This window comes from Chlamydotis macqueenii, chromosome 8, assembly GCF_036417535.1.
Source record: "Chlamydotis macqueenii isolate bChlMac1 chromosome 8, bChlMac1.mat, whole genome shotgun sequence".
NCBI classification, from domain to species: Eukaryota; Metazoa; Chordata; class Aves; order Otidiformes; family Otididae; genus Chlamydotis; species Chlamydotis macqueenii.
Genome location: NC_141563.1, coordinates 35,993,364 through 36,101,313, shown reverse-complemented (window position 1 = coordinate 36,101,313; position 107,950 = coordinate 35,993,364). Strand labels below are relative to the sequence as shown.

At 43.7% G+C, this 107,950-nt stretch overlaps 1 protein-coding gene and 1 long non-coding RNA gene across 7 annotated transcripts; both read right to left on the bottom strand.

Annotated features, from left to right (window-relative positions):
• Positions 1-2,884: 2,884 nt before the first annotated feature.
• On the bottom strand, positions 2,885-6,061 carry LOC147600008 (uncharacterized). Its single transcript, XR_015259233.1, has 3 exons — positions 3,829-6,061; positions 3,204-3,499; positions 2,885-3,035 (listed from the first exon to the last, which is right to left on the bottom strand). It is a non-coding gene; the product is annotated as an uncharacterized LOC147600008 (long non-coding RNA).
• A 392-nt stretch (positions 6,062-6,453) lies between these two features.
• On the bottom strand, positions 6,454-104,655 carry CACHD1 (cache domain containing 1). 6 transcript variants are annotated; one of them, XM_086753215.1, is made up of 27 exons: positions 104,269-104,652; positions 73,012-73,074; positions 62,321-62,469; positions 51,731-51,837; positions 42,477-42,603; positions 40,167-40,311; positions 38,539-38,755; positions 34,707-34,856; positions 33,368-33,601; positions 30,934-31,083; positions 30,261-30,384; positions 29,625-29,742; positions 27,766-27,934; positions 25,560-25,702; positions 24,789-24,961; positions 22,979-23,089; positions 19,039-19,161; positions 16,775-16,874; positions 16,536-16,652; positions 15,164-15,324; positions 14,384-14,470; positions 14,061-14,177; positions 13,073-13,224; positions 12,522-12,683; positions 11,556-11,633; positions 10,653-10,754; positions 6,454-8,175 (listed from the first exon to the last, which is right to left on the bottom strand). In XM_086753215.1, the coding sequence occupies exons 1-27, from the start codon at positions 104,494-104,496 to the stop codon at positions 7,937-7,939; spliced, it is 3,846 nt and encodes a 1,281-aa protein (XP_086609341.1). In that variant the 5' UTR covers positions 104,497-104,652; the 3' UTR covers positions 6,454-7,936. The 6 variants fall into 6 exon arrangements, 5 of the variants coding, with proteins under 5 accessions (XP_086609341.1, XP_086609344.1, XP_086609343.1 ...); XM_086753218.1 differs by lacking the exon at positions 104,269-104,652 and adding an exon at positions 98,735-99,010; XM_086753217.1 differs by lacking the exon at positions 104,269-104,652 and adding an exon at positions 82,032-82,216.
• Positions 104,656-107,950: the final 3,295 nt, after the last annotated feature.

Sequence of the window (107,950 nt, the reverse complement as noted above, 5' to 3'; positions counted from 1 at the left end):
TCTGTGTGAGCAGAGCGTAAACAACAGCATTCTCTTCAGTGTGTAGTACGCCCACTGCTTCAAGCTCTAGCTGCTCCTTTTGTTTCATCAGGAAACTGAAATTCTGAAACAAGAAGAGGTAGAGTCACCTAGAGGTACCTCACCTAGAGGTAGGTCAACACCAGTAACTGGTTCAGTGATGGTCATCTAGATGCTCAATCGTTTACCTCACCAATGCATACTGCCTCTGTATGAAGAAGTTCCTTTCACTGTTTTTCTAACAAAATGAAATACGTTCGGCATTCTCACTGTAACATTCTGTAGTGCAGTAACAGCGGGGTTCACTAAGAAACAAAAGGAATTTCCTATCAAATTACCAACCTAGAGAGCACAGTGAGCAACTGATACCTTCAGCATTCTGATGAAGCAAAAACTTCATCACCCCTCTCCGCAGCTGCCGCGTAGTCTCAGGCTTCGCTGCTTCTGCAGGTTACAATTCGCTAATTAACCATTAGAATAGCTCAGCATTGTCCAGACTGCAATTCTGTTGAGACAGGTATTGTGACACGCTAAGTCCTCCCAACTAATTGCTAAGCTCGTTTTAATACCAGAGAGATTTTGATTAACGTTGCACTCCCCAAGCCCTTAGGAACTGCAGTAATACAGGATCAGACTCCAGGGCCATCAAATCACATCCGCCCATCTTGTCGGAGAGGTGCCAGATGGGCAACAGATTGCTTCAGAGACCACGCACTCCACTCAGAGTTGCATTGCCCAGACACAGTTATTTTCTCTTTGCTCACACTCCTCTGCGGGAGCCTTGTATGTCCCGTACATAGCTCGCATCCACTGGAGTATGTCAGGTGCTGCCGTGTATGACCAAAAATGGGGTGTTTCTTTGCTCCTGAAACGTTCTTCCGTACAGACACAAACCCACTTTGAGCGAATTCGCCCACAGCTGAACATTTTCTTGTTAAGTGGAACCTGATAGCTATTAAACTTGGTGTAGCACTGCTCCTAAGCGCGTTAGGGATGATGGATTATCTCCGGAACAGGCTGGTTAGCAACTTCTCCTAGGTTTCCATTCTGTGACGCAGCGGGCTGCAAATAAACAGTAAAAAGATGAAAGAGCTAAGAGCTATAACTTATAAAGCTATAACTTTTCTGAAGAAATAATTACACTGCAACCTAACGTAATGGTCTATTTTGGGAATCGTGGTCTTTGCAGCAGAATTTATTACCTTTGTTGCCTAATGCATGTCATTCGCAAATCTATGTGAAGGTTCTATCTAAAGACAGCAAAAAGAGAGTAAATCTCCAAACAAACCACCACAAACAAATCCAGCTTCTTGAATAATAACTGAGAACAAAAGAAAATAAGATCAAACAACTATTTTAAGTATAATCCTTGTCCATAAATGGCCCTAAAGGGGAACCTCAGCAATACCTGCTCCTAAAATAACGCCCTCCCTGCTGTCAATCCCCATTCTTCCCTGCATAGGCTTTATTTTTCCTCATTCAGAGTCAGCTTCAAATTCAGTAATAACTTCTTGGCAGAAAGTACATTTTGGCAATTTTAGTATTTAAAAAAGAAGTTCCTTGGGTTTCTAGCAAAAGCAGGTACAACCCACATTCCTACACAGGGTATTTTTATTGGCTAACCCGCTAATGCGCTGCAAATTGTAGTTTCAAATCATTCTGTCTCAGATTCTCTATAAGAGACCATTTTCTAGGAACTGGTAGTTCACAGGAAACTGTGAAATTATTTCACATAAAAAATAGTGAATTAAAGCATTCACCAGGGTAAACTGGTACATCTCCATTGTTCTCTCATTTACAGCCCCTACAGATCTGGCTAATTATAAATGTGAAAAAAACTCTTTGACGTGATTGACTGAATAGCTAGTACGTACTGGAAGTGAACAGGCATCTTACCAGCAATTTGTTTTGATCCGATAAGCCAGTCAGTGATTTATCCCTGCCAGCAAACGGTGGAATTTGAAACACCCCCACAATATTTTGTCCTTAAAAAACGCTGTGACTTGTTAAATATGGAAAACTGGCACAAAGGATGTAATGCAAACTAAACTTTCCCAATGTGTTCTTCAAAAAATTATGAGCCTTTAAAAATGTTCTGCCATTCAGTTATAAAAAGGTTTCCATAGGAACTGTCATGCAGCGTGACTTCTTGCTATAAACACACTGAAGTGTCTAACTCCTACAAGTTCATTCTGTTTTCATGGGGAAGAAAACCACAACATCCCCTTCCTGTTATCCAGGTTCTCCGGCTGAGGTTCCAGCAGTAACACATTCTGACTTGTTTATAGATTTCCTTGGTGAGGCTGCAGTGGAAATTTACCCGCTTAAAGAGGTTGTTGTTATTATTTTGCAGGAATTGGATCATGTAGTTTAATTACTCAACCTTTATCTCTCCCAATTGCATACAATATGCAAGAAAATTGATACTGGGAGTAAATTTATAATTGAAGTGTCAGAAAGTTGGAAATCTGAAAATAAGTACACTAAAACTATTTGATCAAATTCCCAGTTTCCTGCAGTTCTCAGTGCCAGACTACCTCAGAGCATCTGTCTGGCTTCATTACCTGTAGGCGCAGGGGAAGAGTTTTAAAATTAGATAAATCACCAGTGTTGACCAAACTGGAAATACTTGGCAATCTAATCCAAGGCTGGCCCAGTGTTCAACTGGTGTGACAGCGCCTGGGTTTGAAGAGGAGAGATCGCCAGTTTTACAAGAACTGTGGTACGGCACAGCACCACCTCTCTCTGCGCATTTTTTCACGCAGACGTAGCGCCTGTAAAAAGCGCTGACTTGACAAGTCTCGGCGGCGGAGGTTTTTCCCCTTTATCCGCGGAGCAGCTGTGGTACTGGCGCCCTCACCTTTCCTTGCCAGGCGGGTGGGGTAGAAAGGTTCCTGCTCTGTGCTGCTTGGCCAGGTTTTCCTCCCTTGCTATCAGGATTTTTGTTAGTGGCAATAACAGCAGAGAGCGCTTGTTCAGGCAGCGCTCCAAGAAGCTGGTGTTTTTGCCAGTGTCAGCTGTAAAAATGTAGAATAAAATAGAACAAAACATTATTATTATTACAGCAAAAGCCTTGGTTAAACTGAGTAGATCTGATTATTCGAAGGAAACTCTCTTAAAACTTTTTTTTTTTAAATTTTCCCTTAATATATATTGTTAGATCAACTGTTTACTGAAAATCTCACTGGGAGTTTGCAGAAGAGAGGGTTCCCAGGCAGAGGATCCACATACCCCAGCCTCCAAAAGCACAATCCAAAGCAGGCGTTACAAACGGTGCAGAGGCAGGGAAGCATCAGGCGCTTCTACGGAGGTAAAACCGGCAGCGTTTCTGCGCATGCGCTGGCGAACGTGCCAGTTATGTCTGGCACTTCACTAACAAGGCTGGGGTTGGAGGACTTCACTCTTGGACTTGAGTGCCTGAATTCCACTGTAGCCTTGGCTGCAGAAACGCAAGCCCGCCTGGGCCAAGGTCCTTCCGTGACTCAGGTCACAGCACATAAAGCAGAGAAAATAATTACCTCTCATCACGCAGAAGTGCTGCAAATAAGTAATATGTAATGCTCCACGGCGCTTACGTTACTTTTTCGTAGTTAGGGTCCACGGCAAAGGGGGGATTGTACAGGACAACGACCCAACAGTTACCAAATTAACTGCTCTAGGAATTAATATTCCAAACATCACTGAAAGCCTAGTGCAGGCTCCTCTGAAAATCCCAGCCGTAGCTGGGATTCTCTTGTAAAAGCAAATGAACTGGGTAGCTAAGAGCTATGAACACTGCAAATTAATCTTGCATACAGCCTTTTGGATTACCTGTGCTCTCTTTACTTGATCCAGGACTTCTGCATTCTATTTTCCACTCCCTTTTCCACATCTGCTGCCAACTTTGCTGTAGTTTGTACTCTGACAAATCTACTTTCTATCCTCATCACCGTTTCTGGGTCACTTTACGGAAGAAAACCTTTGAAAGCCAGAGATCTCATTTTGACCAGTTATAGTCACGACTACTGCTGCACACGTGAACGTCTCATGAATTCTCATCTGTCTTCTCTCTTATTGCCAAGGGCAAGGCTGAAGATAGTATTTCATGGCTTAAGTGGCCTTATAAAATGTTCAGGGGCAAATTGTAACGTACTCTTTCCAAATCACGTTTTATCAAGGCGATAATGTAAACAAATAAAAAAATCATCTCAATTCATTTTCAAACAATATATTCTGAACGTGTAAACAGCTTCTATCTCTGGGCAGGTCTGATGGGTTACCTGGATGGAGGACCTGCTTGTTACTTACAGGAAAAAAATCAATACACCTCACAATTCCCAAATACTGAAAGCACCAAGTCTATTTAACAGTAGTGAAGAGAAACCAAAGGCAACACTCATTTTCATTTCAAAAGAACTTATTCTGGAAGAATGAAAGAAAACCTGCAGGAAATTAATACAACTAAGTTTCAAAACTGAAACAAGTGGAAGACGAATGGCTATAAAGTCTACCGGTTACAGGTGAGGAGGACACAGGGTCTGAGTGCCAGGCAGACAGCTAACCGCTCATTTTATAATCCTGCTCCTCAGGCACCACAGTACAATAATAACGGGGAGGGAAGGCCACGGCAGCAACACCTGCAATAAAAATGGAAGAGCTATCGTGCAGCTTCTTAGAAAACTCGACTACGTCTGTGTTCCCTCCTGTATTTATCAGGTTTTATTTTAAATGAACAATAGTATCTTTACCAGCATTACATTTATTCCTGCTGACAAGGTTAGCTGTCAGCATTTGAAGCTGTGATTTGGCACACCTCTAGATCTGTGTTTTTTCCCTTCATTATTCCTTAATAGGAACAGCTTTGGCTCTTCTCATTCCTTCAAGTACAAGCAAGGTTGTCCAGACCCCAGGGATCAAGAACAGTCTGCGTGTCCTAGAACAAAAGCAATGAGGAAGCAGTGAGATGCGGCTCCACAAAAGCTGATAAAGGTAAAAGCAAGGGGGTTTGATTACTGTGACTTTCTGATAGCTGTTAAAAGAGAAGTGTTAACACTTACCTGTATTTCTGGCAGGGCTGCAACAGAGAACACTGCAAGCAGTTTCTGCCTGGCATGTCATTTTAAGAGCAACAAAAAAAAAAAAATCTCTCCGCTGAAACAGTATTGTAGTCAAGAAAGTAATATAATTGCATTTCACAAGGTACCTGCTTATTCCTGTTACCTTCTGATACATTCTGAAAAAAAAAAAAAATTCTCCCACTATAAAAAAGTACTTGGGGGTTAATAAATGTAGACATACAGCCTGTGTTTAACACCGCAGTTTAATTAGAGCTGGACTTGCCGACGTGCTTCTCACTACAGATGTGCTCCAGAGCCTTATCTGGTTTAAGTTAACATCGGCACCAGCTCAGGCGGGCAAGTGCATATCAAGCCCAAGGTGTGCTTTTCTTCATTTCTGTTTGTATTATTTTATACGCAAGGAAACTATTCTAATGTTGCCTGCCATCAAAAAAACTACTGGGGAGCAAGTACTCAAGTTCAAGAACTGCTGCTGCATAGCGAGATTCCTTCATACGTATGTAGATGGGCAAAATACAATCTGAATTGTGCTTTACAAGGCAGTAACTTCCAGGGACAGTTCTGTCGCGTGGGGACAGCTTTGGGCTGAATTCCAGCTTCTGCTACATGCACAGATTTGAACAAAGCCCTAAGCTAGAACTTCAAATCTCCTTTACTTCTGAATTTTAGTGAGAAGACCTTTATGAGTTTACAGGACTAGGAAATCAGCAAAGCACCTTGTTTGATGTTTCGCACAAACTATTACTAAACTTATATATAGCTGAACAGTTTCCACACTGGAAGCTACCCTCCCTTCATGCTTAAAAATTCTGCTTCTTGGCTGGGTATCTTGTTCTTTGGTCTGGCAGTAGTGTCAAGATAACACAGTTTCTTCTAAAGGCAAACCGGACAAAACAGACATTTTGTCCATTACCCAACAACCAGCATTATTTTGGATTCCAAATGAGAAAAATCTAGCAAGTTCGGTCTACGGACTGACACACAAACTGTTACAGGGCATCAGATTCAGCCCTCTGAGAACACAGAGCAGTGCTTAACAGATTTCTACAGCTGTCTGGCCAGCAAGAATCCACCACCCAGTCCCACAGAAACACAGCAGAACGGCAAATACAGCGAAACCAAGCTTTCAGTAGCGCACAGCACACCCAAATTACTGGCTTTGGTGAGTCGACGCAGTGGCTGACCACTTCCAGAAATGTTCATTTCCCAAATAATGACCAACAAGCTAAAAAAAAAAAAAAAAAAAAAGCTTTAAAACATGTCAATAATGCCATTTACATCTAAAATTTAGATCTTTCAAGTTTGTTTATAAAAACAAGAGGAACCTGACCAAATGTTTCACTCCTGTTACAGCACTCGTTCAGACAGAAAATTAAAGGAAATTGAGACAGAATAATTTTAATCTATCCAGTTATCCACAGAACTATACTTTATGTACAGTTTATTTCACTAGAGATTTTAATTTTATACATAGTATAAAGGGGTATCCTGATATCACACATATAGTTATTTTACCGTACTGTTTAAGAACCAATTTTTTACATAATACAGTATTAAGTACCATATTAATTAAAACAAGTGATTTTTTTTTAAAAACTACATATAAATGGATGTTTATCATATGCACAGTGCAAGAATGTTTTTATATCATTGTTATCACAAAATGTGAATCTAAAATACAACACTGTGATTTAAAACTAATTTATAATTACGATGCTCCGTGTTGCAGACAGGTTGATTAATCTTTGTTTGAATTACCAAGCAATGTTATATTCCAGACAAACAGCAGCAGCTTAAAATTACAGTTTCAGAAAGATAACCTTCCACAGTAACCCAAGTTTTACAAAACACTGGTTTATCCCTACTTCTGATCTTGACAGCGTCCTAAGGAAACAGAACGGCACAGATTTCATTTGGAATTATCTGGTAACTAATGCTAAATAAATTCTTTATTACTTCCACACAGGAAACCTTTAAGGATGACCAAAGAGGTAAAGATGGAGAGGTTTATGGGCAGAATTCTCAGAATTTTAGTAAGGGTTTCTCCTCTGCAAATAGGAAGAAAATACTGTAATATAAATCAGGTTGTTATATTTACAGAAAACAATTGTGGAAAAGAAAGCATTCATTCATAATGTAAACACGTCAGAAATGACTTCTTCATTTTCCCTTCTGCAGAGCGGGGCAGTGGATGAATTTCAGCTAATAAGAAACAGATGTCTTCCTCAGAAGAACCACTTCACCATCACAGAATATATGTGGTAGTCGTTGAGAATTGCTAACATGTTTTCTCCCCTCCCTCCCCCCAAAGTTTCAAGTTCAATAAATAGTAGAAAAATAATCCTTTACTTAAAAATCTTGAGATGCATTGTCCCAGGTTCCATACAGCAATTGTCGGAGCGGTGAACTTTCTACGCACAAAACAAACTGCAGAGAAACCAACAGCCCTCCCCCCCGCCGCCTCGATCTGGCACTTTTTTAGTCTTCAGCTGCACAGATTTCTGCTCTTCCAGTTAAGGAAACCAAATCATCTCTGGCTCTTTTAAGCTCGCTTTCTCCTCTTGGCTCAGCGTAACAGGGCTTCCAAAGCTTCAGCTGCTGTATAAACTTGCGTCCCTGTTTTTGGAGGTCTAACGTGCCTCCTGCTCCGTTTTATTAAATGTTATGGCAGGTCCATTCATCAAGCACATTCCCCTTCCATTTCGGAGCCAACCTTACATTTATAAAAATGTAAAGCTTTCATGCCTAGCAGTTTACTCAGGAAGTCGGTTAAATCATTCCTGGTGAAAAGCAGAGGAACAAAGCTGCCCGTTGCTGCACGGATCATTGTTCACAAGTTACGTTTCTTTTGTCGTTGTTCATTAGCATTCTGCATCCACAGTGTGTACCGTGACCGCCGCCTGTAAATGGTGGCTGTGGTGAAGAGTCGGGTGGTGCAACCGGTAGTGGTGAAACTTGTGACTCAAGAGGGCAGCTGTTTGAGGTGGTGTGTCCAGGTCCAAGTCTTCATCGTGGTTTCCAACATCAACACCAGCCGACAGCGGGTCGTTATTGCATGGAGGGTTTTCACTGTCCTCCTGAGGACTCATGGTGCTGTAGCCTAGAAGAGAAGTCAGCAGGACAAGAATTAAATGCACGAATAAAAGGTCCGTGTTCCACAGTGCTGACTGCTGCACTCTTCATGAAATCAGACACAGGCAGTGCTTTAGAGAGAATAAAACAATTAATTTAATTAATAGAGAAAGAAAAATCTAAACAAAACCACCCTCTCCTGTAAGTTCACTATGGATCCCTTTCCCTGTCATCGTCTTTGTTTATGAACTTTGAGGATCTATGGTCTGTACCACCCCAAACAGTTAAAAACAATCAAGTGTTCAACAGTTTGCTATGGTAGAATTGCTAAGCGCTGATTTTAAAAACAAAACATAACAGAATTTTTTTTGGGGGTGGCATCTTGGATTTTTACAGACAGAGAAGAAATTGGTGGGATCAACTACCGTTACCCTACTCCTAGCAAACTACGTCCTCTTCTTCTAGATCACCAGAGATTGTACCTGGGAGCAGCAAAGCTTCTTCACATCACAGTATTGTATTTTTAAAAGGAAGAGAGCACTTTTCACCTGCGAGGGTCTATTTGCATAACCCGAGAGTTTGTTTTTAGTGCTGGTGAGCTTTCCACACAGTTAAAGCAATCTACTGCACCCCCATGGAAGTGTTTCACACAGCAGGCCCGTTAAACCAAACGGCACTGACGCTTCCAGCACAGCACACGCACGCAGTGCAATTAACTCGAGGCTCTCCTTTGGCTAAAATATCTGCTACTGGAGCCTGGGAAGTTAAAAAAACCAGATCAGCCGTCTATAGGAGTAATGAGACATTGCATTCCCTGGGATATCCTAAGGAAATTCTGTCACTAGAAAGCTAGTAACAGCTAACCACTGCAAGACAAGATTGTGCTTTCTCAGTGAGGAAGCTGTCTCCTAACAGGTCCCTCGGAGATCTTCTGTCCCTTTCTTTTCAAGCAGGTGCTGCTAGTCACTATGAGATTTTGATTTACCACTGACACCAGCTGTCACCACTCAGACCCAGTCTGCAGTATAGACAAAACCACCTCAGTATTTCTAAATGCAAACACACAAACAAAATTTAAAAGGAAAAAGATCTTGCTTTAATTACAAAAATAATCCTTCTCAGAAAACTTCGGCTAAGAGCTGAAAAACCACTAGTGCTTCTGAGCATCTCGGTCAGGTTTTCAGCTGGAGACACCTGAAAGAAGTGTGTTAAAAATATCAGGCTGAGTGCCCGAAGCTGGTTCTCATTTCCCATCGTCTGAGTCATGGTTTCTAGCTGGCAGAGAGGAACTGGGGAAGACGACTGGGCAGCCCTTTGAAGAAGATGGAATTACAGAAACTAAAAATAGAAGCGCACATTTCAGAAATAGGTAGAGTTACCCTGCTAACCCTGAGATGTCGACTAGAAAGATGGGAAGGATTTGCTAGGACTACAAGAAATGGAGCAAAAGGAGCATTAGTCTAGCAAATCTGCCTCAGCACAGGTCGTTATCGCCCCAAATCCAGGGTAATTCCTCCTAAAGCCAGATTGCCTCCCAGACATCCGTTCCTCCACGTTCCAAGGCTTTGGCCCTCAGATTTCCTGGCCCTCAGCAATTCCATTAGTGCAGCCACCGCCTCAATAATTAAGCAGGTCTGCTGTAACATAGCCAGCCACTACAACACGCAGCTAGAGCTGACATCTGTGGCAGACTGTCTTGTCTAACTCTCCTCTTAATTTATAAGCCTCCTCATGAGTCAACAGCATGACACCCTCTAACAGCTTTCAAGATTTAAGGAGACTAAGTCGCAGGGCACGAGAGACGTATCGAAATTCCCTGAACCTAAACAGGGCTGAGTTGTGTGTGTGGCCAACACAGATGGCTGAATACCCTTCATAGCTATATATGTGCACAGTTAATGTTGATTTAGCTTAAAGGTGATGTAAGATGCCCTCTACGATGATCGCACGGATTGAAAGTGCAATAGCAAGGCCAAGGAGGCACCTGACTCATTGGTCTCTAATAGTCTGCACCAGCAAATGCAGGCGTCCAGCACATGTCGCTATAATTTTATGTACGATGCGTGTGTCACGTCGACAAGTAAAGCACTCAAGATGCTGACCTCGTTGCAAGGGACTTGCTTTCTCTCGTTAAGTGGGAAAAGGCCATTATCTCAACTGAACATCTAGATTGTTAGGGCTGGTGGTGGAAAAAGAGCGTGGTAAAGGTAGCACCGTTTCTGTCGGTCTGAATTCTGGTCACCCAGCGAAGCTGGCAGAACTCAAAAGCAGTGAGGAGAAGCAGGGCATTTAGCTGCTGCTATGCTACCGCTCTGCCAAAACCAGCTCCCTCGCCGGCCAGTAGCGTCTGCTGAAGGGTGTCAGAACTGTTAAACTGCGAAGCAATAAGGAGCAAAGGTTTTTGGTTTGTTTTGGCAGCCTTATCTGCAACATGCAAGATATGTGAAGGAAATGGAGTCACTGCAGTCATTAACCTGGGGCGAGGGCAGCAATTCAAGGTCTTACCATGGTCGCTCTCTGTTCCTGATCGCCCCCAGTACCGGCGTCTGCGTTCGGGGCTGTGGGCGTGCCGCTCCATTACCGCTGCAATAAATCGAGTGTTGCTAACTGGGAGAGAAAAAGAAACAAAACTGGTTTTAAAGACAGTGCTTTTACTGAATTAAATCAGTAGTACAAATCAGGCCGAGGGGAACAGGCTTTCTGCAAACTAATTCTCCTCAAATACTACTTATTTTAAGACTGTCAAGTGACAGAGAAGTAGGAGTAAAGAGATGGAGTTTAAATGTGGAACAGATCAAGATCCAGTCAAACTCATTCACCTCATCTGCTTGGATGAAGAGGAGTTAGAGAATTACTGTGCCAAGGCTAAAAAAATCAGTGGCAGCACTGAAAGCCAACTCAAAATGAAACTAAAAAGGACTTGGAGGAGCAGCAGATGCAAGCCATGAAACTCAGATACGCTTATTTTTCCATCTTTGAGTGTTCACACAGTTTCAAATCCTGGGTATTGTTTTAGTTCTGTTTTAGTGAGCGCACAGATACAGGGGTCTGGTCTGACTCTGGAGCTCCCCCAGAGCTCAGGTGCACCGGCGCACCTTACAGCACACCAGCATCACGTGCAAAGTGCCATTTTCACTGAATGGTAAAGAAGGACTGTCGTGGTTTAATCCTAGCCGGCAACTAAAAGATTAGTCTTTTAAAAGTAAAAAAAATTGAGTTTTTAATCATGAGAGTAGAGGCGCGCTGGAAGTCACAGTTTAAGTTGAACATTGTTCTGTAATTTTCTACTGCTAATCAACACAGGGCTCCCTCAGGTATTTTTAATTCTAGCATATCAAGAAAACAAATGGCCCATTTAATCTAACCTTTTTTTTTTTTTTTTTTACAGCGCAGTGATTCAGTACTTACTGATTCCTCTGTCTTCATGGCTGTCATCGTCTCTCTCGTCCCTATCATTTTCCAGGTTCGACATACGCACTGACATTTCTACACACCATTACAAACAGAAAAATGCAACTGTTAAGAGAAAAATTTTGGATCATCTTACTAAGGGCTGTCACCCTGGTAATATAGTGGAAGCACTTTGCGTTACTGCGTGTGAAGAGATGCAGTCTGAGCTTGGGGCTCAGCTGGGGCCGGGATACTGGGAAAATAATATGCCCCACCTCCCCCCGAAAGGAACAGGCTTTAAAGTTTTGAAGAAAGTGAACGGAGTCAAAATAGGGCCAGGGTATAATCGAAACAGAGGTAGTTAGCCCTGATCACACTTCTCACCTCTGCATCTTTCTACCTGTATCCTTTCTCCCAAACACAGTTTTGTGTCTCAGATTTCAGAGGTTTCATCTATCTGTGTATAGATATTCCACGAACATCACATGGACCAGAAGCAGGGAATACAAGTGAAAAAAGATGTGTCCCAAACAGCAAGGCTGTGAAAACTATAACACTCCCAAAAAGCACCGCTCTTGTGCGAATCGGTGTGCACATACGCAATCGGTGTGCTACAACAAGGTCCAGAAAAGTGTGAAGCTGGGCTTATTGTTTTAGCTCTAGGAACAGCCTAACTTCAGCTTCCGGACAACAACTGCATGTTACAGATTTTGGGCAGACTCTCCTCGGGTGGCAGCAGGTCTGGCTGCACCCAGGAGAGGGCAGCAATACACAAGCACCCTGGGTGAAACCCGACTTTCATAGGCTTGGCAAAAGGGAACTAAAATGGGGTGAAGCACTGAAACAAAATCTAGGAAAGAGGCTTGGGATTTTTTTGTTTGTTTTAGCTGGTTTTGTGGGGTTTATTTCGTTGTGGTTGGTATGTTTTGGTTTTTTTTTTTAATTCCCACCCTACTATTTCTCTCTCAAGAGTAATCAGCTCACCCTGGGCAGCCAAAGGTGACATGTGCTGGTGACTCCTCCGATGTATCTGGTGGCGATACGCGTATACTGCTAGGACAAGCACCATAATGCAGCCCATAATGCCTCCAGCCACTGGGCCAACTGGTGCACTTTTGATCATGTTCAGAGTGATTACTTCATCTCCTAAATCAAAAGGGACAAAAAAGAGGAAAAAAAAATCCCATAGATGCTCTGCAGAAAGGTTTAGATCAACATCCCTGAAGATTAGAGAAGATTTTGAAGGCTTCCTAGGTGCTTAAGCTGCACACACACATGGGACAGCACACTAAATAGGAGAAGAAATTTAGAGAGAGTACCTTAAAGACAGGAATGTATAGCTACACATCACTGTTTTAAAAAATGCAACACCCACAACAGGCCTGATGCTACTTCTTTACGGCTTGATGCACTATTTATGCTGATTTACCAGTAGCACAAGAGATAGACATGTTATGCGAAGCGTGCTGTGACACTGAAAGTGCACGTCACTGAATACAGCTAAATGCAGCGTCTGCTCAGAAAGGCAGAGTTACCTATTGCTCCCAAGTCATCCACGTACGGGCTCTTGGCTCCCACAATGCCACCGAAGCATTCCTTCTGAGGGGCACAGTAGGACTTATCCAGATGGGTCTTCCCATCACTGTCTACCATACACCACTCACAGTCCAACACACCAAAGCAATCCCTGAAAATGAAAAATGAAAGAAGACCATATTTACTTTCAAGTTCAGCACTTCTCGTGTAGCATAGCCCAGTCTATTTTAGAATCACGAGACGGGGAAGGCCAAAATCATCCGTAAACCATCACTCAGCCTGAGCAAAGGGAGAACTTCCTACTTGTACCTCCTCCAATAAGGCATTTCTCAGCATGGTGAAGTCTGACTACGGTCCCACCCTTTTCCTACAGTTCTCTGGAAGATGGAAGAAAGGATATGGAAAGTCTGGTCAGAGCACAAGATGTTCTAGCAGGCTCAGTTCTCTGGCGACCGCTCGTAACTAGCAAAAAATAAACGAGCCCTCAGGCTTCTCTACGTAATGCCAGGAGTAGAACAGAGAAGCAGGAAACTGGAAGCTGACAGGCAGCTGCCACCTCTAACGTGCTCCAAAGTCACCACTGTGAAAGTACTGTCTGCTTTCTGTGAGCACTTGAGTCCTCGGATTTCTCCAGAAAGTAGACAAACATAGCAGCATTATCCATTTTGCTAAAAGGAAGAATTTGTTGTCCTTTCAACATGACATCTTCCACTTGCACAACCCTCGGTTCTCAGAGTCACAACGTGTGGCAGGAAAGCCATTTATTTGCTGTTAACGGTGTGACTCAAACGGAAATACTGAGGTCTTCTGTCCCTGCACTGCAGCGTAACGTCATCACTGGTGTGTGCTGTAATATCTCATTCTGACATCATACTTTTTTTTTTCCTTCTTTTTTTTTTTTTCTTTAAATGGTGCAAGGAAGACCTATTTTCACTGAATTCTTTCAAGAAGACAGTATATTTTGAGGGACAGGGAACGCCGCTTTACCCGCTCTCTGTTCTCTGATTGCACTGAGTGTTAATGCACTGCGGGAGAGCGTCCTGCAGGTTCGGATCGATCGCTGTGAACGTCATCGGCTCCTGGTGAACTTCACAACTCGGATTCCTGCGTCGGGGCAAAAAGGAAAGCCTTGTATTATAACAGTAGTCAAAGCACAATCAAAGAAATCATCGTTTTCACCTATTATATACAATCTGCTTAATTACATGAAGAAGTACTGCCTGTTCTATCCTGTACCACCCGTGATTTAGCATGAACAGTTTTGTTAACTTCTGGCACAGGCAGTTCCATCAGAGGAGGTCTGTTCTCACCTGCTCTCCGCGTTGGTGAGGTTGCCGGTACATTCGTTTACCTCCAGAGGGCACTCGCAAGGGCACTCACATTCGTTTTGTTCCATCCTTCAGGGGCAGAAAACGCACAGAAAACGCATCAGACACTGCCCCACAGATTTTAGCCCCGCAGCAGAGCTCTGTCACAGCAGCTCAGCGTGGAGAAGGCTGTTCAGTAACCTCTCTCCTTCCCCCAGAACGCAGGGATCGCTCTATTCTGCACTAGGACTGAGGGCAATGTATTCACGGAGCATCTCCGATCTCTTACCCACCCCTTGAAATCTAAAAAGCAGACAACCCCTGGACAAGTCCCAGACCTCGATGCCAGGATCCTTCTTGCCAGCGCAACAAACACGTAATGATGCTGCTGTAGGCAAAAAAACCTCCCGCAAGCACCGGGAACCCCTTGATGAAAACCTGTGGGTATTAATATGTCAGAACAAAGGGCGTGATCCACAGATAATTGCCCTGAGAAACTGAATTAGGTCGTAGTTTTTTAACGTTACCCACCCAAGCATGTCAGGAACAAACTACCCTGTGTTTTAATACCCTGACAATGTGGCAAAGGATTAGAGGTACGCTAAGTCACCATGCCCCTCACAAACAGCATAGATAAAGCAGCTGTTCTGTTTTCAGTTCAGTTTTGCACCACATGTTTTCATTTAGCTTACAAAATAAGCGTGTTTTTACAAAATTCAAATCGAGAAAGAGGGAAGAAGCAAGTGCCTGGAGCAGCCCACTCATTTCCGCTCTCCTGCTCACCTGTGGCAGTTGAGGCAGAGCCTGTCCACCATGCTGCAGGCGCAGAAAGCCAGTGAATCGCAGGTCTCATTGACGATTCCCACAAAGGCGTTGGTGCCCGGGATTCTCGTCAGCCTGTACTTGGAGCAGTGACTGCCGTGCACGAGGTTTGTCAAATCACCCTAGGAAAAAACAAGTAGTCTTAACGGTGTAACAAAAACCCTGTTTTTTAGGGAGCTGAAGACTTCCTTCCCTCCAAGGAAACCTACTGAGCTGAGGGAACACAAATACACTGGAGTGCTGCCTTCACAAATAAGAGGTTTCTAAAATTGTTCATCAACTTGTTGAGTTTTGCTTCCAAGCTACTGCTGGGTGGAAAGGCTTTGCTCGCTGACCTGTCCCCACTGCGCCAGCCATCGGTGACCTCCGCACCGATGTATTTTATAAAAAAAATACAGCGCAGCACTGTACAGCTGTGATCTATTTGGTAAGGCAGACTCATTCCTGTCGGCACAATCCGAAGTTTTTGCTCTGTCCTATACAATTTCCTTTACAGCAATACACTTTCTATTTTGCATTTCAAGTGTGGGGAAAATGTTTGAGCCTACCTTGACATAAATCAACGTATTCTGACATAACTTTCAAATATTTCTGACACTCATTTCCCACCTTCTCCTCCCAGTAATAATTGAAAAGTATTATTTAAAGAGCAGCTTCTCCCACAGAGCTTAACATCTTTTGAATAATTCTGCACTGCTCTTGCAATTGCCATTCACAGCGCAGCGAGAGATGACAGCCCCTGGCTTAGACCTCTCAGCGCGGCTGAGCACAAGAGAAAGCTCACACCCGACCCGCAGGGACTGCAGAGCAATCACATCTCCAAAGACTGCAGTCTGACAGATGTTACTCTGTGAATGCTCACGTACATTGCATCACTAAAAGCATTTATTTGGACAGCTAACTAAAAGATGATGTTAGAGACCTCTACTACTTGTGTCACAGGAGGACATGACACTGGTTAGAGCTGGAAGCGAGAGGTCATGACAGGATCCAAAGCAAAAAAATCCCAGCTACTACTGGAAACTCCTCACCCAACAACCGAGAGAACTTATTTTCATGACGCTGGATGAGAATTTGCAGACATCAACCGCAGCTGGCCAGCCATCACATCCATAATCCCTTGTATGTCAACTGACTCCTCGTGCGAGCACAGTTTGTGCAGCCCAGATCGCTGATTTTGTGTTTGGAGAGGGCGAACGGAGGCCAATCCACACAGAAGGCTGGCTTCCAGCCTCGTCTGCTGATCCTGGCAAGGATTTGCGTTTCCACCAAAAGAAACCCAACCCAACCAAAGTACATTCAAAAGCAAAATAAAATAGAAAAACACACTTACCACTAAGCTGGTATTAAATTTATAAAACCGCTGAACTGTTCTGTCACTGAAGCTGTTGCAGAGGTTTTTCTTGACGAAGTTTGGGTGGTTCAGAATGTCATTTGCCACCAAGGGCTCCTGAGTGAAAAATGGAGGATTTTATGCCTTTGAAATCAGATGCAAACAGCAGCTTCTCTACAGTCCCTACCACCTCAGCAATTAGAAGAGGTAGGAATAAACCGAGAAAAAAGGAGCCAGACCTTGTGCGTGATGTGCTGTTGCTCCACCGGTGCGTGTCCTTTGGGATCGATGAGGGTCGGGTGTGCCACGAGGTACCCTCTGTCCTCCATGATAAAGCACCTGCCCCACAACAGAGAAAGCAGAGAGCCTCCCATCAGACTTCCTCAGGCTTGAGAGAAATACAGTGAAATACAGCACAATCTGAATTTTAAAGGCTTCCATTTGCTACATTCAACAAGCTCACTGCTAAATGTCTTTAAAGAACGTATCAGGTGTTTCCCTGAAGCTTTTAAACCCATTACTGTTACAGCAAGCCGGGACCATCAAGGACTTGAAAATGGAACTGGTTAGAAACAGGAAACTGAGCAGTGTGTTGTATTGTCTGGTCGGGGCAGATCCAGAAATAAATCAAGCATAATGAACTTGGAACACTTTAACAGTTTAATAATCTACTACGTTACTAATTAAACAGAGATTTCACACTCCCCTTTAATGACCTCCTGCCTTAGAATTCAATTTTAACGGGGAGATCAATCACTCCTGTTTCATTCTTGGCCTTAGCAACCTTTCCTCTCCCTTTCCAGCTCTTCCCATTGGTTTCCCATGCGATCTCAGGGAAACGATGTCGGATCTGTGCCCCTATCTAGAAACCAGCACGCTGCGAGGTTTGAATCCACGACGTTTTCGGCACCTCGCATTTCCATAGCCGCAGACAGCCGCGCAGCCTGCGCCAAGATGAAGAGAACGGGTGGCCACAGAAGGGAGATGGGAGGAGGTTAACGCGGCCACTCAATGCTCCCAAAGTGCTCAGCGGGGTGGCAGCCGCGTCCCCTGGCGCAGCAGGGCTTTGGCTGGGCCCCGCAGCTGCGCCGCTGCCCTGGCCTCCTCCCTGGGGCCAGCGGATGCCTCGGGCGGCTTTAAAGTCTGCGATTCCCATGGCAGCCTGCAACGTAAAGCTCCGCCTATGCCGGCTCACGGAGGGAGAGAGCAGATACAGCTCAAAAGCTGTCAGCGCAGAGCAGATGGGACTGTACACTGTAGGTGTACAAAGGGGTCATGAAAACTTTTAGTTGGAATTTTTTTTACTGCCCCACAGTGTTTGGGTTTTGCATTAGAAATTCATGTTGTTCTCTTTACTCTGAAAGATGCTATAGGAAACAGGAGAATGAGCAGGCTTGTGATTACCCCAGAATGACTGCAGAGAGAAAAAGCTGAGTAGAGGTACACTGAAAACCCAAATGCCTACCAGGCAGGTGGAACAGCCGTCTGTTAGTACCTGCGTGCACTTACACGGAGGCTGTAAGCACTCCATCCCGCTTCCACGTCGGAATGTTCTAACAAAGCATTTAACAATACGCTTCAAATTCCTCATTTAGGGAACGTAGAAACAGAATAAAGCATCTGACCTCGTTGATTATTAATAGTTTTTAACGGGGGGAAGGAATGCCAAACTGAAAATCCTGATTTTTTTTTTTTAATACACCATAAAATAGATAACAAAATATCCAAACCAAACCAGAAAAGAACTGGGAGGATGACAGAAAACCACTGTTCTTTCCAAATTTAAGGTTTAAAAACACACAAAGAAACAAAAATGCCTAAAACATGTTATCAAGTTACTCCAGATCCAAACCAGAGTCTACCCCTGCCGCCTCTCCATGTGATTTTTTTTTTTTTAAAAAAGGGTGAAGAGGAGCAATTAGGATACACATAGGTCTAAAGAAAAACTCCAGATGAAATCATACTACTTCTGACTAGTGCTGTGGTATGTATTTCTGAGAAAAAATATATCTATATATTTTTTAAAGTATATTTTAATAATAATACTTAAAATAACTAGGCATAATACATCATTATTACATGCTCACAGTAACTAAATAGGTAAAATGAAAACAAACAGAAGAGAACAGGAAGTGTATCCATTTAATAAAGAATGAGTTTTTGCTCAGGATTTCAATGAAGCCTAAATATAACAAAAAAAAAACAAACAAAAAAAAAACCAAAACCATGAGCTATCTTCCATTTTGTATTCCTGCAAACTGTTTACTTAGCTGATGCCAGTTTGATCTTGAATAACAAAAACGTCCACATAACCTTTATGAGAAGAACAAGCACAAATTTTAGCGGAAATCAGAGAACACACATCGAAAGTAACAGAATCCTAGAATAAGTTAAGTTGGAAAGCACCTCTGGGTCATCTGGTTAGAGGGAAAAAAAACCCCACAAAACAAACCAAAACCAACCCACAGCTTTAGCTGTTCACTGCCTGGAAGGAAGGGCTTACCTTATTTTGTTTCCTCCGTCTTGGTTACAAACTGGCAGCAGGTCCATGAGAACTTTGTAGAAGTATCTCAGGGTGAAGTCGATGCCCATTACTGCCACGGAATGTCCTGAAGACATCTGTGAACTGCAAAGAGGGGAGGGAAAAAAGGAAAAATGCCTTCATGGCTGTACTTGTAATTAATATTTTAATTACTCAGTTCCCTACTTGAAAAGGAAACTGGCTTCCCTGGCACATAAATGACCATCTCAAATCCACATCTCCGCGCTGAAGCTCAGTTCCTGCTTGTGTTTACATGAACAACTACAGCAGCTGTAAATGAGAGAACAGTGTCTTAACAGAGTGAGTTACTCGCTGCAGATCCTGAAGTCTCTTCATTTAAATTGCACCTCACACAACCAGTACATGGAGGAAACAGGAGACAGCCCAGGACTGGATCACACCCAGGAACCGACCCTTCTCCCACAGACTGCTCTCCCTCAACTTTTACACACAGCCCTACCACCTATAGACATTGAATATTTAGCATCAAAAATTAGGATTAAAAATTCCCCACCCAGCAGCATTAGGACCTGAACATGAAGCTGCCACAGACATTTTGCTAAATCCCTAAAATTCCAAAGTGTAGGAGTGATTAGGAATTTCAGACAGAAAAAAAAAAAGCTGCCCAAGGTACAGCCATGAAGGAGGTTACCCTGCACCAGGGAACCGGGTGGTATTGAGGTGCTGGGTAATGAGCACCGTGTTAAATGTTTCCAGTCACATCCCACTAACAGGCCGGTTATCCGTGCTAGCTGGAGTTAAAGAGGAGTAATTCATGTTAACCTGACACTGCCTCCCGCTGCCTAGGGAGTGCCAAGTGACACTTAAAACCTTATCACTTCACAGATGTTCCATTTTAGTATCTTTCCTCAATGTAGGGCAATCATAAAACAAATGTTTAGGGCCAGGGCAGAACCTGGAGTCTCTGTGGATGCCCAGCAGCGCTGGCAGCAAGAGCTGCTGTGAACTGCAGTATCTCACCCATACCGAAAACAGGCTTGTGTTCCTATTTCTACCCACCAGTTTGGGAATATACACAGTTGCCTTAGCAACCAGTACATCGAAGACAGACAAAACAGTCTCGGGCTGACGTACGGAAGTGTATTTCTTACAGCTCTATAAAGGTAAAAATGCTAGTTTTGCTCAGACGTATCATTTGAACTTTCCTCACCATCAGTGCAGCAAATCTAAGAGCTCTCCTGGCAGCAGCACAGCCTCCACGTTTGGCTAGGGCTGTCTGCATGCTGAAAGCTCCAACTAGAAATTACATTCTATTTACATTGTTATTTACCCAAAACTTCCTGTCCTGCCAAATTCCCACCTTCTCCTCAGAAAAAACATCCAAATATGCAAGACCTCCTGAATCAACGCACTTGAGCTGAGGTGTGAATCCCCACTGGGCAGCAGAGCAGCGAGGGTCTGGAACAAAAGCCTTCTAATATTTATCATAATAGAGGAAACAAACTAATATTTATTATGGCAGGTTAGGAAAATTATTCTATTATGCGGCTGTCTGCAGTAGCCTGAGGGTACCGAGCAATCCCTGTCACTCCTACCTTTTTAATGTCAAAATTCTCAAACTTTGCTTCCTGCAGCACCGAGATAGCAGGGCCAGACCAAGTTACGTCTCACCCCTGAAGCACGCAGAATGATCAGCTCATCCTCAAATCGCAGGGTGTGCTACTTTGCACCTACGTGGGCCTTATGTTGATGACAAAGGAGACACCTTTGACTTGTTACTGTTTAAAATTTACTCTTCTAATTATCTCTAAAGATGGGAATAAAAACGTTTAGAAAAAGAAGATAACGGAGTGGCACAGCTGGACTATACAAAGCAGAAGCTGCTGGCAACCTCCAGTCCATACAAACCCAACTGTTTATTGGACTGAAAAGTTAGTCTGCTTCTAGAGAGGTACAGTCAAGATGCAGTCAATCCTAATCAGTAGATTCATAAATATAGATTTTTTTAAACCTGCATTTAATTTAAACACGCATTTCATGGAGAAAGAATGGAAAAAAAGATGACAGTGAAGCAGCACAGACACATTTAACTGTACGGGACGAGGCATCAAGCTATGAAGTTGCTGCTCTGTCCTAACAGACAAAAAGCCATTAGGAACACTTGTAAACACTTCAGCTTCAGTTTAAAAGCACTAAATCCTTCCAGTTCACTGATGCAAGCTGTACTGAATAACTTCTTGCATGAATCTTCTCTTCCCAGCCTCCACAAAAGCAATGAGATAACGTAAAATGGGAGCGAGAGCTGTCAGTTCCAGATAAACTAATGTTGTTACTGAAACCCACGCAGCAGTTTCTAAAGCGAGTATGCCTGTTAACTCCACTCATTCCTCCCCCACCCCTCTGTTTTTTTTTAACTAAGACCTCTTTGGGGATTATAACCGCATGTGACTCTGAGCTTTAGAGGTCATATTTACCCAGGAATCACACTCACATCTGCCAAACTTTGTTTAACTGTTCTTTAATCATGTTCTAATAACCCACATAAGCTTCAAGTTCTTAAAGCTAACTAAACCATTTCTTACCAGATAAAAATCAGAATTTTGATTAATTGCACTTCTCTTCTAACAAAAGTGCTTATTTCCCTTAAAAGTAAATTCCTCTGTGAGCACCACGCAGGTGTTAGGCCTGATAATACTCCTGCCAAAAAAGGCAGGCAGATGTCCCGTGGTGGGCAATCCCGAACAAAGCCAAGCTGTCTCTCAGAAGAGTAGAAAAGCTCTGCTGGCTTTGTGATCTGTATTTACCAGCGCAACGCCAGAAGTTACCTTTGTGGGCTACTGGATGGAGCGTGCGCAGAAGCCACATGCTCAGTGAGTTTTGGAAGAGCCTCTGTGTAAAAACCACAATGAGTTACTGCTACCTCTGAAACTTGGGAGAGCTTATGACGGAAAGGCTTAGTACATATTCAATAAACCGACCTCCTTTAAACATCCTGCATCTCAAACCAACCTCAGCCTTAGGCTGGGGGCCTGACCAGGAGGGAGCTGAAAGGAAAAACAAGTCTGGTCCTCGAGAAAAAGGTCATTCCAGCGCTGACAAGAGGTTCACAGACAGACTCCCCTTCTCCTGGCAGTAATATTAACTGTATGAACTTATGGCTATGATGGTCATTTAGCTGTATGTGGGGTTTTGATCCCAAAGGCACGGGCTGTTGTTGCCACTCTGATTTGTCTTCTGCAATCCTGTAAAGGCAGTTGAAGGTTTACAGGCTTCTCCTCAAGTTCTTCCTCCTCCTGAAAGTCCCTGTCCAGAAACGCTAAATTTAAACAGTCCAGGAGAGGAGCAACCCCAGTTTCTGGAGTACGGACAGCTCTTTAATTAAAACCGCCTTGTGGACTGACCTCTATTTGCAGTTAGGCAGCTCTGCTTTCACTTCTTATTCCCTTCCAAACATCACCCTGGTGCATACAGCTTCACAAGAGCAAGTGTGAGTAACTTCAGGAAACTTGGAGATTAGCAGTCTTGATCAAAAAGCACTTGACTACCAGCAGAGAGGGAATATATCCCAAAATGCTTAATGAAAGCAATCCTCCTCCTAGATCCTTGTCTTGCATACATGACATCTCATCTCATGTTCATCCAGCAGCACATTCTCACCAATTCATCCTTTTTTCTATACATTGTTATTATTCATGTATCAAGAAAGCTAAAGAACATAAATCTATTCACATAACATGGATTTTCCCCAGTGTTTCAATATACTATTTCCACTGAATCTACACCAGGTTATACTACGTTTCATCCAAAGCACTTTAAAAGCAGGTTTGGTTTTCAGTTCCTGAACACGTAGGAGCCACCCAGCACGTTTCTCTCCTACCCAAAGCACATCTTGATAACTGAGTTTATTCTTGCTTGGCACAAACCTCAAAACACCATTTACCTGGAAGAATGGACTGTGTGACTGATGGTAACGACGTAGCCTGCCCCTCCAACATCCAAGTAGGGACCAGTGAAGGTAATTAGTCCTGGATTAGCCACTGCATGCAAGTACCTAAGGGCAGCCAAAAGAAACACGCATAATTAGTGAAAAATGGTTACTGTAAACTTTAAGATAGTATCATTGATTTTGTGGAAACAGGCAAACACTGAATTCTGCACACTGTTAACAATGTGCTATCAAATTAATGTTTCTTCATATCAAACAAGCACCCAAGTATGATTAGGACCCAGACCTAAAAGACATTTGCTCAGTCAGTAGTTCCTCAGTACCTACAACTGCATTAAAACAACTCAATTTACTTCTGCACAGAATACGTAGACATTTTTCCCCAGAACAACGTATGACTTAGTGCCAGCAGAGTCTCAAACTCAAAGCAAACACTGGCAAAATCATTGTCTTGCAAATGCAGGAGAAGGGAAGTCCTACAGGCAGAACTCACAGAGAAAAATCTGGAAAAACGTCAGAAAGTGATTACAAATACCAATCTCTTAAAACTTACTGTCAACAGAAAATGAGCCACGATCATGTCAAACATCTTCTTACTGTCACAAGAAAGTTTATAAAACATTCCAGCTATTGGAAACTCCTCTGTGTATGAAACAGCTATGACTTTGCTTTCCAGGATACGAAACCATCAGGCTGGATTGCACCATGGAAGTGACTGAATTCTACTTTATTACCAGTGCTTTGCATGCATTTTCTTTCCAAAACACTGGCATTTATAGAAAAAACAAGACTATGCTGCATTTGGAGGCTTTTTCAAAACCGTGGTTTGAAAAAAATCAGTGAAATTAAAAAAAAAAAAAACAACAAACCCAAACAAAACAACAAACAAACAAAAACTAACTAACACCACCTCTTCCCCAAAACAGTAATAAAAATAATTTGAGAGCTTTTTAAATGGAGACAAGGGATTGTAAAAGTGCATTCAGTTCAGTTACAACATGAATGCACCTTTTTTTTTTTGTAGTGAGATAAACAAGAGAGCAAAATTCCATCACCTTATCTGTCAGCAAAAACATAGACAACCACAAAAAGGAAGAAAACCTGAAGAAAAGCTAATCAGTAGCTATGGTGATGATTTTTTCAGGAAAAACATGGATCAGGAGGGCGGCAACATGGTCAATGCCAGGAGCAACTGGGAGCCTTCCCCGTACAGCTGGCGGGTTTGGACCCGGCGCGGGCTCGTGCCTTTCCCAGCATCTCTGTGCGGCAGCACCTGGCTGGCTCCTTTCACCAAAGCACACGCGTCAAAACACACTCCAGAGCGCTCTCGTTTGTACTGTACACAAATATTTTCCCAAATCAGATGCTAGTGCATAATTAATAGCGCGCAGACGAGCCAGCAAATTCCTCCTCTAAATTAGCAAGGAAATCTGCTGTAAACAAACAAACAAAAAGACTGAAATATTAACAACCAAAAATGGCACGGGGAGTTGAAAACACTCCCGAATTAGCTAATCCCTAAAGGGGATGCTAGTTTTCTGAATATTTATACTCCCATCTGCCATAGCAGGGATATGAAAGAGAAACTATCACTTAAAATAAAAAGGGCTGAAATTAGAACCAATAAAGGTTTTAACTAGCTGTATTTAAGCACCAAGCCTTTTACCCATGATGAAAACATTTCTAGTTAAATAGTTTATAGCTGGCCATAAAAAACCCCAGGCTACGAAATCGATACCAAATATTTTCCCTATTGCTCTCCAAGATTATCCAAAGCTTTGATAACGGGACCCTAGAAACTCACCATTGTCTCCTGGTGGGATCAAATGCTTTGTCCATGAGGGAACCGGGGTAAATTCGGAGCACCCCATTGGGGGTTGCTATGTAACGGCGCACAATATAACTGTTCATTTCCATTTGTGTCATCCATTCATCTGTGACGTGACTGGTAGCCATTACTTCATTTCTGACAGAGAACTGCAAAACAAAGGCGGACCTAGCAGGGTTCCTCTAAGACTTGCATGAAAAGATAATAAGCTGCTCGCGGGGCTTCCTAAAGAGCGATCGGAGATCATCTAAACTCAATTACTTGTTTAAAGTCTTCTCACACCAGATGGATCTGGCACATTCCAAGCAAAGGAAAAGCTTATTATAATGAAATATTGTTGTCGTTATCTCTGTGGCTTTTAGAGTTTGCTTTTTTACTTCATGTAAATATAAACACTGCTCCACTTGCACACAAAACAGAAAATTCTCATTTATATGCCTAAGAATACAAAAGATATTTCCGCTAAGAATTTACTGCAGCTTTAATTTTTCCAGCTTTTATTTCAATAGCTGCCTACCAACTTTTCCCACCCCTCCTGTGGAGGAAGCCCTCTCTCTCTTCTCTCTATGCTTTTGGGCCTTGAAGCGCATGGCCAGGCACAGGAACACCACCCCAAACAACCACTCCCTGACCCTTGGAGCATCAGGAGAGCAGTGTTTTGGTTACTCCCCCCCCGGATGAAGGCGTGGCACGGGAGGAAACCACGGTCTCCAGGGCTGACCAGAGCGGCCAGCACTGAGGACATACCTTAAGGCCAGGATTGGCGATCAGGCGCGTGTTGTCGCTGAGGTACGCTGTGTAATGCTCCACCATCCGCTTCGTCTCGGGCTGGCTGAGATGTTCATATGGAGAAGAGAAGCTGCCCGCAGAGAGCATGACCGTAGGGCTTTCTAAAAACAGCAAAATATGAGAATGTTCAGGACAACGAATTGCACATGTTGCAGAGCAAAGACATTTGTGCCACGAACGGGTATCCTCCGTCTGTTCCTCCACACTCCCACACGTCAGTATGCAAAGCGCACAGCTCCCCCAGGTCACGGGTGGGCTGTGAGCGAGGGCAGGAAACGCGAAGTTCTCCACCCAAACCAGAGTGCTTGCCTTCCTGGGCACCGACAAAACCTATGTCACACGTGAACTACCTTTCTTGCTTCAAATTACAGATGTCACAAAGTTAGTTCGCTCACTCCGATCTCCACGTGTTACGTGGTAGACTTCAGCGCCTTTGTTCTCAAAGTCTAAACAATTTCTGAATTACTACTTTTCCAAAGGTTACAGAAGCCATTTCCCTTAATAAAAGATTTAGTGGTAAAGAAGAAGAAATTAATTACCCATGTTTAGGTTAGATATGGCAGAGGAAAATGAAAATGAGCACTTTCAGTTACAGATAATGAACAAATGGAGAATTAGAAGCGCAGAAGAGGGAGCTTAAACAATCTAAGTGTTGCTATCTGGGTTGATTTTCAGAACAGACTAGAAAGTAAACTTCCACTGTACAGAAACTGCAATACTAAACAGTTTTTTCTTTTTAAAATAAAAACCATTACGATAATGCAGGGCTGAAGTTTGAGAAGAATGCCTTTTCTGAATATTTGACCCATGGAACCCAATTTTCCTATGTGTAATGGTCTCCAGAGGAAAAAAATTCACTGGGGTATCTGAAGTGTTCTGCTTTTATTCACATTCTTCTAAAATACATCACCGTACATCCAACAACCATATGTACTGCAGTCATCGCTTATGAACTTCTGTTATAGCCCTTCATCTGCTTCCCAGACCAAATACTCTGATGTGACTGTATTTTGCTTTGCATGAAGTTTTTCCACTTTTCAGCTTACTACTGCTGTTTCTTGATATTTTCCATTTATATCTTGTCTTTCTTGATATAAGATAATAAAGACTAGGGACCACATTAAAGAAAGAAAAAACTTTGTATTTTAAACAATTGGCAAAGCAATTTCCATAGGTTTGTCAAGTTCCTCTGTAACTCCTCCAGTCTAATCTCGCTTAGCTATTTGTGGCACTGCAATAGAGCCAAGAAAATTTCACAACTGTGCCGCTAATCCACCACGAGACCTTCAAACCGTGCTACAAACAAAAGTACTTAATTCAGAACTTCTTATAATATAGCACAGATTTTAGCAAAACTCCCAAGATTAACACTTAAATATGAAAGCTTGCAACTTATCATGCTTATATAAAAAAGCCTCAATGTTCTTAGGATATATTCTATTTTTTAAGTTCTCTATCCTTCCCAGATGCTAGAACTTACATTGCCATGGAGACTCTCCCTCTTTCCAGTAAAGACTGAGCAACTACTGAAGTTAGTCAGGTAGAACAGAATCAGTTTAGCTTATCAAAAGAAGGAATGTGTCAGTAACCCAAGAATCTTTAAGCAGGTAAGGAGGGTCTGGAAGCCATCGCGCCACTGAAGTTCTTACCTTTCCCCAACAGACTTAACTTCTGACTTCACGTGGATCAATGGTATTAAATGCTTATGGCAGCGAAAAACTTGCATAAATCTAAAGTCAAAAGAACAGCAGTCCTGCTCAACTGGCCAGGACTTCATCCTACTTATGTTATTTGCCAATAAGCTGCTTTACAGCCAAGAGACGAGAACTTAGTTTTAAGCTTGGTAAGACCTCTCTCTCTCCCCCCACACTCCACTTTCTGGGAACCTGATTGAGCAAGACTCAGGGTGCATTTATTGTGTACTCTGACGAGCAGTCCCACTGCGTTCAGCCCTGCAAGTGCTCTCCGTGGAGCAGGGTAGCTGTGATCAGTGAAGAGCTATAAGCAGGTAACAGCTGATTAAAAAAAAAAATCAGTCTTGGAAATAAAAGCCTCTCAGGAGGAGAGTATTTCCAGTGTTCTGTGAGAACAGTTTTACTTTCTGCTACCACACTGTACAGAAACATGCACAAGGTGGTCAAGATGAACTACAAGAAAGCTTTACCTAAGGTAGCCAGCTGCTTGAAGTGCAGGCAGGCATTCGGCTGGCCCAGCAGATCCAGTCGATGATACAGGAGCTTGCTGCTGGGGACAGTGTTGAGATTCTTCAGCTGTTTAACAGGTATTTCTGGCTGTATCACCACAACACACAGAATAAAGGATGTGTCCTGGACCTGAAAAACATGGGCAGGTCATCAAACAGAAACAAAAAGGTGGAGGAGTTACAGAACTTATTTTCTATCTAGCGTTCATTCTCTGTTCTTTAATTGCTCATCCCATCCAGTTCTGGAATGCAGCATCACACTTTGCCATACTCCAAAGGATCACAGTTCCCACTCTCTCTGAAAACAGACAACTCCTTTTCAAAACAGCTAATATGGACTTGATCCTACAGAGAACAGAGAGCAGGACTGTACTTGAGCCATACTGGTCTGCATGCAGGATAGAGACACTTGTCTTCAGTGGTCTGATTACTCAGCCACATTTCAGTCTGTAATCATCCTGTATGTATTGGAGCCACTAAGTTATACAAAAAATACTTTTCTGTAGTGTATGCACAAAATAAAAACACTTGTTTTCCAGGAAAAGAGTTTACATTAAAATTTTGTTGCTCAATTAGCAATAATTTCCAACATTGCTTCATGGATACTTTCTGAAGTGTCATTAACAGAGGAGAGGCTTCAGGTTGACAGTTGATAAAAACACACCAGTATTCCCTTTATGAAGAATACAGACAAATTAACTCTTGAAAATAAGATTTTATCATTACCACTCTTAATTGGCTGGTGCATGTCTCACAAGCTTTACCGGTCTGTTTATTTTAAGTATCCTATAGTACATCAGACTAGCAACACTTGGAGCTGCCTAGCTGCTCTGCAAGGGTGTTTGATATTTAACGTAGCTTTGCAACACTAGAAAGTTTGCTCCAGACACCCTCCTATGTGAATTTCTGTTACAAAGTGGAAGATATAATATCTTCAAACTGCTCAGTTTAATCTTTTAGGTTGGATTCGACTTAATACTGTGAAATAATCCACAAGTACCCTCTTGAGTTTGTTGGCACAAAGAAGAAGCCAATTATTTCTGGCATCAGTGAAATTCACCTGGATTATATTTAACCTTAGATTCCATTTTAATCCCTGGGTCAAGATTACTGTTCACATATTTTCAAAACTGAAGAAAGGAAGACACCTGCTAGAAGCTCTTTTAAAGCTCTGACAACTCGTAATACAGCCTGTTGCATCCACATTGTACTCAGTTTCAATGAAAGCTTCGATGTAACTAATGTTTGGAAGAAAAGAGTTAAATGACAGCAAACACCATCACTGGCTACTGATACAGTTCTGCAACATTCAGTGTCGGGAGGGCATTTTCCCAACTGTAGTAATTAATGGACTGTGCTACTCTGCCCCAAACATAACAAGAGTGCTAAGCAAAAGAATGATTTAATACTGAACACTGCCTCAGCACTGCATTCCAGTCTGGTCTCTGGTAGGTATTTACATGTCACCTGGCTTGCAGTGTGACATCCAGACCAGCACAGATTCACTTCCGTCGGGAAGGACAAGTATAATCTCTACGTAACTGTACATTACACGGCTCATGAAATGAGCGCCTTCATGAAGAAAGAGCACACACGGACACATCTCTGAGGATGACATGGTAACAAACCCGAAACGGTTATTTCATCGGTTCTTCACTGTAACAAAAAACCCTCCATTCACGCAGTCTGAGTAATTCAAACCCTTCATACTTCAATATACAGCAACACTTCATGCTTCACTACATTCAGAACATTAATGTACTCTTCAATACACAAACTTACTCTATGCCACCCTGCAACAGCAGCAATTTATTCCTTACCATTTTCCAGGCATAGCTGACATTGTAAGCTTCTTTTCCAATTTCTCTCAGTTTGTTTACATGCCAAGACAGTGAGGAGTTCACAGGAACCGTAATGATCTGGCTGCCCAGGGGAATGCTGTATTGGCAGATACAACATCCAGTATTTTATTAAAAAGTGATTAAGTGCTTAAGCAAAACTCATCTACTGTACATTTATAAAAATATCACAATATAGGAAGAGATTAACTGTTATCTGTCTTAGGTGAAGAAAAGGTATATGTATGCTGAAAATGCACTTGTGTACCAACACATTTGGAGTTAAATCACATACTCAGATTAGACAAAGAAAAACCCAGACCAAATAGTGGAAAAATCTTCCTGACACGGAAGGGAGATTAGAAAGAGTACTCCCCAGATCAGCTAAGGAAACCACTGCTTAGCACATCAAATGACAAAATAGAAGAAAGACGGAGGGGAAAAAAACAAACCAGAACTGCTGGGGGCAGGGAGCGGAGAGAGGTGTGTGGAATTCCATCCACATATCCAGATATTCTACAAAAACGAACTTTACCTTATACTCTCCTAGAACTCCTCTAGAAATAATCTAGTGCCCTAAGGACGGCTGACATTTGGACTTGCATCCCAGTTCCTTACCTGAGGATGTTCTGGCGCACCAGCTCAAACTTTGGAATGTTCTCATAATGGATAATATCGGTGTGGAGCGGTGGTTCAGACAGCAGGTATGGCCTAGTAAGGGATGGGTGCATAAGAGTGTATCCTAAAAAATAAAGACACAAACCCACACATTGAATGCGCTGTAACAACTGAGCCCAGGATTAGTATTTATAGGAGAAAAAAAAAAAAAAAGAATAATACTGTACATACAGTTTTTGCAAAGGCTTAACCAATGTCAGTGAACAAGCAGTATTATCATCAAAGAAGCTGCAAACGAAGAACTAGGTAAGCTGCAAATGAAAGACAGCTCGAAGAGCCAAGCAATAAAAAGAGGCTGGGATCAGAGGAAGGGAGCTGGACACATATATACACCAGTTTTCCCTTTTGGTCTAGAAAACATCTGATGTTACACACGTAGAAAATCTCAACATCAAGTAAGCATTTCCACATCAAAACTCCAGTACAGAAATTTCAAGTTGTGAATCCACCTACAGTCTCCAGCAAGTCTCAGGCAAAAGTAAGTGAACACCATGCAATTAAACTTTTCATAACTGTTATCATTCATGACTTATAGACATGAGAATTAAGAGTTTCCTTTTGATGGTTAATGATCTCAGTGGGACTAGAAGAGATTATCTGAGCCAAACGTTACCTTTATTATCGATGAGGAAAGTGTAGGAACCCAAGGAGTCTTGATAGTAGGTGACATCTTCCAAGATATACGCGAGATTAACATCTACTCCAACAATCCCCAGCAGCAGGTTTCCAAAGTAACACGGTTTACTTACAGTCATTATCAGGCCTTGGAATGAGAGAAACGAGATAAAACCATCAGCAATGATATCTAGTTAATTATTTTTAGAGGAAATGAGGCACGTGCTTTATCATTTCAAAATGTTATACAGTTAAATTTTTATAGCGTATTCCTTGCTGGAATACGGACAAAACATTGGCAAACCTCCAGGGAAGCTGAGCAGGTTATCTGTCACATCTGGCTTTGTCACTTACTCTCCTCAGTTAGTTAATTCCTATGTTTCTGAGAGTGACCTAAGGTACATTTAATCAATTCATTAAAATACACACCACAATCAATGTTTTGGGGCTTTCGTCAGTCTACAAGCAGATGCCTTACAGATAAGGAACGCACTGGCATGAAAAGCCAAGACAGAATTTTGTTCCTTTAACTTCATTTAAGGCAATTTAAAAACCAGGGGGAGGAGGGAGGAAGAGAATTTGTACTTGTAAAGCAGTAACAGGGATGAATTATTGCTCATCTAACTGCACACTCAGAACATTAAACCTCCTCTGCTTAACTAAATCCCAGTATGGCCACTTGTACTGGGAATCATACCCGTAATTACACAATGGTTTGAGACACATCTTGTGCCTGAGGCAAGAACTCCCAGTAATACTTCATTTCTCTTACTTTCTACACCATTGCTATTTGGAAACTTAGCAGCTCTTTTCCTTCAAACCAATAGAAAATTCATTTGCATGTATAAGCTTTTAAGTACACTTGGATATTTATGCAAGACAAGCCTTTATTGCACCATTTCTAATCCTTCTGTTGCTCAAATTTTCCATTATGCTTGGATATGGCTTTGTGAGAGTAATAATAAAGCTTAATTATCCAGGTTAGGAAACACAGAAAGCAGCAAGCCTACTGACTCAGAAGTGATTTGCTCAGGAATAGTCTTACATTTGTTTTGGGACTCAACACACAAGGTGAATGTGCAACCTACACTCAGCAGCCCTTCGAAACTATTCAGCATAAACCCTGACCTACTCCCACGTGCTAGCCGAGACTACGAATATGCAAAGTCCTGAATGAAGAAAAACAGAATTTGCTCAACTGTCAAAGCAATATAAAATCACAAAATCTATTTCCTAACATCACTGTGATGGTCACACCTCTTCACAAAGCGCAGGAGCAGCGCTAGGGAAACACCAGGCGAGCTGCCCAAGGACTAACAGGGGTAAACCCTTCAGCTCCGACCTTCCAAGCGTGTACGCTGAGCTTTTGGGCACCAGATCCCAAAGGTGGAAGGAGCAGCAGTGCTGCTGATGCTTAAGGAAGTGTTAGCTCAGGCAGTGGGACCCAGGGTGCGTGTCCAGCCGGGGGAGCTCTGCCAGCACTGTGGGAGCAGCCTAAGCCTCAGACTCAGCCTAAGCCCTTCCTCCTGAACCTGCTCCCAGCAAGAACCCAAATCGGATCACCCTGCAGCGCATGCTTATCCTGAGCACAAATCAAAACGATTTCTGCATTTCCTACGTGTGCCTCGTCTTATCCACATGCTGGCACGCTCCCAGAAGTCTCTGTCAATACCCACACCTTTATTCTCTGCTACTGGATATAACAGTGCTTGTTAACGTGGCATCTAATTTTAAGGTAAAAGGGCAGATCCATGCCCCTTCCCATCACGTCAGCATAAATTAGAAAGTGACAGGAGAACCAGATGTGGATATCTGCTGCATTAAGATATTCTTCAGGATGCATTCAGTCTACGGAAAAATTGTCACCAGGCTTCCACTACGCTCAGTGTATCCCTTGCTCCAGACTGGCGGGGCCATCACCAGCCATCTCAAGCCTCCTCTTCTGTCTGGTGCTGGGGGCAGACCAAGTGTGCTGAAGCTAAAGTGGGGAACTGTGGGGGCCAGTGCAATCCCCTGAGCCTACCTGTAAGATCTCAAGACATACAGAAGTACTGAAATAATGAACCCTGCAACGGTGCAGCATGGTCACAGCTGTCATTTCAAAATGACAAGACTGTTTCCCTCAAGTACAAAGAATTTCTCTCCACAAATTAAATCATGGATGCTGTACACATACACATATATAAGAACAAATCTCACTCCTGAGAATCCAACCTGAATCTACCTACTCCATGCCTTAGTACCACTTTTTTTCAAAACGAGATCTTCTGCAGATAAAAAAACCTACTGGCATGAAAGGCTAATCTTACATTTGCCTTGGGAACACACCTAAAAGCATCACCTTATAAGATTACAGTGTATTTAGGAATATGTAAGCAAAAAGCAAGCTAATCTCTTACGTTTTTATACCTAAATTCAGTGTAAGCACTTACCATCCCCCATTTCATCTGAGAAAGGCAGACTGAATACTGCCTCATCGATCATTCGGTTGGGGAGGTTTGTATAGAATCGGCCAACCGTAGTTTCCAGGTTGCTGAGCTGGTTTAGGACCATCATGCTTCCCTTGATCACAGGCAGGGCCGTTCGATCCGGCACCCCGTACTTCACCGAGTTTTGCTCTGCCAGGTCTCGCAGAAAGGCCAGTTCCTTCAAACCTGTCACTCCCTCTGAAACAGAGATGCGAGAAATAGAAGAAAGGAGACAGAAGCAGCTTACTTTCCAGTAAGACTTCGGTATCTTACTCCAAAGTGCTGCCAATAAAAGCAAGACATAGATATCCTATACTGTAGGACTGAACATACTTATTTGAGAGCCAAGGTAAAGTCCTGAAAGACAAATATGGTTTTAGGAAGAGTAATTAGCTAGTACAAAATTTAATGAGACTGCCTCTCGCATACTGTTGCATGGTGCAAAAATTCAACATGCTGTTCACATCACCGCTTTAAACAAAGACCTTCTAACAAAGACTTATGCGACCCATAAATCCACAGGACAGCTCTTTGTTCTCCACCGGTGGCTAGTCCACATGCAGGACCAGGAGCATACCATACACCCTGGGAGACAACAGGCTTTGTTCTTTAGTTTAAATGTTGAAGTTTCACATTTTACCCAAGTCTCAGGCTCAATTCCTGCAGACAAATCAAAGACTTTTGTACATATTAGGGCTCAAATGAGTGTTTAAATTTACAGTCAAATGATACATGAGCTTAAGCACCAGCTTCCTTGGCTAGAGGCCCTTGCAATTTTTAGTAATACAACAAATAGCCTTCTTATTAAAAACACTCTGTTGGAAAAAGATGCCAAACTACTGTGTGCATGATCCGCATATTTAACCTCACTCTTACATTAGGTCCTAAGTTATCAAAGCACTTCAGACGATGTTTGATGTTACATTCATGCTCCTCGGCTAATGACTGCAATAGAAGTCACATATACCCTCACTTTGCTGCACCACGAAACAGGAGTACAGTGTCAGGAAGGTTTACAGTTGCAATAGTTATCTAATTTAATTCAGTCTGGTTGCACCAGACAATTTAGGCAACGATACTTTACACCGCAAGCAGTTGCACTGTGATACATAAGCATATAGTGGCACAGAGGTTTTTACACCAAAGAGGTAACACCTGGATGCAGCCTCTGGATCACATGGGCCAAAACCCATAAAGAAACTGCTCCCAACAAGGCGTGGAATCACACTGGGATGAGCTTAAACAACTAGCTGTCCCGTGAAAGGGAATGTTCATCCACTGGAAACACAAAAACATTCCTCACCATTCATCAGCGCGTAAGTGAGAATCATTACTGAGTTATTGAGGAAACTATTTTCTTCATTGATGACACGTAGAGTAGATTTTTTATCATCTTCCGAGGAATCTTTTGACGTAATCCCAGCCGAGAGATAAATTATGACCATATCAGTATCTGAAAAGAATTATATACATACGGCAGAAAGTGCGTTAGATTTTTAACTCAGGGAAGTCCTGTGGTGAGAGTCTTTACATCTGTTACAAGCCATGTACTGCCAACAGCTTCATTTGTGAGATTCCATCCCTGATCTGGTTGGAGATGTCCCTGCTCCTTGCAGGGGGTTGGACTGGATGGGCTTGAAAGGTCCCTTCCCACCCAAATCATCCTGTGATTTACAGGAGTATGAATCTGCAGTCTCATGAATTACCCTTTGTTATTAAACTTCCATTTAACAAACATCTGTTTGATCTGCTGCCTACCAGCTACCCAGAAACACCGTGCCTTGTTTCTCCTGAGCAAATCTCACAGGCACCTTCTGGCCTGGCCGCAGTCAGGCAGCGGCACGCAGGAGATCAGCGCGCAGCAGAAGCGGCTCTAACTCCATGGAGAGGGCTTAACAAAAGAAAAAACCTGCAACTTTTGTCTCCTGACCCACTGTTCTTCTCCTGTCCTGTAGTTGTATAGAGCGGAGCTGCGCTGCATCCCCGGGGAGCATCTAATTGTATTTCTAAGGCAAAAAGCACACGGTGCTTTCCCAGCTGTTGCTGCTGCAAGAGCTGTGCAGGGGGCTCGGCATCGCTGTGGCTGCTGATTCCCAGACCCTCCTCCTCCTCCCTTCCAGTAAGGTTTGCCCGTGCGGCCAGACTGGCCCCTGCAGAAGCACGGTGGAGGCACAGGCGTACATCAGAAACCCCAAATCCCTGCAAAAGACCTTTCCCCCCACTACTGCCTCTTTGCTCCTGCATTAGTGCTGCTGCAATTTAGTCCCTGACTTGCAGCGCGATAGCTGGAGGACACCGCAGGACGAAAGGCACCTGATGGCCTTCGTATGGCGCAGGCCAGAGCGCAACGCTCAGGCAATGCGACACAGCACAGCGCCATTCAGCATCGGCTTGTCTTGCACGACGTTGGACACGTTTTTCAAGCCGAGTATGTTCTTGTTGAACAGCCTGCCTCAAAGCCTTTGAGCACGTAAATTCAAACCCCTGCTCACACGCCGTCCTGTTCCATCGTATTAGCGATCAGTATTAAAAGTGGTTGATGCATATAATTAAGACGCTTGTAGGGATCGTACACCACCACGTAACCTGAAGCACAGGAGGTTAGCTGGTTATACACCAACTTGCTCTCTCATCTGCTTTGGTTTTCATTTGGGTTTGTTGGTTGTTTTCTTGTTTTTTGTTTTTTTTTTAAAAAAATAGGAATGAATGTTTTGACTTGTACATTTTATCATTGCGACTTGAAAAGAATTTCAGCCAGAATTAGCTTTTGATACAAATAAGTTAAGAGAAGCTGCTAATGTGGGGGGAAATTCTGCCTTTTTTTTTTTTTTTTTTTTAGAAGCTAACACAATGGAGAAAAGCAAAGCTGAGTATTAATACAGCTTTGGCCGTAGCTGAAGGAAAATTGCTAATGTATCACCTATGCTATAGCACAGGCATTACACACTGCAGCCAGGCACGATGCTGCGGTCTAAAAGCTTTGCGAGCAGGAGCAATGCGAGACAGTCCTAAGTCTGTACTGGGGAACAGGGCTCAGCAGGGCATCTTAGCGTTCCACAGCTGATCATCCTACGTTATTTCATATACTACACTTGTGACAGCTTGTGCTCAGTGTACGTTACTGCACCTATCTATAGAGTGTGTGTGTGTGTATAATACATACAAACACTGCAATTGTGTGTGTGATATATATATATGTATTTTTTTTTTAATGATATACACAGACACACACAGACTCCACCTATTTAACTGGAGGGTTTTCAGGGAACGATGGTACTTGGTGGCAGAGCATTTTCTTACACTTTGGGATGAGAGTCTGCAGAGCAGGACTGGAACAGGAACTGGCATAAGGCAGGAAATTCAGACGTGTTTGAAGGCACAACTCTTCCACCTCATACCAGTAGCTCCCTTTTAACTTTTCCAGTGTGAATTCGGGAGCAAGGCTGTATCTCAACAGCTTCCCTGACACACCCACACATTGTTCTCCGGGAACAGGATGTTAGAAAATTAACAGTGAAATGAATGGTGTTTTTTTTTTTTCTAGGTTTATTTTTCTTTTTTTTAAAAAAAAGATTAAAATATTATTTACAAGAAAATGAGACATGTTTTATAAACATCCTCTTTCAAACCTATTGTGCCTCACCCTACGAATTCTGAAATAGGCTATATACACATTACATCTTCAAAATCTTTCACACTTAGAGAAAACCTAAATCCAAAGCGTTTGCCTTTTCTTTTAACTTTCTGTACTTGTGCCCCAAAACAACTGTTTGGTCTAAAACCTAGTAACAGTACGTGTTTCCATATTAATGAAAAATATACTAAAACCTTCTAATCCTGATACACAAACAGTGCCAAACACAAAAGACACGTAGGAGGATGCTGCAAGACTCTACAGCTGATGTTCTTCGAACAACTACGGATGACTAGTGCATCTTATCCCAGCCAAATTCAGCAGCACTGCATTTTTCCACTTTTTATTTTCTAGAAAGTTGCACCCCTTTCATTGTTTTGCCAGAGGACGGTAAAAATCTGCCCTTGACAACTCCACCTTTCAGCGAGTAAGGTACAGCCAGATACATGTTTCACTGTATCTGTAGCCTAAAGTTCAGAAGTTGGCTGAACTTTCAATAGCAAATGGTTCACATAAAAACAATTTATAAAAAACAGTTTTATAAACTGGAGCCACATGAAGCAGGAGCACGTGTCCTTAGTCTTTCCAAAGCACTTTCATTCCTGAACTTTTCTTTTTCACTTTCTTGCGTTCTGTGCAGCATCTGATCTGATGTCCTTCAGGACAACGAAGAATTTGCGCTCACTGGAGCAGGCACAGGACCAAACTATGAGATCTTACATAAATTGACTCAACCGACAGAGATCGGTCTGCTTTCTCCACCCTGCCACGCCACTGGCAGTGTTACTTGGCTCCAACAAGCACTCGGAGCACAGCTTCAGGAATCTGCCTTCCACGGCTTCCTGGCAAGCAAACGTGCCACTCAATTTCACATCCATCTTTTCCACATCTTTCACCACATCCTCATTACAACCAACACAAAAACCCCCAAATCTTGGGAACGGGAAGGAGAAAGCCCATAATGCATACAGCAAAATTCAGGAGGATGTTCTCAGATGAAGGAAAATTTAGCCAGGCCAACTTCACATTCCATAAAATATCACCCATAATTGGTATTCTCAAAACCCTCTTTTCCCTGAGAAGCAAGGGCCACTTCCACAGGATTCCAGTTAGGATTACCCATACACCTACGTTTTTGCAGTAAGTCAGTGAACCTGCAGCAACAGCAATTTTCATTAAAATGACCTCCCTGCACACGTTTGGGAAAGAATTCAGCTATCAGGCAATTCAACCCTGCATTTTCATCTCGCAGGTCAAAAGGAAGTCAGCAAATGAAATAAATGAAAAGGGAACGGCCAAAGTCAACAGTCACTCATGCAGCTTCCAGTTCAAGTAAATGCCGCTTAGCAAAAACACGTACTCCTCCCCTCCTTTTTTTTTTTTTTTTTTTTTAAATATTCAAGACACTAGACTCCTCTGGCCTCTGTCAAAGAGTGAATGCCAAATAAGAAAATATTTGCAAGCCTCAGAAATAATGAGGATTGCACAACAAGGGACTTACTTCCTTGGAGTTTTGTGCCATTGTTTGTATTTCGTATCAACTGGAAAGCCTTTTGAAATCCCACGGCATGCTGCGTCGGGCTGTCAGATGACTTTATACTGCTAACGAAGGTGGACATCTTCCTCTTTGTCTCACTAGTGGCAGGAGACAGAAACGTCTTATAGCACTGATCCAGCGAGCAGGTTCTGACTGTGTCTGCCACGGTTAACACCGAGATCTTGAAAGAGAAGAAACTATATTGGATTACCTTACCATTTATAATTCTTTACGCGTCGATATAGAAAACACAATGATAAGCCACTGAAGAGATTCCGTGGATTTAAAATTCAATTGTTAAAAAAGAAATGCTTGAGGCATAAATCCATCAAATTTGAAAAGGATTAGACTTATGGTGACTTCAAGAAAAAGAGACTTCAGTCTTTGTTTCTCAGACGAAGTCAGCTTCGCTCTGCTCGTACAGAATAGTTAATACGCTGTTCTAGGGAGAAGCCTAAGTGAACTAGAGATAACCGAACACAAAATCAGCAGAGAGCATTTTCAGGAAAGCCTTGAGTGCCTAGAGAAAACTGGAGTGCAAACAGAAAACGAAGTAAACCAAACCCTCTAAGAACTTTTCACAGACAAAGCATGATGTTGTTTTAATGTTTCAGTCAAAGCCAGCCAAATCTACCACCAATTTGCATCCTGTAAATAAGTTAAAGCAGGTAGTGGTACCACTTGCATTAATACACACATAACATACCAGCCTTATTAAACGAGTGGCATACTTCATTATAAATCCCGACTGATGCAAGACAATCATAGAATTAAGCAGCAATTATACACCCGTATAACAGGTTTTATAACCACTGAGCTACTCACTGAGTAATATATGGCTTAAATGTATTTTCTTCATTATAGGTCTATATTAAGACAAATACTTTTGACACTAAATGACAATACTATTAATTCTGCTAAACTATAAGCTTTATTTTACTGTATTAAAACTCTCTAAAAGCACACAAGTTAGAAGTGTTTTTCCCAAACTAGTAATGAGAAGACTTAAGGCAAAGATTATAATCAGTTGTTCTTCAACTTGATTTGACTGAAACTCATTTCCTATTAAAACAAAAAACCAAACCCCAAGCAGAAGGAATGATCAAGGTCCTCCTAACAAAGGATTACTGAAAATAAAGACCAAACTGGGGACTGCTTGTAGTTCTGCAGAAGCACTTTATGGGCCCCTGGTTGTAATCTCTACTTAAAAAAACTACAGTTTAAGCGCTTTCTCATTGTCAAGTATCTGTGGAAGAGCAACAAATAAAATCTGTATTTCTTGGCCCTTTGCTTTATCCTTCCCTTGCTGGTATCACGGTTGTCTGGGAATCTCCCAAACACTACTTATGTTTCAGCTCACCCCCGTACAGCAGCAGAATAAATAATTTCCATTTTCACAAGCAAAAAAGACAGCCTCAGAGGTCAAATGAGTTGCTCAAAGCAATCTGCTACTTCAGAAGTCGTCAGGGTCCGAGCACGGCTCTCCTCATTGCACATTGCTGACCATCACCTCAAGTATCTGGATGAAAACTGAAAAAGCCGAGCATTGTTGAAACCAATGAAAACATGCTTGTTGCCTGGAGAAAGCTTACCTTATCGTGTTCATCTATAGAGCTCAGAATAACCTGAGCAGCATCTTTGGCAATCTGGAGCTGCGTCTCCGTGACCGAAGCCCCGTGGTCCACTATGACAACGATATGCTTGGACTGAGGTCGAACAGTAGAAACGTAGACAGGCCTGAAGGAGAACAAAACCCACACCACTGTCAGGAGTCATCGTGTAATTTCCACTGAAATGTTCACAAGTGAAAATAGTTGAAGATTAAAAACAAAGAAACAATGAATTATAAGAGGAATTTTTGCCTTTACGAAAACTTCTACTAGAAAAGGCGTGCTGAGAATCTGAACACAAAGAAAAGGCCCTCGCTTTTAGCCTTCTGATTTTTTTTTTTTTTTACCAAAATCAGGTGTCAGATCCTTCTCCTCCGTCACAGCAACCATTTCCAGCTAAGAATAAACAATTTTGCTGATACAGCAGCAGTGTTTTTGGCTTACTGTTTGCAGCAGCTCACACCAAATTTTTGCTTAAGTGTTAACGAGCAAGAAATGCCTCACAACAAACACAGGGTACCGGGAACCTTACTCATGTGTAACAGTAAGCGCAGCAGCGGGTATTTGCTGGTTACGTGACAAGTAAAAACCTGTGCAACCATGTCGAGTTGCATTAGCAGAGGGTGTTCGGCTTGTTGTAATAAGGGAAGGCTTCTGGCCAAGAAAGAGTCTTCTCCTGGTGCCCCGGCACACATTCCATGTGGATCGTGCTCCACAGCCCTTGGGTCTGCGCAGTTTTAAAGCCCGTGGCCAATCTGGCGAAGGCTCCGGGTGCTGCCCTGTGTCTGTCTGTGCTAACATCAAACATGTTTTCAGTAAAGCAGTGCTCAGATCCAGTTCAATATTGTGGGAGACGCGTGAAAGGTTTCACAAGCTCTCGCGCCAAGGTTTCAAACTGGAACAAATTAGGAAGATCTTCGGGAAGGAGGAAGAATTCAACAGGCAGGATTCTCCTCCCTCTTTAGTCCAGATCCCAAACCAGTCAGAGTCAAGTGTGAGTTTTGCGAACTAAACTTTATTATATCAAAGGCACCCACAGAAATCTTATTAGGAGTAAAGGAAATGCAGAAGATTTTAGACAAGGCACTGCAATAAACAACTAGCACAAATCAGCTCTTAATTGTAAAACAGCCTGCAGCTCTACTCTGGTATTAATACCTAGAACTTCCATCGGGCCTTTGATCTTCAAAGCACTTAAGTATTAACCAATCAATCCATCCAAACTAACCTCTGAAGTGAATACTAGCAAAAAGAGATCCCTTATTTAGCCATGGAGAAACTATGACCGTGACCAAGTGATTAAGATGAAATCACCAGTGGGTTTAGAGCCAAAATTCTGATCAAGACTGGGGTACCCCCAGCTCTCACGCCTTCAGACCGCACCTTTCCAAGACCACAGAAAACTTAATCAAGCCCAGACGCTTCATGCTTTGATGACACATAGAAGATAACATCTGTAAACTTTTGATTGCTCAACAGGGACAGCTAACCAAAACACTTTTGAGTCTCTGTACACTCAGCTGTGTAGAAACATACCTGGCTCTGCTGATAGTTCCTCCACACGCATTCATTAACTGGTACAATTAGCTAATGTGTGACCAGAGATACTAACGCCACTGCACTTTCTCACAAGATTCCACCCTCGAGTCTTGATCAGTTCCGTAATACTGACAGCAAAGGCTAGGGAAAAAAATACTGCACTGCAACTGCTACGCTTCATGTCTACACAACAGGAATAATCCCCTGAGCAAAAACCCTCATGTCAACATTTGATCCTTTTTTCTAGTTTTCTTAGTAGAAACAGAAAGTTTCCACTCTTGCAGCTTCCCTGCTCTCACAACGTGCCACTTGAACCTTGGATGGAGACTGGAAAGATGCTGCTACCTGCGCCCTTTCCAGTCTCTCATCCTTCCACATCCCTCCCCACAGCGATGCACCCTTCAAATCAGTAGAACACACGCTCACTACTTTATTAACAGGGGTCAAGTATGAGTCAAACACAAGACCAATTTTGCCTATGGGCTGACCTACAATTTACAAGTTACTGCTATTTATGGATTATTTGATTTGGGAGAGGTGAGGAACCTGTATGTAATTACATTTTACTTCAAAGTTTCTTAAAAGTGAAAACTGGTACTTTAAAAAACAAACCTGAGAAAACCCAAAGGACTCCATTAAAAGTTACTCACGAACGTTGTCATCTTGGCAAAGTGTAATGCTGAAATGAAATCAGCGCTTGAGGAATCCAATTTTAGCGCTTTGCCCACTAAACCGTAAGGAGACAAATCATACCTGCTGCGGTGTTCGTAGTTGCCTTTGCACCGGAACTTGTGGGCTGGGAAAACGGTGAAAATGCCTTCTTCAGAGCTGAAATACTGCCATTTAATTCCAGGGTTAGACTTCAGGTTATCAGCAAGAACTGAAGGTTGTAAAGGAAAAATGAGAAGTGAAGCAGAGTTACAAAAGGAGGTCAGACCTGGAGGTATGTTTATTGAAGGCCTCTCTCATACGTGCTTGGAGAAGAGCCTGGGTCCCAACGCCAACTACAAGTAGCTCTACTTGAGGACTGACAGACCTTAATGTCTGATTTACGTGTTAAAGGCTTTTGGAAACTTAGCACTGGACTTGGCAGATTTCGTTTAACAGATGATGACAACTGGGGCCCACAAAGCCAAGGCAGGAGCAAGGAAGAAAGAGATTAAGGCAATTATCTGTCATATGTATACATCTGTACATTGACATGGAACGATAGACACATTGTCCACATCGTTTTCATAAAGAAAAAGCCCTAACGTTAAAAAAATCATGCATTCTTTATGCTGAAATAACTCCAAAATATTACATACTTTTGCTGCTTACAGCTCTCTAAGCCAATCTGTTAACATTGCCTATCCTGACAGCAGTTTAAAATGTCTCCGTGAACATTTAACAAAAAATAGTTTTAAACACAAATGTAGGTCAAGGAACAACTCACTGTACAGAAAGAGTTGAAAAGGTTAAAAAAAAAAAAAAAAGAGAAGGGAGAATCTTTCCTCTTTGTTCATCATGCTCTCCTGTTTGTGTAAGGGTAGATGGGCACAGCTCCAACTCCTGGGACTCAAAAATTTCCCCAAGTTTCTCATTATCCCTGTGCCATAATTAACAGCACCGTGGGGCCCTCACGTTAGGAGAAACAGCCACTCTTCAGGAAAAATATAGCAAATTTCTTCAAAGGGTTATGCGGTGGTCATGCTCTCCAAGTGCTACTTGGTGGGTGGTGGCTCCACGCTGGTTCCACCCATCCTCACCGCGAGCATCCCCACCAGGTTCCCATTTTCAAGATCACAAAATGCAGAAAGAATGACAATAACAGTTCTCAGCAGCTATATCCCAACTGTCCTCCAAGTCTCTTGGAAACTCCTCTGTGGCAGGTGATTATTAGCAAGTCATTGCACGGACAAGAAGTGGAGAACAAAGAAGGTAAATGACACATTCCCAAGACACGTAGTCAAGCAGGACCCAAGGTGAGAATATAACCGCGGGGTACAGCTCTCAAACACTCCCCTAGTTTATAAACCACATTCATTCTGTTTAAAATGTACTCGCTCTCCTATTAAAATATAATCTTTGAGGAAGCACGACTTAACAGTAACAATAAAAATCTTTCAAGAGCTATAGCTTAGCGATGTTAGCAAATCTGACTGCATTAATAAAACCACAAAACACCACCAAAACCAGCAAACAAGTAAAGCAGCTACCCCAGGGCCAAGACCATCTGCACTAATAACTTAGTAAGATATTTAATACATCAAGCTAAACCAATGGAATGTACGGATATTGCGGAAATTCTGAGCACTCAGAGCCCAGGTGGGGACAAATAGAGTTGTAATCACCCAAGGCAGAGGTGGCACTGGGATTTATTGGGATTTCTGCCTTGTAGTGCAATGGAAATGTCCCAGCTGCCACCCGGTGCGTGCACCTCAACTGCTCTCCCTGCAAGAATGCTGAGACGAAGGGATCGGCGCTCATTCCATGCATCCGCCGGCTTTGCCAGGCCGGTGACGCAGGCTGGCTGTGTCCCCTAAAGCAAGGGGAAAAACGCTCTCCGGAGAGAGGGAATGGAAAGTCACTAGCACGGGAGGGACAAACCCTCTCGCCATCGCGGCAGGGACAGGATTAGATTCCACTCAGGGCGCATAATCGTCTCTGCTTTTAGCAAACTGAAAGTAAAAGTTGAGTGTTGGAATTCTTTAGTTTTTACCTAGCAGTTAAAACGAATCACACCAGCTTGGGGTGGGGGAGGGGTGGGAGGGTGGGTAGAATAAGTATTTTCTTCCCATTTCTCCTGTTACGTTCTTTCATTACAAAGCTGCCCAGAACTGGCAGAGGGGAGCTCTGATTTACAGAGCTTCACCTTTTGCTGATCACTTACTTTCTGCATTTCCTTTAGGACTGACACTGAAAACAGGCCAGACAGTTTCATCTCCTGGATCTCAGTCAGTATCAAATACATCAATATTTGGGTTGGAAACCACTCCGGGACACATTTCAAGCCTTAACCAGACACTCTACCACAAAATATCCACGCAGAGTACAGTTTAAGTTCAACATCCTCAACAGTTTAGCACTTTCTCGAGTTTCCCTGACTGGCTGCGGCCGCGCGTTCCCTCCACATTCAGCTCAGCACAATTACCCTGTAAAAACCACTGTCTTGTGGCTGGTTTTTTTTTTTCCCCCCTCCTCTTTGTGCCAGTTTTTTATATTTCCATAGTGCCTAAAAGTCCCAGTGGGTTAATAACTGAGTTAGGGACAAGAACTACACTCTGCTCACACCTCTCGCCTTCTCATCCTTCTCCAAAAAAAAAAAAAACAAACCAAACAACCCCAATTAAATCCCAACAAAGGTGCCAAAGCTTGTTTCTCTCCCTCCCCTGTGCACAGGTAAAACCAACCTGGTGATGCTCTTGGGAGCAGGAATCTTTTTTTCCTCAGGAATTTTCACACTTTCAAAGAAAACACTCATCATCTTGCAAACAAAAGTCAAACAAATCTGTGCACATTGTTTGTTTCACTCAAGTTCCCCCTGAATTTCTCCCAAGTCTTTGCTTTGGTTTTACACCTGATACTATACCAGTTCAGCAGCGCCAATTCTGATCTATACAGAGTAGGCTTCTTTGGTCACTGACAACGGTTTCTGTGTAGCAGAGAAACACAGCAATGTGAAATTTTCATATTGTCAAATTGAGGCACCATGAAAAACCTTAGGCATAATTAGTTTTAATTAAAAACCAAATGAACCCAACCCACACAGAATTTCTAGCTTTTATAGCTAGGACTACCCAAAACACCTCTCCTCATCCCCCTCCAAAGCACCTACCCTCTTTTCCTCTCTGAAATTTTGTCTGGGAAAACCCAGATTAATTTCTGAGTTCATTGAGGGTTTGGCAGCCTGACTCTTCGGAGAAGGTGCAGTACCTGTTGCGTGGCCACAGGTGTGGGAACCTAGGAAAATATTTTATAACCCTTTATTAAGTTGCAAAGAGAAGCCTGGAGAAAAATTATTTAAAAGTATCAAAACCTCAGAAGGAGAAAAAAAAAAAAGTGTATCTTTTTACCCACAAGAGTATCTGGATTTAAAAGTGTTTACTTTCCTCACAAAACAATTGGTTTCAAACCCTAAAAAACTCCTTACAGCCTTGGTGCCCTTCTCTGCTGCTCCTGCTTTTCACAAAGTTCTGCTCATGGTTTCCATCAGTTGGTATGTTAGCTCAATAACGCCTTCCCCAGAGACTACCAGTTTTATCACAACTCTTTGCCTTTTTTTCTTTTTTCCAATGACCACAGTAGACAACCTCCCAGCAGATAAACCCTGGCTGCAAAATACGCACATTTTCTCTTGAAGTGCCCTTTTATTTTCCATCCACTAAAGCTGTAAGAACGCCCTGCAGGTATTTCCTCGTTTCTTAGTCCCTGCCAGGACATCCAGCAGACACTCTTTTTCAGTCTAACCTCCCTTATCCCGGACTTTCCACTCCCCCCGTTTTTTGCCTGTACTTTATTCTCACCTCGTCCTTCCGGCAAAGCCAACCTCTGGCCAGGTCAAAAGGCTCCCAACAAAAAATACACTGTAGGGTGAGCTGCTCGTCTAGCCTACAGCTAAAAGCTAAATTTGTGAGAATCACACCCTTGGCAGCACTAGCAGAAACGCGTGCAGGGCATCTCACTCGTACTCGCTTGCTAGGCTCCATATGCTTGACCTGTGGTTCCCATTTTTCCCATCTACTTTTTTCATTTTCTGGTCAAGTTTATTTTTGCACGTAAAAGCAAATATCACGCTACTTAGAGGAAGCCAGGGGTCCAAGTCTTACAAACGCAGAAATCCCAGGGTGGAATCCCTTACTTCCAGCCACAGACTGGGGATGGACATGGCCATCTGAGAGCTGGCCATGAGCTAGTATTGCCACATCACTCCGAAACCTCTGTCCTCTCCACGAAGGCAGCACTATCTGATCCCAACTTTTGCTGCAGACAGGCAGAGTTGGAAAGCATGAACACGAGAGTATTAGAAGCTATCATTCTCTCTAATTATAAATATCTCGCAAGGCAAAAAGGACTTTTAGAAAGAAAGCCCTATGTGACAGAGTTTATAAAACTTCAAAGGGAATGTGATATGATAACACTTAGCACTTCTAGATACCACTTTGCATCTTCAAAGCATAGTCAAATCATTAACTAATGAATCTTCAAAGAGCACAAACAGTCAGTGAAAAAAAAAAAAGAACTAGTGAACATAATTGCTCATTATAAACTAGTTTCTTGCAGTCCTCTTTAGCATTACATTTATGGAGCTGCAGACCTCATGGTTCTCACCCTGCGAAAAAAGGAAAGTTGAATTTTCTGTGCAACACACATACTGCAGTTCTGCTCCAACAAGTACCTCCATTTAAAATAACCATCATGAAGAGACTTTGGTGTTCCCCAGAAGCAACAGCAGAGAGCAAGTGCATTTATTTTACAAGTGAAGACATTCTCTACCTCTCCAGACCTACAAATACGGCCCAGGATTTTCTAATCAAACTGTATTCTGGCTCACATGTTTTCAGCAGAAATAAAAGGCTCTGCAGCCCAAGCTCAATTAAAATTCTGCTGCTGGCATGAGCCGGGATGGAGCCCAGCACGCTCCTTGTGAGCTCTTTTGACTCTGAAGGGTAAAGAATTAAAAAACCCCTTTCATTTTAAGGAATGAGCCCAGCTTCCTTCATTAAAAGGATCTGGAGAGGGGGATATTAACTCATCTGCTCAAATACCTCCCAACTATTTTAACTCAACCGAGCTATAAAGTATAGCAACGTAAGGAATATGACCAAGGCACTCCACATTTTAAATGATCAGCACCTCAAATAAGGCAGAAAAAAAATTATCAAGGAACTTGGTACCATCTCTGCGTACTACTGGGGAAGGGCACCCTGCTAAAGCTGCCTGACTTGAACCAGACATTTCGGCACTTTGAAGGACGAGAAGAAGAAAGATTTACTGGTTCCTTGTTTATTAAAAAAGAAAAAACCCCAAGGAATCTTGATAACATAATGCACTGGCTCTGGGTAAGATTTTGTCATCTCATAAATAAAGGACTATTCATACCAGCGAGGATAGATCTCTTAATGGAACTAACCGAAGCCTGTGATTCCGGCTGAAGAGTAAAGACTCTCTCCTGATCTATTTTGTAGTCATGGCTTAAAGCAATCCAAATGGAAGACTCGAGCCAAGATAAAACAAAACCTTTTCAAGACATTAAAAAAAAAGTCATCTAGTATCAAGAAAAAAACCTGGCAAATCATTATTTTTAAGGGTTGAGAAAAGAGAAGGACATCTGTTTGTTTCTTCTTCCTCCCTTCCTCAAGATTAATGTTCATCTTCCCCCCGTATTATAAAAATCCAGTAGAACGCTGCGAAAAAGCTTTCCTTATTTTTAAAAGTTTCACGAGCCACACTACCCTTCCTAACACACTGTTCAGCCCAGAAGCCGATGCTGCCTGCACAGCGGGCTCTCCCAGGCTCCGCTCCTGCGGCTCGCCGGGAGTCTGCGGTGCAAATTCCATTCCCTGCCAGCCCCTACAGCTTCACCACTCCAATCCCACTTTCTTAGGCGGTGCACAGAGCGGGCCAAGACGAACATTTAAAGAACTGAGATTGAGGTCGAACAGAGCAGAGTTTTGCTGAGAGCTTTTTATAGTCTGGATTATTTAAACTGCAAAACTCATGTGGGAAAGAGGGAGGGGTTTGGTTTTGGTTTGTGGTTTTTTTTTTTTTTACATTAAGAATGAAATGATCAACCCATTCAAGAAGATAAACCTGGCTGATGGACAGGATAGGCTAACTTTGGAAACCGTGGGCAAAGCAGAGAAGAGTACAGGAGCTCCTGCTTCTGGGCTGGAGGAGCAGAGGCTTGCAAACCCTTTCTGGTGCACCTGGGGTTCTCCCCATCACGCTGCATCCAGTGGGAATGGCAGTATGACCTGACTGTTGGGAAGTCACGGCTTCTCATCCTCCCTGGAAGTCTAAACGAGCAAAGCAAGGCAAGAGAGAAAAAGTATGATCGAAACACCCAGATGTACCAGCAACTCTTTGGCTTCTTAGAGCAGAAAAATAATTCAGGCTGAGGTAGAGTCTGAATCCAAAGTGCCAGAGACCTTCCTCACTAGCTCTACATCAGGACACTTACAAGAGAAGTAAGAAAAAGATGAGATTAGAGAAATCTTTTTCTTATTTGATCTTTATCCTCTTTCAAAGGTGGTTTTAGTTTAATGAATACACACACAGAGATTTATCCAGAAACAGCTCCTGTGCAGACAAAATGCTCTTTCCTAAGTGTGTCTTCTAACCTAAGCTGTTTCACAGAACTAGGTCACTGCAGAAGAAAAAAAATAAAGAGTTCTGAGAGTCAGATGACATTAAGTAACTACTTTAAAAACCCTTTCTACCCCGACAGCCATCTTCACAGCTGTACGGATGCTGGTGCACTGACAGCACTCTGTCCTTCTGACCAAAACTGCTTCCCGGTCTGTTTATTATCCCTAGTCTGTCTCACGCCAACTATTGTCTTAGACCACAAATTCTTTTGGGCAGATAGTGCTTTTTTGGCACAACAGGTCGTGGCCCATGACTCGGCCCACGTAGCCCAAGCAAGCACTGCAGATGCCACCAACACAATCCCCTCCACCCACAAAACAAACACCCAGCCTCCTGCCCCTAAACCTTCCCACATCCAGTTTACTCCAAACCCCAAATACTTCTGCAGTGACACGGGGACACCGCTTTGGACCTGGGCGACGTCCAGCTCCATGCCAGCATTATTCTGCTCGACACTCCTGGCAGCAACCCTTCCCTGAAGCCCGCCCAGTCTCCTGTTCTGTGGTGGGGGCAGTGGAGCTCACGTGGTTTAGATGTTCTCAATGGAGGACCAGGGAAAGGAAGGTGGGATCCGTCACCTCACAGACTTCCAAACACCTTCGCACAAGGAGGTGAGAATTAAGGACATTCCTTGTAGCTCATCTACAGAAAATTTAACTTCCAATTTCACCAGGTGTGTACCCAGTACTGACGTTCTCTCCTCAAACTTGTTTCCACCTCATTTTTCTACATCAATCCAGTGTTTCTGTTCCACTTCTCTCTTACAGGCATTTTCTCACTAACCAAAAAAAACCCTCAAGGCTGCGTTTCTGAGAGCTGCTAACAGGAAAGCCAGAGGAGAGTCTGCTGTCAATAAATCCTGAAGCATTTCCCTGTTCTTACTATCACTCCAATTCCCCCTTCTCTTCTGCTGCCCAATTCTGCCAATGCCATGCTTTGAAGATATTCCTTTCATCAGGAAGCTTTCAAGCCGGAGGCAAGGGAAGAGGAGGCACTCATCTGACTGTCGAGCCAGGACAGCAAGAAGCTTGAACATGTGCTCACTTTGTTTCTGTGAGAATTCAAACCACAAATTTAAAAAAATGTTTAAGGGAAACTATAGCTTATTTGTTTCCCACCACTCAAGAAGTGGTGGAAAGCCACTTTTCTCTTTAATGCTTTTTTTTACATCCATCTTCTGCAGTAGAAAAAGAATGTGTTTTTTACTTAAATGAAAAGCATTACGTGATTCATTCAATGCTTTGCTTTTCTAACAGTGCCTGAAAACTTGCTTTCAAAAATTATTTTGATTAATCAACAACTGCATGTGATTTTAAACATTATTCTAATAAGAATAAGTTGTTTGGTTGTTTGCTTTTTTAATAAAGAGATCGTTTAGGAGTAAAACAACGCCCAGCGAATCACAGTAAGCGAACAAAGGCTGGAAAGGATGGAAAACGCCACACAAATTATGGCGATGAGACGCACGTCAGGAAATTAGCTTGTCTGGCCAGCACCTGCGCTCAAGATGTGGTTCACAGCAGAGGGATGGAAAGGAATCTTTGGGGACTGTTCGGTTTAGCTTTTACTTTTTCATTTAGATTTCACTAGAAATCCAGAAAGCAAAGCTATAAGAAGGAACACAGTAAGAGAGGTGAGAAAGAAATTGGGATTTCTTTCATCCTATTTGTTGCAAGATATGCAAATGCTCTGTGCATGCGGAGGGTGGAATGGCAGTTCTGCCACTTCATCAGTCAAGTTAAAAAAAAAAAAAAAAATCAGTATTTTACTCCAAAAGACACATGTAAATTAAAATAAATAAATTCTCTCAAGTCTGCATCACTTGTAAAAAAAAAATAAAATAAAAAAATAAAATAAAAAAACAACCCCCCACCTGCAAACTTATGCTAAATTAAATCCACAACCAAAATCTACAGTGTTCTCTAGTTTACAGCACTAAGGCATTGTAAAAAGTTGAGAATTAAGACAGAACAGCTGAACAAAACCATGACTAAAATAACCTGAAATCCATATATTAATTTAAGTTGACTAGGATGCAAAAAAAGCAAACCCTGCTGCTCTGGAGGACCAAAAGCTGGATTTTTCAGGGATAAGTCATATGTATTTTGGTTCTAAGCGTATCTCTAGCTCTTTAAGCACGTCAAGCAAATGCATTGACTGTCAAAATGGAAATGACCTGACAAGACAAAGAAAGGAAATATTTTCGGATGCCCTTATATTTTGTAGGTTTTGCATATCGCTGCAAACACAGCCTCACATTTGCTGAACTCAGTTAAGAAGATCAGAGGAACTTCTTTGCGTGGCCCCTTCAGCAGCTGACACTACCAATGCCAAAGCAGACAGGCCTAAGAAGAAAAGTGCTTGGGAAAAAAAAAAAAGTGCATAAACCACAACAAAATTATCCATGGTAGGCTAGAATAAAATCTCTGCATAGGCTAAGGGTATTACTTTAGGTATCATCTTTCAATCATGAAATCTCAAATTAAGAGCAGTGTGACAGTTTCAAGGAGAAATAAAAGCTTGTTGCTATGGCAATCCATGATAATTCTCTATGCCAAGGAAATGTTAACGTCTAATAGGAGGAGAAAAAAAAAAAAAAAAAAAAAAAAAAATCAAACCTACAAGAAAAGGAGAATTCCCCAAACTATACTACTTACCAGAATTTAAGTCACGGCCAGGATTGAAGGCTCTGCTGTTGACAGTGGTGGACAGTCTATCACAGCTAATAGTTCTGGAGACGTTGGTGTTAAAATTTCCATCAAATCTGAAATGACAGCAACAGGATTAGCAATCTAACGTTACCTATTAAACCTGCACAGCTTTTACAACTGAAACACATCTTTTCGAAGGTTCAATGACAAATAATTATTTAGGAAACTCCAATATTATACATATTTTAAGGGTCCAGGAGAAACTGTAAAACCCAGAACTAGGGGCGATAAAGTCATCACGGGCGGACTGCACCTGATTTAACCAGTAGAGGTTCCAGCTTGGGAAATGCGCGTAGCACCCAGGCATGCCATCAGAAAGCGATGCCTCCTGCTGCTGAACCAGTTTCTTGCTAGAGACTCACCAATATTTCATCTTTCACTTTTAAAATAATTATTCCAAGCGTCTTACAAGAAGAGGATTTCCTCATTACGCCTTTATGAGAAAGCTCTAACAGAGCAATTGTAAACCTGTTTTCTGTACCAAACCTTGAGGATTTACATTCCAAACAGCGGAAGGAACTGGACAACCTGAAGTTTTGCTACATTTTGGTTAGGTTAAATAATTCAAATACATTCATAATGCTAATGCAAAAAGTATTCTAGTGTATAGCTCTGAGGACAATAACATATAATTAAACCAACGCCTTAACAAAAAGGGTTGTAAAGGGTTATAAATAACTGGAAAATCTTCTGAAGTTTTCAAGGAATTAAATGCAGTTTTGTATCATTTACATGGGCCAATTTTATTTCTTATAATTTTTGTGACCTTGAACATTTTGATGACATTTGACTTACGGCCTGATTATTCCAGTACTTCAAAAAACTATTCACTTCCTATCAAAGGATTTTTCTACCGTAAATCTACTTAATATTAACAGCACATCAATCACTGGCCTACATCGCAGTGCCATTCTGACGCTTTCCATTTAGCTCAATGCACTTCATATTTGTGCTAAATATTCTTTATTTAGTTGCTTATTTTCAACTCCACTTAACCACTTAACCTGATTTCACGTACACATACTAACACATCCACACACACGTGCTGTCGCATCGTGGAGGCCCAAATTACTGCAGGCAAAAGCGGTATGAAAAACAAGCACCATACTTCTGGCTGGAGATTCTAATTAAGAAATTGAAATCCAAGAAGTCGCAACTATTTCAACCAATATGGTGCCCGGTAAGAAGGGAAAGACGCGGGTTTCCTGGCCCTGTCCTTGCGAAGCGCTTGCTGTGAGGGCCGGGGTTCGCAGACACCACCAGACCGTAACACAATGCACTTTAAATCACCCCCTTCAAACACCAATTAGTAGAAACAGAAACCACAGGCAGATGGAATCGGTTACCGCGAGGAAACGTCAAGTTACAACCACAGGAAGCACGTCTTTTTAAGCAAACCAAAACTCTCCTAATCCAATCTATTTTCTCTCAGCCCAATTCAAAATAGCTTCGTTCTACAGGGAGGCGGCTGCGGCCGCGCCAGGCCGCCCAGGCGCAGGGTTTGGCCGGAGCCGCCACCCTCCCTCTACGGGACCCTCGCACGTGGGACAGGGGAAGGTCTTTTATGACTTAGAAGTGAAAATTAACTATAAAAAAGAAACATATTTGTCAGTAGGCTTAAGGTCATCACCTCCCTAGGTGACTGGATCCACCTGCAGAAATGTTAGCATTACAAGATTTTTTTTTTTCCCTTAAAGCAGAGGTTTAACTTCTGCTGTAAGTGAGGACTACAGCGGAGCCTTCTCACAAGTTTGGAAATTTGCCCTTCAAATACAGAAGTCATTTCCCAAGAACTTACTATTAAACTCCTTAATGATTTTCTGAATTGCAAGTAAGTAAAACAGTCTTTTATGCAAACACATAACAAAACCTCAGACACTGACTTCTTTAGTCTTAACATCAGATTGAATTTTATGACTCTTGTAGAGTCACGAGAAGTCTCATTTTACACAGCTAGAGCTCATCAGACCAGGAGCTTTATTTGCAGAAGCCCTAATCAAATGGAATTTTTGAATCACAGAAGGGTTTCTGTGGGGAGGGACCTTCAAAGCCCACCCAGCCCAACCCCCTGCCAGGAGCAGGGACATCTCCAACCAGATCAGGTTGCTGAGAGCCCCGGCCAACCTGGCCTTGAACGTTTAAACATAGCTCTATTAATTTTGGCCAATATTTTTTATACACACGTAAATACTGGGGTGGAATACATCTTTAAGTTGCAAATCTTCTATCCTATAGATGCAAATATACAGGTAGAGCGCAAGTTTTTGAGTCAGGGAGTCCCCAGAGCAGTCCGTACACAAATCCTCTCTCTCATCTCTCTACAAATATTTTATACACCTCTGTCTTTTCGCACACTCAGGTTACCGTACATAAACACAACCGTGTAATTCCGCTTGCCCTCCTCTGTCCCCACCTAACACATGCAATTATGAACTTGCTCGTCACTGGAGAACCATCGTTAATTGTGGCAGCTGCTGAAGACATCAAAACCGCTCACCGATGAGCAAAGTGAAAAAATGCCGTATACAGCAGGAACAAGAACGGGCAACTAAATTCCCTGCCCTACAGAACGCACTGTGGGCTCCTTATTGGAGGCAGATGTTTGGTGCTTTTGCTGTTTTATCCAAAACAGTGACATCAACAGCACGCCACTCCAACACAGGCGCTGGTGTTTTGATTCAAGGCTCAGATATTTAATGACCTTCCGCATTATCCTTGCTCTTCAGGGCAAGGAAGAGAGTGAAACGGACGGACGGACAGACAGACAGGCTTCCTGCCCTCTTGCTGGGACCCCAGACCCATCAGGCTGTAGGATCAAGGCGGAACACAACGTCAGAAACCGAAAGCAGCCAAGCTGTGACGGCACGGAGCTCTGCATAGGCTCATCTGCTCTGCCGGGAGCCGCGTGTCGAAATTATTGGCGACCTGCTCTCCAAAAACTCCCCACATCCTCTCCATTGAGGAAAAGACTTAACATTTCACAGGAACACAGTTCTCTGATCAAGGCTGCGGCTTTTCCTATCCCCATTAAAACATAACCACTTCAAAAAATTACAGCTCCTACCAAGCAAGTATAAATGTTGTTGTTTTTTTGCTGGCTGAAGAATCTCAAGACTAAGATTGATTGATAAAGGATGGGCTTCACAAAAAGCGTGCTTATGTTTGGGCAAAGCCAGATGGGGAAGAGCTAGAGACTGTAAATCAAACATCTCCATACTAAAGAAATATTTCCGAGGAATACTAAAGAACAAACTCTTAGGGAAAGATAATGACTTTTCAGGATGTTAGCTAATTGTCCCAGTGCTCCCATCAAAATCTATTAGCGATGGCAACAGGATACCTCGTTAGCAACTAACATTATTCATGGCTCAGAATATGGGTAGTAAATGCTGGAGTTCAATTCAAAAATCATCTGGATTCTTTCTCTTGGTTTTATTTTATGCCAGAAGTCACTGCCCACACTCACTCCAAGTGAGACGTGCATCCTGACATACAGCGCTCACACGACCCACACTACTCGCTTTAAATTACCCGGTGGTGAAGTTTATGTGCCTTGAATCAAAATGTTGAGTTTACTGCTCCATCACTTCTTCGTACACACAAAGCTGCCAAACTGAATTTCAGGTCTCTTGGTCACGACAGATATTAACACGGGGTTTCAAGGAGATGAACACCAGGTCCAATTCTGGCATGCCTTCGAGGAAGGCAAAAATAATCACCATCAACTGGGGCGTGTCAAAACACTCGATGCAAAGATCAACAAAGTCCCTCAGCTTTTCTCAGCAAGCAAGTATTGTGTTACCCACCAGGAAAAACGGAGATTTTTCTAAATATTCTGCAGCAGAGCTGGAAAAGGAAAGCAAGAAATTACTGTGGATCAGCCCACTCCTTTCTCTTGCTACTGCACACAAGTAGCAAAAAAAGGAATAAAGTTAATGAGAAAATGATATAAATAATAGAATTGGTTTAAACGCCATAAATTAAGGAGCAGCCCTCAGACAGACCTGCCACGCTAGAGCAAGGACTGCTCCAGACCGAGCTACGTGGGGTGCCTACCTCAAGTCCCTTTTCAGGCGCAGTTTGCCTCAAACTTGACTTTTTGCACCCTGCAACGGAGCACATTTTCAAAGCGTGACTGATTCCATGACACAAGGACCTTGAGGAGAGACCAGCTCCCATCGTAGGTCGTCAAAAAATCAAGACCACAAACTGGGCAAAGGCAGCACTGTGGCAAATTAACATTGCAATATTAGCAATCATGTTAATTAAACTGAAGAATTCTCTGTGCGCCTCTTCGGGATGCCTTTAAGTCATTTCAATTAAGAATGCACTATGGAACTAGTTGGCAATTTGCACCATTAAAGCAACAATTAAAAGTAAAGCCTCAACGCTGCCATGTGGCATTTGCAGCAAATGTTTATATTCATGGCTGTAACTGCTGGTTTTACCTTTCCTATGACATATTCATACCTTGCGTTTTTCCCATACAAACTCCAAGTTGGACAAATCTTCCCATCACTTCCTTTGGAAGAAGTTAAAAACCTAAAAACTTTACTATTTTAAGATCTGCAGACAAGAACTGATCACCACCCTTCCTCTGCACAGAGGAGACCTCATTTTTACCAGCGTCTCCCACTGCTGCCAGCAGCAAGCCCACGGGGTGGACGGCAACAGCGAAGGCTGGCCGAGGTCTTCTCCAAGATCTGGCCCAAAATGTCTGAGGTGGTAACACCACAGCCAACACTTCGGAAGTCCTCCAAAATCCTTACCAGGAAAACACACCAAAACCTGTATTTAGACGTAATTAGGTTTTCTACTTCCTTAAACGAGAGCAAAAGGCATTGGTTGGAATTCGGCTTCAAGACAGGCGCGCTCACCCCATCCCCCTTTCCCTGCCTCTCTCTATAAAGCCCTTCCTTCTGGATTCACTTTAATGAACAACCGATCGAAACTGCATCCCGAGGGAGCAAACAGAGCCGCGACTCCCACTTTGATCTCTTCCCCATGGAGAAACGCGCTCCCTGCCCGCCTTGCAAGATGTTCGTTTGATTGACGTCCGCTCTGATGTGCAAACGGCTTTGAACTTCAGACATTAAATTCCCATCAGGCCGCACTCATTTTTATTCTCCTTCAACAGGATTTACAAGCGGGAGATCAGCGAGCGAAGAAGATAAAATAAATTTGCAGAGGCTTTGAATCTTACATCAAAACAGGGCTCAAGTGAGCTCCAATTGGATTTCGTTCGGCCTGAATTTCCAGTGTGAATCAACCTCTTTTGTACAGCGTCAGTTTGGGGAAAAATGAGGGAGCCGCGTATAAAAATGACACTTGAGCAGCTACGGAGGGGTCCTCATTGTTTTAAGACGAATTTCTTTCCCTCCCTTTCCGCTCGTACAAATTTAAAGCTGATTTTGGTATGCAAATGAAATTACATAAGTTGACTGAAAATTCAGTATTTCCTTTGAAATTCACAACCGGGCATGTTTTCTTCACTGTAAGGCAAGATTTTAACTCATGTTTTACATACTTAAATACACAGTTCTCACTGCATCTAAACAGAGTGCTGGAAAAAAATGGTTTTATGAATAAATTCAACAACAACAAAAAAAAGCTAGCGATGATTCAGTTAATCTGGGAAGGCATGTAAGTTGTTCCAATTACTTCAAATACCGCTGGAAAAAAAAAATCCAAGTATGCTTGCTCTCAGATGTAAAGAAAGTATATTACTTGAAGCAGGACTGCAAGCCAGTAAGACAAACTATTCCAAACTCCACTATTCCAAACTTTTTCAAAAGGAACTTGGCCACATTTACGAAGTAAAAGCAACAAACCAAGAGAGCCATTTCCTAAACACCGGCTACGGTTTATGGGGACAGCAAGGTCAGACCAAGACTAGCGCTGTGCACACTCCCCACATTTTCATGCATCGCTGTGGTCTGATACTCTGCAAGAACAGCAAACACATCTTGAATTTCATTGCGCAGCCCACCCACTTCTCCTTTGGAAGGGCAGCTCTTCAGGCAACCGAAGGAACTGAATGGGATTCCCGTTATCTCCCACTTAACTGCTCCGGAGAGGAAAGATAAACACAGAAAGAGCTGCGATAAAATTGAATGGCATGAGCAAATATTTAACCATCTGTTTAAAAAACAAAAAAACCCAGAGCACTTCTGAAGGCAGTATCACAGTCAGGGAGTAAATGATTTTCAAAAATAGGTTTGTAAACTCACTTACTCAAACAGCTCTATTAATGTTTGTAACACAACACTGCCAAGTAGTGTGTTTTACCAACAAATATTTCTCCATTCCATCTCTTTTCACAAATTCAGATAAATGCATTCGCTAAGCTCTTATCAGCATAGTTAAATAAAGAGCAAAAACAGATTTCCAGCCGCCTTGAAACATATATGTTAGCAGCAGAAGCAAGAGCATTCAGGAACAGCAATGCGCCTCTCGAGCTATGTTTTTTGGAGACCTGTGACAACTTACCATAAAAACCAGTAATGAAATTCATTTCTGGACTCCAAGGTGGAAGCAAAGAGAAAGGGGGACGTTTCCACCAGCACGTGTGTCCCCTCTGGAGGTGCGGGGTTATTGGGGACCGTGGTCAGCCACAGCACCCCTCACCGCAGCAAGGCACCGTGAGGGGCGGCGTCCCGGCAGGAGAGAAGGGGGACTGAGATTGCGTCAGGGAAGATTTTTTTGTCTCCCCTTAAAACCATCGCCTCCGGTTCTTTTGTTGGAAAAGCTGCACAGGCAGCTGCATCTTTCCTCACAAATGTATTTTAAATAATCTTACTGCAGATACGCAGGGCTTTGCTACGTTGAGAAAAACCGCTGTAGTGGGTGTACTCTATGGCACTAGTTCTCTAAAGCACTACTTGCCACTGCGTCTTCACACGTACTTATCCTGCGAGCGTAACCTCACCTTACCTGGCAGAACTGGCACTGGAGAAAGCTGCTTCTGAAGTCTCCTGCAAAACCCAGCTAGCACCAGTCACAGCTTCTCCCGAAAAAGGCATTTTGTATACCGGGCAGATGACGAATACTCAAACATCACAAACATTATCAGCCTTACTCTTTCTTTTTGTACAGAAAGAGTTTGATTTCCTTTCATCTGCAAATATTCAATACAAACCACTTATCTGATCGACATGTTGCCACCCAGTCCAGCACCATCTTTACGAAGCAAACTATTTCAGTTGTCACTCACAAATCACACCATGCAGACTTGCAAAGTCGTAACCCCGCACAAAGCTAATGCTTCCAAACCCGTTTCCCAAAACGCATTCCTTAAATCCCTATGTAGACACTTTTCACAACTGACATCCATCCTGTAAGTTCCCACGGAAGGTGCAGGGAAGCTGCAGGTGCTCAGTACTCCTGATAAATACACGCTGTTTATTCTTTCCTCTACCCTCTGCAATAGCCCCATCTGCACCCCACGCACATCGGGTCACTTCAGTGCCAAGATTTCCTGAAGACCTGCCAAGGGCTTTCTCGGGAACGAAGCATCTCAGGCATGACAAACAGGAGGCACCGTCTTGTACACAAAGGTATTTATCCTCTTGAGAAGGAGGATACTTTAATTAAAACATTGTCTTGTAAATAACCACCAATTCGATCACAATAGGGAATGTCTGGAGACAGCACGAAATCTGTTTCTCGTGGCTTCTTCAGCAGCCTTTATTAGGGAGGAAACACAAAGCCGTATTTGTCCAGCAGGGATTTCTTCAGGGATTAGAAGATACATGTCACTTGACATCCATTTTCCTTATCTCCCATCAGTTCACCCATCCGTTTTGCTAAGAGCCCGGAGCACTTTACCCATATTAACGTTGTCCGGTTGGAGCCATGCCTCTTCCCACTGCAACGGGCGCTTCCTCATCCAGCCCACAGCCCCGGGAACAGGAGCAAGTCTCCAGGCTCCGACCCCGCAGACACAAACACAGCCCGGATGGTAGGGCAGGTACCCGATCTTGGGTCTTGTCTGAAAGCTACGCTCTCTGGTTGCTCTTCTCAGCTGTCATCTGCCCCTCCATTGCCATCACATTTCTTTCCATTCCCTTGATAAAGAAGAACTGAAAACGCAAATAGCTAGAGCTGAAGCAAGGAACAGCAAAAACCGAAGAAAAACACAGAGCCCCTGCTCTGTTGCTCCAATTTAGCAGTCCACCTCTACTTAGCAGTACTTACACATGCACTTGTATATCTCACTACTCAACTAAACCAGCAATTCAAACGCCAGGTTCATTTTACACCCCACTTTGTGCTTTATTAGACCTATTTCGTATCATTTATTTATAGTCACCAGGTGTGGTACTCTGACAGTTCATCTCGACCAACACTACAAACTGTCTTTCTAAGCCAATGCTCAGATTTTCAAGGCCACACATGGATAATTTTGTTAATGCTAACAACAAATATAAACTAAAAAAAGACACCAAGCCATTAAAAAAATCCTCAAAATAAACCCTCTGTCTACACAGTAGTTCATTATCTCTACTTTATACAGATAGTGTCAATACCTTCCCACATAATTTTTCCAAAACAAACCCAAACTTGCTGCATTCCTTACGCCATGTCACCAAGCTAGACGGCGGTGTAAAAGGCTGACGGAAGATCGCCTGGCAACACAAAGTGCCCTCAGATTCACAAATGTCATCGTGCGTTCAGAGGCTGAACGCTGTGATAAACAACCCTAAATAGAGTGGGACAAACCTTCAAATCTACCTCAGAAATATAGCCTGGAGATAAGGTGCTTCTGACACTGCTCTCGCACCAAATGTTTACTCAAGGCAAGAGGCCCCATGATGAAATACCTCCCTACACCAAGGAAAAGGACACACAAAGTTAAGCAGTTATAACACAAATATTTTGCAATCCTCTTGAAAGAAAAACTGTAGTCCTAAGGACACACGCGTTTTCAAGGTAGAATCTAAAGCAAAGTATCTCCCAAAAACAGCAAATAGCACAGAAAAATCTGTGTCTTTTCCAGTGCTACCTCTTGTACAGCAGCAGCTAAGGACTTCTAGGCTGAGTAATTTTGGAGAAGAAAGTGAAAGGAAGTTCATGAAAGTTTCCAGACTATAAGGAGACCTTTCTTTTGACTTTTTGTAATGAAAAGTTACATAATACTGACAAGCGGGTGATAAATCTCCTCATTCCTCCTTCTCTTCACCCCTTGCTTGGAAGGTGTCACTGCTGGCTGCTGGTTCCTGCATGCAGAGATCAGAGGGCAGAAAGGTTTTCATCCTCAACTAACTCTTGACCTTTCTACTAACACTGCCAACAGTCTGGCTGTTTAGCACCAGATGTGCCAGTGTTTTACACAGGCACCTTGTCCAGCGGGAACTGCACCGAGACCACCAAATCCACGCACAACGCAACAGCGAGGTACCCCTTTCTCTGGAGCCACCCAAGGCTTAACCCTATCAAAATAAAACACAAAAGAAGCAAGTGGCCTTTCTCTCCAGACACAGATTCATACCACAGATTTGACTTATTTTAAATCCTTATACCAACAAAGGTTAACGCCATACTTCAGAGAAGAACACTGTCATTAAGACTAGGGCTGTCTTTCAGAGTGCAGAAAATGTTTTTGATATTTATCATTCAAATTACCTTCCTCTCTCCAAAATGTTTTAAAATTAGTCTATATGAACAATGAAAACATACTCTGTAATCAAGGTTTGCATTGGATAAAAAACTGAAAGAAAATTACTCTTGTTCTTCTCTAGCCTATATGGAAGTAAGTGTTTAAGACGCTGATTTTTTAAAAGAAATCATTCCACTGTTATTGGAACATTCAGACCTTTTATGACACCTTCCTACAACTCGGAAAGCCAAAGAAGTTTCTGCAGATACTCACCATAATACAACATGACTAAAGAAAATTAGGTTGGATTTAGACTGTTCAAAACTCCTGTATTTAGAAAACAAAACAAATGGAAAACGAATGAATTCCGTTTCCAAGCAACGTACTCAATTTTTGTAAATGTCTGTGTATCAAACAGCAGCATGTCAACTTGATTAAACCGCAATGCAATATTTTTAGCATGTCATGTAATGATCAACTCGTGATTTTGGTTACTGCACTTCAAATGAGAGGAAAAAAAAAAAAAAAAAAAAACCAAAAAAGAAAGAGTCCCATGACCAGCTTCAGAAGAGTTATTCAGGGTAAGCAGTGTCTCAAGGCAAAAATGGTGTCTTGGATATAGAGAGACTCATTTTGTATAAACGAGTATTTTATACAATTAAGGGTTGAACAAACTTTTTTCCTTTTTGTTTCCATTTACAGTCCATCAGAGCTGCGTCCCAGGCCTTGCTCAGGGCTCCTCAGTAAATATGTGTGTAGCAGAAATGTACACAAATACGAGGACAAGGGAAGGAGCACCTTTGGAGTGCTGTCTTCCCCACTTTTTCTGAGTTACAAAGAGTGGCAGAAAGTACAAGTTACGTTGCAAAGAAAAACTTCCGCCTTTTTTCTTCACTTATTAAACAACATCATAAGCAATTTCAGAATTTAATACTCACTCCATCACGGATGGTGGAATCGTACAGCAGTCTTGGATGGCGGTCAAGGGCGACGTGAGATGAGCGGTATACGATGCTTCCACTACTTGCTTGTTACGATTCACAACATCCAAATAACGGTTAAACTTCTCACGAATTTTTTTTGCCAACTGGAAAAAAAAGTAAGAAAGATGAAAATTAAGCCAGTTTCCCTGTATTGCCACACTCCTTAGTAACAAACTTGAATGAAAAGTAAAATCGGCATTCGTTAAAGCTAACTGTTGTCTGCTTTGCTCATTGTACTTCTGTTTTGGTGGCTTAAGCACTGTGAGGTCAAGTTGCTAATAATATTGGCCACAGAAAGTGCAACATATCGTAAGATAAAATACATTTACCATCTAGGAGTGGGTGCTTGAACACGGAGTTTTGTGTGAATTTGAGCAAAATAAACCCAAATCCCAGTTCTTGCCCTTTAATTGCCTGCTGCCTTCCAGGGGAGCACCACAGGCTTCTAGCTGAGCATCTTCCAAGTGATTTTCTTCTTCATTAATCTAGCAGCTCACTGTGACGAGTCATAAGCTACAACAGCTTAACTACAGACTTCAAATAACAACAAAATGAAAAATCCGTAATTGGCATTGTATTATAACAGAATGAAAATAATGACAACTGTCCCGCACAGGTGAAATGCCTCCACAAGCCTTTTGTTGCCAGAGGTCCCTCTGATGAAGGCAGCCACTTATAAATCAGGACAAGGTTGAGAGGTTGCACTATTACTTGTAAGAGCAGACGATGGTATTTCTCTCCTTTCAGAAAGCCAAAACAAACAGACTGCCATCCCTCCCCAGCAATTCTCAGGCCTTTAAAAAAATTAAAGCAAGCGCCTAACTTTAGAAATAGAAAATTTGGTACTTTAGCTCTTCTCTTTAAATGTTTCTTAAAAAAAAAAAAAAAAAAAAAGAAAATCAAGTCAAATAAATGCAAACAAATGCATTGAGCCTTGCTGGTGTGCGATTCGAGGCTGCGGCCGTGCCCGTCCCTTCGGCGGGCAGAGCCCCGCGCTCCCTCCGCAGGCTCGAAGCGGCGCGAAGGCAAGCGGTGGGGACGAGGGCAGAGCCGGCTGGGACACCGCACCGGCCTGCAGAAGCTCCTGTGCTGTGGATAAGAGCTCGCTTGGGTCTCGTTCATCCGGCACTTCACAACGAGCCTGATTAATGATGACTTTGCAGAGGAAAATTAGAAGGGAAAAATTCGTGGCTGTTATTTGAGCAAATGTGGCAGTAAACACAGTTACTAGGAAGCACTGGGTTTTACAAGAAACATTTACTGAGACTTTTGCTGCTGGTCTTTCATTCAAAGTGAGAAATTCATGAAACGGCTCAGGCACACACAACATTTGCACTGGCACATCCAGTATCACACCAACATATTGATTACACCTCATCATCGCCCAAACGCATCCCCAGGGAAAGAGAACAATCTCCAAGCGATATCCTGCAGTGTCAGATACTCAGGAATATTGCATCTTGCGTTTCTGCAAACCTTCTTCCGGGCTGACGCTAGCGCATTAACTCATAACACCCCTCTCTCCTGCTCCCTGTCCACTCCGAACTCCACGGGGATCATCTAACCAGGCCGCTACGCTTCGGTGCTGAGAAACAGTCGGTTGTTCCAGATCCCCTGGACTGACAAATGTCTTCCCTAACTATTATTAACAGGACGTTTTTGTCACGATTTACTTCGTTATGCGAATAACGAGGCCCACGCTGATAACAGCAATGCCTTTGCCTCCATTGTTCCCAGCAAATGCTGCAGCTCGACAACAGGTCTCCTAGGAGCACAGGTTTTCATAGGACCTCGCGCAAATGACTTGCAGAATTGTACCTAATTAGTTTTGTAGAATGATTTATTGCCAAGGCACCAGAGGACGACTAATGGTCTCCTCCACGTTAGGCATCCAACACTATTAAATTGCTCCCAGTTGTTAGATAATAAGCCGCCAAGCAGTTCATTTTCTATTTTCCGGTAAACTTTCTTTTTATCTGACTCAAACACGTCCTTGAGAAGTGCACTCTTCTGGAGGGTCTCAAACACACACAAGCTAAATTTCCTAAATCAAAGCAGGTAAATCTTACAGTTAGAAAGTTTCTCTCTCAGTTTGGTCAAACAAAACACCTGTGTGTAAGCACTATGTAACCCAGACACCTGAAGCTCTACACTTCCTTCTTGGTTTCCCCACCTGAAATCACATAAAGGGAAGAGAGCTTAAATTTCCTGAAAAAAAAAAAAAAAAAAAAAAGGACCACACGACCATCATTACCGTAACAAAACTAACACAGAGCATCACAGCAAAAGGCCTCTCAGCTCTTCTACGAGAAATGAATGATGTACAAGACAAGGTTTCAGCGTTGATGGGTTTTTCACCTTCCAGGCTGAACGGCAAAAGCACCCCACAGCCTTTGAATCTCACCCTGCTGTGCCGAGCCTGAAGATCTGACAAATCAGGTTTTTCAGAAGAGCCTGTAGCTCAGAAGCAGATAAAAAGCAAATGCTCCGTACCTAAACTGCATCTCCCATCGAAACCCCTCTGAACAGCTCAAAATCACTACATTACTTTTATTAAACGGGATCCAACACTTCAGTCTGGGCAGGGAGTCAAGGGCGTGCCGGCAATGAGGGACCCGAAGCCTCCCAGAGCTACAGGGACGTCTGCTCCCTGCCCATGGACTTCAGCATGGTTGGAAGAACTGAGTTTGTCTGATGTGAAGTACCCTAAAAATCCTGCCCTCTGACAGCAAGGTAATACTCCCAACAATTAAAACCACTTCAAAAACAGCTAACTCAATAAAGTCACCGATGGCAAGATGATCCAAAGGCAGATTTCCATTGAAAATTGATTACAATGAATAAACCATGGTAAGAACCGAAGGGTAAACACATCAACCAGATGAAAAATTACTAAAACCAAATGGTTCTAATTCATCCAATCGAGAAGTATAATCCAGACGAAGCCCAACAAAACTAACTTAATTTTTCTTCCACGGTTGGGCTTCACCGGAGCGCAAAAATCCATGTCAGTGAACAGGCATTCCAGCTCTCGGCGATTAAAACAACAGCAAAAAATAATCCGTGCTTCCCAGCTCCTCGTCCACGCTCGCGTGCCCGTGCATGCACACCCGCATCACGAGCTCGGAAACACGAGTCAGTTTGCAAAGGGATGCACTCGGTTGCTAGAGCCTGTCAGAATAAAAGCTGCAGGCTTGAATCAGCCTCTCATTTTCCTAAATAAAAACCTAAAATCTCGAACCAGAAGAGCACTGGTTTCTCCAGCACAGACCCTGCTTTTTCACCTGCTCAGAGCAGAACAGCCGTTGCACGCCGATGGATGCAAGACCCACACACGCTGGTTACAAAACCTCAAAGGTACAGAAAGGAAAAGATAACAAATAATGAAAGGACAGAGCACTGCACTACGAAACCAGCCCAACATAATTGTTTAAAACGTTTTTAAGGCAAAATGGAAAACTGTGTCCTGAATGGGGCAGATAAAAGGGAGCTGAGATCCCACGCTGGGGTGTACCCTTGGGTGGGTACTGACTCTGACAGACATTTCCCTACCACAGAAATGCTCAAATTCACCCATTTTAAGGGAGATTAAAATAAATCTGGACACCCTGAGATTGACATAAAGCGCTATTATCTTCGGGGCCATTCTCAAAGTGCTCTTCACCTCATTGTAAAAACAAAGGGTGGGCGGAAAAAAAGCCTTGCTTGGCACTCGTCTCGTCTTTTTTCAGATTTCTGTATTTTCTCCTTAATATTAAGGAACTGAATAATAAGAAACAAGCGCTCGCTCTGAACAATGCAGCTATTAGCTCTGGGGGTTTTTTTAAATTTTATTTTTCAATTTTTTGGCAGCTGGCACGCAGCCAAAGCCGTTGGCTTTGCAGACAGGTTGGACGGTAACACCTGTTTCTATTCCCGCAGCACCCATGGGTAATGCACTTCAGTTGTCACCATCCCCACTGACAGCCTTTCATCACAACATCAGTGAGCTTCCCTAATTTTCCCAGAGACATTTTCCTCGTTTGCATAGTGCCCTCGAGCTTTTTTTTTTTTTCTTTTTTTCCAGCTTCATTCCCCTCAAAGCTCCGCAGCTCTGAAGTCTTCCCTTTTCAGGGAGCGCTGAGGGAAAGCGGAGCTCCAGGGTTAGGTTTTATTTCTGGCTGTGTCTTGAAAGCCAAGGTATTTTTAATGTTTTCAAGACTGTACATAAAATATGTATCAGTGAGGTTGACAGGCACGGATGCCACAACAGCCACAGAGCCGGGGATTTAACACTGCCGCGCTCACAGACTGAAGAGTTTAGTTAGTATTTTTATTTTTAAATCCCCTCTGCGAGCCAGAAGAACCTGGAGCAGAAGCACCTCTCTCCAACATCCTCCAGGCACTCCTCCCGCTGTACAACGTCACGCTACCCCGCATCCACAGATTCCTAGAACATTTTTATTATTTTTATTCCTAACCTGCCTGGGACTTGAAGAAACCACTGCTGCTGTACAAACGCAGAAGAGCGCAGAGGTCAGCAGGGACGTGGCTTGAGAAAGGATTTCAGGATTGCCACCAGCTTCTTTCCCACACCCCTGCTTTGACAGATCCAAATCATTCCTACTCCCCTGGATGAGATGGAAAATATACTCTTGGAGCATTCGATCAGGATGCAGGAAACTGCTTTCCAACCTGCATTTCTTCAAAGAGAGCAGTGCTCATTTGAGGTTTTCCCCCACCCAGTAAGTTTGGCGGGGCCTCCCAAGACTTACTCCAAGGAAGATATCAAGCACGGTGCACAACAAAATTCAGAGAAAGGGCCACAATTCCTGAAAGTCATTCCGGAAATACGTAAAGGCATTGCCTTTTATCGTGAGGCTCACAATTAATCAACATAAAATTCAACACTGTGCAAGCATATCACTTTTCATAGCCAGGGAGATGTCATGCTCAATAGCAAAATACAGATTTTTCAGCATGCTGATATATTTCCGCTCAAGAGAGTTCAAAAACTCTTTGCCTAGTCCAAAACTCAACCCAAAGCACGGCACACTGACGCGCCAGCTATGTCTTACCGCCCTGCACCTCGCCAGCCAAGAGGAGAGCGGTAACAGCAATTGTAGAGCTTTCTCTTAACGCTTCTACAAAACCTGAGCTGGCAGAGCAGCACCCGGGGCAGTCACGTCAGGACGCTGTTTCTGCCAAGAAAACAGCTCAGGAGAACGACGTTTGGTTTCTCCCAGGCTGCCACGCTGTTTTCGCGGGAGTCTGGCGCTGGATAGGTGTGACTGTCAAAGCTGGTAGGTGACATGGTGAGGCAGCAGGACGGTACCCAAAAGCATCCTTCCTCCTGCCATGGGGGAGATGTTTTCTTCTTGTACGGTGACAGAGGGAGCAAACATGTTCATCCATCTTGCAGGTACCAGCGCCGTAAAGCCAGGCAGGCTTTCGATGGCCTGTGTTCCTCACCAGCACAAGCGTTTCTGCAGCAAGTCTATTTCCTCCAGGCTGAGGCACAGCTTACTTTCAGAAAGACATCCCATCTTGGTAGAAAATAAGTAAAATAAATCAGGTGATGAAGAGCCCTTTCGTTAGCAGAACTACCATGGAGCTCCTTAAACTCAAATATAATGAATTATTTTTATAACAAATACATTTCCTGAAGACACAGAGAATATCTCACGCATAGCTGGTATCTGACGTGATGCTGGCCTTAACAAGGAAGACGGAGAGAGCACAACACGGCTGAGATAGCCATGTCCTGTCCCAGAGCTTATTAAAAACCCAACAACAACAGAATACAAATCAACTGGCAGAAAGAAACAAGGAAGAACGAGGAACGGCTACAGCTCCAAAGGTAATCCCATCACCTGGCAGCAAAAAAAAAAAAAAAAAGCAAAAATCAAACCAAAAATCAAACCAGCAAAAAACCAAAAATCCCGTCACCTGGCAGCAAAAAACCCAAAAATCAAACTAAGAGAGGTCCAGCTCTGAAGCAGGCTTAGAAAAAGTGGTGCGTGATCTATTGAGCTTCACATGGGCTGTGTGGAAGTCCTCCAGAAACAAGGTGATGATGACAGCATAAGGATCTAAAAGAAACCCAGAGCAGTGACACCACTTGGGATTTTTATTCGCCTAAATCTACCACTCTCCGCGTGCCACGAAGTCAATGCCGTTTGCAAAACAGCTCTCATCTTTGCAGAGAGCTCTCCCAAATCCAGTTCAGAGGACACAACTTCCATCCTTTCCCATATTTCAGAACTAACCTGATGTTGTCTATAAGCAGTGCTTCCATAATCAGAGAAGAATCCTTCACAAGCAAATGAACACGTGCCCTTCACTCATACGGTGCTATGTATTTAAAAGTATCTCAAAAAAAAAAAAAATCAGAGTCCTGCCAGGATGAAAAAACCTCAGCAGCTGTATCCCACTTGTGCAAAATTTCTAGTTATTCTAACTGCAATCAATACCTGCAAAACCCAGTGTTTTGCCTCACAATTCCATTTAGGAACCCCCCAACTAACTTCCTTACATTTCTTAGCAACTTCTAGCAGATTTCCACAGAATTACCACTGCTATTTTGAGGGGTGACAATTATGCTCTGAACCAGCTAGAAGGAAAAGGCATGACAGTCGTTAGCTCTAAACACAGGAATTACATGGAGAGAAGGACACATTAAATGAGGAAAGGCCTGATGACAAAAGGCGTATCTCACTGCTTGTGCATTCGCTTGCTCTAAATTAAAATCCTCCCTCTGTCCCTGTCCTTCTCAGCCTTCCAACGGGAGTGAGTATTCCCAGAATACTCCAGCAAGGTGATTTTCAGCTGACGTATGCAGATTTACACTTGACCATCTCAACCAATTTACCTGCTTTATTTGTTACCGCTTCTTTCCCAGGGTGCACGGATGACAGAAATAGAACCAATTATTATGATTTTCTCTCTGCAGAGATGTCATCGCTGCCGTGCTCCAACTTCCCTGCCAGAGTTCAAGGCACCAAGACTTTTCTGCCCGGAGCCAGTAAATATGCTCCTGCTCAAACCTGCCTCACCGGCCACTCTCCTCCTTGGAGCCCAGCTTCATATTCTCTACAGCGCAGCAACCAGGTGTCTGGCAGGACGTTGAACACATGCTGACTTCCTTGAAAACACCTAATCTAGATTTTCCCCTAGTTAAAGTAACCTTTTTCCACTTTATTTATATCGCTCGTTCACACCACTGACTTTTCGTATTGTAAGCAAGTTCTCCGATATTGAAATAACCGAACGGAAAGGAACTCAAGTTATTTCTGGCAATCGCCATCTCATTTTTAATAACCTCTTCAAAGCAAAAGAGGTTTTATCTGTTACGTACAACAGTAATTCTGTAACTGCAGACCGTAAAAGTGTAAGCAGCTTCACGTCAAAAGGTAAACCACTCCTTGTGTGGCATGAAGAAAGCCAAGCGTACGAAATAGTTCGGCCTGAAGGCCAACAGCTGTAGCTTTTCACTTTCTCAATAAACTGAAAGTCATTATTTACACAGTTTGGTATTAAAAAAAACACAAAACGAAAAAAAATCCCACTCTCCACAACAATTCAGTGGTCGGCCAGAAGAAAGTCCCAGCTGACATAAAACCGTAATTAATTGCCTTTGGGTATCACTTGCTAAGAAAATGTTAATGAATGACAAAAACAGGAACGAGCGACGGGGGATTTAATTTGCTTACGTTTGTTTGCATTTGCTGAAGACGATCCTGTTCAATGTACCACACTTACTCATAAAACTCCGGTTACATTGCTTGTGATTCATTAGGGCTAAAAGACTTGGTTATTAATGAAAGAGAAGTGCTCAATTATTCTTCTATCCACTTCATCGTTGAGCTTTTAACCGCAGTAATTATGCTTCACCGGGGCCTCGTTCTTCTCCTCTGACAGCTCCGAATTCATCACACTACCTTCAGTGTTTGGACAGTTATTTATATCTACTTAGAGTGAATACATACATCTGCGGCGGGGAAACAAGCAGCATCTTTTCCTAAGTGGAGAACTGATAGTTGAGACTTCAAAGAAGTCTTAATCCTGTTTCTTGGTTTCCCAAACACACTTTTGGCTTTCAAAAGCCATCTGATACGAATAATCTAGCCCACATGGCCCCTTTGCGGTGTGCAGACCACCCAGAAACACTCAAGAAAAACATTACCCTAGCGCGATGTCAAAGCCAGCAAACCCTTCTTTTAAGATGTCGGGATGATTTCAGACTTAAACTTTTAAACTTAGGCGACACGTGGTCCCTTTGCACACAAGCACCCACCTGTGGATGCTCAGAGGGGAGGCAAAGCTTCCTGTGGTGGATTTTGGGCTCCAGCATCACACCGAGTGCGGCACGCGTCTCCTGCCCGCACCACCACACTATCAGCGCTCACGCATATCCGACCTTGGGTACCAACCCCCAGCATCACCAACTGCGCGATGCCTTTCCAAGCAGCAAATTTATTCTTCTATTGGATCGTGATTTGGGCATCTGATTTTTTTTTTAATTTTATTTACAGTATTTCAATGATACATCAACACAAAAAAGTATGCCCGAGTTAATAACAGGAACACACACCAGAATTGTGTAAATCAATAGAAGTTATACAGAATGCACTACGCAAATACACAGCCATGTGTATCTGGACCTCCACGGGGAAAAAAAAAGGTACCACTTATATGAATAGAATAAGTTCCATATAACCTCTTCTTAATTATGTGTTCTTCAATTAGAGGCTGTCAGAAAAATAATTTGAGGAGTTTCTTGGAAGAGAGAAGATTTTTAAAAAAAAATAAATAACTGAATGGTTCTAACACACATTACCCCTCCCCTTATTTTTTTACTCTTGTATTACAGGTGATGATCTCGGCTGAGCTGACTGAAAATCGGAAACGTGTTTCTACCGTCAAATAGGGGATGTGGGACAGGCTCCCACAAAACAATCAAGCTTCAGGAAAAACTTGCATTAAATGTCTTTGAACCAGCCAGAGCTAGGAAAAACCTCCTGTAAAGCATAAAATCTATTCCTAGTGTTGAGACATTATTATCCACAGGGTCAAGCGATTGTTAATACCAGAATTAAGGCAATTTACTGGGATTAATGCTTTGCTCTTGTTTCTCACACACATCTGTGTCTCACCAAATAAACAGACACAAGCACTACCAAAACTTTGCTGTTTTTTTTCCTAAATGCAAACCTTGTCATTTTTACCCTAACACATACAAGAGATTCAGCTTAAAATTTTGTATGATGCCAATCTAACAGTCTCAGTTAAATCCTGTGTCATTAATCACATGCTCTTACATTTATCAAGTTTTTCCATTGACATTGTTACACACTTCAATTTAATGGCAGTATGGGACAAGGCTTCTACGCCAAAGAATTGGGTTTGGTTTAAGAGAAACCCAGCATCAGTGAACTTTTCCTGAGCTATTCTGCTTTCTGCAAATTAATTTCGTTCCTACGTTGACCATAATCCTATCAAAAGCCACCATATTTCTTCCGAAATAGAAGAGGAGCTGAGCCCTGTTCTCTAACGCAAACTCTCTGAAAGTTTAAATACAGTGTGCAGAGATTCACGACCCCATCTGATTTTTTCCTTTGGAAAAGGAAAAAAAAAAGGCTGGGAATTTTACTATTTACAGCCAACAGAGCTTAGAGTGTTAATTTGTTGATATTACATGAGCAGTTCCAACGCACACGAGCATGCAATATACTACATGCTCTGGGAAACCAGCAACAGCAGCTCACGCGCAGATCAGGCTCCTTGCGTGGCTGGAGAGCAATTCTCTTCTCCTTGGGGAGAGCCCCGCTCTGAGGCACTTTTGTTTTCGCTGAACATTAAAACTGGTTTGATAGGGGTCTAGGAAGGTCAGGTTACTCGCTGAAGGTTGTGCGAGTCCATGCTTAAACTGGAAGGAAAAGCCAGTTCTTTGTTCGGGTGCCCAGGGCAGCAGCTGCCTCTTCTAGCAAAACTCGCTGCGTTTAGCACGAAGGTGCGGTTGTGAGCGTACAGAATGGGTGCCTTAATTCCTTAAAGAAGAAAACAACATCTAGCTGTTCTCTTTCAAAATTGATCCAAAATTAATTTGCCAAATGTATGCGTGTATTAAAAAGCACACAGCGCACATGTTGAGATCTATTATCTCAATGTTCAATTGAAGGGTTGACTGTTCAAATGTGTTCCCGTTAAAAAACCCACACGAAATTACAAAACCCCCTCAGTCACAACTGTTACACATGAGGTTGTAGCTGCCCCTTACTTACACAAAGCAACTGATACCATTTCCACATTCATAAACAATATAGTGGTTCTGCTTTGATTTAAATCAATTTCAAAAGAGACACTTCCAACATGAAAACCACTCAATTGAGGTGAGATACACGAGGGCCCCAGCTCTGCCTCTGCTCTTTTGTTTCCAAGGGAAGGACCCACACGAAGCAGATGGCAAGCCTTTTCACGGCAATGCAAAACTCTCAAACACCTCATCAGCCCATGTAACAATACATGGAATAAAATATAAATAGAGGTTGGTCATCTGAGGTGCTGGACACCCGGGAAGTGGCCACAATAAATCCAGACAAACCGTCATTTCCCAGTGGCCTCTGCCTTGTGACGCTGCCGAGGTGGGAAGGGGCTTCTGGACTCACCTGTTGAACTTCACTTTCTCCATTCGATATTTTCTCCGTGTACACAAAGGAGTTGAATACCCTCTGCAAGACAAAACAGAACGGATGCGTAAGAGACCCTTTGTCACAAACATCACAATAAAGCAGCTCTAAAAGGTGTGCGGGTGAAAATCTGCGTCAAACAGGACCGTTTCACCCAGGGAGTCTACAGCCAGGCTTACCCAAGTGGAATCACATCTCCATACACCAGTTTCTGGATCTGGATGAAGAGGCTGGTTTTGGTTTTCAAGGCAAATAAATAACAGAGGTTTTTTTTCAAAACATCTGGTAATTTACCAAACTGACATAAGGTGCTAAAAAAATGTTTCACATGTGAAAGCTACCGCCACGCAAACTATAACTGTTCTCTAGCACTCAACATTTCACCCAAGGTAACTATTTTTTAAAGTATTTGTTGCTTCCAACTAACACACGAGAGGCTGCGGGCAGAATTTAGATACATTTGGTACCGGGAAAAGGGAAAAATGGGACCCGCTTTGGAACACACCCAGATCGAGCTCACTAGTGGCAAAAAAAGGACGCGTCAGAAGTGAGAGTATCATGTGAAACAAGATTGGTGTGGTTATTGATTATCAATAATAGTAATTCACTGAGGTTATTTATGTCGTTATACATTGGAAAACGGAAAAAAAAAAATGCCCCTGACTTTATGAAGGATCTTCTAACCTTCTCCTGTCCTCCTGCTCAGGTGCATGCCAGTCCCTGCAAGCCTGGGGATAACCAAAGGGCAGGGAGGGTTTGCAGGTTTCATAAGAAAATAAGTGGCCATTTGCCCACCGTATATCAAACACCCTCTATGAAAGCAAGATATCCAGTACAGAAGCTGACATAATTTTCCAAGCAGATCCTCATTAAAATGCCGACATTTCCTTGCCCATCTGAACCAGAGAGGTGCTCCGCTGGCTGCTCCGTGGGAGCTGGTGGTCCGAGAGGGCATTTAACATCGCACCCGGTACAACGTTTACCGAGCTTTCCCACATCATGTCGGGAAGAGAGCGAACGACCGGGAAACACATCTTACGACTTTAAATATATCAAAAACTGGTGATAGAAGCATAAAGAACACGGAGGGTGAACTCCTTCCTAGACTGGGGAGGAGGCATAAAAAAACCTAAAAAAATAAGTTAATGGGATTTTTCTCTACCAGCCTCAAGGGGAGCTGGGATTTCACTGACGGACTGGATTCCACGTCTATCAGCACACATCTGTAGGCACGCACACATCTGGTGGAGGACAGTGATTCATAAAGACCATGTTGAATCCCTCCCTTGATGTGACAGTTGTGAAATTACTAAGAGTCATGTTTACAATAGCACAATAAACCAGTCAGCTCTCCAAATTATTAGCAATAACAACTGCAATTACTAAAGTCACCTAAATTTCATCCAAATCCAGTGTAATAACTTCTCCTCCTAGTGAGGCTAAATGCAGCTATAACTGGCAAAACCAGCCTGGAAAACCCTTTGGTGTGCTCCGCTCCGCTTACAGTCATCACTCTCCCTTATCCCTCTCCCTCCTGAGGACTGCAGGAATTTCAAAAATTTGAACTCTTAATTCTAAAGAAGCATTTGGAAGGGCAGCAATAAATCTCCTTGGTTTACAAGTCAGAGAGCCAAGAAGGGGGTGAAGGGGAGAAGAAAGAGGGGGTGGGGGGGGAGGGAAAAAAAAAAAAAAAAAAAAGGCATCTACTTTTAAAAGCTGCCTGTACATTGAGACTTCCTCTTCTCCCAGACCTTTGTTTAAAGTTCTGCCTGGGTACTTTAACTACAAACATCTTGGCTTTTTTTCCCCCCTCCTCATGAGATGAAAAGATAATTTAAACATCAGAAGAAAATACATTAAAGCATGTCATTTTGATACAAAATGTTTTAAATGAATTGTATTTTTCTCTCCACGCAGCATTTAGCCTCCAGAGATCAAAAGGAGCGAGGAGGAAACAGGCTGTCAGCTACCGAGAAGGGAGCTCTCTGTCCCTAACACTGAGCCGACCCCTTCCTCCACCCCGTTAACACGCAGCCGCGCTTACAAACTTCGGAAATAATGCCGGAGAACACGACACACAGTTATGTAAGAGTCACGGAGCCAGCAGGAATTTGGCCACCGGGTTAGGCTTTTAACCTATTTTTGCTTGATTTATAATTTAACCAAGTTCTTGAAAAACATTTCAGCATCTTCTACTTTTCTAATTAAAAGCTCTGCGCGTGTCGGAGAGGGGGTAGCGGGAGCCTGTTAGTCGAAGTGCCGTCACAGGGACCTAGCTGAAACCACCAGTAAAAACGAAATAAGGATTGAGAAACCCTGAGCTCCCCGAGGCTGCGCGGTAACTGCTCGGCCCCTACCTGGGTACGGTCCCGTTACTCCAGGTATCTGCTCCCCGTTCACAAACTCCTGTGTGGAATTCCACCCGATGCTAAAAAACCCCTCCCTGCTGTATTTAAGCTAATTTTGCCAACGTAAAAAGTGATCTAACTTTTAAGTTGAAAGACAGAGCTAAGTGGCAGCCTCCAAACGGAGTCAAGGGAACTTCGCAGACCCAAGGGTAAGTCAGCTCCACAAACTTAGGAAAATAGTCTAAATATTTAGAACTTGCCCATCGGAGTTTACACAGCATGTTAGCATCTGTACTTTATTCCTCCCACTCCTCGTTGTTTAATTGAATCTGCCTAGCAGATGGCAGCAGGCTAAGCTCACTCCAACAGGAACAACTACACGCGTGCTTAGCGAGACGCTCACCCGGGATTATTTTGCCGTAACCCATCACCAGTCGCTGTCACAACGCACGCAGGCCGCAAACCGGTGGGCTGGATCGGCCTCCAGCCCTTCCGCCCCCAGGCTGCTGCTCTGCCGGACACAGCTACCTAAACTCTGAGTTCAATTTCAAGATTTATTTTAGACAACAGCATTTTGTGCTGCCACGGCTTACCCTGCATGGCAAGCAAACCTTGCTTCATTCACTTCGGCTATTTCTGACACAAAGCATCAGTTTTCAAACACAACACCAAGAAGTAAACAAAACTCAAAACTTCTTCAAAACTTAAGAGTTTTGAAGTGCTCCAAAACTTAAGTCCAACACTTGAGAGTTTTGAAGCGTCTGCATTTTCCATTCTTTGCTCCAAAAAGCAGACTTCAGAAATAGCATGAATTCCAGATTCAGCCAGGTCTAAGCTGGAAAGCCAGTGCAGCTGGAATTCTCTTTTCAAATCACTCAGACGTTGGAGACGCTCAGAGAGAAATACCGCTTGCCTGGCTGTGTCTATCACCTGCTGCTGCTTTATACTCACATTTAAGCTCTGTGGGGCAGGCAGGGGCTGAGCACAAAGCCCTGCACCGTCCCCGGGGCCTCCACACCTCGGGCAACACCCAAATCCTGCAGCAGGATGCTCGGCACAAGGCCCTTATCGAACGCGGCGCTCGCGCTTAGCTACACAAACAGAAGATGAGAAAGAGAAAAACCACAGTATCTGCAGGGACTGCTGCAGGGTTTCTGGCCACGCGTGCCAGCTTGGAGACACGCGGACTTCAGGAGAGCTGGGTGACGCGTCCTCAGGAGCCTGCAGAGGATGACCGCAGCCTGGATGGAGTCCTGGAAACCCAGGGTTTGTTTTACAAATACGCATTTTCAACACACTGGATACTCTTGCTTTCCTAAGCTCTCCAATTACCTATCTGGGTCCAAGCACTTGCAACTTCCTAGAAAATACTCTTCTGTGGCATCTAGATATGTCCTTCAGTGACTTCAACTGCAGCCAAGTGCTTCTCGGTGCCGCCAGCCTGCCTCACTTTTAGCTTTAAACAACAAAACAAATGTTTGATAAGTGATACAAGTCAGGAAGGGATGAGAGGATGCGAAGGCAGGGTTCCTCGGGGCTGGGACAGGGAAGATTTGGGCCACCGCTGGCCAATGCCTCCCACAGGCAGGGGCTGACAGTGATTAACGGGCACAGCACCCAAACCCCCATCTCCGGCTGGGACGGAGTCAGGTTTCCCACCAAGCCAGAGAGATAAGGGGGTAGCTCAGGTTTATCTTTGTGGTGAGCCCAAACAAGGCTTAGGAGACTTTTATTCATAATCTGAAGCTGAAAGCAACTCAATTTTCCATTTGTGAGATGACTCTAAACCAAGCTTAACACAAAAACTAAAATATTAACTGGCTTGTTCTCTCAGCTCCTCGAGATGAAAATAAACTCAGCAGCAATGCACTGCATTGAGAAATCACTTCAAAAGCCCCCAGTTCGACTGTCAGCACTGCATCAAAACAAACAAAAAGAGCCACCAACCCCCAAACCTCCAAGGTCCCCAACCAAACACAAGCACCAACTGCTCTGCAGAGCAGTCAACCATTTGCACATCACTTTATTTGCCAGACGAGAGGAATCCATCTCCCTACCAACAAAACCAACATTTTTAGAGACAAAGAGAATCAGGGAAAACAAAACCACGATTAGTAAAATGCCCACTGAGCTGTAAAAGCATCGAAGCTGGTTTACCATCTATACTACAAGACATCAAAAAAAAAATCCAACTCTCAGCAGATTTAGGACATAGATTGCTGTTACCTGTCATATTTGGGAAATGACAGGATGAAAAAAACGCAACACTATTTTTAAAAGTATACAAAACAGCAGCAGCAAAATGTACATGTGTCAAATACACACAGTATTAGCTCAGCAGGCCGCAACACTTTTAAAACTTCAAGCAGCTACTAACCAGGGTCTGTTTCCTATTTTAAAGGTTAATGTTTTAAAAAGTGGTGAGCAAACAAATATAACAAATCCTTTTTCTGAGGGAACTCACTGAGCGAAATTGTTTTGAGGGAAACCTGTGGCTTCTGTCTGGAGTTTATTTTTGCAGTGTCTGAAGCCATATCACGTTATGTTTTGTTACCATTTTCTAAAACCAAGAAACATTAAATAGCGGGTTCCCAGGAGATCAAGGACATGCTTTGTGTTTTTTTTCCAAGAATTTACAATATATGTGTAAGAAGCTGAAGTGAATTGGAGGAAAACGCAGCAAAAGGCAAACCAGGTCAGATGAGGGCAGTGACGGCAGCAGCACAGCTAAAAGGAATATCCCAACATCACGTCGCAAATGCCTTTCTCTTTCTGCGGGTTTCAGAAAAGAACAAGTTTTCAGGAAGGATTTAACTAATTAATGGGTTTTTCCATTACGTTATTTGTCAAGCAGCAACAGGTATCTTTATCAGTCAGGCAGACAAAGAGAAATACGATGCAGAGCTCACAAGCGGAGCTCAGGTCGGAGCTTTCGTGGAGGTCAGCTCGGACAGCCTCTCCTGGGAGAGCAGGCACCGCGAGCAGCACCTTCAACTGAAAAACGAGGAAATGCAAAGACTCACAGTTTGTGATTCTGCTTTCCTGGCCCAGTTCATCTCCTGCCATCTACATTTTGCTGAGAGAAGCTCTGTATGCAGGTAACGGGCAAAACTGGTCCGTGCTCAGTTATCTACGTTGCTGGAGTGTTGTTAAACATCATAACCATTAGCGAGATTCCTTTGGCACCTTCACTTAGACAATGATACACACACCTTCATCGACGCGCACGTTCACCATCATCTGGGGTTCTAAGCAGGAAAACGTCACCTCTCTTCCCAATTTTTTCTCTTAATGGAGATTCCTTACCAATTCACTATTTAGGAATCAAGCCGCAATTATTTTCTGCCACACACGGAGCTGGCCCATCTCATCTCTGCTCCCAGCTCCGCGGCCGGCTCTGGAGCACAACATTTTGAGCAACACAGAGGACAACAGAAGAACTGGTATTCAAGTTTGATCTTAATTTTGATGGCAGAAAGAATCACAGTTTGCGTTTATAATTGATCTACTGTCACTGGTCTGTGGGAGGTAAAAGCCTTCGGGATCATTTCAGAGGCAGCGTTCAGAAGGGGGGACAGTAAGTAGGTACAACGCTGCTTGAAAAGAGCCAGAGTAGAGCACAGTTCTTATAAACGTGTTTCCTTGGAAAACTTCAGGCATTTGCAAGGACAAAAAAAAACTACGGAAAACTGAGTAACGGCCAAAAATGCAATCAAGAACTGGCAGATTTTTTTGTCTTCTTTTTCAAGGGACCAGAGAATAGGGAGGGAAAATAAAAAAAAAAAAGAAAGAGTGAGAGGGGAAAATACCCTAAGAAAATTAGTTCCACATGTTAAAAAGATTATTCATTTAGCCAATGTAACTTGACTAAGGTTATACTCATGACAATGTATGTGGCAATATTTCAGAAAAAGGAAAGTCATGCTACCCAACCTTAAAATATAAAGCAGATGGTCTTCTCAATAGCATTGGATTGTTCCTCTCTACACTTATTCCTCATTCTAGTCTCTAGAATGCAGAACTTAAAATATTTACATGGGTTTTTTCAGGTTGAGAACTTTTTGATTACCAGACATTTTTCAACTTGCATTTTGCTAGTCTTCTTCCCTTTAAAGAGAACATAAACTGAACAGGAGCAAAACAGACCTGAAACGTTATTCCATCAGAAGAACTCTGGGTTTCACTTTTCTAGTTTGTTTCCAAGCTCAGGTCAAAATGGCTAACTGAAACCGGGGAAACATTTAAGCAGCAGACCAATACATATAAATAGATGCAATCCTATAACCAAAAGGGCTTGATACCATTTTAGTATAATTACTGTGCTTGTCCAATTTGGTCACAAATTCGATATACAGCAAGTATGCAGAAGAAACATGGTTCAGTTTATGGAATGTTCCAGCTAGGACTGTGTAGTTTTACAGCAATGTGAAAAAAAAAAAAATACAAAAACAAACAAAGGGACATACAAACACGCACTGAGAGCACGATTTTGTTTCCTGATCTGTTTAATACAGCCAAAGAAGAAGCTGTTGGGTTTGGTGTGGAGAAATGCTGCAGCACAGGAACACTGAGGCTGGAGTCAGGTATTAAAGAGATCTACTTGAATCAGGGGGAAAAAAAAAAAAAAAATCCAAGAATGACAAGCTTAAACATAGGAATTTATAGATCATAAATCACGACGCTAAACTTCTGTGCGTAAAATGAATGGGCTGATGCCAGCGTAATTACAGAACTGTTTTCTTTAAATGTCCAAGCCTATCATTTTTCAGAATGTCTCAGCAAGAACCATCAACACACACAAGATAAATCCACGATAACAGCCTTCCCCCTGCAACCATCGCTGCAGTATTCCTTAACGAGAACTAACATTGCCTGCACTCAGAAAGACACAAAAGTTTAAAACTTTAACACGGACTGCAGTCAGTTCCCAGCTGCCCTCCATGAAAGGCACCCACACTTTTTTTCAGGAGAAAAATAAAAGATGAGTGACAACCCGAAAGATATTGTCTGTAAGTAAGCACCTTCCTGTCTGTAACGAAAACAAGAGTACTCTCATAAGAGAATATTTGCATTAATAAGTAGAAGAGTTTTAAGGTCATCTGTTTACATATCTCATTTATTTTCTCTGATATAATCCATACCCTTCCTTTTTCAAGTGGAAGGGAGCAAGAGCAATTCTTTGCAGTCCTAAATTCTTAGGAGGTTTAATTTCTCAGATTTTAAAAGGTAACTCAAGAAGATAAACACTTTGCATCAATTCTCTTAATCATTCTCTCCAACCTGGATGTAAAGTTATTTACAAATAACTGTTACATTTCAAACTGACCCAGGACCTAAAATCAACTTAAACTTGACCCCCTCACGCTGCCCAGGCAGAGGCAAGCTCATGCACAACGTCTCTCCGGTGCGGGATCTCACCAAACCCGGCGAAGCGCTTCGAGATCTGCACACCCAAAGACGACGCACGGCCCGGAGCAGCAATGCCCGCGGCGGGCGATGCCTCCGGCTGCTGAGCTGCGCGGGTTAACTCATTTCCCCATTTTCACAGGGCTGGCTTTGGCACGCCAGCTCATACAGGTGCTGTGGCTAGAAAATCAAATTCTTGACAGAGATTTACAGGATGGCATATATATTTAAAAAATCTTCCAGTTTACCATCAGCATATTTTGTGGGTTAGAAATAAATAATTGTGGCACGTACTGGGGCTATATCCCACCTGCAGATGGAGCCTCCCAAAACACTTCTCAAACCAAACCTGGTTTACGCAGCGGCTGTGGGAGCCAAAGGAGTGGAGATGGGGAAAGGATCCACGTTCGCCTAGGAATGGCAAGGGAAACAGCATCCAGGGCAATGGCAGCCAGAGCTCGTGTGCAGGAACACAGCACACTCTCGTAGCAGCTCGTGTGCCAGGGAACATCGCGTGCTCCTGGAAGAGCTGCCCAGGGGCTTGAGGAGTCCTCCCCCCAGAGATATCCAAACACGAGGGGACAGGTGTCCCTCGAGCGGGGCACGAGGACCTCAGGAGGTCTCATCTCATCTCAGCCACTCTCCGATTTTCTGAAGACACTGTGCCTGTCCCAGAGCTGTGACCCCCCCCCACTAAAACTCTGGGTCAATCACCAGGTGCTTACAAAAGTAGAGAAGAGTTTAATTTCCACTCTTTCTGACTTCAAAATTTGAAATTCCCTGTTACTCTCTGTGAGCTTTAGGAAACTACATTTCACTACTCTTAGCTGCCAATGAAAAGGGAATTACCCGTCCACCAGCACTAGAAACAGGACATTTCTCCTCTTGCTCCCAAAACAGGGGTGGAATGAACTCGGGGAGCAAGCAGGCTAATGGACTAAATTATCTGACACTTTTTCCTCATTATGTTCTGTGAGCCAGACCACTGCCTGACACTATCAGCAGGATTAAACACAGCTGCAACAGAAGTAAACACTTTATCCCAGACTCCAAAAAACAACGTAGAGATGCAAAGCAGCAAATAATTGCTGGCCAGTAAAGCAAAGAAGAGGATCTCCAGAAGAAAGTGCTAAACCACTTTTCCAGGCGAATCGCTCGTGCTCATCTGCGGTCGGCAATAACCCCCACGCTCTGCAGGGCAACGGCCGGAGGAGCAGAGCTGGCCCACGCCATCCAGCAACCCACCTTCAGCTGAACGGAGCTCGGTCGGTCCCCAGGACTATTTTTCCCTTGCTCTTTCAGGGAGCTGTGGTCCAGCATGAGTCACCTCTCGGTGAAACAAAACCACGCAGGAACGCTCAATGGGAGCTGGCCAGTTAACTGTTCTGCTTCATGTTTAACTTGTTATCTCGGGACACAGAAGGAGCTAGAGCAACCCACAGAAAACAAGTATAATCTTCTGGAAAGAGCAGAGCCATTAGATGTTATCAGTTATTTAAAAAAAAAAAAAAAATTAATGACTGAGACTAAGGAGAGGTTCGTGAATTGAATTCCTACAGCACTTCAAAGCAATTTGTGCATGAATGCAAGCATTTATTCTTCTAATTAAAAAAGAAAAACAGCAAACAAAATAGCAAGACATAATTTACATGAAAGAGGGGGTAGTAAAAAAAACAACAACCAAAACTCAAACAAAACCTCCAGTGTTTATCAAGAGCAGACTCAACTCCAACCCAAAAAGGGAGAGAAAGCTCCAGATTTAATGAGGAAAAGGGCTGAAGAAGAGCAAAACTCGCCTCAGTGTTTTCTGTAGCACTCCTGCCAAGACATCCCACGAGAATTTCTACATCCAGCCTTTGGGAGGAAAAAAAAAAAAATTATCAGACGTTTTGTGAAGAGTCCTTTATCTTGCAGCCTCATTGTTTCACAAACTGAAGAGGCTGCGAGCCAAGGGTGGGGCTCCAGGGTTCTCGAGCCGTGGGTCCCAGAAGATGAGATGGCTCCACCAAGGCAGCTGAGATGGAGAGGGCCCGAGCCAGAGCGGCCTGCCGCAGGCCGAGTGTGCTTGGCACCAAGCGAAAGAGCTCTTCTGTATCTCACTTCTTAGTGGTCTCGCTTTGTTTTTACAAAGAAAGTCATCCTAATAAAAAAGGAGAGAGATGGCTCACCAGCAGACCTGCCTTCTCCGTGCCTACGCCAGGTCTCCCCAGTACAGACATCCTACGTACCACCCACGTGTCCGTTCCTCCATCTGAAGAACAACGGACAAGTCAAGCTTGATTTACATTAGCAGTGTTCAGGCAGGGGCTATTCAGGTATGAATACTGGCAAACCAGCATTTATCATCTTAATAAATATAAAAACCACACCAGGAAAACAATAGTGTCATTCACCATTGTTGAATGAACAACCTCTAGCATTTCCGAACTAAAAATAACCATTTCAGCCTTCTAAAAATTACTTTTGCTGAAATTATTATGAACACGTCTATCTTTCAAACACACGCTCCAACCACGTGAACCTAGCGATCCTCGACTGCCAGGACTGTCTAGTCAGCTTTCCCCACTAGTTAAGGTAGCAGTTTATTTCTGGATGGTTAGAAAAAGTTGAAGTTTTTAACGGGCTGTATCAGTATACAATCTTGTCACGTGATCATCACCCGAGCCTCCAACTCTGGCTGGAAAAACTGCGTGCTTCTGAAGAGACCGCACTTTCAATGTTGCCGATGTTACTACTGAAAAATACAGGAAAACATGCAAGAAAAAATCAAAAATACAAAGGAGTTGCAAAGCAAAGAAAAGAGGAAACAGGAAAACAAGAACAGCTTTCATGCTGTTTAGAAACAGCCTAGATTTTTTTTGAAGACAGGTTTTTTCCCCTCTATTTTGAGTTGGTTTTACCCTCAACACACCCTTTCCAAGCCCCGAGAGGAAGAGAGCAGGCTGGACTGAGAACTGCACCATCCCAGTTGCAGAGGACAGAATGAAAATCTCAAGTTGACTGACATCAGATTTATGTTTTGCAATCTAAACCACACAAGAGAGTTGCTACAAACCTACAAGCACAGTCCTGGGACTCTGCACATCCACACGATCGTGTAATTTATGGTCACCATGGCACAACACCGCGAGGACAGGAGGAACAGAGCAGACAGCAGAATGTGGGAGCAGATTTCCACTGTAAAAAAGGCATTTAAACTGGAGAGAACCAGCTTTTCATGAAAAAAAAAAAAAAACAACCCAGGAAATTCATAATGGTAGTATTAACTCCTTTCATGATGCGATGTCATTGCCAGCTGGGCTGTACCTATTAAAAAGATCAAAAAGGACTCATGCGCACACGTATTGTTAAAATTAAAACAATGACAGAGGCAATTACAATTTTTCATTCCTTCTGTAAATATTATTACAAGCTGCTTTTTCACAAAACATTTACAGACTATGAAGTAAGCTCCACTGCTCCTGGTAAATGAACACAATTAAAACAATTTCTGTTTCCAAACAGAAGAGAATTATTTGACCTTTTTAAAAAAAAAAAAAAAAACTCAATTCATGTTTGCCTAAATAAAATATTTTGGTACCCCTAGAGAGAAGGCTGCTCATTTACTCAAAATAAATCTCTGCTGCGATTTCCTTCAGAAGACGCTACTCGGATGAACTTTCTTATTTAAGAAGCACTCGTGCTGATTATGCGTAGTGTCACCTTCATTAAAAATAACCAAGAATCCCTAGGCAGACATTAGCACTTGAAATGTTAAAATCTCAATGTTTCACAGAACTGCAAGGTTTCCTAACATTCATTCATATTTAATTTTTGAGGATGCTTCAGTGCACATAAAATATGTATCAAAGGGGTTTTCAAATTACAATGTTTAGTTTTAGCTTCTTCCTAAAAATAGTTCTTATTTCATTTTCAGTAAATCATCCAAGCTTTCTTCTGTTAAATGTAATCAAATTAAAATATACAAGATGTCAACGGAAAGCCTATACTTGCTACACGCTGCTGCATTAGAACAAGCAGTATTTCACTCAAATCTGTAATTCTTTTAAAGCGTTCTAAAATAATTCCGTTCTTCGGGAATACACGAGGAACCGTGCTGAACGGGCACTACAATATCGCTCTGGCGGAAGCACGGGACCTGACGTTCGAACTGCGCATGAAGCAAGGCCACGAGCTTGCCGAGGCCGACTCCGCACCCGAGCCCGACAGGACTGACTGGCAAACCTGAAATTGAATTAAGGATTTAAGGCTGCACAGAGACCACCTCCAGCTCGGCAATCAAAAGAAATTCCCTTTCTTTTGCTCTTCTGTGCAATTATCGACGTGTTGCGCATCCAGCCGAACACACGGAAATGACACCGTAATCCACTTTGCTATCGGGATTAGCGAGTTCAGACACCAAGGAGAAATAAAGGCATTAATACCACTTTGAACGTAGACAGAACTGAAGTAGATTAGTGCTACGCCGGGAATAAATATTCCTGTTGTCAAACATGGTTACTACTACACTGGTATCAGTATTTGAGAGTCAGAAAGTGAAAGAAAAAAAAAAAAAGATTTATCGGGCAGGAAATTTTTCATTATGCTGATACTGATAATTTATCTTACTGAATAAATTTTAACTTTAATAAATTAGTAAATTGCTGATACCCAGGAATTAACGTTACCTCCTTGTTTCAGCATGCAATCTGTACTTTAATTTCCAAAAGCTTTCCAGGAGACAATTTAGCTACGTGTTTTCACAATATAGTTTTTGCCACACAACAACACTGGGAGCAGACAGACCTGCACTGAGAACAGCTTAAACACTTCTGTCTCATCCCCCTAGCTTGACTTTAATTCTTTCTATGTCTTTTCACTCTTAAATATAACAAGGATACAAGCACAAGGCTAAGGTTACAAAATCAAAAGCATCAGGCAATACAAAAGTTCAAAAGATTCCAAAAAGTTACATCCATCCTAAAACAGAGGTGACACAGCACAGTAATACGAAGTTGTGGCATGAAATTAAGGGTTAGTAAGAAGTCACAGAATACTGAATTTCTTAAAAAGAAGAATTATATCTTACAATTCTGAAAGCCCTATCTCCATGCAAGCCTAAGTCCTTTCTCTAGTCTCTTGTAACACATTAAATCAAGGTTTTAAACAATATGGTGTGCTCCTGCTTCTCCCTACGCTTGCAAATGAATGAACAGTCATCGAATCACAGAAGGGTTTGGGTGGGAAGGGCCTGTTGAAGCCCACGCAGTCCAATCCCCTGCCAGGAGCAGGGACATCTCCAACCAGATCAGGTTGCTCACAGCCCCGGCCAACCTGGCCTGGAATGGTTCCAGGGATGGGGCATCCACCACCTCTCTGGGCAACCTGGGCCCGTGTCCCACCACCCTCAGCGTAAAAAAGTTCTTCTTTGTATCCAGTCTGAATCTGCTGCCTTCTATTCTAGTAAGTGGCAATATGAAGCAGCTGTATCTTACGGTGGAGAATTTATAGACATATATAATTTTTTTCCAAGTAAAAATTATGATGTGGCAATCATAACGACATCACAAAGTAAACGCCACCAGTTCACACTTGTGTCTTCTACGTTTCCAGGCGACATCCTCGCCTCTGCAGCGTCCCTTGCCCCCACACACCAAACTTGGCTCCCTCCCGCTCCCTCCTCCCTACGCTTCCACTCTCATCCACAAAGCTCTTTCCAGCATGAGCATTATCTAATAAAAACATAAATTATCCGGATAGAAAACGTACCGCAGTGTGCGCTCTGTTCCACATGTTAAGAATTACGAGGTGGTGACCTCTGCATCACGCTATAAAAAAGTGGAACGCTAACCAAATCCTCCCCAAGCGCGCAGCAGCCAGCCAAGAAACATCCGAGCGTATCATCTGAAGATGAATGATAATGACAGAAGTTTAAAACAATTTACGAAGGCATTCTATTTGATAAACATAGCAATCACTAGTCGCTTATGTTATTTCAATATTTTTTCACATGTTTGCATTCAACTTCCACCTATTCACAACCACAAGCTATTATTCATATAAAATTGCTTTGAAAAGCTGATGTCTTGCGGCAAGCTGCTCCTCTACTCAACCAAAGCAGCAAGGACACAGAGATCTTCTTCAAAGCATGAAAATCAGAACAGAATCTTTACAATCTTTTTCGAAGTCTAGAATGCACTTGCACGACAAAATTTAGCAATTAAAAGGACTTGGATTTTTTTTTTTTTATTTTGTTATGCTAGCAATACAGAGAACGAAGCAGAGAATCACTTCCAGATGGTGTCCTGGTTTGCTTTGGTTTGTCAGCTCTACAGGGTTTGGGAAAATTTGATCACTTGATCTTGAAGTGCTAACAATTCAGAGACTCTTTTTTCCAAACCAAAACTAAATATGTACCTGCTTCCTACTCTCCCTAACCTTCTACCACATCACTCCATAGTCTCCTCCTTGCTGGGTCCCCCATGCTATCAGCAAAGTTCCTGGTTTAGTTTTGCTTGGACAAAACGCAGCCTCCTGCAAAGCAATGAAAAAACGAAGCCACAATGTGAACAGAACCTCAGAAGGGTTTGGGTGGGAAGGGACCGTCAAAGCCCACCCAGTCCAACCCCCCTGCCAGGAGCAGGGACATCTCCAACCGGATCAGGTTGCTCAGAGCCCCGGCCAACCTGGCCTGGAATGTTTCCAGGGATGGGGCACCCACCGCCTCTCTGGGCAGCCTGGGCCAAGACAGACAACTGCTGAAAACCACACTTACCAAGTGGTACAGCTGACGAAATATCCATCAGGCAGTTTTTAAGCCTAACGCCCATTTACTCATTGCTCTGTGCTTTGCTGGACGCATACAAGACCTTTCCAACGTAAATAAACCACATTTGCAACCCCCTCGAGGCACTCAGACCATTTCAGTGATGTAGACCAGTACCAGGGAAAATGAGACTGGGTTCCCTTTTTTTTCTCCCCCAACTGTACCTTCCCTGTAGCTAAACTGCTTTTTGCTCAGCCTCCAATTTATTTGTTCTACAGCCTGCTGAATAGCTGCATTTAAGACAAATATCCTTATTAAGCAGTTATTATTCCACCTGTTCTGAAGATAAACATTTAAAAAAGTGCAAAAAAAAGTTGCATATTTTCTGCTAAACATTTTCCAGATGAAGTACTCACAAGAATAAATGCATTTTAGCAGGGCTCTGCCAACAGCATCTATGAAATACTCGTTTTCTTTTGCATTGAATTTCAAAATTATAATTAAATTGCTGCTTTTGGAACATCTGGCTACTGTTTCGCTTTCGGGTTGATTTCATTTAATCTCAGATAAAACAGATTTGTTACAAGAGAGGGACAGAGGGATGGATGCCCCAGGGTGGCAGGAGCCGCACGACTGTCACAGCCGCATGGGAACACGCGACCCTCCGCTTCCCACGTACAACAGCCGACCGATTTGAGCCTCACACTGTTCCCGGGAAACGATGCTCCTGACACTGCACAGGCACACAGCAGTAGAAGCAAATGCCACACTGTGTTAAAATGAAATATTTTCCAATTTCTGAAGGCGGGAACATCTCTCTTTCTCAAAAGACTCACTAAAATTCTCCCATAAACCGCAATATCGAAGGCTCCATCAGCAGATAGAGCTGGAAAGAGCTAGCGAAAACCCACCAGGATTACTATACCAGAAAATACTGAAACGGCACACAGCAGCCAGCCTCCTGCGAGGAGTGTGATCAGCACGCTGGTTTAATCCCCGTGCGCCGCTCCAGTCCACCTGCGTTCCCGCAGCGTCAGACCGCAGCGCCTTCTTCGTGTATTAATTTTACATGCTCCTCTCCCGCAGGCAGGCAGGGAGCTAACGAGCAGTCCCCCAGGCTTAGTCTGCAGAGGAAAACCAGCAGCAGGACCACAGCTCCCGCCTAATAAGATCTTCATCCAAGAAGGCAGAGGAGCTGCCCAACACCAGCAGTCAAGCTGGTTTTAGAGGGTTTTATTTATTTATGTCTGAGCAGCCCTTTCAGTCAGAAATTCTTCCAGACCGATCTCCTGTTGGTTATTTACGGACGGGCGCAGCAGATTTTTAGGTTCACAAACCATTGAAGTCTTTGTGAAAGCCCAACAACTGCTTGGCTTAGATAGCTTTCGTTGGGGAGATCCTTATCTCCTGCCTTCAAAAAAAATAAGGCTTGCTTTGATATTCAGGAGATAAAACCCAGACTATTTCACTTAGTCTGAAGTATGCCAACCTAGATGCATATTCCACATAAAAAGTTCAGAAGATACAACAATGCATGGAAATAGCACCAACCAGCTGGAAAGGCTTCCAGGACCAAAGAGTACCAACGGCCACGTAGAGCACAAAAAGTCCCAAGACGACAGTGACCTCAAAACTCAAAATGTTCCTACAACAATTTTCCGTTCCAGATACTCAGAACTTCATGGTAGAACAAAGGTAATCCGCTCACGGCAACAAAAACAACACTAGATAAGGTAATTACCTTCTCCATCTGGACAGAAAAAACACCCACTGAAGAAGGAAGAAGCCGTGAAAATCCATCCAGTCATTCACGACAGCCCAGGCTGATCTCAGGGTGGGGGAAAGGAGTCCTGTTTTACCGCACGGGTGGGCACAGCCAGCTTAGAGAGCCCAAGCGATGGACCATGGGCCTGCTCTCAACAAGCAGGATCAGCTCCACCGCTGCTGTAACCATCCTGAATGCACAGTTTGCTGTCAGAACTAAGGCATCAGGCTGTAGGACGAGCCAGTCTGCCAGATCCTCGCTGAAAATAAAGCAGGTTCTCATGAGCTTGCTGCCTGGTATGGCAGGAGCACGCGCCCGGAGAAGGACCTCCTCCTCGCGTGGCAGCCAGCCTATGGGGCTGGATGTGCCGTCACCTGCCAACGCATCTGACCACAACCTGTGTCCGAATCCACAGCTCACAGTTCCTTGCTCCCTACTTCACTGGAGTAAATCCGAAACGATATTCAGTAAGGTTGCAAGTTCAGACGTCCTTTGCACCTTCTATTTTCACAGAATTAAAACAAGAACTTCTAAAACCTAGCTTTTCACTTCAATATCTGGATAGGACAACTTTACAAACAGTTAATAAACAAAAAAAGTCATCAATTGTAGCGCACTGCCTATGTTTTAAGAGATATAAAACACACCAGCACTGTAGCACCTCCAGACCCTATAGCAGAAGCAAACACTGTCACTTTTTTTTCTTTTTCTATCCAGTCATGTGGATATAGGGAACCTGCACTCACTTCATAGTACATCAAGTCCCAGAAAGTAAAATAAACTTTATTTAAAACTGTCTGAATATCTAACATTTAATCTGCTTTATCACCTGAGACTCAAGCTATTTATTAAAAAAAAAGTCCTTGTGCTAAGTATTTCACTTTATTTTAGATATTTAGCATCTTTGCCATGTGTCAGAAGGTAATTGTTCACCACAGACTTTACACATACAGTAACACTCTGATCAGCATCCCCATTATCAGCACAAGAGACTTCTCAGATTCAGATCTACATTCCAGAAAGACACTTTCCTACACTCTGCTTTTGCACTATGACATTTTTAACACAGGCTATTAGAGGAGGCGCAAAAGCAGTGACCAAAGCCGAGGACGTCCACGACCGGCGCTCAGACGAGCCGCAGTAACAGCAGAGCTGGCTGCACGCTGCTCTCACCACATCTTCCTGGGCAGGAACACTCCGAGCAAAGGAAACAGCGAAAAAGCCCGAGCGCGTTGCCGTTTTCTTGGGATTTGCCTACGCAGAAACAAAAAACTCCACCATATTTTGCATGGAGCAAGAGGTTCTGTTCCGATTACATAAATCCACTATTTATCAACACCTTTGTCCCACTAGATTTTTTTATTATTATTTTAAACACAACCTACCCCCAAAAAGCCACGTTTGTGCTTTCAAAGCTTCTTCATTTTCCTTTCACTAAGGCACTACTATATTTCCTTGTCCTTGGAGAGTTTTATCTGCGATTATACATATGTACCAAAACACAGCTGTTCCACTTCTTTTCTCCTTTATTTTCCTCCCCATAGAAAAACCTGCCTCTATCAGCCACCCAATTAGCTGCTCGCTATCAAAAGACTGCTTCACCCTTTCATCTTCTTGAAAACTGGATTCAAGTGAGAGGGTGTCATGGAAACTGTGTCTGGGGTCATTTCCTGTTTCAGTTTTTAGTCACCAAAAATAAAATAGTCATAACAACAAAACTGGGGTTTCTGATTTTAAAAAATGAATGCTTGTTATCCCAGCCTGCAAAGCATGCAGTAGCTCTAAAAAAAAAAAAAAATTATTATTCTTCTTGAGAAATCTTCATCTGACAAACTAGGAACATTATTTTCAATTCAATGTTCAACTCTCCCCTAAAGAAACTGAAGGGCAAACACGAACAACACAAAGCCTGCACCAAATATGCAGTGAAATTAATGAAAAAAAATTTTTTTTTAATATATCTCTCTAGCTTTCAGAACCTGCACGCTTTTTTACATTTCACAGTACTATCATGCAGAACACACTCTGTGTGTTTCTCTAAGTATTTCGCTAAGCGAGTAGGATATAAACACAGGAGATAATTATGCAGAGAACCGCTATCAAACCACAGACGGTTCGGGTGCTTTATCTGTTCCAACTATCTCCTTTCAGAAACCAACCATCTCGGTCACCTCCTGCTTTTGCAAGAACACTTCAAAGCTTGCCGAATTCCATTATTACAAGAGAGGTGCATTTGACTGGCAAAGCCACCAAAAAAACCCTACGAAAGACACCAAGTTCAAAACCATGACCAATTTCAGGCAGCTGCTTGAGGTTACAAGGTGACTTCAACCTTTGTGCAACAAGCCCATGTGAGCGGCACGCGAAATGCATCAGTTTACAAACACACCAAGGTTCACCCAAAAATTAACAGGCTGGTCGTTCGTTTGGTTTTGCTACGTGCTCACGCTGGGGCTGCTGACAAGAAGGTGCTGAGTGATTTGTCTCAAAAATCTTTTCTGAATTCTTAAGACAAAAATTCTCAGTCGGAACAGCGACATCAGCGCACAGTATCTCCATTTATCCTGAGATAAGATGCCCACTAGATTCTCACTCTCATGAAGACATCTGCCAGGTTGAACTGAACATATCTGTGAACTTGCAGCCTTATTTTTTGAGAAATAAAATCTTTTACTTGCCAAGAATCTGTGGTGTACCACAGAACAAAAAAAAAAAAAAAATCCAATCGAGGGATTAAATAGAAGAAGATGGAAAACATCAAATCTCGATCTTAAAAAAAAAAAAAATTTAAAAATTAAAAAAAAAAAAAAAAAATCAAATGCTATTCCGGTATTCAGCCAAATCTGACCCGTGGACCAAATCAGAAATAAAGGGACTACCTGGGCTGAAAAAAGTTGTCTCAATTTCACTGGGCTGGGAAGCCGCTATTGTTGATGCAGACCCGCTTGCGCTGCCGGGGTAGCGCGGAGCTCATTGCAAATGCAAAGCCCCAGCTGGAAGAACGAAAACGTGTTAAATGCTCGGCTGGTGAGTGCCCATACCAATCGCCCCCGCGTCGGGGAGCGGGGTTCCCTCCCCCACTCCCACCTCGCTCCCCATTATTCTCCATTCAAGCTGAAAGCGAGAAGGTCTTTTCCTCTGCCGCTCGGTGTCAGCCAGACTCGGGAAGCTCCGCAGGAATTGCTGAGAGATCCAGAATCGCACAAAAGCCTCCTTCCACAAAGCGCCCTTTCATCTAGGCAGTGTGTCTATTAAATACGTCCTGTTAATGTGCATACATTTTTATAAAGAGATTATGAAGTGAAGGCTCAGTCACTAACTCAACGACACAATAAGATTTTTAAGTCTATTACTAGCAAACCAGGGTTTTAAATGAGTAGCTGGGAATGCTTCACCACTCCTCTGCAGTAATACTCAAACAGGTCTGGTACCCGCAACGACAGCCCAAAGTGGACTTTGTACGCTTTCATTTCTTTATTTGGTGACGCGCAGGCACCTCAGACCACGACCACTCCGCATCCAGCACCATTTGGGGATAAGATGGAACGGATTATTCCAGCCCTGATAGTGTACCGGCACCAAACACAACGCTTGGGCGACAGCAGTGTCTCTGCTCTGGCAGGCTGGTTCAAAAAAAAACCCCAAAAAACAACAAAAAAAAATTAGAGTTTGAATGGATCCTGCTCTTCCATTGTGGCGTCAGGATGAATCGATGAGCTGCCATTCCCGAGCATTTGCTCCTGCTCTCATTAAAACCAAAGCAGTAAACAGTCACTTCATTCACTTTCTCCGTTATACCCCTTTCTACACCGTTTTCCTCTCTTTCCTTTGCCCACAGGGGCTCAGCATCTCCCAAGATTTTGAATCAGTAAGTCAGGTAGATACAAATTCCTGCCAGCCATGCCAGAAAGCAAGTTATTTTCTATCCACCAATAGGAAAAAAAAAAAAAAAGAAAAGAATCTTTTTCCTTTCTGCATCAAAGCAAGGCCACAAGTTGACAATCTTCACCAGCATGGGTATGGCCGTATGCCAACTTCACATACCGGCTTTTGCAGGATCCGCAGCTCGCCACGCTGCCAGCCCACAGACTTGCTACAGCAAGGTTTTAACGTTTTAAATGTATTTTTGGACATGCAGGCAATCCAAGCCTGAAGCTAGCGCCGGCTCTAACCTTATTTCAGAGCAAGAATCCCAAAAAGGCCGTGAATTTGTTTTCAGTATTAAAATGAAATGTCATCTCCTAGCAGCAGTGGCAAAAACGCAGTCCGGCTCCTCACAGCGGACACGGAGGAAGAGGGGATGGTGGCAAAACTGCTGGGTTTCGTCTTGCAGACAGCGCTCTGCAATCTTCAGATCCATGCATTCCCAGCCAAAGGCGTCCATCCAGCTCGTCACCAGTCCCTCAGGGATATCTTCCACCAAACGCAAAATTTCTGTTACGATCATGTTATTTCTTGTGCTGACCGGAGATGTGGGTCGGTGTGCCGTACCAGAGCTCTGAACCGACCGCCCCAGCCCCACGCACGTCACGTGGAACACAGCTAAGTGCTCGTCCGATGCCGACAGGCAGGGAAATTGCTTCCAGCCCACGGGTGGTACCGGAAAGCAAGGGAACAGGGAATGACAAAACCAACACAAAACAAGCAAAGAAGGGCTCAGGAAAGGTGGAGCGATGCGGGAAGGCAGCAGAAACCCTCCTCAACTTCAAGGGACCTCCTACCCTTCCCCATGGGTCAAGGTTTGGGGTCAAAGGCCTTGGACACGCAGTAATGTCTTGTAAGATGTGGATTAATAAAAAGCAGGTAAGAGCCTGAAATAAGCCTGACCTATACTGTATGCACATCCAGCAAAGCAGCTCTCATCCAACTTGGCTCAGCTTGCATTACATCTTCAAAGAATCCCAAAACCAAGCATTTCTCTATTAAAATCTTTAAAATAACTCTATTACCCCTTTCCAGCTGCTTATTTTTTCCTCTTTCCCTTCAGCGTGAATTTTCAGGCTCTAATAAATCATCCAGCCGACACTCAGCAGGTCCTTCTTCTCAAACAAGCCTTCACATAGCCAGTCTGCATTCATTTCATCCTGACTCCACGTCTTCCAGTCTCTTCTCAAAATAGCTGGTGCACCTCTGCTCCTCAAAGAGAAACCCTCCATTTCAAGCGCCGAAAATCATGGTGATGTACCTTGGGTTTCAGTTATTTCTGGAGGCTGACTTTCTATTCTTGGATACGTATGAAAAAGCAGCATTTGAAAGTCTGAGGTTGCAATTACCAGAACGTGTTTTTTTTAATGTATTTCTAGACTTAACAGTCAACAACTTACTGAATAAATACATAAATATGAAGGGGGAGGCAAAATCACATTTACGTGACATCATGGTGAATCAGTATTATAAAACTCATTAGATTCAACTCCTTACCAAGCAGAAATAAATGACTAGTCACTTCTATTAAACTAATTATCTACTACCATGGCTATGCTGGGGTCATTTTAATTTTGGCTTCACATTCGGTAGTTTTACTGGAAATACAGTATCATCAGTATGTCAATACTTAGAATGTTAAAAACCGAACACAACTTTTAGGATAAAATCCCACAGCCCCAGCAGCGAGCTCAGCACAGCACGGGTACCTCCGCCAAGAAGAGCTGGATCTTCAGCAAACGGATTTTAACAACTTCATGACCATCAAGCATATCCCTCGGAGCAGCTACCGAGATCATCCAGGGCTACGCGAAATACAGCAGCAGCAGAATTCAAAAGGAAGAGTCGGAATAGCATAATTTAAAATGATAGTTTCACTTCAGTCAAAAATAAAAAAGAAAAATAGACTTTTTCCCAAATTGCACTGCTGAGCAGTAACTCACAAGAGAAGGCAGGCCACTTAAGCAATGTTAGCTTTATATTTGCGACCAACATTGGCAAAGCTAATCCAAAGCTTAAAAAGTTTGAGAAGTTTGCAATTTTCATCCTCCCCCTGCAATGTATTTGAATATATATATATATTTTTTTAAACCATGATCTCCTACAGGCAAGACACAAGAGACTGTGTATCCAGGAATAACATTTTCTAATTTTCATCTAACAGATCAGAGACTTTGAAACTGACACCTGACCACCGCTGGATAATGTGACAAACAAGCCACCTTCAGTACTTATTCCTGCCTTCCCCACCGCACCAGAAAGTGCAGTTTTCCCTGGAAATTGTGCTCTGCAGCTGAACTCCTCCAAGCCAGACCACGGGAATAAATCCTGCATCACACCTGGCAGTCCTGCATAGCCACTGGCAAAAGAAATGGAAGGCAACTAAGAAATTCATACTACAGATGATTCTTTGGGCAAACAATATGCCCAAAGGAATCCAAGCACCTAGACTGCAGCTGTAGCATATTTTAAATTAAATATCCTTTCGTTGTTAAAATTGCTAAACATATTATCCTCAAATTAAAAATCCGTTTATTTTATCCTTTGTATGCCTTCCATACAACACAAAAATTCTGGCCCTACCATGTTGGTTTGGACTCCCTCGAATACACGAGTCCACGAGGGCTCGACCATGCCGTCGCCTGGAAGTGGAACCTGCAGACGACGCACCCGCTTCAGCCTCCACCGCTAACGAAATGCAGAACTGCAGTTTAGGATCCACTGAGCTGAAGTGGCCTTTCCTCCTCCATTTTACATTCCGTGCAGCAATGAGAGATCCTGCTTCTTTCTTTTCCTCCAAATGATGCTTGGGTCTCCAAAAGCAAAAGTCAGAAACCCTGTATGACTTCCATATCAGAAAAAAAACAAGGGGAAAGAACGTGCCAGTTCACTAACCATGAACAAACCACGAATAATAACCTGAGAACAACCTTCTTCTGCACCCATCTTCCATCAGCATTTGCCCACCCGCTGATTTGCAATGGATAGGTTATCACTGAAAACAAACACTTCAGGCAAACTTAATTTTGCTCCCCCAAAGCGTGCGCCTCTGTAGCCGTACCAGGGCATCTGTTGTAGAGCATTCCCAAAAAGCGCTCCTCACCTGACGCTTGCCAGTGCTTACAACATCACAGCATCTGCTTCAGCCTGAAAAGCATCACAGGAGTTGTTATTCTCTCCCTCGCAGTTTTGAGGCAAAATAGTACCAGTGCAAGCCAAACAGGACAGGTCTCTGCCGAGGACTTGGGCTTTCTCCTGCTCCCAAAGCAGCAGCCGGGTTTGGGACGACCCACCAGCCAGCTGATCCACCCCACACCGTAGCACACGACCTGACACGCAGCAGACGTGGAACCATCCCTAGCTAGGAAGAGCTCCGCCGCCACCGCCATCCATGCCGTCATCTGGATGCTGCTGAGCACCTCTCTCCGCAGCCGCAGCGTTATTTGGCCGGATCTCACGCCCACCTGGCACCACGCAGTAAGGGGGAAGGCAGGGAAATGATCGCAAGCGCGCAGGGATCACGCAGCTGATCTTCCTCGCGTTAACACGGTTTCTGGGAAAGAGCTGGTGAAGACTGCTGCTTATCTGACTAAAATAAAGATATTTTGCTAACTTGCCATTCATTTTAGCATCAAACACTACCCTCACACCAAAGGAAAGCCTGCTATGATAAAATCTTATGCTCCTGACCCACACAATCTGGGGTTCCTTTCTTTTCTGACAAATAAAAGGCAAAGAGCCCTCTTGGCTCTCCACACAATCTTCCCGAGGGCCAGCGAGCCCTTGCCAGCCTCGGGCTCGGAGCCTGGACACACTCCAGGCAAACAGGCTCCCACTGCAGCTATTTTTGGGGCTCTGGCCCTTCTCCCCCTCCACCCCATCACCACAAACACCTCACCAGGTTTTGTTCAATATTGCTTCTGAGGTGAAAGTACCGGCTCCAGAGGAAATATTTCTAATACTTCCTGCACTGAAAAGGAGAGGAGCAGGGACTGAACCAGAGACGGGGAGGTCGTGGGAGCACCTCAGCCCTTTGGTGAACTCACCTCCAGACACACTCTCGTCTGAAATCCACAGAAAATGGCACAAAAACACCCTCATAACCCTACCAGGGCAAACGCACAAGAAATTCTGCTTTAGGTGTTCCAGCTTCTGGAAACCTTTACGGCAACTTCCAGATGTGACTATTTTAAAGCCTTTTTCCCTGGCCTCATTCCCACCTGTGACGATCGCAAGCACGGCCAAAAATTCCTATTGCATCGCAGGAGTATGCGCAAAAGACCGCCAAAACCAGACAGAGAGCGCTGGCTAGAGAGTTCCGCAGGACTGCTGAAAGTAAAATTATAGCTTTTCTCAAAAAGAAGTGTTATTGCTTTTCTGCTCTACGAGTGGAGCGGCTGCAGTTTCGAATCACACAGAGTTGAGCAGAACGGTGCGCTCGAAGGGAAACAGCACTAGGGAAAAGCTGGTTTTATCAGCTGCTTCTGGCTGAGGAGCTGGCAAAGGGAGACATAATAGTTTGTTTTCACTAATGATCGTAATTGTGCAAAAATACTTCTGCAAAATCACCTGGGAGACTCTACAGAGGCCTCACAGGCAGCTGAGTGACTCCATTAGAACTCTTCACGGGGTTGGAAATAAGAACTATTGACTTGTGGCACCATGATTATTCCAAAAGTCAACTCAGATTTTTCCAGCTAAATTATACATACAGTATCCTATGGAAACCTGTACCAGGGAAGAACACACGTAACGCAAGAGTCAAGCAGTGAGTTGGCATGCACTCTATTTTGTACCAGAAAACGCAAGCCTTCACAACAGACACTGGGTGAGTATTAATATTAAACTCTGTTTTCCATGAGAAAGCGAGCACAAGGATATCCTTTCAGATTTCACTAACATTGTATGTTACTGAACAACAACAAGCCACAGGAAAGCAATGACTGCAGAATGCAGTCCCTCCGTACTTAATTTTATACTTTACTCCGCATTAAGCCTACGGTACAAGAAGAGGTAGTACAGCTATTAGCCAAAACCTCAGCAGAATTTTTGACACACAAAACAAAGACTGATGGATCAAATAAGTTATTTAAATTTCAATTTTTAAGCTGTATAATCCACGTACCGGGGCGGGGGGACACACAGGCGGAAGTGAGTATTTTCCTGTTCAACTACATCCAAAGAAACCATTCCTGGGACATCATCCAACCCTGTATCCCAGCCCCGAGCAGTTCGAACTATGCAGCGTCCTGACACCGGACATACACAGAAGTTTGGGATCATTCCTTACAGCTGGGCACTTCCACACATGAACTGACAAGGCTGCAATCACTTCTTCGCCGTTTTTCCACCAATACTTGATGAACAGAAAACAATAATTGTTAAACAAACAAACAAAAAAATTGATAATATTTTCTTTTGTACATAGACATCAAATAATAACTGGTAAACAAACACACCAAAAAAGTACCTTCTAATACTTCATACTTCCCTCCATTCTCAAACATATCTCACCTTTATGTCTGAAAGAAGGTAAAGCACTTGATTTTACTTGACAATAAGCACCACCACATTTTTTCTCAGCAGTGCCTGGCCAAGCTGCTGGCAGCAGAGCAGCTTCCCTGCTACTTTCAGATCGTCAGGCTCTAACTGTTCCTCCTCTGCCGAATTAAGCCAAGAAAAAAGTGGGCTAGCACACGCGGTATTTACTTTTGCGCCTTCTTAACATTACATGTTATCAGCCCTACCGCAGCTGAAAGATTCCCAGTCGCTTTACGCTGTACTTGGATTTCTCGCTGCTAATAACGCCTCGGGTCCCCGCCACGACTGGCAGGGTGCTTCGTCGCAGCGGTGCAGGGGACAGCTAATTATCTGCCAACCCACCTTGCTGCAGCACACTGGGCAACTTTTATCTGCACAGGACAGCCGCGTTTCTCCCTGTTTGAAGTGAAATGTCAGTCTCTGCTAATGCAGCGAGACTTACATCGCTAACGATGCCCCGACACTTTGAAGGAACAACTCAAAGCCTAATTAAAAATTCAGATTCGGTCTCCTACGCGCAGCCATTTTCACTGCCCTTCCACCAGGACCTCTCTCTGTCTGTTTGAAATGTTTCATGCTGGAAAAAAAAAAGAATCCGTGTGGAACGGGATGAAAAACTGCTGCAGTCTTGTGCTTTCCGAGAGCCTTGAAAAAGGCTGCTGTAGCTGGATTCAAACCAAGGCATAATCATGTAAAACAGATGAGGTTTTACTCCACTGGTTTCTACTCTGTAACTATTACCAAAGTGAGCACTACTGCCAAATAATAGCTAAAAAAATTATACATATAGTCAAACACTTATCAGCCTTCCTCACTTACATTTTTCTACTGTATTTCAGCTTCACAAGCTGGAAACAACCTGAAAATAAAAGAAGGAAAAAAAAAAAAAAAAGAGAAATGGTTTTCCGTGCTGTCATTTGGTTGAGGGTCCACAGAGGTCCAGGTTTCAGACCTGGTGCTGGAGGTGCTCTACATCACTTGCTGTGCAAGTGCCTCACAGGCACCAGCAAATTGATTTGTAAATACCCACAGAAAGTGGGGAAGTGTGTGAAACCCCTGATCTCAGAGATGGAGAACCACGGTTCTGGCATTTCAACTGGTCTGCAGCGCAGCTCAAAATGGTATTTATCTCTTCTAAGTTGTAAATCCACTCTCATTAGCCAGAAGACCATCGCATTAGGAAAAAAAAAAACAAAACAAACACACAAAACACCAAAACCTGCATTGTGCCAATGTTCATTTTCAAAGAGATTAAATAAATGGACAGTTCTGGTGGCTGCAGTTTTTGCCATCACCCATGAATCTTGAAAGAACGCGGATTTTTCAGAAGAACGGTGTCAGTGCATCCTTCCCGTATAAACCCCTAAACATCTCCATGTCACTCTGGCCTGCGCACAATCTGTTCTTCTTTAAAAACATATGGCCAGAGAAGTTATTAGTAAAATAAATAAATAATATGCTTGCCAAACAACCTGGAGAAGTTTGTACAATGCTGTTTATTATTTTACACATCACTACACCACCTGAGCAAGTATTAATATAAAAAGAAAGAAAGGGAAAAAAAAAACTGGGGCAAAAACCAACCTGTAATCTGCAATTTTCAGATTCAAAATGCTTTTTTTTTTTTTTGCCCAAGCTCCAAGATCAGTAACAGACAATGAGAAAGGGCTGCGCTTCCTTCACGGAGTAATCGTAAAGGATTAAGATGGCACAGCTGCCTTCAAAAATATTCAAGGCCCTCTGGGCCTGTAACTTTTGCTACTATCTGGCTAGCAACATCAGCATGCATTTTGGAAGTTATAGCAACACTGAACAACGCTTTTCATCTTCAAAGCATCGCTCAATCCTTTCAACTCTCACTACAAGGATTACATCCCCACTTTGGAGGCGGAGATGCTACCTTGCCCCACACTACCAAAAACCAGTCCTCAACTTGGATGCCCCATGCAGATTTAGAGGCTTAAACCTTGCCAAAGCCAAACAAAATGCTCACAAAACTTATGATTTATTCTCTTCCTGCCTTCACCTCCCAACCAAAGAATTTCAGTTGTTTCAACCAACAACCTACTCTGTAATTTCAGCCAGGCTCAGATGAGCCAGGTACCAGGGACGGTGAAACTCCACCCGCAGCCCAGGTCACACCACAACCACCAATTTAGTTATAATTTTAGCATAAAAGGGCGCTTAGTTTTTAATTACTGCTCTGCCCAGGAGAGTATGTTACAGGACTTTCACGTGAGCTGCTCGCTGACCACGCTCCAGCCCTCTGCGAATTATGACATTAGGCTATTTAAGATGTAGTCTCCCGAGTAACGACAAGATGTGGCTGCACGCTGTCTTCCGAGGATGCAGCCTGCTGCCAAAAGCTGCTCCCTGTAACGATTCGGACGCTGTCAGCACGGGCTCTAGCGAACAAAAAAAGAAGGTAAGGATGACGGGTGACTGCAGGCACAGCAGCTGCACCCTGCTGCAGGCACAGCATCCCCGTGCAAACCAGCAGCTCATGTTGTCTCACCAAGTGAACACCTGGTATGATACAAACGTGCACATTCTAACATGAAACCTAAACAAGAAACCGTCAAACTGCTGTCCAGTACGTTCAGCAAATGATGCAGCTCACGAGTTGTCACCTACATCACATTATCCTCAGCCACTCTATTGCCATTCCAGGAATAAACTTATACATGAAACCAGAGCACTCACACGGGTGAGAAAACCAAGCGTTACTTAAAGGTAACAGTCAGATACTGCGCTCATGCAAGAGTCTATAAATAGAAAGCTGTGGTGCGAGTGCCAAAAACAACTGTCAGCCTGATGCTGGCATCAGAAACCTCCCTCATCCTCATTCTTCCTGCAGCTTCAGCCTACGTTACAACACAGACTGACACGCACCTCGCTCCTCTCAACAACGCAAAATAACGCAATTTGATTAAAAACACCAAGTCCTTACTGCTGTTAGACCAATTATGTGAAACAATTGTAGAAGAAGAGTGTATCGCAGGAAGACGGTACTGTGTGAAGGAGACGCATCTCGTTCGTAGCACTGATGGCTACTCCAGCAGAAATCTAATTTATTTTCTAGCTCACAACTTCCATATCGGTTACACAAGCATTTAAGGCTCAGAAATTTCATGGTTCTCCTCTTACCTCTTCCATTGCTCCTCCAGTGTCCGCTCTGGAGGCTCCACCTCATCCTCCCTTCCTGCATTTATGGAGGCTCCATCTACTATTTCCTCTTTTTCCAGACTCAAAACACACCCAAACCAACCTCTCACCTTCACTCTATTTAAGCGTTTCCACCTGCTCCTTCACTCATTGGATGCCTCCTCCCCACCTCCAGCTCAGACCTGTCCTTCCTCCCAAGCCCTCTCCCACAATCGCCTCCCGCTCCCTCGGCTGGTGACACCACCTCCCGCCTATCGCCAGGATGCGCAGATGTGGGAGCCACAGCTGGCACGGACTAAAGCACAAAGAGAGCGTGCAAGGGAAATGTTAAGTCCTGCCACCTCCTCCCCTACAATTTATGAAACTGAATAAAACCGCAGCTCCCAAACGGTTGGATATTAATCCTTCCTCTCGCTACCGCAGCTTCCTCTCACTATGTTCTGATTTGGGGCCTGCCTCCACATCATCCTCTAAACCCAGGACGACACCCCTAGACTTATATCCAATTAAAGCCCCAAAGCGTTATCGCTCGCCTTCCAAAATCCTCCACCCCTGTGCCAAGCACCTGTTTGCATCACCCCGAGCATCCCTGCTGCGCCGAGGGTCCCGTGGCACGGACAACCCACTGCCTGGCACCAGGTGCCCACCAGCCCACCGCCGCTCGCCAGGAGCCCTGCACAAGCGGAGAAAAGGGAAATTCTGCGCCAGCTACACCCGGCCCCGCCTGAGCAGGCGTAGGAAATTTCTGCCCTAAAAGCCAGCGAGAAGCACGGGCTGCCGTGACGCATGTCATAACATTTTTTTTGTTCTACTGTAGGAGGTCAGCAAAGAAGCTTCTAAAATCAGGGGAGGTTTGTTCCCACCGGTTTTTAATCTTAAACAGCTGTAGCAATGTTACAGGGGGGAGCAAAGGACAGGCTGTGCGTTAGCTTGATGGGAGCTCAGGCAGCCAAAATATTAAGCATATAAAAATAGAGCTCAGTATGAAAAGGGTTTAACTACCAGTTTCACCGCATTAAATTACTTTGAGGCCTCGAATACCCAACTAATAGTAAATGCAGTTTTAACATTATTTGTATCCCCCTGCGCCCGCATCCAGATTGCTCCCGGGTTCGTATCATCGGTGTGATTCTGGGAAAGAAAACCTGGCTCACCCCACGGTTAGCCAGCGCGCTGCGGCAAGGTAACCAGGTGGATTTTACGAGCTGCTTTTTTAAAGACAATACACGTTGAGATGATTGCATATAGACATTTTTAACGCCAGAAACAGATTTAGCAACGCAATTACACTGACTTAATTCGCATTATCCAACAACTCCGCCACGTACAGGATTATGCCTGTGTCTTTTGAGGGGAAATACATACGTGCATATGCGCGGCACAGGGAAAAAAAAAAAAAAGTTACTTCCTTGAATTCCGTACATCAATAATCCACCTCGTTAAGCGAAGTCATTTAAACCCAGGTCTCCTCAGCATCAAGGAGAAGAGGCAGCTCAGTGTTTCCCCGGACAAAACGCAGCCCTAGGAGGGCGGCCAGCACAAAGATGTTTGGAGGTGAGAGAAAGAAGCGGGCTGGGGGCAGATAAAAGGCCATTTGGGTAGAGACCCCTGCTGATCCCATGAAAGCGGCTCCTTTTCAATTCGGGAGGCTTTTAAAACTGCATTTGCCACTGACCATACCTTCCCCCGAAAGCCGCCCGGGATCCGATTTCACTTTTTTTTTCCCCCCCTCCTCCCCGCCCCGGGGTGGCCGGTACCAGCACACACGAGCCCCACCGCTCCCCACACCCCCAGGCCGAGCCGCCCACAACCCCTCACCCCCCCAAAAAAAAATCCCGAAATGAATCCCACCGTCTAAATAAACTCGGCCGGGAAACATTTCTTTAACCCCGACCTGAGGGGTTTGGGGCGGGCAGAGGCGGGGATGCTCGGGCGGGAAACCCGCCCGCACCCGGGCACAAGCCCGGCAAACGCCCCGGGGCACGGCGGGCTCGGCCCCCGGGGCCGGGCTCGGCCCCCTCTGCAACAACCGGCCTCGGGGACCGCCGGGGAGGCGGGTTTGTGCCCGCTTCTATTGTGTAAAGGAGAAATAAACCGGGGGTTCGCCCGCCCCGCTCGCTCGCTCCGGCCGCCGAGCCGCCTGAGCCCGCCCGGGACTGAGGGGAGCGGGGCCGGGGGGCCGCGCAAAGGCGGGGAGGGAAAGTTTGCGAAGAACCGGGGAGGGAGAAGGAGGGAAAGAAAGGAACGAAGGGAGAAAGGGGAAAACAGGAATCGGGAAGGGCGCGCGGAGGAGGGAGGGAGGGAAGGAGGGAAAAGCAGGCGAGGCGCGGGCCGGGCCGTACCTGCATGGTGACGACCCCCAGCTCCTCGGTGGCCAGCTTCCTCATCTGGGCGGCCAGAACCTGCGCCTCGTCCAGGATGGAGAACTCCGCCTCGCCGGCGCCCAGCCCGCAGAGCAGCGCCAGGCAGAGGAGGCCCAGCGCTCCCCGGCCCCGCGGGCGCCGCCGGCCCCGGGCGGTGGTGGTGGCGGCGGCGGCGGCGGCCTCCAGCCGCCCTCCGCCCCTCGCCATGCTGCGGCGGGAGAGCCGCGGGCACCGCCTCCGGCCAACTTCCCCCCCGGGGCCCCGGGGGCTGGCTAAGGCTGCGGGGCGGCCGCCATGCGGAGGGGACGGCGGCGGGGGTGCAGGGGGGGGAACGGCGGGCGGGCGGCCGCTGAGCCCCGCGCTGCCCGCCCGGCTCCGGGGACACTGCGCGGCGCGGCCCCGCCGCCGACTGCGAGCGGGGGCGGCGGAGAGACGCAAAGTGCGGAGCGGAGGGGGAGGAGGAGCGGGAGCGGCGGGGCCGGGATCGGAGTCGCCGCGGGGAAAAGGAGGCGCCTGGTGCCGCCGGGCCGGCCCCTCTCCCGCCCTCCCCTCCCCTCCCGCCCCGCCCGCGAGCGTCGGCCGGGACGGTAGGTACGCTTCCCTCGATTTTCTTTTTTTCCCTCTTTTTCTTTTTTTTTTTTTTTTAAACCCTTTAAAAACTTTTTTTTTTAACTTTTTTTTTTCCTCCTTCTCTTCTTTTTCCTTTTAAGTCAGAGCACAATGCGCCTGTCTCCGCTCGCAACCCAGAGCACAACGGCGTCCGTCCCCGGGCGGCCCAGACTTGTGTCCAACCATGAGCCCTGAGAAAACGTTTTTCCTAGACTCCTAGAACATTTTGGGTAGGAAGGGACCTTCAAAGCCTTCCCAACCCCCCTGCCAGGAGCAGGGACATCTCCAACCGGATCAGGTTGCTCAGAGCCCCGTCCAGCCTGGCCTGGAATGTTTCCAGGGATGGGGCATCCACCGCCTCTCTGGGCAGCCTGGGCCAGTTCAACAGGGTTGGAAAATAAATAAACGAAAGGAAGGTATGCAGAGCCCAGTGCCCACGATGGCGCAGAAACCACAGCTGTCCCCCTGGGAACAGCGGCACACGGAACCGATAACAAGCCGAGACCCCTGGAGAAACATCCCCCCGGGTGACAGAAGCGCTGGGCTAGGGACAAAGCCAGGTTAGGGGCGATGCAGAGAAACCTCTTTCCATCACCTCTGCTCATAACTCCGTCAGCCCCGGAAACCTCTTACCTCTGCACCCTTCCTCAGTCCCTCCGCTTCCTTGCGCTTACACCTTCCCTCCTCATCGTGGTTAGGAACACAGCAGAAGCCTTGTGCGCACATTGGGTTCTATCAGGAAAACCCGTACCGGGGAATAACATCTGCCAAATGAAAGCAGGAGTCCTTTTATTTTGCGTCTAGCAGCGGTTCTCGCCCGGCAATCAGGAAGCCCAAGAAGCCAAATACTAAGCACGTACGAAACACATACCCTCTAGATTTACTGTTCATTAATTAACACTTTATGTCAAAATCCTGTTAATGTATATAAATTTTAAATAAATCTGACCTGTAGTGATTAGGTGGCTTCAATACCCACTTCGTTAGTTAATTTTTTTAACAGTTGTACCAGAGTAACTTCTGTCCTGTAGCCCTGAATTCCTCAAGCTAACCATTAATCTGAGAATTAATACAGCAGCATCTAATTTTCTAAAATCATATTCTATTTTCATGAAATGTGGTTTCTATCTGCTTCAACGGCTGATTTTTGGACTTCTCCCAGGCACTGGGTGCCAGCAGCAATTCCCCAAGAGGGGGAGCGGGGTCAGACCCGAAACCCTTCTCCCACGGTGGAGGGCTGCGGGCAGGCAGCATCTGCTGGCACCTCTCGGGGTCAGGTTTTTACCTGCTGCTGCTCTTGTAAGGGCATCAGCAAAAAACTCTCATTCATTTGGTTTCAATAAACGGAATTTAATTCTTACTACGCAAAAGCCGTATCAGTTTATCCTTGACTTTTGTTCATTTAGGTGATTTATGGATCTGGAAGTATCTGTCAGCTGGGAGAAAAAAAAAAAATTTTTTTTTTTTTTTCAGTTTTCTGAGAAGGAGTTCTGGTTTAGCAAAAGCAACCTAAACCAAAGCAACACCTCTCAAAGCTGCCATAACTGGTATCTTGTACTCCCATTGCTGAAGTAGCATTTGGTACCTGAAAGACAAGGAATTTTCTTCCCATCATGCTGAAGTTTTTGGACTTCTGTTGGAATATTTTCCCTGGGCCCAAGAGAGAGAGAAGCAAAACAGAGCCAAATTCATTCTTAGCACTAGTCATTTTCATATTACATTTTATGTTTTTTTTTTTATTAGATTCACTAGTGTAGGACACAAAGGTTTTAAATTATAGTGAAAAGCCGAGTGGTTTTCAGATGTCTTGGCTAAACTACCCATATTTTTTAATTTTATTTCTGACCTTAGCTGCATGTTCGCAAAGAAAACTTCATCTCTGTAAACTTTGTTATATAAAAAATGACCAAACGAGGTCGCAGCTGGAGCTAAGTCAGTAGCTAGGTGCGTTAGCAACACCCCTGAATTTCCAGCTATCCGACTCATCCAGTTCATGCACCCAATCGTGAAATCACAAGATTAATGCTACAAATAGCCTTTTTTTCCTTTTTTTTTTTTTTTTAACCAAACTAACCTCAGGAAATAAAGCAATTGTCCTTCTGGTTCCCCAGGCCTGGGACCCTGCTCATGGTGAGGGAACCAACAACCAACTCAACAGGTTTCACATTTTCCTGTACAACCTCAACTCATTCACCGTACAGCCCTCGAGGCAAACCCAGCCTCCTCCCAGAGCTCCCATATGCTTGGTGCCTACGCCGCTGCCTCCCCGGTCCGGCCAGCTTCCAGCCCAGCAGCGCTGAGCATCCCTTCCTTCCACCCCACGGCCTCAGCGCCTCCAGTATTGGCAGAGGTGATGCGGAAAGCTGAGCCGACGCGGAATTGCAGCCGAGGTTACGGGCAGCGGTGCCATTTCTAAATTGGTTGTGCCTGCGCTCGATTTCGCGTGTCAAGATATTTCAAGAAAAATAGGAAACACTTCCCTCCAACATGCCATAGGGGAAAAAAAGAATAGGAAATATATATATTGAAAAAAAAAAAAAATCAGATTATATGATCTTTGGAGCCACAACACATCAGCCAAAACTGCCGATTCGGACAACCTGATGTTTCTCGCCCTCTCGAACCAGACTGGTCTGTGACATTTAGATTTCAGGCTGACACAGCTGCGGGTTAAATCTGTGCCCCCCCCCCCCCGCTTTAGGATAAGCCTCGGAGAAGAGGAGGGTTGCCCTTGCTCAGTGCCGTAGGGTCGTGGCATCCCCAGACGTGGCGTGCGTACATGCTGCTGGCTGGAGCGGGAAAGGACCAGCAAGACGCAGAGAAGAGGTGGAGCCTCTGCTGTGCAAACGGCCTTCAGGCATAAATAAGATTTGTAAAAATGAGGCCACAGTAGAAATATGTCCCAGCGCCGTAGTGGGAGGAAACATGCTTTTGACAGCCGTGTACGCAGACGCCGAACAGGTTGGAATACGGCAACGCTGCGAAACAGAGTGAGATGTCTCCAGAAGAGCTGGTGCGCGGGACGGCACCAAAGGAAAGCACTATTTCTGCA

What these genes read in the sequence shown, in the direction of transcription:
- CACHD1 (XM_086753215.1), bottom strand. Translation starts at nt 104,496, where the DNA reads ATGGCGAGGGGCGGAGGGCGGCTGGAGGCCGCCGCCGCCGCCGCCACC. An exon ending in GTGCGCCAGAACATCCTCAG is followed by an intron (nt 29,743 to 30,260) that starts GTAAGGAACTGG and finishes CTGCCAATACAG; the next exon opens with CATTCCCCTGGGCAGCCAGA. An exon ending in CAAGCAGCTGGCTACCTTAG is followed by an intron (nt 25,703 to 27,765) that starts GTAAAGCTTTCT and finishes TGCTGTTTTTAG; the next exon opens with AAAGCCCTACGGTCATGCTC.